General features: G+C 37.6%; 2 protein-coding genes and 1 pseudogene across 3 annotated transcripts; 2 read left to right on the top strand and 1 right to left on the bottom strand.

Moving 5' to 3' along the window:
- The first annotated feature begins 4,113 nt into the window (after positions 1 to 4,113).
- On the top strand, positions 4,114 to 18,425 carry LOC136826590 (glutathione peroxidase-like; annotated as a pseudogene).
- Positions 18,426 to 37,676: 19,251 nt separating this feature from the next.
- TTLL1B (Tubulin tyrosine ligase-like 1B) lies at positions 37,677 to 53,030 on the bottom strand. The gene is made up of 9 exons (XM_067084076.1): positions 52,918 to 53,030; positions 47,138 to 47,203; positions 44,225 to 44,349; positions 43,564 to 43,698; positions 40,333 to 40,486; positions 39,721 to 39,871; positions 39,232 to 39,462; positions 38,320 to 38,429; positions 37,677 to 37,961 (listed from the first exon to the last, which is right to left on the bottom strand). Exons 1-9 carry the CDS (start codon positions 53,028 to 53,030, stop codon positions 37,817 to 37,819), a joined length of 1,230 nt encoding a protein of 409 aa, XP_066940177.1. The 3' UTR covers positions 37,677 to 37,816.
- Positions 53,031 to 53,467: 437 nt separating this feature from the next.
- rempA (intraflagellar transport protein rempA) lies at positions 53,468 to 130,615 on the top strand. Of its 2 annotated transcripts, XM_067083813.1 has the most exons (26): positions 53,468 to 53,693; positions 57,296 to 57,449; positions 60,561 to 60,788; positions 65,793 to 65,935; positions 66,216 to 66,358; positions 66,582 to 66,757; positions 81,072 to 81,264; positions 82,542 to 82,687; positions 85,081 to 85,179; positions 93,992 to 94,181; positions 94,340 to 94,559; positions 95,277 to 95,561; positions 104,994 to 105,159; positions 106,550 to 106,699; positions 109,116 to 109,270; positions 109,936 to 110,113; positions 112,976 to 113,141; positions 113,313 to 113,433; positions 114,741 to 114,905; positions 117,161 to 117,288; positions 117,721 to 118,019; positions 118,236 to 118,421; positions 118,820 to 119,038; positions 124,827 to 124,984; positions 129,165 to 129,348; positions 129,462 to 130,615. In XM_067083813.1, exons 2-26 carry the CDS (start codon positions 57,303 to 57,305, stop codon positions 129,681 to 129,683), a joined length of 4,467 nt encoding a protein of 1,488 aa, XP_066939914.1. In that variant the 5' UTR covers positions 53,468 to 53,693; positions 57,296 to 57,302; the 3' UTR covers positions 129,684 to 130,615. The 2 variants fall into 2 exon arrangements, with proteins under 2 accessions (XP_066939914.1, XP_066939915.1); XM_067083814.1 differs by lacking the exons at positions 53,468 to 53,693; positions 57,296 to 57,449 and adding an exon at positions 65,398 to 65,491 and having other exon boundaries at positions 60,749 to 60,788.
- The last annotated feature ends 6,885 nt before the right edge of the window (positions 130,616 to 137,500 follow it).

The raw sequence follows: 137,500 nt of genomic DNA, 5'->3' as shown, positions 1-137,500 counted from the left end.
CCTTGAAGCCCAGATTCACTGGTTTACCATTATCGTACTTTAAACCTGCCAGGTTTTAGTTATGAAGTAAATTTAAACAATAGAAAATAACATCAATCATTGTCTAAGGAAATTATGAATACAAATAAATATTTTCAAATATTTGGGAAAGCACCCGCGGAGTACACCTCTCAAGGTCGCCAAATAAGCGACAGGAAATTCCTTCCAGTGTACTTTTCCTTTTTGTTTATTTTCTTCGTCACAGGTTCTCGCAAATCATCGCCCCCCTCCTTTCCACTGCCTTAATGGTCTTGAATAAAGCTTACTTTCACTTGTTTCTTCATTTTGAAAATTTGTTGAAAGGCGGAATATGTATTACAGTATTTTAAAACCTGTTTCGTTAGAACTTTCCAGCATTTCTGTGGTTGATTTTGCTTCCGTATTTTTTATGCTTGAGTGCTTTATGACCCTTAAAAAATAGAAAATGGTGTGTGTTATATGATTACTAATAATAATAATTAATTTTCATTGAAATGGAAATGTGCCATTATTCTTTTTTGTTATGTAGTAATGTCAAACAGTTCGCTGTTTGCAGGTAAGTAAACATATGTGTCAAGGTGTGTGCTTGGAGCTACTGGTGCATACATGCACACACACATTCTCACATAAATACATCCATTTAAATAATATATATATATATATATATATATATATATATATATATATATATATATATATATATATATATATATATATATATATATATAATATACATAATGGCTAATATTGTTTTCATAGCACCGGGTGTTCATCCACGATGCATCAGTTGATATATTAATGTGCAGTGACTGTTGTGTTTAGTTTCTGGAGCCATCCCTTGTTAAGGTACACGGTTTGATAGATATATATATATATATATATATATATATATATATATATACATATATATATATAGGCCTACTGTATATATATAACATTGTGTGTGAGATGATGTGTGGCGACGAAACTAAAACGGTATCAAGATATGCATGTCACTAATTTTATTTATTTGGAATGCAAATGGTAGGAAGTTTTGGTGCATAAATTGACCATAAATGTATAGCAGCTATGGTGAAAAGGCTGTAGGGATAGCAGCTTCATCCCAACACACAGGCTGAGAACTGGTAATTAAGTCTTACTGGCAAGAATAAGTTGTTCTTCAGAGAAGTAAATGCAAACAGACAGGTTAATGAAGAAATTAATCTTAAGGTGGAGTGTTGCTGTCTGAAGTGAACTCACTCTTGGATCGATGCAACAAATATTTGGATGATTTGTTTAATGTGGAAGATAGATGAGAGGCAGAGCTAAATCATGTAGCGGTGGAAGAGGTTTGTGTAAGTGTGAGAATTCTTGAGAAAGTGACTGAAGAAGATACAAGGAGGGCAATTATGTTCAAGTTTCCGTGCTGGAGGCGAAGCTTTTGATAGAGTATGTAAACAGGCAAGTGACTGGTTTGGTGTAAAAGTAAGTCTGAGACATGCGTGGATTATGCCTCTATGGCTGTTTAATATCTTAACTGATGGATTGATGCAAGAAGCTAAAAAAGGAAATGAGGTGTATGTGCTAGCTTTGGGATAACCAAATGGGTTGTGAAGGCAGCGTGGAATAATTGTTTGCAGATGACAGAGAGCCAATCAAGGACAGAGACGGCAAACATTAATGAAAGTGTTTGAAAGTACCAACTAGAGGAGACAGTTGAGAGTAAATGCCAGCAAAAGTGAGGTCAAGAGAGAAAAGAGAAACCAGGAAGATGGAGAATGAATATTAGTATGATTGGTGGAAGAACAGGAGTGATTCATACAGCAATTTGAGTAAATATATCAGATAATGACAAGGTAACTCACAGGAGTAAGTGAAGCAAGGAAGGTAGCAAGTTGTATTCAAAAGGTTGGGGAGAGTCTTGCCACTCAATGTGGGAATTAAGAAGGAACATTTGGACCAACTCCATTTAATTGAAGTGAAGGGTGGGTGTTAAATACAAATGAAAAGGTTGAAGCTGTTGAAGTAAAGGTGTAAGCAGGATTAAATGAATGAGAAATGTATAGTGCAGAAGTGATGAAAAGGTTAATATAGTTTAAAAGATGGAACTGCACTTTTGAGATGGAATGTCATATGGAGAGAATGGAAGAGGTTAAGTTGGCGAAAAGAGTGTACAGTTAAGTAGTGTTAGAAGGAGGAGAAGAGAGACCTAGGACCTGGTAGACAGAGTGTGTGAAAGAGGTATATATCTGAAAAAGGGCTTAACATCCGGGAATAGCGAGAGTTTGTTAATTTTCATATAGGGCCTTGACTGTAATATCTGTTGACTTTATTAGTCAACACCATCGTGATCGATAGCAAAAAATAACTTCTCGCTGATTATCAGGCCAGTGTTGGTAAATATTCCCTATCCTAAAGTCAACTTGCACTAGGAAGGGTGTAGTCAAGCTTGTATAAGAGGGTCCTGATATGGGTAGAGTAAAGGTCCATTGAGTTTACTCTATGGACGTCGGGTAGAGCCTTAGGGTAGAGTGAAAAATAAAGACGTGAAAGAATATTCGATAGTCGTTTATTGTTGTATGTGTATCAACCATTATTTTTTCTTTTGCATTTTCCTTTTGCGACCTTAGCAATACAACACTTGGTTGTCAGGTGCTTCAAAATGTGGCTCATGAAACTACAGAAATTTCTGAGATCCCTTTATCATTTCTTCGATTCAGGATACCAAGGACGTTATTTCAACTCCTCTCCCTCAGGTGAATAGAACTGTCTGAATTAGTCATGAGGCGTTTGTCATGAAGGCGGATTTTACTGGTTCCTTTGATAATGCAAAGCAGTAGAATTCCTTAGGAAGAAGGCACATTATGTTTCAGTCAATTATTATTATTATTATTATTATTATTATTATTATTATTATTATTATTATTATTATTATTATTATTATTATTATGATTTTGTGGTTGAGAACGTACCTTTTTTTTTTAATGGAAATGTGAAACTAACCTACTTTCGTTTTGGGTCACCAGAGGAATATTTGAATACCCTATAATCTATTGATATCATAGAAGTCATCGATAATTTGTTGCTATAGGACGCACAATGGAGGGGCTACGATAAAAATTCGGGGTTTTCCCACTCTTTCACCATAGGCATTTCCTGTTGGGGACCAGAGTTGCAGTTTACTACTATCATAAGAGGAAGCGTAAAAATGACTGTGGGGGACAGGTACACAAGAAGCCCAGAGGGTTTTGCTAGTGCCTTTTGATGCACTTTCAATAAGACCCAAGAAAACTTTCAGTAATGCTGAAAGCTTAGTTTAAAGTTCAAAATCATGCTTGCTTGTGATCCAAGACTTTTTTTTTTTTTTTTTTTTTTTTTAGCAAATCCGATGTAACCAGTATCCTTGCTCACGCAGCAATGATATATTATTGTAGGTTATTCCCACGTTATTGCTGCCATCAACCCTAATTTAACGCTTTTTGCTTGGTTTATGATATCCTGTGGACATGCAAAAAGTCATCCAGTATGTTGTGCACGTCATTTTTTTTCCAATATTTATATGGCGTGGCGAGCGCTGTTCGCTGAATAATGTCTAATGGCAACTATGCCGGATACCAGATGTATAATGATTGATATGAACGTTCGAAACAACGTAGTTCCTTATATGTAATCCCAAAACTGACTTGTAGTAAAATTTCATTTCACGTAAACGCAATTACTCTATTGCTTTACTCTGATACATGCTTTTTGGATTGTAACTTTTGATGATTGGAATGAAATATGGGTTTATCGACGTCAGGGATGTACAGTTTGAGAGAATTTTGTTTTAAATGTGTATCATTTAGATTCAGGTACCTCATAGCAATCCCTTGAGATATTTTTTAATCTACTAATGCGACATTAGCCATTAGCTAAACCCGTGAAAGGCACTGCATACACTGGTTCCACATCAAAACTGAGGCGGTTCGGTTTCATATATGCGTCTAATTTATTTATGTAGTATTGTAAGAGAACATCAAACAACCTTGTTTTAACGGTGAATTTGGTTGTAGATTGAAATAAAAGGTTTTGTTTTGCGAATTGCGTAATGCAGCTGAGGTGACAACAGAAAGAACGACAATAATCCCCCGAATGTGTACGATATTCGACTTTGCTTGCGCAACAGGCGGCCCTTCTAAAAGACAAGCCGCTCCACACCATAAACAGCATCCCGCATCAAGAGTCCTGTTCAGTGTACGTCTGACGTACGTAGTGTTTGGAGCGTTCTCGTACCCCAACAGGTAAGCTCTCTTGACTTTTGGCAGTTGTAAGATATTCCGTATTAAAGTATGGATGTTGTGTTACCTTTATGTAGAATGCCTAGTTATTCTGGATTTTTATGTTTGTAAATAGTTACCTGCTTTTGATGTTGTGATGGAGAAAAAGTCCATGCTACACCTAATGTATCTTTTCATACATTTATGTTCACGTGTTTTAAAATAAGATTGGCAGCCAGCTAAGCAAAATGGAAACAACAGTAAATAATAAGACTTATAAATTTTCAGAAAAGACTTATACACATGTAGACATACTTCCACTTAGTCGTATTTCAGTAATACAACTTCTATACATATAGACCCATAAAATAGATGACAATGTTATCTGAGCTTTCGAAAGAACAGTTTTCCTCCTATTTCAGACCAGTCAGGGTGTAAAAGAAAAAGCAAAGAAAATGTTTGCGTTCTCAATATCTATTTAATATACGGCAAATGTTTATGGTTATTATGTTACTACCCTGTGGTAATATAATAAGCCAGCTTCAGTGACTTGATTGCAATATACAACGATCTCTCTCTCTCTCTCTCTCTCTCTCTCTCTCTCTCTCTCTCTCTCTCTCTCTCTCACACACACACACACACACACACACACACACACACACACACACACACACACACACAGGAGAATGCGTCATGTGTTCCACGAATGGAAAAATTATTGAAAGAAAGAAAGGTTTTAATATACATTCTTGAGAAAGCCGTGCAGGGTGTAGAGTGAAATTTAACAATGAATTTTAGAGAATTATTATTTTTCCTGCGATTAGTTTTTTTAACTAAAATCTCTGTAACGGATAAACTCGTAAATATTCATCCAAAATCGGAGACTAAAAAGTAGCCATGACCCTGTCCTTAGATTAGTCCAATTATTCAAGCTTTACAACACATTTTACAGAATTTAAATTTCTCAAAGGTATTTAAACTAATCAACACATTAAATTGAGCCTCGAATAAATAACAATCAAGAGTGCTGCGTTTTTCTGCAAAACTTTGTGTAGCCTTCCAAATGTATTAGAATGTCTTTCATTACTTAGCCTCTGGGTAACAATTCACTTTCATGTTTCCTCAGTAGTTTAAGCATGCAGCTTCTTCAAGACAGACTTGGAATGGAAGTGCGCACTTTTCCTTTGATTTTTTTTTTTTTTTTTGCAGAGTAAGGTTCTTGCTCTTGTTCAATGAAGAAATGCACCCAAAACCCTCCGTAAATGTTTATGAATCAAAAAGATGCTATGAATGAAAAAGATGTATACAAGAGTTGCAAGAACTCCGTATAGTTTCTAATCAGAGTGGCTGTCACAACTCTTTCTTTTCTTTCACTCATAACTGTAAGTTCTGTCATACTTGATCAAGCCACGGTAAAACAGGTTTTCCGAGAACTAGTGGACCATGTTCATTTTTACGCGAGTGCAGGATTTTATAAGCACAAGACACCGAAATTTGATAGTGTCCAATTTTTTTTTTTTTTTGAATCAGATATCTTTCAGCGTGTTTTTCTTCCTCAAAAGCCAGATTTTTTAAAGCTTCGTCTATGTACGTTTACTCACATTCCTTTGTTTTCTCATTTTATTAGAAAAGTCCGATCTTTCTTAGATAATGACCCCAAGGGTTTTAACCCGTTATGTATCCACCTCTGCTGCGTGTTTAGTACAAGCCCGTTGGGGATTACCGTAAAAACATAAACAAAAGACTATAAATATCATAAAGACATTGACCCCCGAAAACCCTTCGGGGTCACTATCTAGGAAAGATCCGAAAGGTCTACTGTTTTTATAGATACTCGAAAGTTTTTTCCCATCATCTTCAGACCCTCGCGCTGTATAAGGGCAAAAGTTCCCGTCCTGTCGACCTTTGCCCAACGAAATATACCCTGTTCTTTGAGCAGCAACCTTTGTAACTTAAGGACAGATTAACAAAATTCATGCCGTACCACTGATGCACTAGCGGATACAGAAAAATTTAATGGGGGCCACCAGTTTTCATATTATACACACACACACACACACACACACACACACATATATATATATATATATATATATATATATATATATATATATATCCATAATAGATTTTTTATTTTTTCCCATTTTTATATTTCTCATTTATGTTATTATTATCTAAATCTTCAATATTATTTTGTCATTATTTTTCATGATGGGTGGGCCACGTTCCCAGGTGCCCCCCCAACCCTGGACCCGCTAGTGCACTGATGTATATAATAAAATATCGAACTCTTCTTTTCTGGCCTGGTCGCAGAACATGCACAGTATATGTTCACGCGAACTTTCATGTTTTAAAGTGTAGTTATACTCAGTCGCTTATAAAGCATGTATGACTGAACTGAGTTCCGTCATTGTAGATCATCGACACCGAGGATATGTTAAACGTAAATAAAAAAAAAAAATACATACTCCTAATGAATTTATCCATTTGAAGGATACAAAATCTGTAGAAGTCAAGGAAATCAAACCTCTTGAAATCTGAACTTATACTTCTAAAACTGAAAGTAGCAACGAAACACTTTGCAACGATCGCGTTCATTTTGAAGTGGCTGTTTCTGCCTCATCCTCTTCATTATATGTAGTTAAATGTATTTGTCCTCTTCATTATATGTAGTTAAATGTATTTGAGACTTTAGTACAGAAAGATAATGGCTGAATAGTATTTGAATTTAAGCGAGGTGTTAACGAAATTATAAAAGTAGAAACGTTAGCTTCGTCTATCGAACCATCTTCAAACAGGGAAGAAAGACACTTCCAAGCCCCGGAGGCAATGAGTCAAGAGGACCTTACAGTCGTCACAAGAGGACGGAGATTGGCTAGTTATAAATAACCCCTCATTGAACGAAGACATGTCTATATTTGCTTTGTGAGCTTACACAATATACGTGTTAGGGGTTTCAAATTGTTAAGAACTATGCTTGAAACGAGAGAGAGAGAGAGAGAGAGAGAGAGAGAGAGACAGAGAGAGAATGTAGGCCTATGGCTTGCACGTTTTATATGTTTGCAATATACGTAAATACTCAGGTACATGTGTATTTGTATGTGTTTACGCTCCATATAGATCACACACACACACACACACACACACACAGTGCAAAGGGAGGAGCGTCACATTCTACACTTTAAGGGTCATGACCTCAGAAAACAGGATTGTTACGTATGCGTCTGTAGCCCTAACCATAAAAAGAGGATCGTAGCTCTTGTAGAGGGAGGGTATGGATGCTTTCAACAAGCAAGGTGAAACAACAGAACAAAACTGTACTATTTTCCAAAAGGTCCACATCCTCTTGTTTGGCCTTGGGACCCCAAATAAGTTGTGAGATAGTTTCGTAACCCCCACGGGAAGAAAGAACGCCCGATGAGGTCATAACTAAATGTGTTGGCGTTGAATTGACTGTTAGTGCTCTTGTGTTTGGCTTCAGTTTTTACTTCTTTAGTAAACTAGGCTTGTCCTTGATTCACACACACACACATACATAAATATGTAGGCTATGTATGAAAACATTATCGCATTGTTCTGCCTACACTCGTACAATTTTGTGTTTACTATTGGTAATCTCTCTCTCTCTCTCGCTCTCTCTCTCTCTCTCTCTCTCTCTCTCTCTCTCTCTCTCTCTCTCTCTCTTAGTCAAAGCACATACACCCCTGCTTTGATGTGATATCTTCTGGGAAATTACACAACGCCACCCTAGAGCCTAGATACTGTATATGGAGTTATTACCTTCTGTAATTGTAAATCGAGTTGGACAATTTTCCCCAAAGTAATTTTGCTTTTAAGGAAGTGGCTGTGGTTGATTTATATTTTATTGACATAACGGTATGTTAGACGTCATAAGGAGTTTATTGAAGATGATTCATATAAGGAGGGCTTGGCGATATTTGTCACTATGCTATATGTGGTTAACCGGTTTATCTTGCAAAACCACCCAGCTGTCATAAAGCAGGTCTGATCAGGCCCTCTCCAGTAAAAAAAAATCGGTATTTTAACCTAATCAAGTTGTAGAGAACCTTTTGCCTTATAGGAGGTTTCGTGGCATAGTCGGCAAACTGTATGAATAAAATAAACCAATATGAATAAATGAACAAAAGTTTGCCCTCAGGTGAGTTAAAGCTTCAGCAGGTTGCCTGGGAAAAATGCTTTGCTTAGTTTTACTAGTTTCAGATTATCTGATTATTTATCTATCATTTTACTGGTATTACATGGAGAGAAAACTGAAAATTGTTTTTAGTTCAGAGTACATGCCTTGTTGTAAGCGGTAGGTCTATTAGGAAAATGTAAGGCATCACGCCACTCCTGCGTGCTGATTCCTTCTGTGTGTGTGTGTGTGTGTGTAATCCATATGGTAAAGCACTCTCTCTCTCTCTCTCTCTCTCTCTCTCTCTCTCTCTCTCTCTCTCTCTCTCTCCATATCAGTCTAGGTCAAGCCGTTCCTAGTACGTACCAATCTCTCTCTCTCTCTCTCTCTCTCTCTCTCTCTCTCTCTCTCTCTCTCTCTCGTCTTTATTTCTTGTATTAATTTTGTCGCTTCCCTTAGTCGTCATATCTTGTTAAACAAAAGCTGCAGGAGTGGATATTCTTATTCTTATAAATTGCCAAAACTGAAGTCATTCCTATGCATCCTTCCTTTCCAGGATGTTGTGGGCGGGGCTGGTATCGCTGGCGGCCATCGGCGTGGGCGTCGGTGCCCAGGACCGCGTCGCATCTCGGGCGTGCTTCCACCATCCCTCCAACGGAGGCACCATTTATGACTTCGAAGAGTCAGACCTTTTCGAAAGTCGCAACATTTCCCTCGCTGAATACAAGGGGAAGGTAAGTCGAATATCAGAAAGTGACCTCAAATCAACGTTATGATTATTAATTTTATATCTGTATTACCTGTATTTTGATGATTGCCTTTGTATTTCGTACAGATGTCTTTTGTCACAGTGATGATAATAATAATAATAATAATAATAATAATTATTATTATTATTATTATTATTATTATTATTATTATTATTATTATTATTATTATATGCAGAACTGGCGTGCGAAATACTGTCTAGGGCTCTAGGCAATGAATGTACTTCTTTTGTTCAATTGTATACTTCAGGTAAATTGCATTTTTGCGTGATCATATGAGGTAATTCATTTATGATCGTCTAAAAGCATATAAGCGTTTTATTAGAAACGAAAGAAGTACCTAGTAAAAATGAATAGACAATTTTCTTGAAAAAGATACCGGTAATTATTGTTTTAAAACTTTAATTTCACGCCATTTATCCTAATACTCAGAAAACTTCTCTGCCGTGTTTAAATCTTGTCACATGCTTGACCAGCAGCGAATTATGTTACTATGTTGTTAATATACGTCCAGAAACTAACTGTGGAACGGAGGAATTTCTTGAGATTACGCATCAAAAGGATTACAAAACTGTTGCAAAAACTTGCAGTCAAGGTTGTCACCGTTCAGTGTGTGTTCTAGTCTGTTGCCAGATCGGTATTTTAACCCGACAATCAACAAAATATTTTGCTCTTAATATTCTCCATTAGTTTAGGTTTTTCTTTTTCGTTTATTGATTATTTAACTTATTTGATTACCCTTTTCTCTTGATTATTTTGCAAATCCAGATTATCATAAATTAATTTAACGAAACTAATTGGTCACTTTGATAAACTCTCGGAAGTTTCTTCAGAACGAATTGGTCCTCAGTATGTAAAAGGTAAAGGTAAAGAAGTCGGACAGCCAAGTAGGAAAAGACCAAAGAGGTCGGATGAAAGTTGGCGGGAGAAAGCAGTGAAGTTGTTGCCAATGGGACGCTGCAAAAAACCCATACTGTAATACATTTACAGTCGGTGGTACCCCAGAAGGAGCGCCTTATTAGGAGACTGGCTATACGCTTCACCTGTGGTTACTAGCTTTGAATTTCACGCCCATTCCCTGTCTTTTGTCCGGTGGTCACAATGTAGCTGGAACAACAATAGCCTTGTCACACTGATTATGGATGAACGAATTTGCATTAATATAAATCTTGAGTAGTACCATACAACTCGGGAATGTGGTTTAAACAGCGTATGTAATTTGTCTATATAACGCCTGTCTTCTCTCTCTCTCTCTCTCTCTCTCTCTCTCTCTCTCTCTCTCTCTCTTACATGTCATAGGTGGGCGAAGGAGATAACCTTAGAAAGTTAAAAGCCTGGGGCTATGACAAAAAGTTGCGATAGACCGCTGGGAATCACAACGCAGCACTTTCACCAGTCTCTCTCTCTCTCTCTCTCTCTCTCTCTCTCTCTCTCTCTCTCTCTCTCTCTCTCTCTCGTATTCAAGAGCATAGATAATTAAGTAAATTTATTTATAAATGATTATTAACCAAAATGATAGTCTTTCATGTCTCGACCAACGGCCAACATACAATGATGAAGAATATAAAGATAAGTATAAGTTGGTTTATAAGCATTTAGTCAATTTTAAGTCCAATTTAAGGCATTAGCCGATGCATCGCGCCTTTTTCTTTTCCATTGTTCCTCTCATGCCTAAAATGTCGACGGTACCGAATTTACGCAGTTAAGTAACGATGGATACAATAATGAAACCCCACTGACATAAACCTCATTATTACGATGAAAAAAAATACTACGGTCAAAAGTGGTAGCAGTAGTAAAACTAGTAAAAAGTAACGATACCGCAAAAGAAATGGCGCATCAAGAAGTGCTTCAGGCGAGACGCAATAATGGCGTCTTCCATGACGCAAGAGAGCAACCGCTTCAAGAACGTGCGAAACGGAAACCAGAGACCTTGAGAAGCGGCTCTGCAGTATCTTTTGACTGTAAACATGATAGCAAAAACTCTGAAATAAGTGCTCGAATGCTTGGTAATTTATACTCTATTTAATTTATACTTGATTTTGTTCATTATCGTAAACTTTACTAGAATATTTTGGTTTTACTCCAAGTAGATTTTGGGATTTTGTTCTATGTGTATTTAGTTAGAAGTTATGTCCGGAAGTACGGGTGTTTTTTATCGTGAAGGGGAAGGGTTTGCGTCCGGTTTTAATTGGTTTTCTGAAAAGAAAACTATTGTGCCGGCTTTGTCTGTCCGTCTGCACTTTTTCTGTCCGCACCAAAGTGGTATGTTGAACACCCACCCTCCAATCGTTAAACATACCAAATTGCAGCCCTTAACCTCAGTAGTTTTGATTTTATTTAAGGTTAAAGTTAGCCATAATTGTGCGTCTGGCAACTATATAGGCCAGGCCACCACTGGGCCGTGGTCAAAGATTCATGGGCCACGGCTCATACAGCATTATACAGGGACATGTAGCCGGGGTTGTGCACATATGAACGTTACACTGCTATGAAAACCACTTTCCACGCAAAGTCGAGAGATTTGCCTGTACTGTACAACATACGAGAAAAAAAAATAGTTATATATACACTTGGTCTTGTGTGCCAAATAGTAACCGGTTATTTAGAAAGACAGGTCCTTTGCTTTACGGCATTAGAAACCTTGCTTTAAGGCGTCAGTGTTTCCATTCCAACTTCGAATAGGTAACATGACGTCAGAATTTACGTAAAAGGGTACCTGACGCGAGCGTGTGAGGAAGCTTGTAAGAACCAGAATGTAGCTGTGGATTAAGCCAGGCCCTTTTCCCGCTTTTGTGCCCTTGGCGAAATTCGTTGTATTCCTGGGAACGATGGCTAAAGGCCGCCTAGTTCAAGGGCGCCTACTGACGCGCAAGTCATTTGTATAGAAGGAATTTTACTTTTTTATCTGAGTGTAGTATGTTGAATGAGTTGTGGATTGGTGTGTAGTTATTAACTATTTTGGATTTTCATTGGAAAAGTATATGCTGTAGAAAATAAATCCCTCCTTCGTAGCTCTGAGAGAAACAGCGAATGTCCTTACTTACGCTACTAAAATGGATAACGCAAAAGACTCCTTCAACTCTGATTTCTCAGTGCGATCACCATTGTATGTGTATATTCTTAGTACGGTCTGCAGTAAATGAGTACAGTAGATTCTTAGCACGATCCTCTGTGAATTAGTAGATTTTTAATGCTCTCTTCAGTGAACGAGCAGATTCTTTATACGATCTTCAGTGATTGAGTAGATTATTAGTACGATCTTCAGTGAATGAATAGATTCTTAGTGCAATCTTCAGTGAACGAGTAGGTTCTTAGTTACATCTTCAGTTAATGAGTAAATTTTTGGTACGATCTTCAGCGAATGAGCAGATTCTTAGTACCATCTTCAGTGAATGAGCAGATCGTTAGTACAATCTTCAGTGGATGAATAGAACTGCATACTGAAATGTAATCAGAAATATAAAAAAAGTACAATAGAAATCTCCAAGCACTAGGAACAAACCCATTATTTACAACGAGAAACCTAACGATTGACTGTATAGAATCCCATCCCACTTAACAGCAAGACCAACCAGTCGCTCCTAGGATGCCTTCCCTACCCAATATGGAGAGCATTAAGTAGGGGCCAGGCAGCCATCTTTCTGTTTCAGTTCCTTCTTTCAGATAGTTTTCAACCTTTGCTCACTGTGCATATATATATATATATATATATATATATATATATATATATATATATATATATATATATATATATATATATATATATTATATATATGTATGTATATATATATACATATATATACACACATATACGTACGCTGTATAAAGTAGTGAGTTATTCCCAGAGTATTATGAATTCGATATTAAACAATTATTATAGCGTAGTATTTGTAAATATAAAAACGTCCTGCGTGTATGTGACAAACGCTCTCTCTCTCTCTCTTACACACACACACACACACACACACACACACACACACACACACACACACACACACACTTCCCAAAGATGTCAGAGATATAAAGACGAAACCAGTCAAGATTTATACGTAGCGTTTCATTTTTTCTGTAATACATCTACATGTATAACTGCGTGTCACTGTGGTTTTAAGAATACGAGGTGGAAATTTTTACTAGAGGGCATTGCAAGTATTCCTAGTTTTATGAAGGAAAATACTAATACGAAAAGAATTGAAAAAACTTATAAATACCACGCATCTTGTTTTTCATATAATGGTCAGATTAGGAATGGCCTTGTTGTGTTATTAAAATAATGAATAAATTCATACAAGATCATCTCTGACCAGCGAAGATTACAAAACACTCATTCTGTCAACTTAACAGGCCAAAATATAATTATTTGAGCATCTTACGTCTAGCCTTGAACATACCCAGTGTGATGCATGAATTAACTAGGTTAAATCAAGAATGATTGTGTGAGTGTGTGTGTGTGTGTGTGTGTGTGTGTGTGTGTGTGTGTGTGTGCACACAAACCCCAAAGTGGAGATATTAAAGGAGTTTATATCCTAGGAAGCAAAATAAATATGCTCAATAGGCATAAATGCTTTGACCGTTTCAGCTTCAAGCATCTTTGTAAAAAGTAACTAATCATCAGTCATAGGGCTTAAATACTTTCTTCGCATGATTTGGCCACCAACTGGAAGCGAAACTTTTCTTTAAGCCTTTGATCAGCCAGGACAGTGATTTTGTGACTGTATTTGTAAAATAAATAAATAAATAAATAAGTAAAGCTCAGTGTTTCCTATAATAACATAGTCAGTATCTGGATAATTTTACTGTTTTAATTGAAATTTTTTAAGTCAATCTTAAATTTCATCATCAAATTCTCTTTTATATTGTATAAGATTTTGTTTCTCTTGATATTTCATATTTTAATTATAATTTGTAAATCATCACTTAAATACCAGTATCTCTCTCTCTCTCATTGCATTGCTGTGGATACATGAAGGTCCCACAGCCCCGAGTAACTGTATCAAAAGGACGAGCAAAATATCAAACGACCACGGGATCTCTTCATTATGGGCAGGGCTAAACCAACCTCAGTCGACTTGATCCAAATTAATGCTAATTGAGCATCGTGCGTCTGGCCTTGAACATACCCAGTGTGATGTTATTATGATATCGTAGCTTTTAAAAACTGTTCTTAGTTTTTATATTATTTAATCTTACAAATATGTTGAGCTATGAATTTTGCTTTACCCCCCCCTTTTTTTTGTTTTCAGATTGAGCCGTTTGTTAAATATACTTATCGTGTAATCTGCGTGGTTGTAGGAAACATTTGTTTATGCAGTCTCATCGTACGCTATGCGAACTTCTTTGCCAGTTTGTTAACACGTTTTTTATAGTAATTTTAATTTTTTTCGCGTATTTTTTTGTTTTCTCTCTGTTTACCAAGGTGTTTTCGTACTGCATAATAAATACTAATAAAAAAAAACATCCGGTAGCGTTGCGTAACGGATACCAGTTTTCGATATGGATGGCGAAACTGACTAAGTGACAGGATATGAATGCCCAGAAAAGTCGGTGTTCGTACCCTGCGTATCTATTTATACGCAGAGTAAACATGCAGCAGCTAGGAATATAAAAGGTATCATTATGAAGAGAGTATTAACAAAAATACACAGTACAAGTACATAGTATTATTCATGTGTGTACATATAATGTATTGTACGTGTGTAATACACACCCACCCATATAATATAATGTGTGTTCGTGTGTAATATATATAATTATATACATATGTGTGAGTATATATATATATATATATATATATATATATATATATATATATATATATATATATATATATATATATATATACATACTGTATACTGTATATATATTATGTATTACATAATATACATGTATTACTAACTTAACTTCTAAATATGTTTTGTCTACATTCTGACAGGTTATCCTCATCGTGAATGTTGCAACCTACTGAGGTTACACTGCTCAGTACCTCGATATGAATGTGCTTCATGAGTCTTACGACAACTTCGAGGTGTTGGGCTTCCCTTGCAACCAGTTCGGCAAGGTGAGTGTTCACAGAGAATTTTGGGGCTAACGTACTTTTAGACCTTTTATTAAAACTGTCAGAGTTTTAGGAGACTATCGTATTTCATTTTTCTTATGCTAAATTGACTAATTGTTTGTTATTTTAGAGGATTTTGTTAATGATTATATACATACATACATACATACATACATACATACATACATACATACATACATACATACATACATACATACATACATACATATAAAATTGTGTGCATATATATATATGTACATACACATATATACATACATACAGTACATATATATATATATATGTAATTGTGTGTATGCATAGCTTTTTTTTATTGGATTTAAGTCGCAGATGACATCATTGGACGTAAATACTAAGAAAATCAATGCCTTTCTTTTTTTTTATGATTATTACCCAGTCTCTCTCTCTCTCTCTCTCTCTCTCTCTCTCTCTCTCTCTCTCTCTCTCTCTCTCTCTCTCTCTCTCATATATATATATATATATATATATATATATATATATATATATATATATATATATATATATATATATATATATAGTGTATATCAATATGGATACACTTACAATAAACAACATTGTTGACCTGTTATGTGGTTGTGAGAATCCACAAAGAAATCGCCGTACAATTGCTAATAGTTCTTTTGCCAAAAAACAATATTAGATAACTAATCTATGTACTATACATGACTGGAAATGCGATTGATACGTAGCTTCTTGTGACTAAGCTTTTTTCATAAATACTTTTCTTGACTTATTTGTGGCTTAATTTTGACTGTATTTCACGTATATACTTTTGCGTGGTTATGGTAGGATACGTTTATTTGAATCGGATGATAATTCAGTTAGATTTTTCGATACTATAATGGAGATGACGTCGAATATTGGTATCCCAAATCTTTGTAATTAATGCGCAGAAATGACTAGACAGTCGTCTCTGTCATAAGACCTTACAAATATCATTTGCGATAAAGATCTCGTGACTTTCATGTGGTTTCTCACTCTCATTTTTTTTTAAACTGATGCAAATGACGAAGATGTCGTGTTACAGTTTAATTATGGTTGGAGTTGCAGTTACTATGAGCGCTGTGTTTGAATGACGCAGACATCTCTGAGGGAGCCTGTGGTTAAGAGCGAGATTCCGAGAGTTACTGTTACCATGAGGTTGTTTCTAGTCTAGGAGGTCGTGTTTACAGAACGGCCTTTCAGGCGGTTATTTATAGCCAAGGGTTACAGGACTTGATACTAAGAACTCTTGCGTTGTGGCGCTGAGGTTGGTGTTGGGCTATACTCGTTGTTGTGGTTATGCGCGTCTCGAATGTCTCCTTACACTAAACAGAGACTGCTTTTGTTTTTCTTTCATAACAAAGCAGGCATTAAAAGAGACGCGTAAACGTTCCAATTTCATCATAAAGACATAAGCAATTCACGGCAATTACTATACTTGTCAGAAACAGAAGTAATAACGACCGACTGTTTAAGGTCATCTGAGCAACGCATTTGTTCTGTATATCCCACTAGGGCAACTGAAGTATGTTGTTCTTAAGTTCACAAACATTTTAGTAAACGACACAAGACACAAAGATAGACATCCTTTCGTGAAATATGTTGTCAGATTAGAAGCAGCCTGCGAAGTGGTTTGTTTTGCTTTATGCCACCCCTTTTCTGCGGTGTATCCTTATTTATTTTAACTCCCATCCATTTTCATTCCGATTTCTACACTTTCTCTCCTCTCATCTTGTGCCAGATTTTATACCCCAAGGTTAGATGGCCCCAGTTGACACAAGGCCGTTTAAATCTAACAGCAACAGCCTTCCAAGATATTTGAGTATTAATGAGTTGTTTACCCATGCAAATGATCTCTCGCGCTTTCCCTTAACAGCAAGAGCCAGCTGCAAATGCAACGGAATTGCAGAACGGGATCACGTACGTTCGCCCAGGGAATGGCTTCAAGCCCAACTTCACCCTTTTCAAGAAAGTAGAGGTTAATGGCGAGAAGGAACACCCTCTTTACACTTACTTGAAGGTAGGTTTATCACTATTGTTACCTGTTTCTTTATTAGCTCTCGGGGTTGATATTAAATGCTGACGGTCGCGTATTTCTGAAATTAATGGTACTGTATTAGTTTTCTACTGGTATGTGCACTAACTGGTTTTGATTAAAAGATGGGAAGAAGCTTATCGTGACTCTGTTATCATAATCTTTGTCGACTTTTTGTGTTCATAGTCTAATTCGTTGTGAAATTTTCAGAGGCAGTTTGATGTCTGTCATGTGTAGAGAGCAATTCTTTAAACACTAACAGTGCTTTGCTATTCTTTATTGAATATTTTTTATCACTTCAAAACTGCATGAATATTTCAAGACTATTAAGAGTTGTTATTACAAAAATAAATAAATAAATAAATAGATGATAAACTCTAAACAATAGACCTAGAATCTCAACCGTCTAATGACGAATTCTCTTCCGTTTTCCAAGGCCTACTGCCCCAGTACCCGCATAGCTTTTGCGGATCCAAACGCCCTCTACTACAAGCCCCTGAAGACCAACGACGTCCGTTGGAACTGGGAGAAATTCCTCATCTCAAAATCTGGAAAGCCCTTCATGCGATACGACCCCGGCACGAAGCCCGACGAGATCAGGAACGACATCATGTTCCTCCTGCAGCAAGATGCATAAGCCCGCAGAACTGCAACCCTCGGCGTCTTGTCGTACGACGTCCAAAACTTTCTCAATGAACATCTAAAGAAATTTAAATCTAAGAATAAATGTTTTGAGAAATTATGATGAATGATTGATGTTATACTCGATTTTACATCAACACAGCGGTAACATTTCCATAAACTTATCTCATTGCTACTCCAGATAGTTCTTGTAGAATTATTAGAACTCCGTTACACCATCCTCTAGTTAGAGTCTTTAACTTTAACATTCTGGAATATTTTTCCACTGTATTTCCAGTTTCCGTGGCAATATGAGGTCAGTCCAGTGCTCCAGCAGCATGGCGCATATGAAGATCTCGCTAGAAACCCCAAAGGTGGGCGAGGTTGGAAGAGGAAGTGGGGCTGTGACGGTCTTCTAAGCACATTCAGCCAGATCAGCTCCCTTCTGATGTCATGTGGGCGTTGTGCTGCACTGGCCACCTTGTTGTCATGGCAACTGGAAAACCACTTTACTCAATAAAACTTCCAAGTGAAACAGTTGTTTTGTATACCTTTCCAGAGCGGTCGATGTGTCGTAGGAAAACTGCTGCGTGTTTCTTTTAATCATCCTTCAAATGTATTTGTAAATGACTGCAGTTTTCTTCTGCTTGTAAAGAAAAATGTTTTATTTTTTTATAATCACACATCTAAAGCCGAAAATACTAAATTTAAGGAGGAACACATTTTTTATTGCATGCCTGTACTGCATTTGAAACATACATTTCTGTCATTGGATATCGTAGGTATAAACAAGAACCCGACTTCTCTATAAGAGCACAGTGGAAATAAGGTCAATTCTTTAAGAAACATTCATGATCGATGGTCACTTTCCCCTTCTTCTCAGAATAATCCCTAGTCGGGGTCGCTGTTTTTCAATGAGTCTTTTCCAGGTGATGCTAACACTCACTGAATTGTTTATTTCATAAGTTGTTTTGGCAGATGTTTTATGAACGGATGCCCTTCCTGACTCCAACCCTCTCTGTTTACCTTGGTTTCGGAAAGATAAAACATATAATCATTGCTAAGAATAGCAACGCCAAACTGTAAACAATAAACTAGAGAACGAGTCCATTCTCGAGGCAAATTTCTCCCCACACATTCGCCTTTTTATGTAAAATAATTCCGCGAGGTTTCATGGACAAAATGATTGAAAATCATCTGAGTTTTCCTCGCCCCAAATCCCCTTCATTACTTTTTTTTTTTTTTTTGTTTAGAAGTTAAATGAAAGGGATTCCTCAGTAGCCAGGGTTCTCGTCGGAAGCAAAATCGACTAAAACTCACTGAAATTATATCTGGCAAAACATTACCTACTGGATCCTGTCAGCTAGGAAGGGGTGGTTATTTTTGCTGCAATCACTGGGGTGTCGAGGCTGACAGACAATAGGGCAGCCCATAGAGTCCAAAATTAGGTTGGGTTAGAATGGAATAATTTCTGGGATATTTGTGTCAAAGAGACTGTGTTGATAACTTTGGCCCTCAGTTTTGGTTGCACGCGGTTGAAAAAGAATATCTGTCCTCCATGTATACAAGACTAAATGTTCTTGTAATTAAAAGCCAATTATAACTGGTGTACAGGCTGCATAAACGTCCAGTGTTGCAGCAAACATCATGAGAAATAAAAAAAGTAATTTATTCCAATTCATGGTCTTTACAGTTCCTGTAGCTGATCGTTATTTCACCTGGTGTTTCTTGTCTTCTTTTTGGTGAGATTACTGCCTTTACGATCAATCTAGTCATAATGATATTCCCAAGTGTTCTATTCTCCTCGAGTCTCCTCTTATTTTTTTTTCTCTTAATCACTTGCGTTTTTCTGTGGCCGTATCTTAAATTGCGTTTACAATAATTAATTTGTTACGTAACCTGGTGTGTTGATACCCCCAAAACGAGATGGGCGTCCTCCTGAAAATAATAAAAAATTATTAATGAAAACAAATATGAGATAACAAGATTTTTTTTTTTGGAACCAGTAATGTAAAATTTAAGCATAGAGCAAGTACTGAAGACGACTCTCCTCGTGGGTGATTCTTAGATTTTGCTCCATTAATTGATTTCCACAGAAGTTAGTGGGGTAAGAAAATGCTAAATAGTTTTAGTTTTCTGTAAAAAAAAACTGATGTGCCGGCTTTGTCTGTCCGTCTGCACTTTATTCTGTCCGCACTTTTTTTCTGTCCTCACTGTTTCTGTCCGCCCTCAGATCTTAAAAACTACAGAGGCTAGAGGGCTGCAAATTAGCATGTTGATCATCCACCCTCCAATCATCAAACATACCAAATTGCAGCCCTCTAGCTTCAGTAGTTGTTATTTTATTTAAGGTTAAAGTTAGCCATAATGGTGCTTCTGGCAACTACATAGGATAGGCCACCACTGGGTTGTGGTTAAAGTTTCATGGGCCGCGGCTCATGAAGCATTATACCGAGACCACCGAAGGATAGACCTATTTTCGGTGGCCTTGATTACACGTTGTAGCAGGTGTACAGAAAACTCGATTGCGCCGAAGAAACTTGGGCGCACTTTTTACTTGTTTAATCTTGTACTCTAACCAACCATAACCTAACTTATGCAAGGGGCTACCGGTAGTCCACAGTATCCTATAATCTTCCTTCTTTGAATGGGGACGATCCCCCACAGTACCAGAATCACTGAGTGTGTGTTTGAGTCTTGGAGTCTCTGCCATGGTGTTACATACTAATATCAAAGTCAATGTGGGCCATGCTCCATTGATTGATCCAGTATATTCTAGTTGTAAATCCCGGGAGCTTCGAGGCGTTGGGAGAGTCCTTTCTTTGGTGAGAATCCTGTAGTTTTAGGATAGTGATTAACAGAACGAAACCCTAATGTGCGTGATTCTAAGTTGGTAATAATAAATGTCTTCCTTGCAGGAGTGACATACTGTAGGCATACTCTAACAACATGCAGTCGTTTTTCATTTACAGCGATTTTTGTCATTCTCTGAATTTTTAGGACATTGTGGTAGCTAGATATCATTGTACAAAAACAAGGGATGATTAAGAAAATGTCTGAATTTTCAATTATTTTCGTCGTTACATCTATATAACTCGTTGTCAAGACGTTGGATATTTTATGTTTTTTTTTTTTAAAATCGTGCAAATGACGAGAGATCTTTATACATTTAGCTCAGTGTTATTTCCAGAAGAGCACTGAATTTTGGTAAGGAAAACGCTGCGATAGAAAGATATAATTAATTAGGATTAAAGATGTGTAATTTCCTCGACCAATTGTCAAATATTAAAGTAAAATTGAGAAAAAGATTAGATTAGAGTGTTGTAAATTTTTCAGACGCTTCTCTCTTTCAGTACATATGAATTAGCATGGAATCTTAAGCTATATCCAGTCATATTTGGCTTAGGAGGATGCAATTTAACAATGAATAAATCAACTGAAAGCTTTTGCAATAGGTTTATTTATTTTTTGTCTGTGAGCGCTGGCTTCAGTATCAATTCAGCGACATTGAAAGGTAAAGTCATTGGAAATAAAGATCGTGGAGTTCTCATTTATTGATCACGAAAACATGATCTTTTGTGGGTGACGCTGCTTGCCGCGAATTTTATTTTGATTTGAAAAACTCGGCAGTATGGTACCAGAAGAAGGGACTTATTTGTTAGAAGATTGATATAGCCTTGCTCCATTACGGGCCCTTGGCAGGATGGCTTATCTTTGAAAACTGTTGACATTATGCCTAAAAAATAATGATGAAAGGGTGGCGTTGTTGACATGTTAAGCATAATTTACTGGAATAGCACACCTTGTTAAGTGGCATTACGGGAGTTGATGATTACCGTAAGAGCCCACAAGTCTTCTTCCTCTTCTTCTTCTTCTTAGATTAATCCCTAGTCGGGGTCACCGCCTTTTATGAGTCTTTTTCAGATGTTTCTAACACTCATTGAGCGGTTCAGTTCATAATTTGTTTTGACAGATGCTTTACGAACGGATGCCCTTCCTGACTCACACCCTCTTTATTTGTCCGGATTTAAAAAGCATAATCACTACTAAGAATAACATTACGAAATTATAAATGAGAAACGTGGATAGCTTCCATTCTCCGAGGCAAATTTCTCCAGCTCACATTCGCATTTTTATACAAAATCTTCAAAATCATCTGGGTTTTCCTGGCCCCCAAATTCCTCTCCGTCATCTTTTATTGTATTTTATCTTTTTTAAGAAGCCAAGTCAAAGGAAATCCCGGATCCCTTCATATGTCATCCTTCGATTTTCTCTTGTTCCTTTTTCAATCTCTCACTTCTCCTTCCAACAGGTAATTTCAACAAATACGGGAAAATATTAAATCCACATTCATCTAAATTGCCATAAAAAAATACCTCAAGCACAAGTCACCTAATCTTACACTGGTCGGCCTGACAACCAAATACGTACTGTAATATCCGTTATTCAACTTTTAAAGTAAGGGCTTGAAGATAACTTGTATCCAGTTGAAAGCTTCGGCTGAAGGGCACACTGAGGTTAAATAGCACTGCAGCTGCCTCAAAGTCATTCTTGGTCTTGTGAAATCAGGAAGCATTCCTTTCTAGATTACTGCTACACTGTCTTGTGAGAGTGTTTAATATGCAGCTCCACTACCTTATAGGAGACTGCGTAATCAAGGGCCTGCCCTTAAAAATAAACAGTTGTGGAAGCGTAACACGGGCAGGAGAAGAATCGTAATCAGTCCCAGAGGAAGCTACCTTGACACCTCGCTTTAATTGGTCCTTACTTATCTTGCCACCGAAGGGGTCGGTGCACTCTCAAGTGGACAGGCAACTACCGGGTCTCAGTAAATCTGGTCCAGGCATGCGCTTCAAAGACCCCAAAGTAATGGCCGTCGACGTGGAAGAGAGACAAAACCAAGCATTCGATCATCCTCAGGTTACCATGTAGCATGAACACCATAAGCAGTTATGATCAATGGGGCAATTCATATATTGGTACAATACATCGCAGCTTCATCCAGGCATGAAATACGAGGCTAGCATAGTTCTGTACGAGATGTTTTTGTGAAGGAAGTCGCATCTCATCAATTCTGTGAAATGAAGGGCTAAATTTTGTAATGAGATCCCAGGTGTATTTACATTTTATGCAGGGATTCCTGCCGACAGTGCCTCGAGCTGCAGATCATAGGAATTCAAAGATTCTTTGTTGCTCGCTGCTGTCATCTCACCGTCCGTTCCACCCGATATCTTCCCTTAGTTTCCAGCCCACTGAACAACGCATAACTCGAGTCACCAGCAGGAGCCCGAATATTCTAATATAAGGGTTCCAGTTGATATCTTCCCTTAGTTCCCAGCCCACTGAACAACGCGTACCTCGAGTCACCAGCAGGAGCCCGAATATTCTAATATAAGAATGTATTTTTAAAAATGTACACTAAATATTAAGTGCGAAGATTTCAAAATTTTAGGTAAAGCCAGCAAACAGCAAGAACTTTTTTTTTTAATCTCTTAAAATTAAACAGCTGATTCTTTCCCTCACTGACAAACCACCTCTGTACCCTTATTTCTTTGTTTGACACCCCATCCCCTTTCTGGGTATCTCTGGGCATTTTCTTATTTTATTCCCAGTGTCGTTTTAAACTGTCCCCTACATGTTAGGGAGTTTTTACTTTTTAGTGTCTTTTGCTGGTTATAAGTGTTTTTAAGAGTTTACAAGTGTACTTTTTAACGCTGTGTGATTGTATGTAAGTGTGTTTAATGTTTCTTTTATTTTTGTAGGACTTTTTAACAACTTTTCAGCTTTCAATTCTATTGTAATAATACACACACACACACACACATATATACTAATATATATATATATATATATATATATATATATATATATATATATATATATATATATATATATATATATATATATATATATATATATATGTGTGTGTGTGTGTATATATATGTGTGTGCGTATAGATAGATAGATAGATAAATAGATAATAGATAGAGAGACAGATGGAAAGAGAATTCAAAGATCCTGAATCACCGAACGTTTAGAGAGAATTCATCAAAGATCCTGAATCATTCATGAATCAAGTTATGTTCCATAAGAATTCATCAAAATAGCAAAAATCCATTTTAGATTTTTTCGATGAATCGCACAGTAGATGCTGACATGAATTCTTTTGACATCTGTTCAGTAATTTGTATTTATGGCAAAGTCGTATTTAAACAAATGTGTTTTGATATGCATGCTAAAGAAATACGTATATACATCCAAGTAATGTGTTTCAAAACATAATTAAGTGGATTTTGCCATTCCACATGGAAAACCCACGTTGAGTGTCATTTACCATTTGTCAATAGTTTATTCTAACTTTATTAAAATATTTATGCTGCTGTCTATCAGCATAGAGCCAAACATGAAATCTCCAATGAAAAGAGTTTTTGGGTTCCTACACTTTATGTTGACAATACGAAAACCATAATTGTCTGGGCAATAATCTCCTAAATCAAAATTCTCTCTCTCTCTCTCTCTCTCTCTCTCTCTCTCTCTCTCTCTCTCTCAAGGAGGCAGGTATTCTCTTTCTAGAGATCGTGACACTGCGAATAAATTCTCTTTGTATGACAATCTGCAACGTCTGTACAACGAAGAAAGAATTCTTGGAAATGAATGAATTGTCGTCCTCCTGACCTTGGAGGCCACCAGTTGAAGATACAGAAGAGAAAATCTCTGACGTTCAGTTTTGACTCTTTTATTACAAAAGGTTCTCTCCCACAACGCTCAGGTACCTGCAGTTACGCCGACTGACCTTGGGTAAAGACGGAGCGAAAAATAAATGTTTCATATTTAAACTTTATGGCACGCGTCACGGGCTGTCGAGTTCGTGTGGTTTGATAACAAATGACTGCCTTTCACTCTGCGGCAAAAATGTTTTTTCCCAGGCGTGAAAAACACAAGGACAACGATTCAGTTTGCGGAAGGTAAATATATAATTCAGAGGCTTATTCGAATCCTCTACAGTTCTTCGGCAAATTAAGAATGACTCAACAGAAGGCAATCTTTTCGGATTTTTTTTTAATGACAAACTCTCCGAGGTGTGGAAATGTTTAACTATACACGTGGCCATTGCTTCTTACATATTTCAACCCGCCTTTCTCTTCGGCATTGCAGTTGCAGAAATGACGTAAACAAGAAATTCAGTGATGGTTGAAATCCAGCTGTCCATTGTTTTGAGGTTTCCTAAAAAAGTGCTGGACCCAGAAACCTCAGGTCTTTTGAGAAGACTCAACATTATCAGGACCGGGAACTCATGGAATTTGTTTATAGACATTGTGGCGTACGAATCAGTTTGTTGAGGCAAGCTTTAACGTACCTCATCAACAGTGAAGTTTAGGCATAATTATTTTTTCTGAAATTTTAAGTGCAAAATTGAATTAACAATTCGTCATGAATACTGCTATTACTCTTGTTCCTATAAGGACAGGGAGCTCGTGGAATTTGAATATAAACATTGCGTGTATGAATCAAGCTATTAAGGCAAGCTCTTACGCACATTATCACAAGGAAGTTTTAACAGAATTCCTTTTCTGAAATCTTACATGCAAAATCATAACAACAATCATTATAAAAATTGTTCCTTAAGCAGTCTTCAGAAATATATTCACACGTATTATTTTTGCTTTGACCATCATAAAGGGTAATAACTCAAGACAGGCCAGGATCAGTATGTCAGGTTTTTATAGGTCCCGCCGTAGGTATCCAGTTAACAAAGATCAGCTCAGCTCACGAAATGAACTTGGTTTGTTTCAAGATTACAAATTCGCTAAAGCCACCTCAAACAGTTTTTTTTTATCACCTTCATTAGGATAATGCTGAGATACAATCAACTTCTGGGTTGTTTTATTTGTATTAAAATCTATTTGTATATGCACCAGTTTTATGAAACAAAATGTTTCAGCTTCGGTGCATGACAGAGTCGCATTGAAAATAAATTAGCTTTTCACTTAAGGAAGTCACGCGTCGTATTTGCACCCTGCACTTTAGGTCGGAGGTCAAGAAATAATGAACGGTTTCCTGTATCTGAAAAAGGTACACCGTCAGCGTTGTATTTGTCTTGCCCATCCTCGTAGTTGTCAGGGAATGCGCAAAATTGTAAGAAATATTGTAGAAAAGACTGGGATTTGATAGTCTGGCTGGTGATTGGCACGCCTTCTTAAAATATTGTAATTGCGTATAACTCAACCATGTCCAGTTTGTAGGATTGTTAGTATTCATAGGCATGGTCAATGATTATTCTGTTCGCAAACAGAATAACTGGAGGAAGTCGTATAACAGAGGTTTTCGTCTGGATTGAAAAAGTCGAAAGTTTGAAAATAATTGCGCCTGGACTTTCAGTGCTTGTTTTGATATGTCCCGGGCAAAATTATTAACGTCTTATATAAAAATAGTAATTTTTATCACTCCATGTATAGTAATTTCAGTTTTTTATCTTCTTTAACCACATCTAAACGCATCACGTTAGTAACGTCCTTCGTCTAACCGCTTTGTACCGGTCTCAGTTTCGCTCTGCTCCTTTGGCTCGTATTAGACCAACGTTACTTCCTTACTGACAGGATACTAGGTTCCTTCTATGCACGCTGCAAATAACCAAAAAGGGGACTATTAATCCTGGAGGGTTTTTTCCCGTAAAAAGAGTAATGTTTGGTGTGAACCTCCAGATTACATTTTTAGCATCCCGTCCCCAAGCCGGATTTAAGAGTTAAAGTCATCCGGGAGAACTAGCAGCTAGCGAAGGTTTGATGGTTCCTGGTTCTTCTTTGCTCTTTCTCCACGAGAGTAGGTGCAAAGCGTTGCAATCTGCAGAAAGTTCTTCTTCATCAGTTACCCTCGACATGCACATAAATCTCCAATGCCTGTCTTATATATATTGTGTTATGTCTTTTGCTGTTTTTTCCATTAGCTCCAGCGGGTATGTTAATGATTTTTTTAACTCTAAGGATAAACAAATACTCTGTGGTGTCAACAAACTATCTACACGACTCACATGGCCTATCTTCATTTCTATTTCTGCAGTTTTTTTGTGGATGTTGAATCCTGTCTTCATAACAATGTGAGCTTTTGCTGTTTCCATGTACAACCATCAGCTTTGTCATTTCTGCTTTCTTTTATTGTTTTCATTTTTATTTCAATAATTTTTTCAAACTTCTGTCTCCTTCTAATGATTCCCTAATTCCTACCCCTTCTACTTTAATTTTATATCTTTTTTTATATTTCTTAAAGATTCTCTCCAACACTCCTCGTAGTTCCCTTATTTTGATTTTCCGCTCTCTCCAATTAATCTTTGATTATCTAACATTGCCATATCATAAAATTATCACTTTTTTATACAGTTATGTGATACTCCTTTGATCAGTTTCTAAAATGTCGTAGCAAAACATTCAAATATCCCTCTGATTATCCTGTGTATGCCTCCTAATTCTTTCATTTCTTTATGGTTAATTACCCTGAGCCTTAATGTTTAGAAATAATCTGAGTAATACTGCTGCGTCATAAGTTTGTAGTCATAACAGTAAAAGCCAAGTCTCCTTCTCGGAACCCGGTTCTAATTTGCTGCAACATATATGCCACTTTTATTTATTTATTTACTTTTTACTTATTGCTTATGCTTAATCTGTGGCCTCTTCCGGGTGCCCTTCCCTGAGTGCTTACGCTCCTTTTGGTGTCTCAATACTTCCATTCTTAACCATTCTGTAACATTCCTATTTTTTTTTTTTTTCTTGTTTCAAATGTTGTCGACATCTGTGAATTGGTGCCAAAAGTAACTGCTTTTTGATACTGTCAAACTATGATAACTGCTTTTAGCTGTCTCTGCTCTTTTTTTACTACTGGGGAACATTAGGCTATCCACATATATTAAGGCATTTATTCCAATATTCCCTGTCAATGTGCATGTTGTTCTGCTTATTGTATTTACTTTGTCGGTTACAATTCCGTATAACTTTGGTCCAGATATTTTACCCAACTTATATTGTAAGTATGATGCTTGAACTGCCGACAGATTGTAAGTGGAAATTCCCTTGGAGAAAATTTTGAAATTGAAGTAGAAGAGTTATCTCTGAGGACTTGGAGCCAACTACGCTAGAAAATACTGGCCCCTTTCGTTTGATAGGATTGCTATTTGTCATTCCCAGGATATTGGACTTAATATTCTGCATCCTGTCTATGTAAAAGATGAACCTTTTCCTGTAATTTTATATCGCAAAGGCTCTTTGTCGCTGTATTTTACCAGTAACGCTTCAACAGGGAATAAGTGTCACTGGCCTTGAGTGCCATGTTGCCATGCGGTACGTTGAGGTCGTTTTCATATAGCCACAGCTTGTGCGATGCAACTTTTTTATTTTTTTTTTTCCAGGAATTGAGTTACGCGATGACTGAAAAATTAAGAGTTTTTATGTGAATGCATATCCTTGGAGTTTGCTTATATTTTAGGAGCATGGCCTTCTATACATTAATTTCAAGATTAAAATTATCAATAATTATCTCAACAGGACTGCAGTCTAGGGAATTAGGCTATGAATTTTGCCTGCGCAAAGAAATTCACCAGGGGATGCATTTACTGGGGTAGTATGAACTTTGACGAAGTCTCATACTGCGTCTCGTACTTTCCAATAACAGCTGTAGATATCTAGCTTCATTGCACTTTGTAAACTCGCTGATCAGCTTCATTTTGCTCGTTGTTCTTGATGCTGAAGTGATCTGCAGCTGCTCATAAAGAGACTTGAATCGCATTGACTTGTATTTTGTGAATTTAGGACTCGGCATTCTTCGCGCCTCATATTTCAAGATCAACTTAAACGAGTGTCAAGTTGTTTGTTCTGGTTCTTTTAACGGACAAATAGGTCACATAGCTGAAAGGTGACGTTTCTCGTAGGGCGGCCATTATATTATGTGACTTTTCAATACTTTGCCATTACATTTTAAGGGCCTATGCAGGGGTGTCATTTCAGATTTTTGATTGGGGGCGGGGGTGGCAAAGGCGGTTTGGCGAGCGAAGTGAGCCTAATCACCTGTTTTTTTTTGAGCTATTTTATTTGCTTTTTGAAGCACATAAAATATATAGATAGATAGAAAGATATAACTTAATGTGATGACACATTTGAATTTCGGTAGGAATAATGGAAAACCAGCTGCTGTTACTTCTTGGGGCTTGGTGGGGTGAGGGGGGGCATCTTGAGTCTTGGGGGGGCCAGTTGGCCCCCACTCTCCCCTGAATGACGCCCCTGGGCCTATGGAGTCTCTTCATTCTTTTAACATGATTAGCAGGTCTCATTTCACTAAGCTCTACGTTAAATACAATAACACTTCGACCAGACCTTGGTACTGTGAACTTTTGGTTACCAAACACATACATACAAATATTACTTTTAGCTACGGAATGCGTTTGTAGCCCTACATCTTTCACCCCTGTGAGATCTAATCACAATCACCCTTTTTCCTCTTATTTCTCCACAACCTGCTCTTTCATATTTGTCTTGCTGGTTGCCTTAATATCCAGCTCTGTCTCCTAAAACAAATGAACCATAGTTAATTTCTTCTCTTCTGCACCACAACCGTTTTTGATTTTTCGATAAAGCACAGGGTATTGGGCCGCCCAGCCTCTTGTTGATTTTGCTCACTACAGAGAGGTGAGATTGATATCATTTTCATTTCACAAAATCTCACAGAAGTGAAGGTGTGATTGCCAAAGACCTCAGGATACGAGGCTCATTTGGCATTTGGGGGCATATCATCCCACACCATGGGCTCCACGACCCTTCACTAAGTGTTCCTCTTTATTAGAAACCTAATATTTGTATCCCAGGCAGCTGACATTTACTAGAAAAAATATACATAAACATACATATACATAAATATACATATAATATGTGTACATATATACAGAAAAAAATATATATATAAACATACATATACATAAACATATATATATATATATATATATATATATATATATATATATATATATATATATGTGTGTGTATGTGTATGTGTATATATATATATATATATATATATATATATATATATATATATATATATATATATATATATATATATACATATATATATATATATGTATCTATTTAATTATGTACCTACTATGAAATTACACGATAGTTAGTTGGTATTCAACTAGCTATCGTGTAATTTCATATTATTATCATCAAGCAATATATACAGTATATATATATATATATATATATATATATATATATATATATATATATATACTGTATATATTGCTTGATGATGAATAATATGAAATTACACGATAGCTAGTTGAATACCAACTAGCTATCGTGTAATTTCATAGTAGGTACACAATTGGGTCGTTAAATATTTTACTTTGTGATTGGTAGTTTGTTTACATTTCACCTTATTTTTATATTTTTATGTTTGTGTTCGTTTTTACTTTTTCGTTTTTTTTGCATCTCACCCTTTTAGTTTGTAATTATTGTTCGTTTTATATATTTGTTTAGTATTTTTGCTGAAGATTTATTATGACAATTCATTTTATTGTAATTTCATTGATTCTCATCCATGTCGGTTTTTCAGCCTGATGATGAGGTTTTATACCTCGAAAGCTTGTGTAATAAAGAATGTTCTTCCTGGTCTTGGCAATATTATTCATCATCAAGTTAAGATTTCCAAGTAGCCGCCCAATTACCGAGACTATATATATATATATATATATATATATATATATATATATATATATATATATATATATATATATATATATATATATATATATATATATATATATATATATATATGTTGTGTGTGTATGCCCTTTGTTTAATTGGATACGAGGCTCTCGGCTTCATACATTAAAAGTCTTGAAGAACGCCTCGACTTGAGTAATATGCAAATGTATGCAAGGGGGTTAGATTGCATTGCAGTATGTTTTCAAGGTCATTCTCAAGGATGCTAGGAAGATAACAGCGTAGTTATCGTTCACAAACAATGGGGCTGTTGGGAAGGTAACGCGTAGTTAAGATCACGGTCTAGACCGTGATTAGGACAGGGTTTGCGTGAGTGGCTTCCCGTTGAGGAAAACAATGAGGGGCGAGGACGGTGAAGGCGGGGGGAATCCCAGGTCATTATAAGGCTTTAGGAAAAATAGGAGTTCCGGGGCTGAGCGTACTCCGTGATTTATCTGTATAAGGATCTCAGCCCTTGTTGTTTTTTTCAGCTATCTTACGATCTCCACCTACAGTATGTCATCTCCAGTTCTATTGTGAAATATATGAATCCGGAGAAAATCTTAATCTGCGATTCACCTGCATAAATTCTTTTATTTTTTGTATCTTTTTTTCGGATTTTCACTGCGATTATCATCAATGACATCACTCGTTTCGTGAGGTTTATCATTATATTTTTTCCTCTATCCGCGAAAAGACCTTTGTTGTTGTCTTCTGTGGAGGGTGTTTTTTGATAGTTTTTTTTTTTACTTTTATTTCTATTACTGTTAATTTCAAATAAATACTTATAACGCTGACTGCACTCTTGCAACACTTCTGCGCTTGTATTTATAAAACACCATTAACAAATAATTGTTTGTTTACCATTAAGCAGAAGAATTTTAAAAATCAATATGACGTTAACTAATACACAAAGGGGAAATAAATAATAAAAACTGGCTGAAATATTTATTACTGCAATAAAAAATCTCCGTTCATCTATAAAGCAAATCAGGGTTTTAATAAGTTCGTTGTTATAATGTATATATTGTTAGATACTACACGGCATTTAATTAAAGCGACACATCATATCTTGGTACTTATCTTTTCACGAAACCAAAATAATTTGATCGATTCTCAAGACTTTCGGTAGTGATCGCACTTGGGTTTACCATTACTATATTCCTGTAGTGAAAAATGGTTCTTACCCATTCACTTTGTTGCAACTTGACAGAAAGCGAGTAAATACCGACCATTTCAAAATATTTCGAAGACGCATCCTTCACAGACCTTTGCCCAGAATTAACCATAATATTTCTCTTTAACTATCTTTGATACTCATTCTAAATTACCAGTTATGTCTGTTAAGAAATCTGCAAAGCAAACTGACTATAATTATAGTGTAACTAATCTGACCCCGCACTATAAGCCAGAGATAACTACAGTGAGTGGTTGCGGAACTCGAACGTTGCGGAACTCAAGCGTATCTAAAAGAGAAGGGTTAAGCTGGAGGGTAATACCCGTACCTCCTTGAAAATCAGGCATGCTGAAGCTGACAATAAGCTTCAGGGAATATGCACAAGCTGAAATGTATCACAGAGTGATAACAGTTGTTTAGATAGCTGTAACTTGCACAGGTAAACCTGACGCATGTAATAACCCTTTTACAGTCATGGAAAGTTTTTTCTGTGCTACTCTGGCTTGTCATCTACGCGTCACCTACTCCGAGGTGCTAGAACTAAACACCGTATGGTAAATGTAAAGTAGACGGTCACACGAAGATATCGTTTATTAATGTAATTTGTCGACCACACAATATAGAAAGGGGTGTATATAATACTTTGATCCCCGGGAGGCTAGTACTAAACACGGCGTCCCAAAGACCTTCCGCCATGTTTAGTACTAGCACCACTATTTCTTTATATAAATGGCAGCTACGTAAACAGTCACGGAATAAGAAATAATCTGTAACTGATAAACACACATGATACAAATTAAAAGCAATGGGTGACTACGAAATAGTTAAATAAACAGGAGGCAGTTTACGAAACTTGCGGTTGATCCATTAGCCTAACAAACGATTGGTTGGTTTTTATGACTAAAGGTAGGTTTGAACGATTGACGGACATACCGTCAATCGTTCAAAACAAAACGCCGTCAGTTGTTCAAAGCAAAACAGCAAAAAAAAAAAAAAAAAGAGAGAGAGAGAAAAAAAAAACAGGCAAATTAGTGTTTTGCGATAATCGCACCGAGAAAAGCCTTTATCGTAAGGGAATTTCCCCTAAAATAATGGACGTATCGTTACTTTAACATTACAGCCTTTATGAATTACTTTGGATAAACTCATCCAATTTATATTTGCATGGTGACATGAATGTAACACTGTGTGGAAGAATACAGCGTCATTGTCAGTCAATATATGCCTCATCATCGTATGAAACTCTAGCTCATAAATAAAGATCACAAGTGAAAGGCAAATGGCTTACATTAATGCAGTACAAACTGGTCTTTTATCAGTAGGAAACCCAAGACAATCAAAGCTTTTTTTTCTCTATTTTGATCAGGTTCGTGGATAGACTGAAAAACAGTGATCTGATTGAGAGAAGAATGTTTTTAAAATAATCGAGGAACCAGTTTGTAAGAGGAATTAAAGGCTCAGCAAGTATGGAAGACAGAAAAAGTGACATTCATAAACTCAATTTTTTAGCTGATAGATCGAACTAGTAAAATAGTTTTTGGAAGGTGTGAGCGTCAGACATGTGCATAAAACATTAGAATTAATTGGTACCGATAAGAATGAAGCTCATGTTTAATAAAACCCAATAAAATTACTGTACAAATTTGTGTCACTATTAACACATTAGTACATTAGCTGTATAATGATTTTCTGTCTGTATGAAGAAATCAAATGAAAATTTTTAGAAATCATCATATGACAGGAATGAACTTTATCCATCTCTTATTCTTGGCTCCGTTGATCTAGAGCCTATCTGTCCATGATTTTCCTGTTGGTGATTTATTTCTGTACTGTTTAAATAAGATTTTTTTTCATGTATTATGAATGTATTGTCCTCTCACTGTGAAGATGCGTTAAGGTGCTCTCAGGTGGATACCCTTTTTGGCTCCTTTCAGCAATTAGCACCAGGTAGCCAAAATGATTTTTTTTTTATACCGGTACAAATGGATGTTCGTGAGTTGCAATCCTAGATGAGCAAACAATTTTTTTTACTCACAAAATAATTTTTGTAAGTAAAAGTATGAGTTAACTGTTTGCTCTGTATATCATTTATTGCCTTACCATTTCAGTCATTGCAAACCCTAGAAAAAATAGTGGTTCAGTATTAACCCCTTGGTACAGTCTGGCGACATGATTTAAACAAGTCAAAAATGCGCCGAGGTTTCTTCGGCGCAATCGAGTTTTCTGTACATCATATAATCAAGACTACCGAAAATAGTCTATCTTTCGGTAGTCTCGGTAAAATGCCGTATGAGCCGCGGCCTATGAAACTTTAACCACGACTCGGTGGTGGCATATCCTATATCGTTGCCAGAAGCACGTTTATGGCTAACTTTAACCTTAAATGAATTAAAAACTACTGAGGCTAGAGGGCTGCAATTTGCTATGTTTGATAATTGGAGGGTGGATGATCAACATACTAATTTGCAGCCCTCTAGCCTTAATGGTTTTTAAGATCTGCGGGCGGACAGAAAAACTGAGGAAGGATAGACAAAGCCGGCACAATAGTTTTCTTTTCAGAAGACTAAAAGTAGCCAGAAATTATCCTAGTGTGATTCCCCTCGAAGCAGTTTAGAGAATTTTAGCGCCCTGTTATCGTACACATTGTTTTGATACGCACAACATTGTTTCCTTGTTTCCATGTTATCCACGTGAGCGAGGACACGGAACCACAGCAAAATGAAGTAGTTTTAAGCGAGGTCTACTTGGTTTTAAGCTTGTGAAAACACCATAACCGGGTGTCGATGAGAAACTCCCCACGGATACAAATATTGTGCTACCATGAAGAAGAAAGTAATATAGAAGCTTATTTTTTATTTACTGTAGTCTTTTTTTTTATAGTGAGCTCGACCTTGAGAGATGTCAAATCATAATTCCTTCAGGGTTATATATCATAAACGCATGTTCAAGTCAATGAGGAATACTGAGTTTCGTGGACAGAATCTTAATTGGGTTTAATCCAGTAGCACCGTCTCTATTGCTTTACTGTATCTGTCGCTTGGACGTAGGAAGACTTGTTTGTTATGAGCACTTATATATTTCCTTTCAAATACTAACCTGCCGTAACCGTGAAGAAATGTTAAGTTCTATTTCGAGGAAATATATGAGTTCAGCAACAAAAGCATTTTCAGGGGCTACAGGATCTCTCTCTCTCTCTCTCTCTCTCTCTCTCTCTCTCTCTCTCTCTCTCTCTCTCTCTCTCTCTGTCTCGTGTATACTATTTTTGCCTAAGTATGTTTCTCGAAAATATTTATATTTTACGTAAAATTATGCGTCTTTCGTATGCTGATTAGCCTTCAACTCGGCACTACTAGAGGTAAATTTCATATGAAAAACTGACTGGGAACTGAAATTTATATTCGCTATTCATACTAACGCTTGAGGATCGATCAAATTTACTAAGGTTTCGAGCAACGTGACTATTTTAACAGAATATAAACTTGTGATCTGAGAAGAAAATGCAGGTTGCTCATCTGGAGTAAAACTGCAGCAAAATAAAGCACCTTAGAGAAAGACGATGATTATCCTTTGGGAAGATATTTTGGTTAGCAACGCCAAGTGTAACAAAGACCGGCAATTTACTGAGATCCTGTAATTGTACACTTTGTTTTACTAGTTTTGGTATACATGGAACGTTGGTTTGTCTCAACACAGCGAATAAATTCTAAGCTAAGCTTCGTTGCTATTTCCTCTCTTGTGTTGATGGCACACTCGAGTACTGAGGTTTAGATTCGATATTGATATTAAAGCAGTATCACTGGAGTGCCTGTCAGATTTGGTGAACCTCCGAGTATTGCAAGTATCGTAACGTAATAAAAGAAAGAAATATTATATATACTGTATATATATGTGTGTGTGTTGTATATATATATATATATATATATATATATATATATATATATATATATATATATATATATATATATATATATATATATATATATATATATATATATCAAACACCACAGGAAGAATGAAACACTGTTGTAGAATATATATGATATATATATATGTAAATAAACAAGTGTCGGAATGAAACACTTCTAGCTAACAAAGCCATCTTCAGAGGACTGATGCAAACTGATACAAAGTGGTAGAAATTCTTAATGTTTATGGTACATACGAACATACCATCGGTTGGAAAACAAGCATTAGCACCTGACAGGTGTTTATGGGCTGGGTACTACCCTCATTAGTGAAAGGTTGAATTACAAAAATCAGCTGGGGACCCCTATTCCCCTTTTCCACGTCTTTCAAGTACCTTCCTTAAAACTAAACTCCTTGCATATTTCTTTTGAGATTAATGGCGTATATAAACATTATCCAATAATCTCAAAAGAATTATGCGCGGAGTTTAATTTTAAGGAAGGTGCTTGAAAGACGGGGAAAAGGGAAATAAGGGTCCAAGCAAATTTGTGGAATTTTACCTGTCACTAATGAGGGTAGAACCCCGCCTAAAAACACCTGTCAGGTGCTAATGTTTGTTTTCCAACCGCTGGTACGTTCGCATGTACTGTCCCGCTTCCATATATATTATGAAATTCTACCACTCTACATCAGTCCCCTGGAGATGGCTTAATTAGCAATAAAGCCGACACCGGTCAGGATCTACAACTTTTTCAGCTCTTCACTGTGGTGTTTGATAAATAAAATCATGTTAAGAGTGATTATAAGCACACACACATATACATGTGTGTGTGTTTGTTTGTGTCTGTGTATGCACACACACACACACACACACACACACACACACACCCTATATATATATATATATATATATATATATATATATATATATATATATATATATATATATATATATATATATATATATTTATATATATGAGTAAAATGCAAGGTATTTCGGAGGAAGACTATACATCCACTGGGACTAGATATATTTTGACCTACGAGTTAAATTTATGACCAGCTTGATACTTCTCGACGAACTTTCGAGAAAGACTAGTTTTTATGAGACTTGCAGAAATGGAAGCAAATTAGATGAATTGGTAATATTTTTATTATTTATCTAGCTTATGATGAAAACTTGAATCGGAATTTCAGTGTAACTAGTTACTTATCTATACATTGAAGCCGCAGGAACAAAACTACGCATGATAGCAATCAGTATTCTATTTCTATACGTCTATATTGGGGATTGTATCTGGAAGCTGTAAGTAAAATCGAAGCTATTTATCTGACTATTTTTGTGAAAAATAAATGAGCTAACTTGTTTGTTAATGATTGACTATTGTTAGTAGAAACTATTTCTGTCACTAATTAACTTTTTTGCCAATGCGTTACTATTTTTTATCTCTGGTACCAAATGGGGAAATGCCGTTGGTTAAAAAGTATGAAATCTGCATTTCATTTGGATTAGCCTTTTTCTCTGCTTGAATTTATCTACAAATCCTAAAAGTTCCTTGTGATATCTGTCTCTTACGGTCATGATGTCTACATGTTCAAATTTCTTATGACATGTTGCGGAAAATCTTTATGAACTTCGTACACTGTGTTCTTATTGAAACTTTACTTGACACGTCGCCGTCCTTTATTTATTTATACTTCTGTCTTTCTTTAATTACGTAATAACTTTCCCTGTTTTTTGCTTTGTGGAGATTTTCCCTTCCTCTGCTACTGGTACTGAAACCATTACTGAAACTTCTGGCGGGCCCTAAGAGTCTGATTGGAGCAGCAATGGGCCACAATGAGGCCAGAGACGCCAAGAGAGTAAGTGAGTGAGTGAGTCTCTTGGGAACAAAAATTTCACTTTCTGTACCTATCGTTATACCCGGATGCCCCCGGAGAGTTCTGGTTTGGCTCCTCCCCGAACTCTAGCTCCATCTGCGACCTGGGAACCTGTCGGGGTGACTTGGGATCTTTTTTCGACGAACTGGATGACTGCGGGTTCTCTGGTGCCTTCAGAAGTGTGGACGCGGGGCGTGCACACTTCTTGGCCCCCTGCTATTTCCATCGGGGCGCCGAATGCCTGTCGGAGTGACGACCCTTCTGGGAGGACGAGTGGTCGCTGTTCTGGTACAGTTCTTCGTCGATCAGTAGTTCGAAGTCGCCGTGTTTTTCGGGGCTTGGTATCTTGTTCCAGTGCACGCTGGGGAGTCAAAAAAAAAATCCAAAAGTTATTTGGGAAAGGTACTTAACGTGCTAAGCGATATGACAACTCATAGATAGACTAAACTGATATTACAGTTTCATCTTGTGCTTGGTACACTATGACTAATTATGCTTCTAGACGCATGTATGGTGCTATGACAGCTATGATTACTACTACTAATGCTCGCATTATCATCATCATCATCATATATATAGTCATGATTGATGATCAAATTAGTAAATCAAGAGGCTAAACTTGGCCATCAGCAATTTAACTATAAGTTTGATAGTCTTAAAAACAGATTTTGAAATATTGCAAAGCAACTGTAAACAACGAGAGTTCTCTGAAACCTTACTTAGGTACGCCATCTGGAGGTAGAACTATATTGATGATGTCGTCCACTAATTTATATTTCAGAATCCTGTCATTGGCAGTCGTTGATGTCAAAGATGGTGAGGCATTGACCTGTTGGGAAAAAATAAGGAAGACTGATATGAAAATAAAGCGGTTTATGCAGCACTTAAAACCCAGATGATTGTCTAAGAGATCTGAGGTGAAGAACAAAATCGTCATTTGCTGACGATTCCCTTGGCTTTAGTAGAAATAATTTTTCCGTTTATTCTTTTAATTAAAGTACATATCGATTTGGTTGGAAACCATTGGCGGGAAGAAGTGGTGACTTTATAAAAAAACCATAGTCTTAATAACGCCAGCTGGAGAGAGAGAGAGAGAGAGAGAGAGAGAGAGAGAGAGAGAGAGAGAGAGAGAGAGAGAGAGAGAGATCGGATTATGTGAGCTTAGGCTGTCAAGGCAAGCACAGGGGCACTTTCGGCCATTGTGCTTCAGGCGGTGAAAAGGAGTTGGAGTGGTTAGACAGCCAAGATACGAAGATCCCGAAAACAAAGGAGATAAGTACGACGGTCTAAAGGTGGAACTGGGAGAAAATCCCACGGTTGCACTAAGTAGTATTTAGAGAGGATGGACAGCGAGATTGAAGAAAGGAAGCGGGAGCGGAGGTAGAGTAAAAGGCTAAAAAGTGAAAGCAGCTAGGAGCCAAAGCGATGCTGCATGCACCCTTTAGTAATACCTACAGTGCACCACGTGAGCTGCACTGACGGTACAACCCTACGGTGCTGGAAGGAGAGAGAGAGAGAGAGAGAGAGAGAGAGGTTCCTAAACCGCTGCATTTCTGTCAGATATCTGTGCCCTCCTCCCTGACACATACAGAGCCATTAAGTCCTTTATCGATCACTCCCCATTTGATTACCTCGATCATCCAGGGCTTGAGCTGGTCGTCAATGATGATATCATATCCGTAGCACTCGAAGCAATGTCTGTCGGAGGCCATGATGGGGGCAACGGCCCTTAGGGAATGAACCACCAGCCAGGTCACATCTGAGAAGAGTTTGTCCGTCCTAGCTTTTCCTCTTGTGCTCTCGAGGTACAGGCGAAGTGTTCTTACCGGCCATTTTCCTCCGTGCACGCTGTTGTATTCCTCCTGTACGGTACAGGGGAAGCAACAATGGGAAAATATTGTTCGTTGTTATGCTTAGTACGAAGAGAAAGGTTACTATAATTACTTCAAGCAACTTAATACTGTATAAGATGCCTTGAGGTCCTATACTCTGGCGAAAATATATACAAATCGGTAAACTGAATATAGCAGTTATACTAGACGTAAAAATATGAGTGAAGACTTTCGTCATGCAATAAAAGTGGAAGTCTTATTAAAAACATAGTTTAAAGAGATACAAACGCCGTGTTTCTGAATGGAGACGTTGGTAAGATGGACAAACATGTTGTCGAGCTCTTGTCCTGAAGTGTCGTAACGAACAGTGCAGAATCGGCAGAAACCCAGCTTGAACATGTATGCTTTTAAAGGTCTGTAAGACGTTACTAACACATACCTACGGATGCAACGCATTAAATTCTGTCAGTTTATTTACATAATTCCTGAAACTGAAGAAACCTTTCAAGGGTATCTCATCCTTAATATCATATTGGAAACGAAGCTGTTTACTAGTCGTGGTATTTTTACTGCTGTAAAATTTATATAACTCTTGGTTATAGTAATGAAGAACAGTCCATAATTTAAACAGAGAAAACCAGACCACGAATTTTTGGAGGACCCAGAAATGAATATGTCAACAATGCATCAACTGGCAAGCTATCTGACGTGGTAGTCTCCTTATGTAAATATAATTTTTCAATTACTACGAATCATGAACCACAGAAATTCATTTATGAACGTTAGAAATCCATTCAGTGGTTACCAGCAGTTCTCTTATATTTGTTAGCCTATCACTATGAAAAGTGTGCTACTCATACGAATATCAAGAGTGAACTGACACATCCTAACCCAACTCACATTCTTAGGTCGAACTTCTTCCCTCCAATGAGCAGAGGATTTTCAATATAACGAGAGATGACGTAGGTGTCCTTGACCAACGCTGGGTTGAAGGAGCTTTTTGTGTCACGTGACCACTTCTTGATTTGGGCCAGTTTGTTTACCAAGAAGATCCCTGAAAATGTAACGAAAATGTGAGGTCGTTATGTTCATCAACATGAGTATTAACATATGCTTTGGCTAGATTTCAAGCATTCGTCCTTCATAAAAACTGCTTTGTTATTATTATCATCCAAAATGAGCAAACAAGTAGGCCTAAGAGCCTATTGTGTTGCAAAGCTATTTTCTAAAGAAAAGGCCTATTAGTGAAAATAATAGAAAATATTTATTAAAAATTCATAGAAACCACACGAACTCCTAAACTGATCATTCTTTTGTGAGTATACGTGTCACACCGTATTGCCAATGACTTTGTTAAAAAAAAAAAAAAAGATTAGTATGTATCTTCCGTGTGTGGTAGTTCCCCAGTCTGTTTTTCCTGTTCTTGTGCTTGTTACTGTCAGGTACGAACGAGGTTAGCATATTGAGATGATTAAAGAAGGGAAGTTACATAAGCCAGAAAATATAATCAGATGAAAGTCTTGTATTAGAGATATGAGGCTGCTAGCACCCAACGTCAGCCGCGTGTTTTTTCTATAAGTTTATTATTATTATTATTATTATTATTATTATTATTATTATTATTATTATTATTATTATTCACCTTGTGATTTCATACTTTCTCTCATTAGATGACCACCTGGGCGTGCTTCGAGGCGTGAGAGTAAATAAACAACGAAAGCAGAATATGTTTCCATGTCTTTTGGGTATTTATTATACCACCTTCCTGCAGACGAGAAGAATATAAGAAGAGTAGAGGAGACTCTCCACTAGCTTAATGCCGTCGAAACAACGGTTGTTTTTAATAACACTGCCCTAAAAGATGGACTCCTTCCACATTATTATTATTATTATTATTATTATTATTATTATTATTATTATTATTATTATTATTACAGGAATGATCCATAAGAAGTATGAGCATCAATAAGAGATGAATGCTCCCACACACACACACACACACACATACATATATAGATACATACGTGTATATATATATATATATATATATATATATATATATATATATATATATATATATATATATATACAATTATGAAACTACAAACGTCGCTTAATAACAAATTCACGCTACCTCGGGAATATCCCCGATGGGAATTATCACATAAATTCCCCTTCGGTGATAATTCCCCATCGGGGATATTCCCGAGGTATCGTGAATACTTGATAATAAGCGACATTTGTAGCTTCATGATTGTATATAAATCACGGTGTGATAAAAAATTTCATATATATATATGTGTGTGTGTGTGTGTAAGTACATGTGCATGTGTATTTGTGTATCAGTGGGTGAAAGCGTTATTTGTATACAGATATGAGTATTTTGTATAAATAAATAATAAACTGAATAGCTGTAATAAATGGATAAATATAAAAAATGTGAGACATATATAAATAAACAATTAGAGTGTGTTTTACACTCTGAAGCAAGTGGACTCAAACTCAGGACTTTAGAATAAAGGTCATAGCCCCGAGGCTACGACCTAGGCCAGGGTTTGAGAACATTGCCTATAAAGTTGCCACACTTTGTAATGTGCCTGGCATAACCCGACAACCACTAATATAACAACATAATATGTAGTATTGGATGTAGAGCATCAGAACTGGGAATTTCGCCATTTCATAATTTGTAAAATTTTCAGTATTTCTAGTAACACTTCAGAGAAAAGCCACGTGGCAAAAACCATTTTTTTCCAAAGGTGAAAGTTGATTCTCAAGTCACGTATAACCCTTCCAGATATATTCGTACGTTAATTAGCGAGGAATCACTGGGGGAAAGACTTCCCTCCTCCCCCTTAGCGTTATCATGAGCTATCCAACTTTTTCTATCACAAATTTGGTCGTGTTACTTGACCACATTCGATTTTCAATTACAAGACCGACAGAGATGTCAAGTTTTTGAAATATCATGTTACGATTATAACTAGTTCTTTTTTTTTTTTTTACTTAACACACACACACACACACACACACTCTCTCTCTCTCTCTCTCTCTCTCTCTCTCTCTCTCTCTCTCTGTCGTGAGCAACCAGAGCAGTTTTACCAGTGTGAGAAAGAAAGTTACTTTTTGTTAACGGAGAGGCATAGGGATAGTCCTTTATCCCTTTGGTGACATCACTTGAAGAGAAAGTGTGACAGCAGTGAGCGCTGGTGCAGTCGTAGATATTCCAGGAAGGAAGAGGAGGGCTTGAGTGATAGAGAAAGTATATGCTTGAATTAACATATTCCTTGAGGCTGAACGTGTAGCTTAAACCGAAGGTTGGGTGAAAAAGACGTGGTTGTGGTCCCTGATGTAGGAAGCAGTAGGGAAAGGAGCCCCCCCCCCTCCTTTTTTTAGCTCTAAGTGACCTCCATTGCCCGAAAAATCTTTCTTTTCCAAGGTCGGCATCGAAGGTGGGATGGAGGGGGAGAAGATGTTGGCGATCGTGTCTGTGTTTGCAAAGATGTGTAACTGGTTTTGCTAGAGTGAGATATAGGTCAGCGTATATCTCTGCCTTAGAGAGCAAGAGAGAGTTTGCGGACGGCTTAGCCAGTGGGTACTGGACTAAGGAGTTGTCTGCTAAACGCTCACATTGTTGACAAACTGAGGGTTATTCCTATCATCTCCTCGGTGCAGAGGCACCTAAATTTCAACCTGTGGACTTTGGCTCTTAATTTCCTGAAAGTTTCTTTGGAGTGTGGCTCGAGGTTTACTTGCTTTCAAATTTCACTTGGTATGCAATTTCGGGGAATTTTTCTTCCTCAGCTTTGGTAAGCAGTGACTAGATATCGAATAAATATAATAAGATTTACGCTGGTAGTTTTGAAGACTGAAATTGCACCTTTGGAGTCAGTTTGTATGGTGGTGTATCGGTTAGTCAGTTGACTGTAGTTAGCAGCAGCCAGGATAGGAGAGAGGGAGAGAAGAGAGGGGAAAAAATATAACAGAAATGAGCAGCCATTTGTGCTTAAAACTGTTTAAAACTGTAATAAGTTTATCATTACCCACCGGTTCACTAGGTATTGTCAGGCACAAGACCTACAGAAGAGTTTCTTCATGGCTTGGTCAGGTAAGTCCTAAACAATTACTCACCTACTCCTTGAGACCGACTAGCAGGTTTTAAGATCCACGTGGTGTTTGGGTTCCTGCGAAATTCCTCGACGAAAAGATTGTAATCTGCTGGCAGCATGAAAGTCGTTGGGAGAAAGTCCAAGTGAATATATCGACCTAGAAAAAAAACGTGGATACAGTTAGAAATCAAGTTGGTTGCTGATGAGTGGGTTTATGCGAAAAGATATTAGACGACTTCAGGAGCATGGAAACAGTCAGCTGTTAGGCTGCGTCCACACTACAGTAAAACATGTCATCAGTACACGTCGTAATTTATCACATCACAGACAGGCTGAATACTGAATACAAGTCAACGGCTTATTCGTAGTCCTAACCAGTGCTCAAACGATTATCCAGTATTTGCCAAGGGTGCATTCTCCCCTTACGGTCGGTGACTTTTATTCAGCCTGTTTGTGATATGTGTGTGATAAGTTGCCGTCGTGTATTTATGATATGTTTACTGTAGTGTGGACGCACCCTGAGGCAGCTGATGTTCAAGACTATCGAGAAATGAATTGCTCCTATTTAGATAATACGAATTTAACCAGGCACTATTTTGGCTCTTTCTCTTTAATGGGATGAAGGGACCTTTGAGAATTTATAAAAATGGTTAACGATCTCAAAACAACGTAAGCAAACTCACCTGTCTGATCTCTGGCAGCTAATGGCGAACCTTCTCTCTCAAGCTCCCTCCGGTATCTTTTGACATTCTTCACCATCAGATCCTTACGAGTCAGTTCGTAGTGCGTGGGGAAATGGTTAATCATCCTTATGGAGAAAAAAATACACGGATAAATGCTGGTGTAGACAGTTTTATTAGGGGAACGTCAACTCAGTTCATTCATATGTAAATGTGTATCATATGTAAATGTGTATGATAATTACAACATTTCAGATACTATTGCGGGTGTTTGGCTCTTCTTTACTACATAGAAAGAACTGTGAGAGTTTCCGCACTTAATCTGTGATGTTTCGTGATGTGGATCTTTCATTAACCGACCAGAACAAAGTGTTGCATGTGTTGCCTCTCGTGTGAGGGCGTCTAAATCAGTTTTCTACCTGTTTAATATTACTTGTTCCTTTCTTTGAGTCGATCCTCGTTTCCAGTTTCATGTAAGAGGTTATCATTTTATTTATATCCAAACACCGCCCCCCCTCCCACACACACACACACACACACACACACACACACACACACACACACACACACACACATATATATATATATATATATATATATATATATATATTATAATTTATATTAATCGCATGCGCTCCCATAAGTATATATGGATAAGCTCGTAATATGATCATTAAGCGTTACTTACAAACATACAGACCCACAAAGTAACAGAAAAATGCACTCTACTTAAGAGAGAAAATTGGTTGTGATTGCTTATTAAATGTCATCCATTACCTTGTGGGTCTTCGTATGCTCTACTAACATACAAGGAAATTTTATGAATAGATTCTTAGTGGTGTATGTATGGGATTATTAAATATCCTTCGCCAGAACAAAATCTCTGTTTGCTGAGAGTTGTATAATAAACAGTAAAAGCAAGGTGCCATTTTCAAGCATTTAATTCTGTACCAAGGGAGTGTGAACCGTTAGACGGAACGATTAACTTCAATCTGTGGGTTCACACGTGCGATGGGGCGTTGTCTGGTCCCCCAGTTAAGTCACTACATCCAGGGCTACTTGTCCTCCATGAGGGCGAAGGCCATAAGGGATAATGGTTGCTGAATCACCGAAGCTGAGTTGCTTAGTTATTGTTTATTTGAATGTTCAGTTCCCTACTGACTAGAATGGCGCCGTACTTGTAGTGATGATAATGAATTAAGCGCATTATCACGACTTCCAGAAGTGTTTGCCCTTAGACTGATTATCAGATTTTAATACTTAATAGCCATATCCTTCTTTGTAACCTTATTTTAGATAAATGTGATAAAAACAATTATTCCTGGCCTTACTTTCATTTATGGTAACACTGCTAATGATATTGATTTCAGGGAATAGATGAATTGTAAATCTTACTTTTTAAAACAGCCTACATTAGAAGACCTACATACAAAAGTTTATAAGGGACAAGAATGATTATGCATAAGTTACAGATAACTTCAAGAAATTTAAAGGTGTATGAATATTAACATAAAATATTAAATATACATATAATAAACAGGCATAAATATGTACGTAAATATAAAGGCATTACTTATACACATGTATATATATATATATATATATATATATATATATATATATATATATATATATAATTTATGTATACAGTCAGTTTGAGAACATGTGAAAGTGACTGTTCAAGAGACGAGGAAAGCAATTAAACGAAAATAAAAACTGATGGAAGCCCCAAGTGAGTACAAGTGAAATAATGCGCTACCGTGGTGAGAGCATGACTTAAGCGGTAGTCCAGGTAAGGTATGTAAGGTATGTCTTAATGAGGGAAAGGTTCCACAGGAGAGGTTGAGTGGAATGATTGTTCCTTTGTTGAAGGGTAAGGCTGGCAGAGAAGTTTGTAAGAATTGCAGGAGCATAATTTTAACCAGTAAGCTAGAGTAGTTGTATAATGAAAAACAACACATTCAAAGTCTTCACGAAAAAGTATAGTTATCTCTCGTACGTACACACAGACACACATTATTATACACATTATACACACACACACACACATATATATATATATATATATATATATATATATATATATATATATATATATATATATGTGTGTGTGTGTGTGTGTGTTTATGAGGGATGGCTATGCTTTTTCCTAAAGGTTATGACATGAATTACTAAAAATGTTCATTTTTTTATGCTTCTCTTTTGTGTTAATGTAGTTATGGAGATTAATTGAAATCTTTCGGTATGCTTATGAAAGCTATTGAGTTTCTTACAGGAGCATCATCAAATCTTCTAGATATTATGCCCTCTAGGTAAATGTGCATTATGTAGTGTATTGGATTGTATTGTAAGACCTAGCAGCGTTGACTTTCCCACTAGGCTTATAATGAGAACTGTGAATCATTCCATGACTATACACTGAGAAAGAAGACCGGAAGTCATTTAATTCGCCTCTACAGTCAAGCTGAATCGTTGAATAATCCTGCAGCAGTGCGTACAAGTCAACCCACTCTCATAACATGGTAGGCTATAGTAGGAAGCGTAGCCATAGCAAGTACAGACGAGACTGGCATTATTCTGCAATACTTTTTGTTGTTACAAATGTCCATCTATGAAATCTGTGTTTAATTCATGTTCAGTAGACGTTTTAAGCTGAAAAAGAGTCTCATGAAGGTGCTTTTTGTGTTTTACTAAGGTATAGAACCGTGAGTTGACCAATTGTGTATTGTGCATAATATGCAGGTATGTTCATAAATTATATATATATATATATATATATATATATATATATATATATATATATATATATAGAGAGAGAGAGAGAGAGAGAGAGAGAGAGAGAGAGAGAGAGAGAGAGAGAGAGAGAGAGAGAGAGAGAGAGAGAGAGAGAGAGAATATGGTTCCATCTTTACTTACTGATTGTCATTCATACGATAACCGCTGTCCACACTGAAAAGAGATCGACATGTTTGTGCTCCAGCCCTGAAAAGATAAAATTATTCTTTTAATAATTTTAGGCCGTTTTAAGCTTCAGTTAGTAGTCTAATAATTAGTAATTATTTAGCAAAAAAACTTCATACGTAAGCATAGGTCACTGGCACCTTGAAGTAGCCGTCTTTACACTGAAGTAAATAACGAATGAAATGAAGAAAGATGATGGAATAAACTGACGGAAAAATGGCTGTATTATACCTACACAAGCGAGAGGAAATTGGTAATTTGGCTGAATTGTCAGGGGTCAGCTCCGAGTAACCTACATCTGCGTGCGTGAGCTCTGTGAACTAGACATCTGTACATTACCGGCAATTCCCTACCCTTTTTTTTTCTTTCTTATTTCCTACCTCTTTTCATTCTCTTAAAAAACGCGAAGTCACTGTGACTCCTCATTTTGTATCCTCTCTTGCTCGAGCGGTTCCTTCTTATTATTTGGGCGACTTTCATGTCCGGAAATGAGTCACAGTAACTGGAAGAATTTTTTTCAAGGTAAACCACATTTCTGATCAAATTCGCTCTTTGTTTGTCCTTGGAATTAGTTTTTCTCTATAGCAACATGACCTCGCGTGCGGAAATGTTGATGAGCTGATTTAAGGAGGCAGGAATACATCTGGCCGCTGAGTAATAGGCTAATGTTTCTTATGCAAGTCAACTTGAGCTTTTGTGTCTGGCGTAAAACCCGTTTCAGAGGCATGCTAACAACAAAGGGCCGGCTTTCTCAGTTCCATAAAATTTTAATAGAATGCTTGATATAGTTGTGTAAATCCTGAGTTATTTGTCTTCCCTGACAGCCTACACGGTGCAGTTCTTTCTGGTTGTTTGTATCTGTTTTGTGATGGTTCGAAGGGTAAGGCCTAACAATCCGTGTGAGGGTGTTTGTTTACCGTTCGTACTTAAGAGCAACACTTTATATATATATATATATATATATATATATATATATATATATATATATATATATATATATATATATATATATATATATATATATATATATATATATATATATATACATACTGTAGTAGAATTACTAAAAGACCTCATTCAAACTGGATGGTATCTAATGGAGTATTTATTCATCCAGTTTGAATGAGGTGCTTTTAGTAATTCTACTATTGCACAGAACAATTGTGTATGTGATAAAGTTAATATATATATATATATATATATATATATATATATATATATATATATATGTGTGTGTGTGTGTGTGTGTGTGTGTGTGTGTGTGTGTGTGTGCATGTATTGTGACTACATGTGTAGCGTATCACCTTTCATACGTAACTATGCAAGTGTATTTTAACTACAATGATCCCAGTTACCTTTTCGGTAATTCTGAAACTGGTTTCAACTAGTACTTTGTATATCACTGCAAACTGCACTAGAAACCATCACAGCTGCTCTGACGAGATGCTTGAACGCTTTTGCAAAAACTAACTCTATTCACGTTGTGGCTTTACTCCTAGTATTTTAAGCATTTATCGATGAGTTGTGATCCCTAATGGAAGTCGTGGAAAATTATCTCTCACTGGCTCCCATTCCCAGATAATTTATGCTCGCCCATTAATATTCTCGCGGTTTTGTCCTTGTGCGTACTGATATTGCTTTTATAATTCATTCTTTTTTCAGTATCAAATCGCTTCTTTAACAGGGGATGGCCCCCGAGCAAAGACAAGCCAAGCAACACTGTTTATACTTCCATTATGACATCGTGGATGAGCCTTATATGCAGAAATCTTCCACAATACTACTCACTTCGTACACACTACACCATTCTTGGTTATTGAGGTCCTTCCATTTCGGTACATTTTTCATTCCAACTACCCAGTACTTTCTATGTACTTTTATCTTCCTCCTTTCACCTCAGGATTTTACACTTTTTGTGCGCCTATCAATCTCCATTCTCTCCTCATGAGCAAGTCATCTCCAAACACTGAACCATCTTTTCTCCTACGCTACCTTCTTACTACTGCTGTGCGTCTTCATTTGCTTGCGAGTATACTTTATATTAATGATATCTGTGATCTTGTATATCTGTAGTGCTGTTCAAGAAAATGTCGGTCGTTGATAACTTCCATCGTTGCCTGTTGTTATGAAGTTGTATTGTTGCTCAAATATTCTTATTAGTTTGCGTCTCGTCCAAATTTTGACCTTGCATAACTTCTGCAGTTTCGAAGAACGTACTGAAAAAACCGCTAACGGGAATATTTGTAATTAGAGTTATTAATGTAATTTGGTTTTAGTTTTAGCCCAAACAGGTCAAGATATCTTTACCCATTCAAGAGTTGTGTTATTATTATTATTATTATTATTATTATTATTATTATTATTATTATTATTATTATTATTATTATTATTATTATTATTATTATTATTATTATTACGGTTCCACAGTGTGGAATTTTTGCTCCCATGATCCGTATGTTTCGTGTTATTGAGCAGCAGCTGGAAGAGTTGACTTGGGCCTCGTATAAATGAAAGTTCATGTATGTCTATTAAATAGTCTTCCAGACACTCATGTTCGATTCATCGTAGCGATGCGATCGGATTGGGAGGAGTTAATCATATTTGAGTGTGAGTGGTGTGTTTAAAGTCGGATCTCATTTGACCAAAGCCAGGTGTCAGCGGGATCGATGGAATTAGCCGATGAGGTCTGGGTGAAAAATTAACGCTCCAACAAGGCCATCAAGCAGATTTGTCTCTGTCTGAACTGATAGTTTGTGCCTGACTGGTGTCTTAGACGAAGCCTGAAGGACTAAAAATTTCATTTACCAAGAGAGCTTACTTAAGTCCAGTTTGAAATGTCAGCTTAGAGCGTGGACAAAGAATTCAGGACAGAGTTCTGTTGAGATATGTAAATCACAACCATATCTGTGGAATGTCAAAAGAAATGAATATTCAGACAGGCACCGTGGCAATGCTGCTTTTCAGTCACTAATTTAGAAGCTTAAAGATGCTACAAGAGAGATGGCTGCAGGGAAAATTAACAACAAACAAAACTTAATTTCAAAGAACAAATTAAGAGATGCTGATTCATCGAAAAAATCAGGCAGTGGAACAGAGGACGTAACCTTCCATTTGTGGTATAGGACCTTTTGTCACTCCTTCATGACCAATATCCAATATCACCAAGTAAATGAAACTATAAATTCGTTTTATTATTAATGTCTATACAGCAAGTAGCAGTTATATATTGTGGCAGACAGGTAAATTTTACATTGATAAAAGCAGCAAATTGTATATCTTACAGGTACAATAATTATAAATGTATATAGGCTTAATAATTATTGTTTAATTCTTCTTGAAACAGGGACAATCGCCATTCCTCCCCTCTCCCCCCCAATAGAAAATTGATTACCTTTTCCATATGGTTCTATAAATTTCATTCGTTTTTTGTGCTGCAAAAACATATGGATATAAAAAAACTGACCATAAATGATTAAATTGGAAATTAAATTTGTGGTGCATCTTTAAAAACAAGTTTGACCAAACATCCCTATTTTCTAGGTCTTTTACGATACACATTTTTAAAAGTTCTTGTAACCTTGTTTATCCTCAGTGATAAAGCTTACATAGTTACCCTGGATTTCCCGTAAAAAATTATGCAAAACACAGTAGCCTATACCATTACTATGTTATCTTGTCTGTCTAATTTCATTTTTAAAGGGCTTCTAAATATTCTGAATTTTGCCAAAAGTATTCAAAGACTGCCTCAGCCATGGACTAACAGTTCAGTTCCGCTGCTAACTTAAAACTGATTAGTTTGTTCAGGTCGGACACCCGTGCGAATTAGTAGTTAATCTTTTTGGAGGCTCCTCCCACTCCGGCCTTATTAAGACACGATTGGAAACTTATTCAGCAGTTCCTTGTGGTTATCTCTCAATATTGGTTTCATTTTTCAAAGTTTCTTGTAGTTATCTCTCGACACTGGTTTCATTTGTCAAAGTTCCTTGTTGTTATCTCTCGATATTGGTGTCATTTTCAACAGTTCTTTGAGGCTATCTCTCAATATTGATTGCACATTTCTCAACGGTTCCTTGTGGTTACCTCTCATCGTTGGTGGTTTCATTAGTGTGTGCTTGTAGGAAACTTCCTGGTCGTCAGGTATGTGACCACTTTCTTTTGGTTCTGGCGGTGTTTCATTGACATGACTTGATTAGCGCTTGTCATTCCAATTTTTTACCATTTTATATTAGCATTTCAAGTGAAAAATTCGATTAAGCTTTAAATTCGAGTAGTCACTGTCTGTGTTACTTCACAATACTGTAAAAGAAACAGAAGTACGAAATGCCATTTCGAAATGAAAAGTACATCTGCGTGTAAAATAATGTTATCCCGCTTTTCGAGGATCTTTAGTATACTTTTTTTTTTAATCGTAGTTTTGTTTTTTTATAATTCCAGTCTTTCGGTTATGTTGGTACCTGTCATTGTGCACATGTCCAGATCACTCCAAGTGTAACATTTAGAAGTAATGAGGAATGCATATTAATGGAGGAAAGATGCAACACAGATGTTGTGAAATTGATTTCTGAGCTCAGACACAATGGCTGTTCAATAAGTCGCCCATAGGAACAAAGATGCAAAAACTTGTTGATATTTGAGGAAAAACTAGGAAATTTATTCAACAATTGGTCTGACTGAGAAGAGTAAGGTGTTCAAGAACATTCTAACAAATAATTAACAAATGAAAACAACGCACTCATCTGACAGACCGAATGAGAGCCGATAGAAGGGCCTTCAAAAAATAAACACGGATAATGATGACAGCGATAATGTACAAGAGTATACTACTGAGGTATCTGAAATCTGAATAACATAGTGGGGCACAAACTGACCTGTTAATGTAACCGAACGGGAATTTGTTCATTCTGTTACCTATGGTCAGCATGCCAGTACCTGTCACCAATTCACAACAATACTTAGCATACAAAATAGATGAAAGTCAAAATACTTAAAATAGTTACAAGGATGGTTAATACCTGAAACTTACTTTATAGTTATTGTTGTTGTCTTTATAAAATATCAGAATTTAAAACCATAATCCCTTCATGTCTTAATTTACGTCGATGCTGAATATTAATGTTTATGATGGAGAAATATTATTTTGGACCCCTGTATTCTGAAGTAGTGCTGCAGCCCATTAATAATTTGTTTCTCAATCTTGATGTTTGCTGTTCTCAATCTCTCTCTCACACATACTCACATTATGTGTAAATATATATATATATATATATATATATATATATATATATATATATATATATATATATATATATATATATATATATATATATATATATATATATATATGTGTGTGTATATATATATATATATGCAGGTATATATATATATATATATATATATATATATATATATATATATATATATATATATATATATATATATATATATATATATATATATATATATATATATATATATATATATATATATATATATATATATATAGATAGATAGATATTATATATATATAGATATATATATATATATATATATATATATATATATATATATATATATATATATATATATATATATATGTATGTATGTATGTGTGTGTATGTATGTATGTGTGTGTCTGTGGATATGAACACCAGTAATTAAATAAATATATGCAAATATTTTTACAGTTTAACGAATCAAATCATGAACAAAATTTTGCGTTCCTGGTGCTCTCTTACCAGTAAAAGTTCCATTCATCGTCGGGATTTACTTGTATCCAGCCTCGTTTTTCGAAATTGTTCGCTAAAACGGATTTTTCCATATCCGTGCAGTAGGCTATTCTCGCTGTCATGGTTGGTGCCTTTGATAATTTTGTAATTAATAAAAAGTCTGAGGGTGTGAATATCCATTCCCAAAACTAGCGTGGGATTGTTTACTTCGTTTCCATGGCAACGATTGGTAGACGCATCTGATAGATATTAAATACCAAAGTTAGAAGACTTTCATGTTTTTTCCAAACTAATGAAATTTTTTTCAAATATACTGTTTGATTTAAGTTAATTTAATTATTTAAAATATTTTTATATCGAATAATCCACGAAATATGATGTTTTAAGAATTGACTGAATAGTCCTCTTATAAATATTTTTGTCAGAAAGGGGATTTTCCTTCAATTTTGCACTTAATGAAGCGGATAAAAATTATGAGGTCAGAAATTCAAGGCGATTTATTAGAAGGACACTAGAAAATTAAAAAAGTAAATGTATTCATTTTGGCAAACATTCCTATGAATCAAAACAAAACTTTGAAGTGACAGCTGTGCCTGCTTCGCGGAATCGTAGTAGTTAAATTAAGACAGTTTTTATAGCAAGTTATCTTTGTCGTTTATTCAGGAGGAGAGATGGCCAATAATATATTATTATTTTAATGGGGATGTGAAGGCGCCATATCTAAAATGAAATATTGTGCAAAAAGGACGTTTTAAGCTACGGGCAGCCTAGCGGCTTTGACAGAAGTAAGTTTTGTTCGGTAGTTTATATAGTAATCTAGGTTATTTTTATTCCCGTATCCGGAGTCACCAGAGTTTTAACAGTAACGCAGACGTAGTTTTAGTGTTACTGAAATAGTTCAAGTTCAAACTTAATTGATGAACAGAGCATTTCCGGATTGGTTATCGTGGAACCTCTAAAGTTCAAGCTAGCCTAAGATGTAATGCATTACTCTTCCAAAACAATTCTCTTTTTAGTATTTCAGTTATTTACATACATTTTTATCCATTTATTTGTTAATTTGTTAATTTGTTTTATTTTTTTAATAACCGGTCACTTCTTTCTGTAGGCCTATTTCCTGTTACCTTCTGTTAATTCTTTCAAATGATGAACAACATATTCTTTGGAAGCTTGAATTTCAAGTCAGTGGCTCCTGTGGGCTTGTTCCATGTGAATAGGGTTCATCTTCTGAATAATAATAATAATAATAATAATAATAATAATAATAATAATAATAATAATAATAATAATAATAATAATAATATTGTTTTTCATGCATTTCACCCATAATCACTATTGTAGGCACACTGGTCTGTTGGTTACCATCCCCATATAGAATTTCCAGCAGTTATAACCTATGGGCCCCCACTGTTGTAAAAGGTAGGAAATGCAAAAATCCCATAAAGCATAATTTGTCAACAAAATAAATGCCATGCAGCAGTTCGTACATAACAGCAATGACAATATTAAAAGGTTTAGCCCCAAGGTAAAACTGATGACTACTACAGTGGCCTGGGTCCAGCCAGTTGCCGACTGGAATGTATCTGTTTATGTTTTTATTTATCTTTTTTGTTTATGTTGATGATATTTACCATCTTTTGTTTATGTTTTGCATTCTTCCTCAAGGGGATGGTGCTAAACACTATTCCCATTTTCACAATAAACTCATAATTACCAAGCTAGGGGGACAGGTTAGCAGTCTTAGTTTTACCAATTTATAAAGCATGAAATGTAGTAAGGATGAGGACAGGTATGCATCCTAACCTCAGCCTACCAACCTAATACCTGTATAGGATTTGGGGCCTTAACCTGATTTAAGCTTCTTCAAGTCATACTCAGTGTTAGTTGAAGGCTCTTTGTAGGCCCACAAACTCACTGAACATCAGCATGTACCTGTAATGACATTTGAAGAATCATACCCTAGGCCTAAATTTCATATCACATGTAAAGTCCTTATGATATTAACACTTCTCAAACAAGAAATTTTGTTATCTGCTCTCTTTAAAAATTTTCATATTGTCCACTAGTGGACACGTTAACATATCAGCTTTCACTTATCCAATTATAAACCTCCAAAAGATGGAGAACACTTTCAGTGTTTCATGCTAAGTTACCCTGACTACAAGGATACAAATATCAAAAGGCTTTTCATAAATCAGTTCTCTAATTTACATTTTGTATTTGCTTCCAACTTACTCCATTCAAGACACAAAAATTAGTACTTTCAGCTACTGCCATTTATTTCCACATCAGAAGCATAGAAACTTCTTAATTCATGTGGGGTTCATTATCTTACCTTCTCTTATGCAGTTGATATACTACTTGATGTATTTTGAAAATTTTTTTCATTTTTGATATGTCAATACATTTACCACAGACAGTATCCTAATATTATGTTTGCATTCTTTCTAAAGATGACCATATCTCGGTCAGTAATAGCAGGTCAGACTGTGATCTATCATGGATGTCTTATGTACCTAGTCTTAATATAACTTTGTCACCATTGTCATGAGTAGTCTTTCAGATTTGAGGATCACATTTTAGGATGAGGTGGAGTGTCCCACCTGCAGTGGGTTTCTAGAATAATCAGCTTATTTTCTCTTGTACATCAGGGATAGAATGCTTGTCAAACAATATAGGAATCATATAATCTTTCTCTATATAATATAGGTTATTAATTTTGGTTGCCCGATCTTTTTGCTTGTGGAAACCACACTGTCTTGTGATATCTTTACAACTAAGGTTGCTCAGTGGAAAATTTATGTTTTTGGGTTGGGGCTTGGGAAAGAGACATTGAACTAAACATACAGAAATGATAAAATGTAATAAAAAAGCAAGTAGAAATATATATGGCTCATGAGTATATGTTGTTAATCAGTAAAATAGATATGCACAAAAAACCATGAAAATGTGATGAGAGGAAGTGCAGTGATGCACGGTAACCTAATTTAATATAGGATGCAGTGTGTGTGTGTATCCTCATGGAACACCCCCAACTGCCATATCAAAATCGGTCACATACCATGATAGTTTTGGGGATATGTCTTGTAAGGAGACATGCATACTGGCCTATGGGATTATAAGGCACAGTGACTGACTACCTCCCCCCCCCCCCTTCCTGACTCTCAGCTGAGAGCTGTTACCCATTTACAGCTGGGTTGATTAATTGAAAGGCAAGTGGAAATTGAATCATAGACCTTACAAATGGCAGCTCCACTGTAAATTAGACAGTGTATTATACAATTTAATCCAGAGTAAATAAAGAACCGTCATCATCCCTCTGCTATGTATAGTTAGGCTACTGTACCAATAATTCCTTTACAAAAGCTACATACTCCTAAAACTAAAGCATCATCTATTCATTAACCAGTTTGCTAGTTCATGCAGCACCCCAGGCCACTATGGGCCATATCTGGAAGTATATATATGAAGTTTCTTATGCATAAAAAAATGATGCAAGAAGCATAGCTGCCACTTGGAATGAACCCCTTTTCATGCCCTGGAGAGCCAAAGCAATACCTCATATTCTCTACCTTCAGCTCCTGTAACCCACCCCAAGAGCTCAGGGATGACTTCATACAAGGTTACAGAGAGCTCACAGAGTTGTTAAGAAGTTAAAATGTGGATGTATAAAATTAGCAGAGCTGCCCATACATAAGAGGGTAAATTCTTGTGAGTAACTTGCCACTGATTAAAATGTGGATGTATAAAATTAGCAGAGCTGCCCTTACATAAGAGGGTAAATTCTCGTGAGTAACTTGCCACTGAGCTGTAATAAGGAAAAAAGTACCAAAATCACTGTCAATTAACAATATTTAAATCAGTGTTGGTAAACAATATTTAAGTCATTGTTGGCAAAAAGTTAAATTTCATTTTTTAAATTATTACCAGATTGTGTGAGGTAGCCTAATTCTAGTCTGTCATGCATAAACTACCAATAGTTTAGGATTCTTATTTACCTCTATTGATAAACTGTATAGTACTTTAAACTAGGCCTGTTGACTTAACTACATGACAGCCTCTGCCCGAGCTAGTACTGCACATTTAATTTGCTAGATCACTCGCTGTGAATACTGTGGTTGTTATCTGTCTTGGGCTCCTTTTCAATTCAAATGAAACTTTTCTACAGTATTGCTATTTGTGTGCATTAAATTTTTTGTGAGGATGTTAATGTTTGTTTGCTCTGGAAAAGCCTAATGTAATCTTCCTAATGCACTCCAGCAGTTTAATCACTAAAAGTAACCTCATTGTTTGTGCTCAATATTGTCAACATCATTGTTTGTGCTCAATATTGTCATTGCCTGCTTTTCTTGTGAAGAATCCTAAAGTAATGTTTTCTTTGTTTCAGGAAAAAGATGTCGTTATATTTTGACTGTATTGTTGAAAGCCCCCACACCAATGCCATCAACACACAGATTGCCTGGCATGCCCAAGCGGCGTGCTTGGCTGTTGCATCATACAGTGAGGACAAGGGAGGAGCTGTTAATGTGTATACAGGAGAGGTAAGATTCGGTCTTGAATTTCAAGCATATTTTATTACTGTTAATTCTCCATTTGATAACACTGTAACAAGCCACATTATTTCACATGAACTTCAAAGTGTATGGTCATATCTGCTGTTATTCATAAGGGAGTCATTACATCTGGCAGACTTTCCAACTATGCGTCAATTTTTACAGCAGAGCTGACAGCCATTGAGAAAGCTCTAGAGACAGCCATTGAGAAAGCTCTAGAGGGAGAATATCTTTTGAGGGATCATAATTTTACAATCTATTCTGACTCTTATTAGTCTGTCAGCTATAAAAGTTTTACATTCTTCAAATTTCGGTCTTATTTTAGAAGAAAATGGCAAGATGGAGCCTACAAAATTCCAAAGACAAAAAACACAGAAATAAATGCCCATCTGTAGAATTTTGACCTTCAGTTTATCAGTTGTATAGATGTTATGAAACAAGACTTTCCCGACTCAGAATTGGTCATTCCTTTTTAATTTGTATTTTTATCTTATCAAGAGACAATCCTCCAGTGTGCGCTCACTGCCGGGCCAACCTGACTGTGGAACATTTACTGGTAGATTGTCAGTTTTATTGTTGCATGCATTGCATATGTCATTTGAACAGCAAAGATATAACTGAAGTTTTAGGTGATAACTATGATGTATTAATCTTAATGACATATTTAATGGATATAAATCTCTATAATGAGATATAAATTTTACTCATGTGGCTATTGAGATTTTATTTTTATATTTATGTATTAGCTTTGATTTTAGCTGTGCATATGTATGATTGTTATCACATTTGTGAAAATGTATTTGTTGGAGTGTATTAATCTGCATAAATGTATTTACTGGAATATAATAATCTGGGTTGTATATATGTGTCATTGCATAATTATTTTTAAGTGTAAATTTCTTCCTTAATATTATTTCTAGTGTTGAATGACCCCAAAGGTCCCAGTGTTTGGCCTTTGGCCTAAATTCTATATTCCAATCCAATTCAGTCCGTATCTGTAAGTAGACTATAAGACTGAAGTAATTACTAGTTGGCACTTACCGTGGTTATTGATTATAACATGGACATGTGGCCTCATTGTAAAAAGCTGTTCTACTTGCATACTTGTTCAAATAATTTTATAACATGCCCATTAACAGTGAAGCTAGGACTTGAAATTCATTTTATTTTCATGATTGGAAAACATTTAGTGTAATAATTGAAATTATATTGATCTTGAATGGCTAATTATCATACGATAATTATTATTATTTGCTTTGTGAGTACTAGTTCTTGTGTATCATGTTTTATCAGGTTGTTACTCTATGCTCTAATAATTTTTCCAGCCAGATTCTTTAGTTGATGATTGAAAAGGAAGATGTACAGTATTGGTGTTTAAAAGTCTGGGTGAGTTTGTTTTTGTACAGTATAGTACGGAATTCCTGTTTCTGTAGACAATTTGATTGTGTGGGTGTCAAAGACATTTCTTATATCACTGGGAAGCCGTGGCAGTTGATTAAACAGAAGCACAGCATCATTCTTATCAGACTTTGAAATCGTGGCATCGTCTACCAGTTTCTTATTTTTTCTTGCCCGTGCTTAGAGACTCATTGTTGGATGTAAATTTTGATCTTACATCCTTTTTTATTTATTGTTAGGGATGAACTTTAATGGTTTTCAGCAGGGGATGAGAGGAATTTGTGGCATAACATGTCTTGAGAGTTTCAAGGGTTTGTGATGGCTGCCGTTTCCTAATGCTATGTTAATGTTGGTATTTGTACTGATGGTGGGATTGCTGCCTTGGTACTGTACTTTTGTCACTACCAGTGTTCGTACTGATCAAGGTGCTGGTGAGGGTGATAAAAAAAAAAAAAGCTGGATGATACTCCCCCATGTGAGGTTTTGGTAGTTGTAAGTACTTGATGAACCTACAGTATCTGAAGATGCATAATGCATACTGTACTGCAGGGTGGTTTTGGATAAAAAGATGAAGTACAACTGCTAAAATGACTGATTTTTTCTCGGTTTGGGTGATTTCATTTTCAGTTCATCATGCCTGTTTCTGCTTTTTCTTCTTTAAGAGAAAAGTTGATCCGAAGACAAGACTGTACAGATACATATTAGATTTACTGAGAAGGAGGTACTATAAATGTTATCCAATTAATTAGATCTAAAAGTATGGTAACACTCACTTAACATCAGAACGGTAGCAATATTAATAGACAGTAGTATCTTGTGCATAGTAAGGAAGGATGTATGGTCAGATGCCTCTTGTGAGGAATAATAGTCTGTGGTTTTTTTATGTCACTTTTAAAAGGGAGATTTGTAATGACTACAGTGGGTATCAAATTACTGTCACTGTACTTTATTTTGATTAGGATCAAATGATTTTGGCAGTTTTAACACTTGTAGAAATTGAAAGTTCAATTGTTAAGGAACATTTTAATTATTCTCAAGTTCATCAAGAGTTTGTAGGTGGAAAACATCTGTGGTTAAAATTTTAACTCGGTTTTTCAATCTACAGATATAAATTTGTTATTCCTTTACAGATGACTTTAGAACAAACAGTCCTTCAGTATTCTCAGTGAAATTTTGGAGCAAGCAGTAGTACAAAATGCTCAGAGAGTTTGTTGTCATGTATAAAATTATTAGTTTTACATTTTCTTCAATTATAATCCTGTAATTATACTTTGTAGCTTCACTGTGTAGAGTCCAAGGTGCTTTTAGATTAATTTATTGTATGGTACATTAGCTATAATTTGGGTTCATGGTCTAAAAAACTGGAGTAAAAACATTTTGTAGCTGATGTATTTACTTTAATAGATCTGCTTCCATGGTTAGAGTATGTGTTTATTATGGATAGTATACTCATATTTGTTAGCTAGCAAACTGTTGTGTTATCAGAGGTAACGTTTACATTTATCAAGACTTGTATCCATATTTTTACTATGATGATTAGTATTAGAGGTATTATTATGTAGCTTAACCAAGATGTATTTCTGATGTGAGAATACTAATTTAATACATTGTTTGATTTTCATCATATATTTTGTAAAATTAAAAGGTATTTTTGAGGAAGTTTACCATTAGTAACACCTCATGGTTCCTTTTTTGCTACAGGGGAAGCTTTGTGATGAAGTTGATATTCCTCCACATCCAACTGCTCAGGTAACATCAATTGTCTGGCACCCAAACAAACGAATCATGGCAGTGGGATGGGAGTCTGGAGAGCTGTTTATCTGGAATGACCATGATAAGGAGTTGCATGAGATCCAGAGTCTGCACCGAGCGCCAATTTCTGTTCTTTCATTCAGTTCTGGAGGAACAAGATTGGTTTCAGGAGATGCTGTAAGTAAAATGCTATTCAGTACATTAGAGAAAGGTTCATGAGAAAACTGATGAAATTAGTCTAATCAGGTTGTGATTGGTTTAATTTTTTTTATTAAAGGTTCTATTTTATGCTGATTATATCAGGAGATCAAAGAATTTAAAGTTTTACCCATGATTTCCTTTCCGTTGTGGTTTTATTAATTATGTACATTGATTTTGAATATAATAAGCTAGCAGTAGTGCCTTAACTTCATAATGTTTATTTCTTAACACACCCATTATATATACTGTACCTACATTTATGGTCAGTGAATGTCCCTGGACCTTGAAGAAAATCAGCAATAGCATAGCACGTGTGCCAAAATGTGCCTTACGTATTTATTAGTTACCTGCTTTTATTTTTGTGTTTTGGACACAAAGGCATTAGGAAGAGGACAACTGATTATCAACAACGATATGCTGAATGAGAAATTGCCTCTTTGGCTCATAGATCCATCAGAGGGGTCTTTCTGGCATCCTTGGTCCTCCAGGACATGTGCTTCCACATTCCAGTGTTCTCAGCTGTGAGGAAATTTCTTTGCTTCATTTGTGTTAATTAGGTACTTCAGTTCAGAATTTTGGATTTCAGACTGGCAACCAATCTGTAAGACTTCATCTGGATCATGGCATGGGATGTGCTGTAGGCATTTCTAAAGGGTGTTTGCATTGTCTTTTGATACCTGGCTGCATCCACTTTGTAGCCTTTGCCTTACCTCCAATCCTACTTCCTATCTTCATTCTTGCTGTCCGGCCCCTCCCATCTCCCTCTTTTCACTGTCTTTAGCACTGAATGGCTGAAGGTGACCTCAGTGCTTGGCTTGACAGCCTAAATTTCATAAATCAGGAATGTTTGGCTTTGGAGATAACCAGACAGTTGGTTAGTATTAGCATCAGCAGAACACCTAAAACAACATCTGGACCTTTTAAGTTCCTGTTGCTTAGTACAGGGAGTCCCCGGTTTACGACGGTTCCGGCTTACGACGTTCCGAGGTTACGACGCTTTTCAAATATATTCATCAGAAATTATTTCCCGCTTACGACGCATGTTCGGGGTTACGACGCGCGTCGTCGCCGATCCGACGGAAGAAATTTGGCCCCAAAACGGCAGAATAATCACAATTTGAAGGTTTTTTTGATGTAAAACTCAATAATAATGCAGTTTACGTCATTTTCAATGCACCCAGAGCATTAAAAGTAAGGTTTTCTTATGATTTTTGACGATTTTCGACGATTTTCCGGTTTATGACGATTTTCGGGTTACGACGCGGCGCAAGAACGGAACCCCCGTCATAAACCGGGGACCGCCTGTACTTCACTTAAACTAGAAGTCATACTTGGTACCATCAATGAGAAGTGTGCATTGGTCATTGACCTAGAAGTAACATCAGTTCCTCAGACCGGATCAGGAAAGTGACATCCTTGACCCAGAATTTCTGGTTCAACCCAGATCCACTGGCTAAAGTGCTGCTAATGAGGTCATGGTTGACATAATGTCTTCCAGACAGTTAACCAGTCATAGCCTTTAACCAGTCATAGCCTTTGATGATGTCTTGGAGGATCTTCAGTGGTGGTAGGATCATAGTCATCAAGTAGGAATTTGATATTCACAGAAACATTGAATCAGGATTGGGGAGGACACTTCCTGCACCACTGAGCAATAAAAAATTTTTACTGTACATGGTTAAACTTTGAACTAAAGATTAGGCCTCCTAGTATTCCCTTACCTCTTAACAGGAAACGTCATAGGTGTGGTAACCACGAAATCAATGATGTTGGCTTATTTGCAAAATCAGGGCTTTACAGGCAGTCCGCGCTTGCCGGCGGCATTGGTTAACGTGGTTTCAGTGTTACAGTGCTTGGTTAGTGGTGTCATTTACCAGATTTTCGTCGCCAATCTCCGGTTAACGGCCCCGTTAAATGGGGATTTCAGTGCTGATCTCCAGTAAACAGCGCCGTTAAGTGGGGATTTCATTGCCATCTCCGGTTAACGGCACTGATATCCGGTTAATGGCACCGTTAAGCGGGGTTTTCGGTGTTATTATTGTCGATTTTCAGTTGGCAACGCTCGACCAGGTACGGAACCCCCGACTACCCACAAAATCTGAGATGTTATGTTGAGATAGTGCCAAGGTTGGTTCCAGAAAGGCACAATGTGGTAGCAGACACTCTGGGCTGAGGGTAAGCAGATCTGCTGTTAGGATGGTTGTTGCATCTGGAAATCTGCAAGGCTTTTAGGCATCACTGGATATGCCATTGGTGGATCTGTTTGCAAAAGTGTCAGTTGCATGATGCTAGTATATTGCCCAGCACAGTTGGAGTGAGTGCTGATACAGCAGTCATGGGTTGTTTGTGAAATTTCAAGAGGAGAAATAGTGTACGCAGTATGGTGAGGCATGGAAAAGTTGCCTGTTCTGACAAGATTCTGCTGAGAAATATGTTGAAGTGTAAGGACTATGTAAAGACTGAGGGTTTTGTATCCCAACAAGTGTTCCGTTTTGATGAGGCGGGATTGTTCTTGAACAGAATGCCAAATAGGACCTACTGTATATCATTTAAGAGGAGAAGTCACTGCCAATTCAGGCCAGCGAAGGATAGACTCTCTCTCTTTTTTTCTGTGGGAAATGCAAGTAGGGATTTAAAATGGATACCTATCTTGTCAACTGCTCAAAGGACTCGTGTGTTTTTACGAAAACTAATATTATGAATATTAAATAAAAGGTGATGTGGACGGACAATAGTGAAGTTTGGGTAAACAGGCATTTTTTTTTTATTGAGTTAATGGATGAAGTGGTTGGTCTTACTGTTAAGAAATATTTTGAGGAAAAACAGGTGCTACTGAAGGCCCTTTTTGTGCCGGATAGTGTTCCTGCTCATTTTCCAGGCTTGGTGGCTGAGTTGCTGGAATGGTTTAACTTCTTAACAGCACAGTTCATGCCCTAAAACATCAAGCTCATGGACCAGCAGGTCGTCTCTAATATCTAGAAACCCTACACCAAAGCACTATTCTAGAGGTGTTCTAGTTACCCAAGAAAATTTGGAAGACCCACATCAACATCCTCATTGCACATAGAAACAAAGCTTGGGTGATATCTCATACAGGGAAATTGTAGCAAGATGCTGTATCGGAAAGTGACTTTGAGGGTTTTGAGGCTGAGCCCATTGTGGAGGATATTTTGTGTATGGTTAAGTCCATGGGCTTGGAAGTCTATAATGATGTGAGGAGCACAAAGCAGAGCTTACCACAGAAGAACTGCAGTACCTTGAGATTGGGCAGCTATGGACAGCTATTAAGGATGAGGAGGGAAAGGAGGTTGTTCTTAGTTCCCTTATAAGAGAAATGTATGGATAAAGTTTGGGGGGGGAAGGAATTGCAAAGTTTTTTAGAAGAATATCACTCTGGTAAAGCTTTAGCAGTTATAAACCTGCTGAATGACTGCTGTGTCTCACTTTAGGTATATTTTAAAATGCAGAAATAAACAAAACATCATTGGATAGGTTTTCATTAAGACAGAAACCACTGAATATCTGGAAGAAGGTATTAGGAAGTGACAGAAAAGGGAAACCCAGAAGCACAGTTACCTACTATTTTTTAACTCTCCTCAAAACTAATAACATCTCTTCTCCTCTTCACTTTCCTCACCACCTTCCAAATATGCCATTAATTTTCCTGACATAAATTTTCCTAGGTACAGGTAAAGTGAGAATAAATGTTTATTTAATTTTTTTATCTAAGTTTTTTGTATGATTTTTACATGTTAGTCTTGTTAGATTTGAGTTAAAATGCTTTTATCTTTGTATTTTATGGGTCTAGTACAGGTTATTCAAATAGGAAAATTTGTTAGTACTCGAGAAACTCGGCACTTGGGCAACCTTTTAGAGCAACTTGAGTTGTGAGTACAGTGGTAATATACTGTACAAGCACCTAGCTTTACACTAAAGTGTTTGCCCTGTAAATACAGGGATGCTCTTGAGTTACCAAAGCCTTAATCCTTAATCTGTACCTATCTGGAAGTGCTATTCTGGATCTGTAGGTCTCAGTCATCACTCAGGGATATTTTGCAGCTTGTTCTCCCAGCTAAATTATGATTCAAGCTTACAGTGATGGTGTAAAGAAATAAAATTAGTTCTTTATGAAACAGTAATAGTTTTTTCATCTAAGAACAGTCACTCATAATAAGTTTTATCCCCCTAGCCATGCTGAACTTGCAGCCTCACTTCCAGACTACTCATGAAGTTAAGGAGGTAGTTGAATAGTACCTGAGGCTCTAGGTGGGACTCCCTGTAGGGGGTTAGTGCCATCAGTGCAGCTGATACAGTGCACTGTAGACATTGCTTAAGGTTCTTTGCAGCATCCCTTGAGCCCCTAGCTGCAACCCTTTTCATTCCTTTTACTGTACCTCCGGTCATATTATCTTTCTTCCATTTTAATTTCCACCCTCAACTAATAATTGACTAAGTGCAACTGTGAGGTTTTCCTCCTGTTACACCTTTCAAACCTTTTTTACTGTCAATTTCTGTTTCAGCGCTGAATGACCTCATAGGTCCCAGCGCCTGGCCTTTGACCTAAATTCTGTATTTTGTTCTGTAGGTGGTACTTGTGCTGTGCTGCTATTACTACTACTGTCTGTCAGACAAAAGACAGTAGTGTTAGGAGGAGGGTGGGACATTTGAAGACCTGAAATGTAGGTATATACATGAGGTTATAAGGAAAAATTAGTTTTGTTTCATGAAAAAATGGTATTAGTTCTAATTATTTCTATTATATTCACATTATTTTGATTTAATTGCCTTTAATTAATTTTTTGGTTGTTGAATGAAAATTACTGGATTATGGTTCCGTATGTTTTATTAATGCTTCATTACTTATTATATGAGTTGTCTTTAATTCTTATTTTACAGTAAATTTTAAAGGAAAGTTTCAATTTGGGTAGATAAAATATCAAATTTGAGTCAGTCTTAGTCACACCTTGTTATCTTTCCCAGTCAGGTTCGATGGTTGGCTGGCGAGTGGATAATGCAGGTCATCTTCAGACTGTATTCACACATGAGCTTAAAGATCCGCTTTCGCAAATCGTCTTCAGAGTTAACCCTAATAATGATAAAAACCAACCCACTTTAGATATCAGGTAAGGATCATTCATCTCAAACATTTCTTGAAGAGTTTTTGCATTATTTCTCTTGTTTTTTAATACAATGTTTCTGTCTTTTAATGTTAACTGATGTAAAGTTGAAAATCATAGAAATTATGGACACTGCACTCTTAGGTGGTATACTTGATATCAGAAATATTTTTCAGTCAGTTGTTGATTTGTTCATCTAATCTAAATACAGGCAGTATTGCTTATTGCAACTTTTATTGTAAAATTGAATGAGATGAGTTTTAATTGCTTCTCCTGGATATTTCAGTGGTCTTGCTCGTGCTGCTGTTAGTGGGGATGAAAGAGCTTTAGATATATTTAGTTCATGGAGGCCAAGGACAGGGCACAGACGTCTTGGAGAAGCTTCCAGTGGTTCTGACACTTTAACATTTTTTCTTGGTTCATCATCTGGTAAGTATAAGAAAGTAAGAATGAATTCTTCAGAATTTTTCATTCATTAGGTAAATACCCATTGTCAATAATATTTGGTGCCTTTCAGCCTGTTGCTAAGTTGAATACAGCACAGTACAGTAGCAAGAAATAGCTATGGGTACTTGTAGGCTTTTATTGTTTATCACTACCCAACACAGTAGTGTATCTTTCAAAAATTATCCTGTATATTTAATTTTTACAGGTATCCTTTATCATGTAAGTGACTCAGGAAACTGTGTTGAGGTGCTTCAAGCGGATGGAGGCATTAAAAAATTGTTGCATCATGATGCTAGAAATTTATTAGTAGTCATAACAGAGGGGATGGTTTTGGGACAGTTCTCTGTGGCTCCAGATGGAGCTGTCACAGAAATCAACAAGGTAAATATGCTTTCAGGTTTTATTTTCCCCAAAATTAGTTATTTGTAAGATTACTGTATAGTATTGTGATTCCTGTTAAGTGTGAAAATCAGATTTTTAAGAAATAAACAAATACACATATTACCCACTTAAATACAAGGGAAAGTAAATCATCTTTGTTTCAAAGCTTGTGTTGTTTTGTGTCATTAGAGATTTGGTCTTATTATAGTTTGAAGCTAAGCAACCTTTCCCTTGCCCACAAACTGCTAATTTTTAGATTTTTTGCTAATGACGTAGTTCATCATGAAGTACCATTCTCTCTCTCTCTCTCTCTCTCTCTCTCTCTCTCTCTCTCTCTCTCTCTCTCTCTCTCTCTCTCTCTCTCTCTCTCTCTCTCTCTCTCTCTCTCTCTCTCTCTCTCTCTCTCCTCAGTGGTGAATACTGTAGGGGTCTGACTTGCTGTATTTCTTGCACAGCTCATATAAAACATATTAAAAGTCCATAGCAACTTCCCATTGGCTTTAGCTACATTTTTAAATATCTAACTTCCCTGGTAGTTACATATATATAGCTTTATCCCGCCGATTCGTCACGCGCACGGCAGAAATTCAAAATTCGCGGCAATCGCCGATAGATGGTCAGGTTGCCATACCTGTGCGCCCTCTACCAGGTACCTGGAATCATTCCCAATTGTCCTCAGAAATTCCCTGCCGTCGTTCTAGCAACATGTTGGAAATTCGCTCTACTATTGGTTTGCTTTGTCTACAATTGGTGAAGTACCCATTACTTGGTTTCGTTTTCGTTGATGGCTTTCGCTGATGTTGGATTTTCCTGGATTTCTTTTTCACACTGATAAACTAAATTTTGTCGGTTTCCGACTTGGACAGTTTTATTTGAACTTGCTTTTTGGATTCTCAAGATGGCTGACTCTGTTGTCAGAATGTGTGTGAGGGGATGCAAGACCCGGCTTCCAAAGGCTGCTCTTGATCCCCACACAGTATGTAAGAAATGCAGAGGTCATGTGTGTGCATTTGATGATAGATGTAAGGAGTGTGAAAGTTTGTCTGAGAGAGAGTGGAGAGAGTATGATCGCTATGTGAGGCGATTGGAAAAGGACAGAATTAGGAGAGCTAGATCTTCTAGTGTTCTGTCAGCTAGGTCTTCTGATAGTCAAGTCCTTTCTAACTTGTCTGATACTAATATTCCTGATCCTAGCCCTAAGGTAGTAGTACCCGATCCTCCTGCGGAGTCGGAGGTAAGTAAGCCGTCTTTGAAGGATATTATGGCTGCTGTTTCTGCCTTAGGAGTTTCAGTGCAATCCCTTACTTCGGATAGGGAAGTGATGTGGGGGGCAGTGCATAGTTTGCAACAGAAGCTCGGTGACAGTGTTAGTGCAGTGGAGGGTGCGTCCGTTCGTGTCTGTCACGCTCCTAGCCTTAGACCTCTTCCATGCTCCCCAACCCCTGGGAGAAGGAACGCCGACAGTCTAAGGGAGGTGAGAGACGTTGAACAACGAGCGGACGTCCCCTCGAGCGATCCTGTTGACGCATCCCAGGATGCTCCCCCTCGCCGCAGGAAAGGCGAGATGAGGACATGTTCGTCATCCTCGGATGACGCAAGACCCAGACGTGGTTGGCGTCAATCTCAAGAATCAAGACCTATCAAGAGACGCAGGTCCCCCTTCCTGCTCCAACAACCCTCTTGCAGCAAATGGAGCTCTCCGGAGAGATTCCTGTCGGAAGAAGATGGCGTGTCCGCGCCTAAACAGAGGCGTAAGACGCATAACTCGTCGGAGGAAGAAGACGTGTACATTACGTCAGTTCACGCTTCTCCCCCGCCCCCAGAATGGGACGTGTCGCAAGCGGTGTCACCACCTCATCATCAGAAGATCCCAGCAAGAGTCTCCCAAATTGTAGAAGTTCGTGCAGTGCCATCTCCAGTTGTTTCCCAGCAGCAAGTGGCACCATAAGTAAAGTTCTTGTCAGAAGTTCAGCAGTCCCTTGCGTCTCTTTTTAACGCTTACAAGTCGCAAGGGCTAAGAGAAGAACCACACAGGAAGGAACCTAAGGACGTCAACAGACCCAAGAAGAGGATAAGGCAGGAGTTAGGACAGCAAGACGCTAACAGCCAGCAAGACGCGGACTCGCTGCAAGTTGCAGCGCTCATAGATGCTTCCTCACAACAAGCCGCACGCTGCGTGGGGGAGGTGACAAGGATCGTGACGCTCCCTCGCAGCAAGTTGAACGCATGCGTGACGCACGCAAGCAGGACGATACACACGATTCCCCCACTCGTTCGACATCGGAAATAGCGAATCCTTTGGAAGAGATCTCGGAGGAGGAGACGCAAGAAACTCTTCATGCTGCAGATCTGAAAAGACTTCTTACGCTATTGGCGGACTTATTTCCCAACGATTTCCAACAGGCCGTACCTCGGAGTCTGCCCTCGCAATTTATGATGGGTAGACCCCAGAAGTCTTCTTCCTTCAAGAAGACAGTGTTAGCCAGATCAGTGAAGAGAGCTTTTTCGACACTGAATGATTGGATTTTAAAGAAGAAAGAACAGGGAAGGACAACCTTTTCCTTTCCCCCGACGAGATTGGCTTCTAGATCCAGCGTGTGGTACGAGACTGAGGAGGCTCTCGGCTTGGGAGTTCCTGCCTCCTCCCAAGGGGACTTCTCCAGACTTGTAGACTCTTCGCGTAGAACAGCCATGACAAAGGCCAAGGTTCTGTGGTCCACTTCGGAATTGGACCACTTGCTGAAAGGCGTCTTCAGGACTATTGAAGTCTTCAGCTTGATGGACCTGACTCTCGCAGCTCTCGTAGATGTTACAGATGAGAAGAACGACACGCAAATGCACCTTATTGCCTGTCTCGATAAAGCTGTGAGGGACGGGACGGTCGAACTCTCTGCCCTTTTCACAGCAGGTGTTATTAAGAAAAGAGCTATGCTGTGTTTGTTCCTGACGTCAGGAGTGACTCTCGCTCAGAGATCAGAGCTCTTGTATGCTCCCTTAACCAAACAGCTCTTCCCTTCAGAGCTGGTTAAGGACTTATCAGCAGCCCTTGCGCAACAATCAACGCAAGATCTGATCACAAGGACTGCTAGGAAAGTTCTTCCGGCAAACTTTTTAGCCAGGAAGGAGAAGGAAGCGCCTCCTACGCGTCAGCCCTTTCGTAGGAGAGCCCTTTCGAGAGGAAGTCAGAGAATGACTGCTGGAGGACAACCTCATAAGAAACCCAAGCAGCAACCGAAACCCAAGAAGTGAACACAACAACCTCCAGACACAAGTGGGAGCCAGGTTATCCCACTTCTGGCAAGAGTGGAGCCAAAGGGGAGCGGACGACTGGACAGTCAAAGTACTGAAGGAAGGATACAAGATCCCCTTCCTAAGGAAGCCTCCTCTTTCACCAGAACCGTTAGAGTTGACAGCTACATACTCGGGGAGCAAAGCAGCAGCTCTTCAAGAACAGGTAACCCAGATGCTATCAAAAGCAGCAATAGAAGAGGTAAAGGACCTCTCATCAGAGGGATTTTACAACAGACTTTTTCTGGTACCCAAAAACTCGGGGGGTTGGAGACCAGTTCTGGACGTAAGTCCACTGAACAAGTATGTAAGCAAAGTCAAGTTTGCTATGGAGACATCTGCGTCAGTCCTAGCAGGCACCAGACAAGAAGACTGGATGGTATCGATAGACCTGCAGGACGCGTATTTTCACGTACCAATTCACCCGAACTACAGAAAATATCTGAGGTTTGTGCATCTCGGGACAACTTATCAGTTCAGAGCACTTTGTTTTGGACTAAGCTCGGCTCCTTATGTTTTCACACGAGTGGCATCGAATGTAGCTCGCTGGTTACATCTAAAAGGGATACGAATATCGATGTACCTGGACGATGGGCTAATCAGAGCCAGATTGCAAGCAAAGTGTCTGGAGGATCTACAAGTGACAATGAATATGATGCAACAGCTAGGACTGGTAGTAAATCTAGCCAAATCGCAGCTGACGCCTTCACAAGACATCATCTACCTGGGGATGAGGATTCAGTCAGTGGTTTTTCGGGCTTTTCCAGCCCTGAAACGCATTCTGGATTGCTTAGGAAAGGTGAAGCTCTTTCTAGGGAGATGGACCTGCTCGGCGAGGGAGTGGATGAGTCTGCTGGGTACCCTCTCCTCGATCGAACAATTCGTCTCTCTGGGAAGACTACATCTACGTCCACTTCAGTTCCATCTGTCAAGTTATTGGAAAAGAGGCCAAGACCTAGAGATGTGGATTCCGATCCCTCTGGGAATCAGAAATCAATTGAGTTGGTGGGACAACCCCAACAAACTACAAGAAGGCCTCGAACTTCAACAGAAGAACCCCGACCTAGTGTTGTATTCAGACGCATCGGACGTGGGATGGGGTGCAACGCTGGGGATGGGCGAGATCTCGGGTCTATGGGAAAACCATCAGAAGAAATGGCATATAAATGTCAAGGAACTGGTGGCCATTCATCTAGCGCTAGTGCACTTCCAGGAGAAGGTCCAGAACAAGATAGTACAGGTCAACGCAGACAACACCACAGCGTTGGCCTACATCAGGAAACAGGGTGGCACTCGTTCGGATTCCCTTTACGAGGCAGCAAAAGATCTTCTGCTGTGGGCAGAAGCGAACAACATAACTCTGATAACCCGCTTCGTAGAGGGAGAGAAGAACGTCAGAGCGGATCTTCTCAGCAGAGGAAGACAGGTTCTCACGACAGAATGGACCCTACATCGCGGGGTGTGCAACAGGCTTTGGAATCTGTGGGGAGAACCGTCAGTAGACCTCTTTGCGACACAGAGAACAAAGAGGTTACCAGTCTACTGCTCTCCAGTCCCAGACCAGGAAGCAGTGGCAGTGGACGCCTTCCTTATGGATTGGGAAGGACTAGACACGTGCGCTTTTCCCCATTCAGGATCCTAGACAGAGTCATGAAGAAGTTCAGGAGTCGAACGACGCCGCATGACCCTGATAGCTCCATTTTGGCCCATGAGACCTTGGATCACAGAAGTGATGGAGTGGCTAGTAGACACCCCAGATCGTTACCTTGTCGGAACGATCTACTCAGACAGCCACATATAGAGAGATACCATCAAAATCTCCTCGCTCTCAACCTAACTGCCTTTCGACTATCGAAAAACTGGCAAGAGCGAAGGGCTTTTCAAGGGAAGCTGCAAGAGCCATCGCGAGAGCGAGGAGGACGTCCACACTCAAGGTGTACCAGTCAAAGTGGGACGTATTCAGGGAATGGTGCAGAATTAATAACATTTCCTCTTCCAGTACCTCTCTAACTCAACTGGCAGATTTTCTGTTGCATTTAAAAACCCAAGAAAAACTAGCAGCATCAACCATCAAGGGATACCGCAGCATGCTAGCTTCCGTCTTCCATCACAGAAATATTGATGTGTCAGGAGACAAGGACCTCACGGATCTCATAAGGTCTTTTGAGACAGTTAAGAGGAAGGACAACCTGACCCCCTCTTGGAATTTGGACGTAGTCCTGAAGTTTTTAACCTCGAGCAGGTTTGAACCTCTCGACAAGGCTTCATGGAAGGATCTCACTAAGAAGACCCTATTCCTGGTTGCGTTGGCTACAGCCAGGAGGGTAGGAGAATTACAAGCCTTTAGCAAGAAGGTAGGCTTCAATGGGGAGAATGCAGTCTGCTCGCTACAACTTGGTTTTCTCGCTAAAAACGAGAACCCTTCTCAACCATGGCCCAGATCCTTTACCATACCAGGGCTGTCGCATTTAGTAGGACAGGAAAAAGAGAGAGGCCTTTGTCCAGTTAGCATCCTAAAATTTTATCTACAGAGGACCAGAAACATGAGAGGTCAGACAGACAACCTCTGGTGCTCGGTGAAGAAACCTTCGTTGCCCTTATCAAAGAATGCACTGGCATTCTTTATCAAGGATTTAATAAGGGAAGCTCACCAAGACTGTGACGAGAAAAGCTTCCCAATCCTCAAAGTCAAAGCGCACGAAGTAAGAGCTGTGGCGACTTCGATGGCTTATAGACACAACAAGTCTATGAAATCAATTTTGGAAGCGACATTCTGGCGAAGCAAGTCTATCTTCGCAGATTGTTACCTAAAAGAAGTACAGACCCAATATGAGGATTGCTGTTCCCTGGGTCTGTACGTTGCCTCCGGCGCCGTAGTTGGAGAAGGTACTACTGCCTCTAACCTATAACCTTATTTTTATTATACCCTTGCTTTTTCTTGATTTGAACTCAGGTTGTCTGTGAAGGTTGTTGCAACCTTCCACAGTCTGGGGTTGCAAGTCTAAGTTAGGTTTTATGGAGTGTGTTTTTAGTGGTGTTAGTGGGTCAGGTGGTCAGCTCTTTGTCCATGGCTATGCCAGGATAGCAAGGGTGGTGGTCTAGTCATATTAAGGTCGAGGACCGTGTGACAGCCCCATAGAGACTTTCTACAGCCCCCTGGGTGGATCGCTGGGTCTCTCAAGGAATGCAGGCGAATGAGGCAGGATAACTATGAAGCCAGCTTCCTTATCAGGTAGGAACCAGAGTATGGTTACAGCTAATATATAGTGTTTAGTAATTATATGAATTCCCAACGGTGTTGCGGTTCTCTAACCCACCACCAGTGGTGTCAATCAGCTATATATATGTAACTACCAGGGAAGTTAGATATTTAAAAATGGTATTTTTCATTATAAACCTGTAAGTTTTTGTAATCTTACCTTAGTTACATATTTAAAACTTCCCTCCCTCCTCCCCTCTGAGAACAGGGCATGGAATTTCTGAGGACAATTGGGGATGGTTCCAGGTACCTGGTAGAGGGGCATCAGGTATGGCCACCTGACCATTTTCTATTCAGATTTTCTCTATCGAACTTTCAACACTTGTTTCAGTACCTCCGTCTTCGGATTTCGGATAAAACTATATATATGTAACTACCAGGTAAGTATTTTAAAACTTATTTTATAATGAAAATACCATTTTATTCTGCTGTGGCATTGTTTTGGTTTTCTTTGGTTTTTCTCACATAAGCTGTCTTAATCTAGTTCTTCTGTTTCATTTTGCAGCTCTCAGACTGTAAAGTTAGGCCATGTGACTCAGTGTTACACTGAAACTGCAAAATGACATTATTAATCATGTTTGTTTGTTGAATGACCGATGCAAGGAGTGTAGAATCTTTTGTTGATTGTTTGGAAATTGGACTAAACATAATGTATTGTTTGTCATTTAGGCGAAATAGGAGTTAAAAGTGGTTTTACTCCTCCAAATTCAGTCAGGGTGTGTAATCACCTTACCACTAATAGTGGTATCCAAAGTTCTTTACCTTGCATGGTCTGTTGCCCCTAATCCTGGGGTTGAATTTAGAAAAGATGACAAGCTGTATAACTGGAACATCCAAATGTAAATTTAATTTCTCATAGTTCTTCAAAGTGCTTGAACATCAGTGATAGTGTTTCGTAATCTTGGTTTGGAGATATTACAGTAATGTCCATTAACGCCTCTAGTCCTTTCTCACTATCTGTTGGATAATTTTACTCAGAAGTAATTATTTTCTGTCTTTCCCTTTACTTAGGTGAAACTTAGTGGCCGATCTACAAATGACATTCAGATGTCCTGGGCTGGATCAGGCTGCTTGCAGTATCCACTGGAGATAACTCTGTGATTGCTTCTCTTCCCCGATTTGGATTCGGAATGGAAATTATGTTATATCCCCTTTGGAGAAGTTATCGATCAGGAATACATCATGTGCCCTTATTCGGAAAATAAAAGTAAGTCAGAGATGGGAGATGATAAACAAAAGTTGAGCAGTTAAGAAATGAAAGATGACAAAAAATTATGTAACTTTTGCTCTTAAAAAAGGTGTTGCTGATCTACTTGTAAAAAGTCAAGGACACAATTCCATCTTCTTCTTTTAGATTCTATTGATTTTTTGTAGATAGGGCAATATCTTCTCTGATATTTTGAATTTTATGTTTTAAGTTTAGCTAATTATGAGAGATTTATAAAATTTTAGTCAAGTATAGGATGTTTTACCTGCTTTAAAAGAATTTACAATGAAAAGCCGCAATGAAAAGTCATGTTTGATTATTTATGTCCAAATGTAAACATAAAGTAGCGCTATCTAGTACAGTACCCATATTGAAGTCCTGTTGCCATCAAACTTGTTTATATTTTGTGATGTAGGGTTTCTGAGATTTTAGTAAATGGAGCTGGACAGTTGTACATGCTTGTATAGTTTATATTTCAATCTTAAACCCTCTTGTTTTTATGTAAATTCTCATTATTGTACAATGTCCATGCTGCAAATGGCGCTACCAATAATAATAATTGTTATTAACAAACTCTTGCTTGGTGGTGGTTTAGGACATTACCCTTGATTGGTTTTTAAGATTGTTTGAGCATTCGTCATGATATTACCACACTGTATGACAAACGCCCTATTTCTTTAATAAGCTTCATTACAAAACTGCAACCACACTATTTCTTGCAAATGTTTTGTATGGCATGACTGCTCCCTCGCTTTATTTAAATACCAGGACTTACAACTATTGAGTTGTAAAAAGCTACCAAAATCAGTATCATAACATGGGGAACTCCCGCTTTACAGTACAGACTGACATTTTGATTCTTCAAAGCACAGATGACTTTTTGACTCCTCTCCAGTGGTGTTACATCAAGACAACTAATCCCTTACATTTTGGTGATGCAAGGACCCGTCCTTCATTTGAATTTTCTCAGCCCCTTTTGTACTGTATATTAAGAAGATAAACTTGTTTACGTTTATTAACTTTTCAGCTACCTGCAGTTTAGGATCAGACAATCTTCTGCTGTTCAGTTATGCAGACTACTGTCTTAATGGCTGCTGAAAGACTTGTTTGGGGACAAGATTCAACCCTCTTACTGGTTCCCCTCGCAAATGCTTTCCTTATTCAAAACACAAAAGTCTTCTGGTTTTGTGAAGATGGCTCAGATTTAGTCTTGCAGTGGGCCTTTTTCTAATTGGTTCAAGAGTGGATGGACTCCAGGAAGGCTAAGTTAAGACTAACTTCTTCTATACTCTACCTCCATCAAGATTGAGTGGAAAAGCATAGCTATTTGGTATGAGACAGGAGAAGAGGTTGGTTGAATAGTTCCTTCCTCTTCCCAAGGGGGACTTTGCCAGCCTTGTGGACGCTCCAGAGGTGCTGTTTCTTCAGCTAAGGTGTCCTGGTCTTTATCTGAGATTGATCACCATCTGAAAGGCCTTTTCAGGTCCTGCTAAAAGTTTTAACTTTTTGACTGGTGCCTGGGAGTCTTGGATTTGCAGGCTATAGCTTTGACTCCATTAGCCTGGGGAAGACTTGTTTAGTGTTTATCCTGTATGGACAATAAACAAATGGCTCGAAGAACTGGCTGCCCATTTCTTACTTTAGGGCTTTAAACAATAAAGCCAATTAACAACTCACTATATGTAATTTTTCCTACTCAAAGGCAGATTTTGTTGCTGATTTTGCCATCTTTGTCCCTAACCCTTGTAGTCATTTAATTTTTATAGCCTCCACATTTTAATTTTGAGAAGGCAACTCAGGACCTCCTGGCCCAGTCTATATACTTCCTGCAGTCTCTTCGACTTCTTCCCTTGGACAGAAATTCCAAGATTCAGAAGCCCTTTTGACAGGTGGAAGATCTTCCTCTAGATCGTCCTTTCGAGGCAGAGGTCCCTCAAGAGGTTTTCATTCAAGATTTTCTCAGGGGTTCAAGAAATGACTCTGTTGTTCAGACACCTTCTGGCTCCTTTCATTTTTCAAAAGCCTGAGAGAGAGGGGACTGACAGCTGGTCCCTCAAGTCATTGGGATACAAGATCCCATTCCTCAGTGGACTGTTTTTGATTTTGGCTTTGGTTTTTCTTAATCCTATCATCAGGAGAAACAACACCTTCTTTCAACCTGTGTTAGGTCAAATGCTCGTAAGAAGAGAGCTGTGGATCAAGTCTCTGTTTACAATCCCGGGGGACAACAGGCTGTTTCTGGTTCCGAAGCAGTCAGGGGAATGGAGACCAGTTCTGGACGTGAACTGGAATTGAACCATTTCGTTTATGAAGGAAAAGTTGGAATGGACAGACGTCCCAGTTGGTCATGGGAGCCTTAAGACCAGGCGACTGGATGGTTTCTCTCTCCAGGACGCCTAGATTTTCACGTCCCTATACATCCTCTATATCAGGAAATACCTGAGTTTGTCCTGCGGGACAGGTATTCACAGTTCAGGGCCCTTTGCCTGTGGCTCAGCACAGCTCCTATGGTTTTCACGATCTTGATGAGGAATGTTGCAAGATGGCTTCATCTTGGAGGAATAAGAATCTCCCTTTATTTGGACGATTGGCTCATTGTCCCCAGCCTGTCAATGACAAGGTGTCTGGAGGATCTTCACATCGACTTTGACCTCTTCCAAACTCCCTGACTTGGAGGAGAATTCGAAAAGTCCCATCTGACCCGACTCAGTCCATCGGTTATCTGGGGATTCAGATGGATTCAGTGGCTTTTCGAGCATTTCCCAGGCTCAAGAAAGACAACTTCAGTGATTTAAAAAGTGTTTCTCATCTTCTTCCTGAGGAAAGAAACATGCTCGTGAGGGAATGGATGAGTCTGCTGGGGACCATTTCATCACTGGAGGACTTGTTTCCTGGGGAGACTGCACCTCAGACCGACTTCAATTCCCTTGCAGAGAACTGGCACGACAAGGAGAATCTGTTTCTCTGAGTATCTCGCCAAAGGTAAAGAATCACCTTCCTCCTGGTGGCTCAGATCCTTCAAGTTGATCCTGGTAGAAGGCCTTTCTCTTCAACTTCAGAACCCTTGACTGGTGTTGTTTATCAAAGAGCTCCATTTCGGGTGGGGAGCAACACTGGGGATCAAGTCCTCAAGGGCACCTGGAGAGGGGAACAGGTGTCCTGGCACATAAACCCAAAGAATTGGGGGCGATTCTCCTTGGCCCTTCTTTTCTCTTCGGGAGCGCTCTCGAACCGCAGTTGTCCAGATCAACTCGGACAACACCACGGCCCTTTCATACCTCAAGAAACAGGGGGAACTCACTCCTTGTAGTCCCTGTTCTCCTTAGCAAAGGACATTCTTCTTCTGTGGGCACAGGCTCCTCTCCTGAAATATTACGATCTCTCACGAGGTTTGTTGCAGGCGAGAGAGAACGTCCGTCGGATCTTCTCCTGTTGGCAGCGACAACTGCTCCACGACAATGGATCCTACACCAAGAGGTGTGTCAAGGACTCGTGGAAGCTTCTGGGGACGTCCCTTTAGATCTGTTAGGCAACCTCCAAGACAAGAGACTTCCTCTTTACTGCTCCCCTGTTCTTCGACCCAGGAGCTCTCAGTGGAATCTTCTTTGGGATTGGTCGGGATGGACGTGTACAAAGGCTTTCCTCCGCCAAAATCATCGGAGAAGTCATCAGAAAGTTTGCTTCTACTTCGGAAGGGACGAGGATGACTCCTCCTCCATTTTGGCCTTCGAGGAATGGTCGGAGAGGTCATGTCCTTCCTAGTAGACTTTCCATTTCCGATTCTGCCCATGAGGTTGACAGATCTACTCAGACAACCCCACTTGAGAGGTACCACAAAACCTCCCGCTCTGTGTCTGACTGCATTCAGACTGCTCGAGAAGCTGGCCAGAGCGAGAGGTTTTTTTAGACCAGTGGCGAAAGCTATTGCCAGGGCGAGAAGACTCTCTTCCAGCAATTTGTACCAATCAAGTGGACTCTTTAGGAGATGGTGTAGAAAGAAGGGCATTTCTTCCACCTTGACCTCTCTGAGCTTTCAGATAGCAGACTTCCTCTTATTTCTGAGGAGTGATGTGAAACTTGCAGTCTCGACTCTTCTGGGGCTCAGAAGCATGCTTTCATCTGTTTTTAGGCATAGAGACTTGGATCTGTCTAACAACAGAGACCTTCACGGCTCTCTTCAGATCTTTTGAAACCTGGACCATTTCCTCAAGGGACTCCTTCTTGGAATTTGGATGTTTTCAACTTCCTGGACTGTCCAGTCTCGTTTGAGCCTCTTAGCCTGAGTCATTGAGGAACATTACTAGGAAGACTATTTTTGTAACTTGCGCTCTACAACGGCAAAGAGGGTTAGTGAACTGCAAGCCTTTAGTAGGCATATAGGCTTTAAAGAAGGGCATAACAGCGTTTGTTCCTTAAGCCCTTCCTTTTAGCCAAAAATGAAAGCCCGTCTAACCCTTGGCCCAAGAGTTTTCCCATCAAGGGTATGGCTGAAATCCTTATTCAAGAGCCAGAGAGAGTGCTTTTGCCCTGTTAGGGATGAGACTCTGCTGCTCTACTTAGACAAGACGAAGGAAAGTTTCGAGGTCCCTCAGATAGTTTATGGTGTTCCGTAAAGAGACCGACTTACCTATGTCAAAGAATGCTCTGGCTTTCTTTCAGAGAGATAAGTGAAAATTAAAGCCCATTCATCCTGTCAAGACTCTGATTTGAAACTTCTGAAAGTCAATGCTCACGAGGTGAGAAGCGGTTGCGACTTCAGTGGTCCCTTTTTTTGAGAAAAACCTATGTCACTTTCAGCAACATTCTTGACAACAACTCCGACATTTTCGGCGAATAGGATCTCTGTGTTAAGAGGCACACTACCTGAGAGATGTGAAGACAAATGAGAACTGCTGCCATAGGACCATACGTTTCCGCAGATCTTTCCTGGGGGCAGGGGATGACACTCATCCTTCCTATAGAAAATGGTTGGATAGTGTTTTTATGGTTGTTGCTCCTGACTGCCTGTTTGTTGGCGAAGACTTCCCTATGGAGAGTTAGCTTTAGTTCTGTCGTTATCCTAACTTAGATTGGATGGTTCCCTGGGTCAGGTGGTTGGTTTTTGTTCCCATGCCCCTCATTGTAGGGTCAATATGGTCTTGTCAGACTGTGGTCAGAACCCCAGTTGACAGATCATCTAGAACTCACCAGCTCCCAGGTCACACCCTTGCTGGAGACTCTGGTTAACTTGGAGAAGAGGACTTGGGTGACAGTAATCACGAAGTCAGCTATGCTAACAGGTAAGAACCAAAATATCTTTCACCTACTTGTAGTGTGTTTTTTTAAATCCTATTCTGTCTGTACCCACTCCAATGGTGGTATTCAGCTATATATATATCTGACAGGTAAGTTTCATGAACAAAATGATATTTTAATGATAAAATAAAGTTTGTTCATACTTTTTTCTGGCAGATATATATATTCATAGTGCCCGCCCACCCCCCTCAGACAGACAGTGGCACTAGAAAATCTGAATAGAAAATGGAATGGTTCTGCTGATACCCATTTCCCAGCGGCTGGAATGGGTTCGTTTCTAACTACCTGATCTCCACCTCAGTGTCTAAGTTTTGAAATTCTGTCGGACTAACAGAGAATACAGCTATATATATATCTCATTTAAGTAAAGGAACAAACTTTATTTTATCATTAAAATATCATTTTTCATTATAAAGTAAGTTTTTTAATATACTTACCTGGTAGTTACATATATAAAAGGTCCTCCTCCTCCCCTGAGAACAGGGGCATGGAATTTCTGAGGACAATTGGGGATGGTTTCAGGTACCTGGGAGAGGGCGGATCAGGGTATGGCCACCTGACCATCTAAGAACTGGTTGCCATTCATTTTGAATTTCTGCCAGATTCGAACTTCTGGTCAAGGGATAAAGCTATATATATGTAACTACCAGGTAAGTATATTTAAAAACTTATTTTATAATGAAAATACCATTTTATTCTGCTTGGCACATTACATCAGTTTTCTTTGGTTTCTTCTCACATGGCTGTCTTAACCTATTTACTTCTGTTTCATTTTCAGCTCTCAGTTCTGTGCAAGTTAGGCCATGTGACTCAGTGTTACATTGAAACTGCAAAATGACATTATTAATCTCAGTAGTAAGGCTTTAGAATTCATAGGTAGAATCTTTTGTTATTGTTTGGAAATTGGATAAACATAATGTATTGTTTGTCATTTAGGGCAAATTGTGAGTTAAAAGTGGTTTTACTGTGAAATTCAGCAATTGATAATCATTACCACTAATAGTGGTATCCAAAGTTCTTTACCTTGCATGTGTCTTAGTGTGTTTATAATCTGTTTTGAATTTAGAAAAGTGACAAGCTGTATAACTGGAACATCCAAATGTAAATTTAATTTCTCATAGTTCTCATAAGGGTTTGAACATCAGTGTAGTGCTTTCAGTAATCTTGGTTTAAGATATTACAGTAATGTCCATTAGGAGTCCTTTCTCACTATCTGTTGGATAATTTTATGAAGTAATTATTTTCTGTCTTTCCCTTTACTTAAGGTGAAACTTAGTGGCCGTACAAATGACATTCAGATGTCCTGGGCTGGATCTGGGTTACTTGCAGTATCCACTGGAGATAACTCTGTACGCTTGTGGAATTTGGATTCGGGTGACAATTATGTTATATCCTTACATGGAGCAAGTTATCGTGATCAGGAATACATCATGTGCTTGACTTATTCGGAAAATAAAAGTAAGTCAGAGATGGGAGATGATAAACAAAAGTTGAGCGTTAAGAAATGAAAGATGACAAAAATTATGTAACTTTTGCTCTTAAAAATTGTGTGTGATCTACTTGTAAAAACAAGAACACAATTCCATCTCCAGCTTTTAGATTCTATTGATTTTTTGTAGATAGGGCAATATATGATATTTTGAATTTTTATGTTTTAAGTTTAGCTAATTATGAGAGATTTATAAAATTTTAGTCAAGTATAGGATGTTTTACCTGCTTTAAAAGAATTTACAATGAAAAGAAGCAATGAAAAGTCATGTTTGATTATTTATGTCCAAATGTAAGCTTATAAAGTAGCGCTATCTAGTACAGTACCCATATTGGAGTTACTGTTCCATACAAACTTGTCCTATATTTTGTGATGTAAGGTTTCTGAGATTTTAGTAAATGGAGTGGACAGTTGTACATGTAGTATAGTTTTATATTTCAATCTTAAACCCTAGTTTTTATGTAAATTCTCATTATTGTACAATGTCCTCTGCACATACCAATAATAATAATTGTTATTAACAAACTCTTGGTTGGTGGTGGTTTACCACATTACATCTGATTGGTTTTAAGATTGTTTGAGCATTCGCAGGATATTACCACACTGTATGACCAATATTTCTTTAATAAGCTTCATTACAAAACTGCAACCACACTATTTTAGACAAATGTTTTGTATGGTAATGACTGAAAAATTTATTTAAATACTGCATTAAGTTACAACTATTGAGTTGTAAAATAGTACCAAAATCAGTATCATAACATGAAAAGTAGCTTTACAGTACAGACTGACTAAAGAGAAATACCTCAAAGCACAGATGTGTCCATGACTGATAGGTCCAGTGGTGTTACATCAAGACAACTAATGTATAACATTTTCTATGATAGAAGTTATGTTAATCATTTGAATTTTACAGAATTTTTTGTACTGTATATTAACAAGATAAACTTGTTTACGTTTATTAACTTTTCAGCTACCAGTATTTTATTCAAGTACAATAATTGCTGTATACAGTTATGTAGTTACTGCTGTGATGTGTACGGCAGTTATTCTGATTCGGATGATCTCATCTTACTGGTTAAGTAAAAATGTGTTTCCTTATTCAAAAACTTTCAATTAGTAGTACAAAATTTTTGTGTTTAATTTCAGATTTAGTCTTGCAGTGAGTATTTTTTCTAATTGTGTTGACGCTGGTGCAAGTAGCACACCAAAATAAATTATCACTAACTTCTTCTATACTCAACAGGAATTCTTTGTGCTGGTACGACTCTTGGTAGCATAGCTATGTGGAAGTATGAAGAGCATAAGTTGGGTGAAGATGAATATACAAAAGATCCTGAGAAGGACTGGGTACTGCAAAATCCTGCTGTTATTTCAGGTGCTGTTAAACAGGTATGTATGATATTGCTGCCTTTTTCTATTAGGTCTCAATTACATTACATTTCTCATTTTGCTAAATATAATTGTTTGACCCTTGGTGGGAAAGAATTTTGTGTTGTGTTATAGCTTTAGACAGCAAGCTGAGGGAATGGTGAATGTGGTTTTTACTCATAGCTTTAGACAATAAACAAATGGAACACTATATGTAATTTTTACTTTAGCTTTAGACAATAAACAAATGGAACACTATATGTAATTTTTACTCAAAGTTTTATTTTCAGTTGCTGATTTTGAAGATTTTTGTAGCAAACTAATTTTTGTAGGACATTTAATTTTTTATAGTACCGTATTTTAATTTTTTGTATGAAATTTGATTTTCACAAAGGATCTGTAGGAAGTTAAAGATATTTGAAGGGTATTAACACTACAGAAGTAAATTAAACTTAATGATCATTAACATTAGCAACCTTAGGTTTCATGCATTTCTGAAAAAAGAGTTTTTTGATCTTTAATTTCAGTATGTTATTACAGTATTATTCTTATAAGTTAGGCAGCAGCCCTACTTTGAAAAGTAAAATTCTACAAAGCCAAGGGCCCCAGGAAGGAAAAGTAAACCAGTACAGAAAAAGGAATTGAGATGTCAAGAGTAAACTATAAAAGAAAAAGATCAAAGGTAAAAGAGTAAAATAAATAACAAAGAACAAATGAGATAATTAAGAAATAAATTATGAAGTGAGACTTGACACAAATTATGAAGTGAGACTCTTCAAAAACTGTTCAAAAACTCATTTGCACCAAGTTTGAGTTTCTGGAGTTGCAGTGATTCAGCATAAAATAGGGGAGTTATTCTACAATTTTGTCACAGCTGTACTAAAACTTTTAGAAAACTTTATGGTACTGAGCCTTACATAAGAAAAGGCAAGACTGATAGAATTAAATAAATACAGTACTTAGTACTATGTTGTGGGTGGTATAGTCTGAGATGTGAATGCAAATGTTGATCAGAGTTAAGAAAAGTTTTGTATAGCATGGACCAATTGAACAATAATGCTAGGGGTAATTACTTTACCAGGATGATGGATAAGAAACATAATGAAGCTCCAAGTATTTTTGTAACAAAGATTCAAGTGAGTTAGAGACCAATGGGAACAGTATTCAAGATGGGCCAAAGTAAAAGAATATTTTCATAGGGTATGCTGGCCTCCCAAAATCTTAAAAGAGTCAGCATTTTAATTTTTTGCATTTGACAGAGGATAGAATAGTAGTTTCTTAAAAGTTAATACATGTATGTGATCAGAATGTAAATATCTGGTGAAGGGGAGAGGGTTATCCAGTGTTGTAGATGTAGTAAGTCATATTTTGAAGTTTTGTAATGGTTTTAACTCCATCCCCTATAAATTGCCCAAAGCCTTAATTTCAGTTATATCTCTGATGAAAGATTCAGTAACCACAGGTATGTATTCAGGAGATGGAAATGAAGCACATAAATATTGTGCCCTGAAGGACACCGGAGACTGTATTCATATAGTCGCTATATGCCATCAACAGGTACTTTTTGCAGTCTGTGAGTTAAAAAAAATCCACTAAATCCAGTATGTCCAGGCTCTTTAGAAATTACACTGCAAAGTCAGGAACAGATGATACTTCCAGCATAAGCATTGAAACAAATAATGAGAGCAATAGAAACATGTAATTACAGTTCTACCACTACATAATGGAGTAAACGTTAACAATTCTCCAATAAGAGCAAAAGGAACCTCTTCTAGTACTAGATATTTATTATTTAGAACATATTTACATTTTTTGCATAATTAACTTATATTTAGAATGGATGAAATATAAGGTTGCAGTCATGGAATGAAAGTAGTTTTTTTTTTTCTCCAACCAAGTTTTTTTTAAGGGGAAATAAAGTTCTGTAGTGGGTTTTAAGCTATTTTGTGACAAGCTTAACCTTTGATAATTCAGATATAAACATGAAAATTAATAATAGTCCCTTTGTATCATATGCAATACTGAGGAAGCACAAAGTAGTAACCAAATGGTTTTTGCATATTTCTAATGTAATACTGAATGCACTGTACAAACTCGAAGCAGTTGTCACACCTTAGACACTGATGTATTAAAACATGTAAAAATGTAAATGAACTTCAAGAATCTGGCTTTTTTTTCTCTCTGAGGTAACTTTATTGCTATACTCAGATGTGTTGCCAGGTATTTCTGCAAACAGAAATGTCTGTGCTTGTTCAGTTAGTTTTGGGACTGCCAAAGTGATGGGTCGCTAAAATCTTACATTTAATCTAAAGAAGTAAATTTTCATCTGCTAATTGGTGAGATGAATACACAGTTTGTGTTGGTTTTGATAATCCAAGTACTATACCGTACAATAATTTTCCTTTTTCTCACAGGTTGCATGGGGTTCAGCACAAAACCTGCTGGGTGTCAATACAGTTCGGGATGTGTACATATTAAATGAGCAACATATGGTTGCAAGTTATAGAGATCAGGTTAGTTATGTTATAGTGTCTTACTCTATTACAGTTGCATGCAAGAGAAATATCTAATGTACAAAGGGTTACATTTATTTTTATCTAATAACTTTTTCTTAATTGTTTTTGAATGAAAGTAGATTCTGCAGCTGGCTGTTTTATGTTAAGATTCTTATTTGATAAATATTTTAAATATTAAGTTAACAGTGAACTTTTTCTCCATGAAATGGTATGTAGCTATTGCCTAACTTTGACTCATTATGAAATATGTAGTTCTGTAAAGTTACCAGTAATGAATAAAGTGTCCTGTGTAATGTGTTACTATGTTTTTCAAAATGTAGATGCATTAGCTTCTTTGTATTCACAAAAAATTATGAGTAAAAGTGTCTTAGATGAAAATTTTAGGGATTTAAACAGTATTTCATTACTTACCTAGCATTACCTTTAGTATAATCAATTATCTGCTGTTGAATATAATTAAATGTTAGTTAGCTAGTAAGATTATCATTTGCACAAGTTTTACTATTAATTTTTGCGTGAGAATTGATTCACTGAAAAGATTAGTCACAGCTTTGTGTAAAAATAATGGTAGATATTTATCAGATATTCTAAAGTTCTTCATCTTATTCTTATGGTAAAAAAAACACTGTTATATTGTTTGTTCGTATGCAGAACAAACCTGCGGTCTTAACTTATAGATAATTCTTCTAGTGCCAGCTGGAAAACCAGTAAAAAGAAAATAAACAAGGAATTGATGGCAGCGAGGTAGTCTGATAGGCCTAGGTAGCAACTGTCAACATCCTTCGCAGATGAGTCGAAGAGATGACACTTCGGTTTCTTCTTTACTGCCCTCATAGGAAGATGTGCTACGCATGTCTCTCCAAAGCCAGTGTTTTTCTTCTTTGCCTGTGTTTTGTGTTTGCTTGTGCTTTTGGGTGATTCTTGTGTGCTTTGTGCTTCTGTGTTTGATCATGGAACCCCAAGAATCATCTCAGCTTCCAGTTTTAGCCAGTCCTTCCAAGCATCAGAGGAAGTGCCCTGGCACTGATGGTTATCCTTGCTCCTGTTTTTTGGCATTGGTTGAGACTGATCTCCATACTACGTGTAGCTGATGTAGAGCTAATGATTGTATTTTCACTAATCCATGCCCTGAATGTTGCTCTTGGCCTCCTGAGCAGTGGAGGGCCTTTGCCAAGAGGAGGCAGCATAAGAGGAAGTCAGAGGCTCCATCTTGGAGGGGGTTCCCTCCTTCGATGGCTGTGTCACATACTGCTTCTTGTTCTGCCTCCTCCTTGCCAAGTTTTCCAGTTGCTTCGTCTTCTCTAGAAGATTTTACCCTTTCCCACTCTATAGAGGGATGAGTAAATTTGTTGTATTTAGCATTTCCCAACGTTTTGTGTGAGAGAGAGAGAGAGAGAGCGAGTGTAATTGTTGTTGTGAGTGGTTCGGTTTTTGGAGTTTGTTTACGGCGCTGTCTGTCTGTCTGGAATATGTGAAGGATTTTTCGGTTTTGGAGGGAGTCTTTAGTCAGAGCTAGTGCCGGTCAGTGGTTCTTGTGTGGGACAGTTTTGTCGTATGCTTTTCCGGGAGTTGTTGGTTTTCTTGTTGGTGTGCTGTTTATTTGTGTGTGTGTTCTGTTTCTTTTTTTTTGTATTTCCTTGTTGTGTTTGTGGTTGTTTGTGGTTGTGGTTGTTACATCGACCTTTATCGATCTCCAGCAACCAAGATCAGGTGAGTGTTGTTGGTTGTTTTGTTTGTGGGTTTGAATTCATGCCACATTAATTTGGCGCCCAACGTCGCGCCACTGACCTAATGTGGATTAAACTCATTCAAACAGAAGTGGTTGTTATTTATCCATCTCCAGCAACCGAAGATCAGGGTGAGTGTTGTTTGTTGTTTTGTTTGTGGGTTTGAATTCCCCGCAACTCTTCTATAACTTTGCCTATGGAAGTTTTTGGAGAGGGGTCAGGAGACTTCTTTACTATGCTGCCCCGCTATTTTGTGGGGGTTGCTTCTTCCCCCTTACAAGTGGATGCTCCACCATCTTGTTCTACCCTAGCAGAATCCAGTATGCAATAGATGGCTAGTATCTTGGCTTCTCTAGGCCTATCAGGGTTACTAACCTTGGATGGTCTGTTTTCCCACATCTTGACTTCATGTGAGCCTGGGTCAGCTGCCATGACAGTTCCCGTTCCTGCGGCTCTTCCCCCTCCCCTGCCTAGTACATCAGTTGTGATATCTCCTCAGCTGACTGCCATTGATGCCACATCAGCCTTTGGTGTACCCTGACCAGTGTTTTGAGTCAGAGGCTGCAGTGGCTAACCTGTTAACCTCTTCGTAGACCTACGATTCCGGATCTGTCAGCAGTGTATCACTCTCAGAGCTTTGGAACCCCTTCTGTGGTGGTGGTAGTTCTCCCACTCAGTCGGCAGCATATCCATTGCAAAGCTTTGGACCCCTATTGCAGTGGTGACTTTTATTTATGATCCGTCTTCTGATGGTCTCATGAAAGCAGCGGTTGACAGAGTCAACATATTATTTTTCAAGAGAAGTTCACCCTTGTTATGAAGAAGTGTCACAAGTCTCCATCTACGTCTTCTCCTCCACCGTCTTCCCTCTCTTCTTCTCTGTCTTCGCCTGACCATGGCCGTGGTTTTCCCGCTCCAGCTTGCAGCTGTCTCACTGATGAGGAGGTGTCATGTCCAGCCGCTTCTCGTCCATCAGTATTTCATTCCAAGCAGAGATCAGCGATTGGGAAATCTACAGCAGTGTCGTCGTCTTCCAATCCCCCTGTTCATGTTCATAGAAAGGATGACAAGGCTCCTGATAAGAAATACCGTGTAGCGAAGGCTTTGGAAGTTCTGCCATTTCCTTCTGGGTCCCACACAGCCATGGACGTGTTTCCAGCCTTGGCCGTTGTTGCCTCACCTTTCGCACATCCTTGACATTAGCCTCGTTCATTCCAGAACTCCCTGGTCACGCTCTCCTGGGAGTTCCTCTGATTGTCGTTACAGCTCATACGAACATGTTCCATTGCACATCCCCGTTCTTGAAGATATGCACATACGTGCTGTTAGTTCAGTCCTGTCGGCCATTCAGCCTCGCTCCTCAGTGCCTCGTCATCTCTCATGTTCTCACTCTCCTAGGAGAAATCGAGTTCACATGGCTGCGGACGTAACAGCACAAATTTGCGGCTGTATATCGACACGTCCGTCTCTCGGGGAGGTGTGGAAGTTGTCTTAGGATGGTGTGTCAGGAATAGACCATTGACCTGTGAAAGTTTGAGAAGAGAATGGGATGGCCTATTGCCATGCCACGTTGAAGCACCAATTCCCTTCTGATCTCTGTCTCGTTTAATTCTGTCAAGCGAACACCTTTGATAGAACTACTGTGGACTTCTAGAAAGGTGACAACCCACGTGCAAGTGCATCAACAGTGCTTCTGTGCAATGCCTTTTGACCATGTACATGTTTTAGCTTGATCATCTGGTAACGGCCAACAGATGGTATCATACCATCTACTTGCAAGCGAATGGGATTGTTCTGCCAACTTATTTGTCCTCCAGAAACTTCTACATTTTTCAGGTAGGAAGAAATCTCTGTTTCATCATTCACATTCGAACATTGACTCTTGATTGTTCCTACACTAATATTAACCTTAGACTCCTTGAGCCAAGGTAGTTACAGTTCGTCAGCATGTATTTCCTCGGATTCCTGTTCGTTTTCTACTGCAGGTTGGTTTTGTTTAAAGTGAAGATCTGTAAAACCATACTGACCTACACTTCCAGAACAAGATTCAATCAATTCTGATCGTGCAAGGTTTTTCCCTTGTGTGATCGGAATTATTTTCTAGCTACGTAGATCTATGGATCAGGCCTGCTCCTTGTTACAACAGCCTCAGTGTTTTCTTCTGCAATACTCTTTTTAGCACAAGGATGAAGACTAATTCTTGAAGATGAAGAGGGGGGTCATGGTCTTCGACAAGGTCTCCCCCATTCCTTCCCATCTTCTCTCAGAGGTGAAAAAACCTAGCCTAATGGTGAGGCGGCAACTACAAGCAGTCCCTGGATAATGGCGGGCTTGGTTAACAGTGATCTGGTTTTATGGCACTTGTCTAGCAATGAAAATTGGCAATTTTTGGTGCCAAAAATCGCCGATTTCCGCTCATTGGTGCCGATAATTGGGTATTGGCACCGATACATACCTAACAGAGGTGCCAATAACCGATTTCAGCGCTGATAAGCCCTGAAAATAGCTGATTTTTGGTTAGCAGCGATTTTTTAGGTTATCATCACACCCTCAGAATGGAACCCCTCCAATAACCGGGGACCGCCTGTATCCCCTTGGCATGTTGTACACATTTCCCGCCAGAAATACTCCGTGCCTCAAAGCATCAACTGAAGGGCATTCACCTATGCTTCAAGAGGTTAGGTTGGGTTTGGATTAAGTTGGGTACTTAACCTAACTTAGCCTAGCCTAACTAGTTCTAGTCTAACCTTACCAGACCTGCATTTCAGTATCCTAGAGCTACTTGTCTACTGGCATCAACCAGGGGGTAGTCTCTTGCTCCGCAAGGGACTAGGTTGGGTTAGGTTTGGTTGGGTACTTAGCCTTGCCTAACTAGTTCTAGCCTAACCTTACCAATCCTGCACCTCAGTATCCTGGGACTTCTTGTTTCATGGCATCAACCAGAAGGTAGTTGCCCGTTCTTCAACGGTCTAAGTTGGGTTAGGTTAGGTTGGGTACTAACCCAACCTAGCCTAGCCTAAACTAAACCTAGCCTAGCCTGACCTAATCTGCACCTCCATAACCTGGATCGTCTTAGATCTCCAAGCCTCATGACTTGAGGATAGGCGTTCCGTAGTGTTGTTAAGGAATAGCACTATGGTAGTTCCTTAGTCAAAAAGTTGGGAGAGTGCTAGTGCCCAGTCATCTCCTTAATTGACGGTGTGGGTGCACGGGTTTGCAGTAGCCACTACGCGTAGCAGCACACTCAGCACAGTGGTCAACCAGACACATTCCATTGATGGTGCAGGTGCACGGGTTTGCAGTAGCACACTCAGCACAGCGGCACACTCAGCACAGCGGTCAACCAGACACATTCCATTGACGGTGCGAGTGCACAGGTTTGCAGTAGCACACTCAGCAGCAGTCAACCAGATACATTCCAGGATGATGGTTGTATGATAGACAAGTTCACTAGAGTCAGTGTTAGCGACAATTGGTCTTGACACCTCAATGTTTTGAAGAATTGCTCGATCTAGGAAGGCGGTTAATTTGTAAGGTGTCAAAGAAACGAGCAGGTAAAAGTTACTGCTACTTTATTACAGATCCAGGCAGTTTATATAGCGGCCAGTCCCACGAGAGACAATGGAATTGACTGTGACCTGAGGAAACAATAAACAATAATATGCAGTGAACGAGTATGAATTACAATACAAAAACATACAGAACTACAATATGGATACAGTCTTGATGCCTGTGAATGAAGAAACATGTGATACACAATGTGTGACATTTGTATAAATTGGTAAAAATGGTTAAAAATGCGTGACCTGGCACGTTTTAGGCGTGACTAATTGAGTTTGAAGAAAATTCACCAAAGAAAACATGCTCAGCGGAGACTCTAATTAATGGCGCCGCCGAAACACTACGGCGCGCGATGTGGTGACTTTACAAATTAATCCTTCAATCTCGATGCTCCAAAAGATGTTACCACCATATTTGGCTCTAACTCTACGGACCATGGGTATAATAGCCTTTGACCAAACCACAATGAAAGTATCGCTTTTCGTCCGATCAGCGAAGTTAGCAATGATTGGGTTAGGTCAGTACTTGGATAGGTGACCTCTTGGAGCACCGGATTCTGTTGACGCCTAGGAGACATCTCCATGGTTAGAAACATTGGGACTAGTCAGTACTTGGATAAGTGATATCCTAGGAACGTCAGATGCTGTTGGCGCCTAGATGACATCTTTCGCATCTGTGATTCAAGTCTTGGGCTTACAACTTCCTGTCGTTTTGCCTGATTTGTCGGGAGATCAGCAATACCTCTAAACTAAGCTCCAACACTTGTTTTTGGTTCCTATTCAGTCAAGAAGTGGTGTCTAGGAGCTCCATTTCTTTTGACTTGATTTAGTTACACTCCTCCTGTGAGGAGTGAAAGATGTAAGCAGTAGCTGCTGCTTCTGCAGTTACCAGTTGATCCACAGTCTGAGGAGAGAACATTATATGGATCTTAAGACAGTTTCAGAAGTCCTTCATCAGTGGGCAATAGATCATTCATTGGACCTCTGCCAGGTATATCCCAGGTAGGAGGAATGTAGTGGCTGACAATTTGAGTCAGTGAAGTCAGGTCATAGGGACAAAGTAGTCTCTGCACCAAGACATAGCAAAGAAGCTCTTTCAGTTGTGGGGAGGGCCCCCAATAGACCTGTTTACAACAAAATTCAACAAGAAACTAGAGGTCTTCTGTTCTGTGGTTCCAGATCTCTTTGCAGTGGCAGAGGACACCCTGCAACACCCCTGGGGCAATTTGGGGCTGTATGCCTTCCCTCCATTTTGCCAAATCTGTCAGGTCTGAACAGGGTAATGGCCTCTCAGAATCTCAGAATGACCCTGGTTGCTCCCATGTGGCCTCACGCAGAATTGTTCCCTGATCTTCTAACCCTACTGTCAGAAGCTCCAAGAGAGATTCCTCTGTGCACAACCTTCTGTGTCAACCCCACTTCCAGAGACACCACTTCTCGGTAGGGTCCCTGTCTCTTCACAGTTGGAGACTATCCAGTGTCTCCTACAAGTGAGAGGCTTTTCTCGCAGAGCAGCATTGGAGATGTCTGGCTAGCTCAGATCTTCCTCAGTTGTGTACCAGGGTAAGTGAGCCATTTACTGTGGTTGGTGTTGTCAATGGGGTTTTTCTCCAGTTGGAACTTCTGTTCAGCAAGTAACAGACTTCCTTGTTTTTCTCTGCAGAGAGAAATGACTTTCCATGTCTTTCATCAAGGGCTACAGAGCTGCCTTGAGTGCAGTTCTACATATGAGGAATGTTGATCTTTCCTCCTCATAGGAAATCTCGATGCTTCTCAAGAGTTTTGAGCAGTCTAGTCCTCCAAAAGAACTTAGACCACCCAGTTGGGACCTGACTCTGGTACTGGGCATCCTCACCCGTGCTCAGTTTGAGCCTTTAGGTTGTGCGTCAGACAGGAACCTGACTCTCAGGACAGTTTTCCTGTTGGCCCTGGCCTATTTGAAATGAGTTGGTGAACTCCATGGCCTATCCTTTGATGTCAAACATACGAGGGGTTGGACGTATGTAGCCTTCGAATTTGTCCCGGAATTTGTGGCTAAGACTCAAAACCCCTATTCTCATGATGACAGATTTGAATCCTTTTCTCTTCAGTCCCTTAATGACTTTCTTGACAATGATCCAGATGAATTGCTCCTTTGCCCTGTCAGAGCACTACACTGCTATCTGAAAAGGACTCACCGTTCTCAGACCAGGTTGCCGAAGACTTTCCTTAGCACTGGCTGGAACAAGAAAGAAGTGTCCAAGAATACGATCTTCTTTTGGCTCCTTGAAACTATCAGACAAGCGTATGGTTCGACTTCATGCCCCAGTCCTAACACAGTGCATGCAAGAGCACATGATGTTAGAGGTCTAGGCCTTTCTTTGGCATTCAAAAGAACTTGTCTGTTCTAAGGATTTTGAAGGCTGGCACTTGGCTTCGTCAGACCACCTCCATTTCCTTCTATCTGTGGGATGCTGCTCACAGATCCTTGGATACATTGCTGGATTGGGTTTGATACAGGTGAGACTGCGGCCTTTTTGTGTGAGTTTTACTTATTCCTACATGAATATTAAAACTTTTGCAAAAGCAAGTCCTCCACTCTCTAGCAAGGGGAGAGAGGATTGATAGCAAACTATTGGTGGCTATGAAGGTTTGTTACCTACAGATATAATTCTTTAACTTCCTTCTACATTGTTGCATCACATTGTATGAAGGCCCAGAAGTTTGGTTGTTAAATAATCACTTATTTATCATGTCAGAGGCTTTAGTTCCCTCCCATAGGCTTCTATAAGCCAGGAAAAGAGTTACCAGGTGTGCTGAGCCTCCAGTTGGTTCCAGACTTTCTTTACTCCTTCCAAAAGTGAGTCTATCCATAAGTTAAAACCCAGGTGTGTGCCACATATGAACAAACAGCAAATTTTTCATTTGTATTTTTCATAGCTAACAAACATGCGGTCTTAACTTATAGGGCCCACCTGTAGCCAATCAAGTTACCTGGGCTGGAAGAAACTGAAGTGTCATCTCTTCGACTTGTATGCAAAGGAGGTTGACAGGTGCCACCTAGGCCTATCAGCCTACCTTGTTGCCACCAATTCTTTGTGTGTTTTCTTTTACTGGTTTTCCAGCTGGCGCTAGAAGAATTATCCATAAGTTAGGACTGCATGTTTGTTAGCTATGAAAAATTTGTCATTTTGTTATTTTAAAACTGTCAAAAATGTTAAGAACAGTTTTCAAAAATACCTGAATAATTTAGAAAAATAAAAGGATTAAACTATATAATTAAAAAACAAATATAGACTATTTTGCACATAAAGAAATATAGAAAATAAAAAAATTTGTGCCTTCAAAATTTGTGCATACCACTGTACCAGTAAAATAGAGAAGTTGAAAAGAAAACTTGAAAATGCGTATGTACTTTTCTAATAGTATTTGGGCATTTTGATGGCTAGTAACTGATAAATAAGTACCTTTATTATGTGTGACAATTAGGAATTCTTTGTTTTAGATTTCTTAACTAATGAATTTCTGTTCCCCTCTTTTCAGGTGTCTGTTGTGCAAGTATCCCCAACACAGCTGTCAGTGGATGTGTTTTCAGGAGGTAGTCATTTAGAATTACGCTCTGAAATCCAGGTGCGGGGCGTTAATAACACTGTTGATCATCTGCTTATATGGAACTTAAAAAAGATGGTTATATATGAAATTACATCTGATGCTACACACTTGAGAGTCATTGGTAAGTGTATTCTTTTAATTTTTGGAAATACAAGAGCAGTAAAATATTTGTAAGAGAGAGAAATTGCTTCACAATTTAATTTCAGTTGATTGTTGTGTGAAATATTTTTGTTTCTACACTGGAATCCAGTAAAATTAAAACACCTGCATTTTTTGCAGGGTCCTTTGCATGTGAATCTGAGAGCGCAGTTCTACATGAAGGCAGTGTTTTTGCTATTGAAGGTAATAATATCCAGGTTCGATCTTTGCAAGGAACTGTGAAACAAACCTTGAGTTTTTCAGAAGGTGATGGTCAACCAATTGGGTTAGATGTGTGTGGTAACTTTCTTGTTACTGCAACTATAACAGGAATGATAAGACTCTGGGATTTGTCAAGGAGGTAAGAATTTTGATTAGATAACTTAAAGCATTATATATGGTTGCATGATGGAAAAAGAATTCTAATATTGTAAGTTTGTTTATTGTTTGGGAAAGTAGATTTGAACTCTTGAAATACCCTCTTGCTTTTGGCATGTAGGGAGAATCCTTCTATGAAACAGAGAAAATGGGCTTATATATTTGTACAGGATAGAGCTCAGTTTTGGTTTAAGTCTGGGTGGTGGATGCAAGTGCAGAATAAGATGCTGGTAATTAGATCACATCTAGATATTCTAATAGGCTTTAATAGGTTGGAATCTAATTATAGTAAGAAGTACAGTTGTTACATTGTTTTAGAAGGTACCCTATTCTTTTGATGAAATTTACAATTAAAATTTAAAGTACAAGGTTTCTCAGTATGCAGAAGGCTCATGAAGCTTGATTATCAGTAAATATTTGAGTTAACATATATGTACAAATCTAATTGTGGATTTTCGAATGCTAGCAAATTCACCCTGTAAGATAATGAACTCAAAATGACATAAACATTTCACCTGTGACTTTCATGGGTAATTCAGTTTTGTAAGATTTAATAACTAAATTAAATGCAACAATGAAGCAATCACAATACCATTTTGTAAAGCACACTTTATTGACAATCACTGGAGATGTTTATAATACAGGTACGGACAATGATCATCAAATAGAAAACTATTAAGGTTACTATTTCTTCTCACAGGGAAGCGAAACCACACACTCAAGGTAAAAAAATGAGTGACGCCATCAAAGACTTTGGCGAGATCATTTCTGCCCGCTGTAACTGTAGTGGCACGAGGGTTTCTGTAGCTGTTGCTCAGACTTCCCTGCTTCCTGACCCAAAGCTGTATATTTGGGATGTAGAACATGACAATATAACTTACTTCAATTTTGCATCTGGTCATGCAGAGGATGATGATGTTGACACATCAGCCCCTCCTAATTCTGCTGAAAGTGCAAGTTCCAAAGATATAGGACTTCAAGACAGGTAATTTGATTAAGATGAAAAAATTTTTATAAGGATGTATTATGGTAATGTGCTGTTACATCTATAATCTTACAATAATGTTAACTTCACTTGCATGTGGAATCTCCAGAGCAATTGCTTTAAAGATCTGGTCCAAATTTTTTCTTAAGTCAGACTTCAAATACTGTACTTTATAGTGCCCTTATGAGAGTTGAGTAGTATAATTTAGTGGTCTGGTTAAACTTTTTATATAGTTAGCCATGTAAGTTTGATAAAGTTCTACCCAAGTAAAGTGAAGTACTCACATTATTGTGGGAATGTTAACAATTACAAAATGCATGCATATCCACAATACAGAAGTAAAGATTAATTTTCATTGGTTTCTTCATCAAGTGTTGGCCTTTTCAGGCATAAGAAGTAGGCATGGGAAGTAAGCATAAACAGTAAGCTTAATAAAAATATTATTAGAATATTACATTACAAAGAACAGTGGTTGTGAACTTGAAAAGGGATATCTTATAATGGTGATTTTAAAATAGCAGTCCCTAAGATTAAGGTCACTTGAATAGTCAATAAATAGATTCAACTATATGTGTAATCCTAAAGTCAGAACAGAGTATTCTTTCTTCCTAGTGTATTACATGTGTTGTGTTAGATGATTAAGAATTAATTTCTTATATCACACAACTTTGCACCATATCAGTTTTACCATAATTTTTTATAAATATCTGTACTAGATATCTTATTAAAGGTATGCAGTTATTTACCAGAGCTTGGGTGCATTGCATTAGTATAAGACTGGCAGTACAGTATCTTTATTAGCCAGTGAAGGTGATGACAGTAGCAGAACTGAAGAAATCCCCAAGGGGTTAGAGCTGTCAGTGCACCTCACTTGCACAGTGGAGTGCCTTCTGTCTGTCATATAAAAAGAATGGTGAATCTGTGATATTTAGGACATAGATGTTAGACATATCGATGATTAATGGATTTATATATAGAAAAACTGTGTAAAAGCTTAGCATTAGATCTATAAACTATATTTGCAAACTTTTTTACATTAACTAGTGTGCAACTATAACACGTTTTCCTCTGTACTTCATTAACACTTGCTGGTACTTAAAAGTGAATACTTTATTTATACAAGAGTTGTTTTGTTATACTGTACACAGTAAATAAATCAATCTAGCAATTTCCCTAATACCCAAAGTGTTTGAAAAAAATAATCTAATTTTCTTTCCAGCTTTAAACTTTATGGAAGGTACAGTATTATTCAAAGGCTGATAAGTTTCTTGGTGTTCATGCATTAAATCAACTGGTCATAAATAAACAGAATGTCATCAACATTTCTAAGGCAGACTAGGTCTTGTGGACATACCCTTGGAAGCAATTCACTTCCAAAATATTCCATGTTCAATTACTTAAAATGGAAGATAATGAGGAACCCATTCCTATTCCAATTTATGATTAAAATCTGATTTTCAAAAGAAAATTCATTACCACTTACACACATGCACAGGTTCTGCAAATTGATTGACTTTCACATCTGTGTGTTATAATCATGAATTTGTTGTTTAAAAGTAGAAGTTTTGAATTGGGAATGGGCTCTCCATTATCTTCAGTGCTGAATGACTTTCATTATTGTTTGAGAGTAAATTACTCAATTTGTATGTGAACATGACTTAGTTGGGAGTAGATATGCTGATGACAATTTGTATAGTATGGCCAGTTAACTTTCTGCTTGAATTTAACAAATTCCTTTATCAGTATTTGAATAATATTGTACTTTAAAGTTTATAGCCGAGTGGGAAGAAATTGACAGGATAGCTTTTTTATATGTTTAGATTTTTAGAAATCATAAGAATTAGGTTAGTTTTACTGTGTATAAGAAGTTCACTCAAGTTAACTTGTACTGTATGATTGTAATATCTTAAAGAATCTTCTGTTCTTGTTTATTATAGGAAGAGATGTGTTAAATCACAGTAATGTCCTGACTGGTTTATTACCATACCAAAGTTTTGTACTTGAAAGGGTTTTTAATGTTGTTACCAATGTTAAGGAAGAAAGAGGGGAAAAATTGAGTTGTTCCCATACAAATACAAACCTTCGGCCTTTACATTGGGAAAGTTCTCTGCGCAGCTGGAATACCAGTTTTGAAAAAATTCGTTGCAATAAGATCAAGGAATGGTGGAGTAATACATAGTGTTACCCAATGGGACCAGTAAGTGGGAGTCTCCTCTTGCTTGTCCCCAAAGAATCTCGGGACATACCAGAATTCTCATAACCGCCTTCTCGAGCGGATGCTCTCTGCTCATCTTATCAGAGCCAGTTTTTTCTCTTCCTGCCATTTCATTTGCAATTGGTTCTATGTTCTGTGTTTTGTGTGGTGTATATTGTGTCTTTTTGTGTATATGTTTGCTTCATCATCATACAAAACCATGATTTACCAAAGCCTTGTGCTAAGAAGCAAAGGAAGTGTCCTGGTATTGACAACAACCCTTGCTTCTGCTACCTAGCTTCTGTTGAAAATGATCCTCATGTAACTTGTAGCAGGTGTAGACTTCACATTTGCAATGTCAGTAGCCCCTGTCCTGAATGTTGTGATTGGTCTCCTGAGCAATGAAGATGTTTTGAGTCAAAGAAGAAGTACAAGAGGAAGGGCACTGCTCAGCCATGGGAGGGTTTCGACTCTGCAGTGGCAGCTGACAACACCATTCGTTCTTGTTCCTTTCTCTTTCCCTGAATTGTCTTCTTGCTGCTTCTTCCTTGGAAGATTTTACCCCTTCATGTTCGTCTGTTGTTTACTCAATAGATGTTTCAGAAGAGGGTTTGGGAGATCATGTTGATCCTCTTCCTGCTCCTGGGGTTGCTAAGGACACTCTTTCCCCTTGGATGAGGTACAAGATTCAGTGTGTGATTTAATTCCAGATTCAGATATAGATGGCTCTACTTTCCATGAGTATTGGTTGACCTTAGGCCTCCCCGGAAAACCACAGTTGGGGGGACTACTTGCTCGTCTGATGGTATCCCATCTCGCCTCTTTGGCTACTGGGAACGTTTTGTCTGCTGTGTCAGTGATGTCTACACGTATGACTTCTGCGGCTATTTCCAACGACTGGTCCTTTGTTGTCTACTACTGCTACTCTTCAGGCTTTACTATAGAGGGTTGCAGTCCTGGAAGAGATTGACCGCTCTGTTTCTAGAAGACCTAGAAGGAAACACTTTAGATCTCCGTCTTCAGATTCTCAAAAGTTGTTGTCTTCCTTGATTTGTGCAGTTCCAAGAAGATGTTGGAAGAAGAGGGACTTAACGCTTTCTCCTCATAAGAAGATTTGCAGTCTACATTTGGATTCCTGCTCTCCTTCTCCTGTTTCGTTAGGGAGACCTCTCGACTGCTCAGTCACGGCTGTATCTTCTCGTGATCGCTGCGAAGTAATGGATTTTTGGAGAACAACAGTTCAGGCCTTGCCTGAAGTGATTGTTATTCCTTCTTCTCCCAGCCATACAGAAGGGACTGCTAGGTTGCTGACCGTACGAAGGAAAGACAACAAGGCTCCCGTCAAGAAATCAAGCCTTGTAAAGCTGCATCTTCCTTCTCAACCTTGTTTTCTCGACCATAACATTCCTGCACCTACTCCCGTTCATTCAAGTCGTTTTTCACCTGCAACAGTCAACTCACCACAATGGCCTCAAGGGCATGATTCCTCTCCTTGGAATTCATCTCATTTATGGCTGCGACAATGGTCTCAACAAATCCCTGTGTTACAGAAGCCCTGCTCGACTGCGACATCAGCCTCGGCAGCGCTCATACAGTAGAGGCCATTCTCCTCGTCACTCTTTTAGTAGAGGACATTCTCCTCCACTCTCACTCCTGCTCATCCACGCAAGATTCATCGACCTGCTTCTACATCTAGGCCTCCATCTCCAATTCCCTCTACTTCATGGGGATTTAGAGGATGTAAAGAAAGCTCCTCTTTTCAACCTAAGAGTGAGTTTGATATTTCAGATTCTAATCTTTATGCACCAACCTAGAAGGTTTTAGGTCCTGAACGTGCATATGCTCCAGTTGTTTATCGAGATGAAGTAGAAGTTGGAGATTCCCGGGTTAGAGCTGCTGGGAGCTCTTGAGGTTTAGAATTGGAGGATCCTCTACCTGTTGCTCTTGATACTAATGAACTGGCCAAGACATACAGTAAAGTTGTTGAAACGATTAGAAAGTATGACTTAGAAGAAACTGCGACCGCTTCTTCAGACCGATCTTCAGGCCTTGAGAAGTTCCTAGGGCCCAAGAAAGACTTAGAAGAAACTGCGACCGCTTCTTCAGACCGATCTTCAGGCCTTGAGAAGTTCCTATGCCCCAAGAAAGAAGCAAGGACATTGGTAGGATTACCCTTTGCCAATCTCGCTAATTTTGCCTTGGAACAAGTAGATGCTCTTATCTGTGGAAAGGACAATTCACCACATTGTGGGCGATCCTTCAAGTTGCTTCCACTTCCTCTTCATAGGCACAGGCATTTTTATGCCTCCAGAAGAATCACCCTGCAACCAAGACAATTGGATTAGGACTTTGTTAGGTTGGGACCAAGTCCTTCCTTAGATCAGTTCAAGGGGGACAACTCTTCTTTTACCTTCCAAGAAGCACCGTCTGTGGAGGCTTCAGCTTTCTTAGCCTTACAAGCATTGTCTTGGCTAGACCTGTGGTCTACGGCAGTGGGCAAGATTTCTGCGACGGCCTTCTCAAAGACTCTAAGGAGTGTTCATCCTTCTTCCGTCTCCTACAGTCTGGGGGCTAAACCATTTTTTTTCTGACCCACTTGACTGCAAATATGTGGGCCATCTGGTTGCTGAAGAGGAGGGATCCACCCTTTCTAGGGTGTCTAGGTACATCAGCTTGAGTCCATGTTAGCATTAAGGAAAGGAATGTTATTGGAATAGTCTTCTCTTTTTCTGAAAGACCAGGTTCAGACTGCAATTGATCGGAGGAGAGCTGACACCAACAACTGTCTGGTTCAGCAAGCAGTTTCTAAATCATCAGGGTCTACTCCTCCCAATGTAGCTAGAGCAAGATAGCAAGTTTTGCAGAGAAAGTCATAGCCTCAGATGTGTCCTCGTAGGGAATGACAATCATCTCCTAAAACTAGGAGACCACCTGTCAGCAATGCCCCTTTCAGCCATGCCCCTTTCAGCCGTGGCCTCCTAGAGGCGGAAGGGGAAGCAGAGGCAGAGCTAGAGGTGGGAAACACTAGAGAGGGTGCCTCTCCCCATCCGCTGCCTTTGGTGGTGGGGTGCCTGGCGAGCTGTTGGATGACTTGGCAACAGATAGGAGCAGAAGATTGGGTAGTAGATGTTCTTTGGGTGGGAAATCTACTCCCTTTCAAGTTCTGTCCTCCTCTCACAGATCATTGTCTCCATCAGAGGACATACCTTCCAGACTCTCCAAAGGATCTGGCTCTCCAGAATGAGGTGAGGGAGATGATGGGGAAGGGAGCTGTGGAATTAGTGAAGGATCCTTCCATGGGTTTCTACAGTCGAGTTTTCCTGGTAGAGAAGGCATTGGGCACCTGGAGACCTGTTATAGATCTATCGACTCGAATTATTTCACCAGGAAGACTTGTTTCAGGGTGGAAACTCCCTGTATGGTTCTAGCTGCCATCAGACAGAACGACTTTATGTTGACAATAGACCTGAGGGATGCCTACTTCCAGATTCCAGTTTACCAGTCATCACGCAAGTTCGTTTGTTTTGTTCTGGAAGATACAGTTTATCAGTTCAAGGCTCTATGCTTTGGCCTCTCGACCGCCCCTAAAGTGTTCAAAGGGTGCTCACTCTGGTTTCGACTTGGGCTCATTCTCAAGAGGTTCGCATTGTCAGATATCTTGATGACTGGCTGGTCCAGCAAGTTCTTGAGTGAAACTGATCCAAGACAGGGACTGTCTTCTTCAGTTTTGTCTCAGCCTGGGGTTTTGATAAATTTGGAGAAGTCAAATCTCGTCCCCAGCCAAAGGATTCTTTACCTGGGTACGTATGTTAATACACACAGTCTTGCCGAGTCTTTCCTTCAGATCAGAGAATAGAAAAGTTCAAGACGGTTGTGAGGTCATTCTTATTGAAACAGAAACAACCTACATGTCAGTGGCAAGTTGTTCTAGGTCACCTGTCATCTTGAGATAAGCTTGTCCCTCACAGCTGACTTCACCTCTGCTTTTTACAGTGGAGGTTGAAAGATTTTTGGTCCCCAGTGAGGGATTCTCCATTCTTCTGTGTCCCCCTATCGAAGGAAGTCAGACAGGACTTGACATGGTGGCTGGACGACGGGAACCTGACGTTAGGGATGTCCCTTCGAACTCCTCTTCCAGAGATCCTTCTTTTCTTGGAAGCCTCAACTGAAGGGTTGTTGCCTCATATGGAAGAGCTTTTGACTTCAGGATTTTGGAGCCCAGAGGAAAAACATCACATCAATGTCCTGAAACTAAAAGCTCTTTAGGAATTCAAGATCAGGTAGCAGGTCATTCCATTGTGGTGATGTCCGACAACACCACTGTGGTGGTTTAAATAAACAATTTGATAGTCCAGTTACATCAGTGAGCAATAAATCACTTGGTGGTTCTGTCAGCTAGGTACATTCCAGGCAAAAGAAACATAGCAGCAGACAAGTTGAGTTGTCAAAGTCAAGTCTTGGGAACAGAGTGGTCATTGCACCAAGAAGTGTTGGAAAGGCTGTTTCTCCCTTGGGGAACGCCGATGGTGTATCTGTTCACCACCCATTTCAACAGGAAACTAGAAGTATTCTTCTCAGTAGCTTTGGACCCTTGGGCAGCATTGGAAGATGCCCTTCAACATTTGTGGTACAACCTGGACGTTTATGCCTTTCCACCCTTTTGCCTGATTCATCAGGTGATCAACAGGGTAATGACCTCACAGAACCTCAGGATGACTTTGGTAGCTGAGTAGTACCCTACCTTCTAGCTCTAAAGATATCATCAGTTAATGAAGTCCCTGTCTCTTGACTGTTGGAGACTATCCAGTATCTCCTGCGAGCGAGAGGCTTTTCTTGCAGGGCAGGGTCAGAGATGTCTGGATATCTCAGGAAATCGCCAACAGCCGTGTACCAGGGGAAGTGGGCAGTCTGCTGTGATTGGTGTCGTCAATGGGGTATCTCTTTGGTTGGAACTTCTATTCAGCAAGTAGCTGACTTCCTCAATTTCCTACGTAGGGAAAAGCTCCTTTCTGTGTCAGCCGTTAAGGGTTACATGACTGCTTTAGGACTCGTTCTTTGTCTGAAAGGATGGGATCTTTCTTCCTCATGGGAGATCTCTATGCTTTTACAAAGTTTTGAGCAATCCTGTCCACCTAAGGAACTCAAGTGTCCTAACTGGGATTTGACCGTGGTTCTTGGCAGCATTACTCATGCCCCATATGAGCCTTTACGGGGTTTTTCGGATAGGGCTTCAACCCTCAAGACAGTGATTTTGCTTGCCTTAGCATCAGCCAAAAGAGTTGGGGAACTTCATGGCCTCTTTTTTGAGGTGAAACACTCTAGGGGCTGGAATCTAGTGTCTTTTGAATTTGTCCTGGAATTTGTGGCTAAGACTCTGAATTCATTGGTTCCCAATGACAGATTTAAGACCTTTTTAATTCTGTCTCTTGCAGACGTTGTTGGTGATGATCCTAGTGAAATGCTCTTATGTCCAGTTCAAGCACTATGCTACTATCTTAAAAGAAGTCGATACCTCAGACCTGGGTGTCGAAGGATTTTTGTTAGTACTGGCCAGAACAAGAAAGAAGTTTCCAAGAATACTATCTCCTTCTGGATTTGGGAGGTTATTAAAAGTGCATATACAGTACTGTACTTCTTCTCTAATGTAGATGACAGCTCAGTATGACCTAAAGCTCATGATTTTAGGGGTGTCGGCCTATCCATCGCTTTTAGAAAGAATCTATCAGTTCAAAGAGTTTTGAGGGTTGGTACATGGAATTGTCAGACCACCTTCACCTTTTTCTACCTGAAAGACATCACTCATAGGTCCTTGGACACCTTTTCCTTGGGCCTGGTGGTGGCTGCCCAACAAGTTGTCTAACGCAGCAGTGCTCCTTGTGGACAAATTGTATTTAGTCTAGATGTTGGTGTGAAAGAAGTTGTGATTGCAGTGAGTGGTATTATTCCTTTCTCCTTTGTCTTCTCTTCTTCATTCCCAGTGAGCAATGAAGAGAGCAATCTTCAGTATGGATCTGTCTAGATACAAGCTGAGGAGGGAATCTACCCTTTTCTTTATTTTTCATACAATAAATAAATCTCAGGACTAGAAATGACACCTTCCTTCTCTCTATAAACAGTATTTTCTTCATAGGTCAAGGAAGTTAACCAGTTGTTTGTTTACAAAACAAATACAAATCCTCCCTTTCTTCTTGGCATGTTGTGGAATCTTATTCTCATTGTGGCAAAAGCCTGGATGTCTGGCTACTAGGAAAACATTTTCTCCTTTTAGTCAGAGGCTTTCAACTCCTTCCTATACAGTACTCCAACAATGGTCAGGAAGTGATCCCAGGTGGGCCGGACCTGCAGTCGGTCAGTGCTTACTTTTCCTCCCAAAAGTAAGTAAGTCTCCCAATGTAAAGGCCGAAGGTTTGTATTTTTATGGGAACAAATCCCAAATTTTTAATCAATTTGTATTTTTCCTAACATACAAACCTGAGGCCTTTAACATTAATGGCCCACCTCAGCCACCCCGCATTCAGTTTTCATGGGCTGGAAGATCACTGGTACTTCATGAGATCCTTTTGGGGGAAATGAGAGGAGACTCTTCTCACTTGCTGGTCCCATTGGGTGATGCTATGTATTACTCTGCCATTCCTTGATCGTATTGCGTCAAATTTTTTCATAATCGGTATTCCAGCTGTGCAGGAGAACTTTCCCAGTGTAAAGACTTCAGGTTTGAATGTTAGGAAAAATAAAATTGATTAAAAAATTGTGATGTTTCTTTTAGTTATGATTGGACTATATTAGGACAAGTTCTTTAAAGATACAGTAATTAGAGGCCTTAGTAGATGAAAAATATATGTAGGAGAGACTGGGATGGGTATGTTGACAGTTTTAATCTTTGTGGTGGGTGTATTAAACTTTGCCTGGTATGAGATACCTGCTGTCGAAATCATTGCATAATGTTGATAAGCAAATGATTGTAACAGATAATTAGTCTATTTTCTTCATGTTTTTGTATTCTTAATTCTGTAATTTATGACAACTGTTCTTTTCAATGTAATAATCTTATCTTTTGTTTACATGCTTATTTATCATATGATCTTTATGTAGGATTATTTCACCAACCCAAGTGTTGTACTGCCTGAAATTCAGTACATTACTAAAATTTTTGTGTACAGTAGATTTGATATAAAAATTTTAACGTAGAGTAAAGGTTTCATTGTAAATTGTCTCTATTTTACACTTTTGAATTTCAGAGCCAAAAAAGAAATGGCCAGGGAAATCAGTGGAAGATTTGTCATGTCACACATGTGGGACCTTGAGGACCCCCGTCTGTTGGTCTGTGAGGCCAAAGCAATACAGAGTAAGAAAAAGAAAAATGATCATTATCTGGCATCCAATAATAATAAGGAAGAGGAGAGGGTTAGTACAATGTGATTAGTTTTGTCATATTATCTTGTAAAGCAATAAATAATAATAATTGACATAAATTTTTTTTTTATTTTTGGTTGCATTGTTTCAGCTTAAAATATTATATGACATTTTCATTGGTTTTTAAGTCAGATTTCCTCCTATGGGGTTTGATGTGAAATGAGTTATCTCCACTTTTTTCTATCTTATGCTCTTTTTGCCTGCAGCCGCTTTGCTCCTTTTCCTTGATTTTCTGAGTCACCTTAGTGGGCTTTGTCCTGCGATTTCCATATCTGCTACTTTTTGACAAACTGTTTCTCATCTCTTCTCATAACATTTCCAAATAATCTGTATTTTTCAGCTGCTGAGTATTTTACATCTCTCCATATCTCCCTCGTCTGTAATATGATCATCCCACCACACCCCAATAGATAATATTAGCATTTTGTAATCATACAGCTCAGAAATCCTTTCCTTTTTCTCTGTAAGTGCCCACATGTCTGGTGTATAGAGCAGTTTGGGTCTCAAATATCTTTCATAAATTTTCAGTCTGTCTGCTAACTGGATTCTTGACTATAGTTTTTCCTTTGTTTTTTTCATAACACCACATGCTTTTATTTTGCTTACATTGTTTTAACTCATTTCTCCATTCCATTATTCCATCTTTCAAACATCTTTACAACCTCTTTCTCTGATTCTACAGTAAAACCAGATCACATGCAAATATCGGCTCCCAGTGGCCTACCTTTCTGTACTCTTTTGTAACTACCTGTATTGATATGATGATATACAGACACCACCCTACTTAAAACTTTCAACTTACAAACATTCAGAGGTACAAACAAACGGGATTGCAAATTAAAATTCTGGTCAGAGCTCTCCCTTTTGCCACCCATAAGTTCAAATTTTGTTCTGTACACCTATTCTACAGTATAAAGTACAGTACTGTATGTACAGTGAGTTGTGTTTTAGGATGAAAAAACATACAGTACTGTATTGCCTTTATATCATACTGTACTTATGTAGGCGTGAAGAGTATAGTACTGTAACCAACTTCCAAACAGTTCAGCTTATGAACGGCTTTTCGGAACATAACTTGTTCGTAAGTAGGGTGGTGTCTGTGTTACATATTGAAATATGGAGATGCTTTAGATGTAATTTTTCAGCCATAGTTAAATCTACATAGTAAAGAGTGTTATGTTATTTCAGTGCTGTTAGAAAATGTCACAAACATATATTCTGTAGTCAGTCAAACAATAAGCTGTGTTAATGCAGGATTAGAAATATTTAAATAGTGCACTGTATCACAGTTACTTGAATGTGGGTTGTCTTTAGAATGATACTCATATGGTTTAATTGATATATTATGATTAATGGTTGTGCTTCTGTGTATTTTTTTCAGCCTGCTGTTATGTTAGTGTCTTTGTTTGTAAGTGCTGATCATGGAACAATCGTTCAAGATGTTTTTCCACTTACTCCTACCTACTCGCGCCTCCTTGGGGTACAAGTTCCTTTCTTTTATCTGCTTAATGCTCACGATGCTGAGTCAAAGGTTAGTTTTTGTTATGTGTGTGTATCTGTATACACAAGGCCATTTGTTTTTTGAATAGTCTTTTATCTACTTGTACTGGTTTTTGTTAGACCATTAACACTCAAGTATTAATACTGTACCTGTACTATTAGCCAAAGTTACAGCAGTGTTGGTGAGTGACCCCTCTCTCACCTATTCATTCTTGACTGTTGCCAGCTTGGGGTGGTCAGTTCTATGCTAGGTCATTGGTCCTTGAACTCCTAACATCTTGCCAATGGTTAGGGCTTCAGAGAACAACTACCTACAGCTGGCTAGTAACTTGACCCTAAGTACTTTTTCTAAAGTAAATATCTAGGATTTCTTACAATTTATTCAGTTTTTTTCACTTCCTTACATCATCATGATTAATCTTAAGATGATAATCCATGGACAGCTTTGAATATGATTCTGATCACTCAGCACAAGAAGGAAGGTAGTGTTGGATAGCATGATGTATCATTTGTTGAGTATGAGTAGCTGGTGTAGTCAGGTTAGATGAAAGTCATGTCACACTTTGCTTCTAGTGGTGGGGTCAATTTTGGGGAGGATTTATGTCCATTGTCATCAAAACCCTCATGCGAAATCAATTATGCTTACATTACGAGTGTAATACATAATGAAAAATACTTTAAGAGGGCATGAATGAATTCAGAGAAACTAAACTAGAGGTGAAAGCAAATTGCTTTAGTGATCCATCTTAGAAACAAACATGTGAACAAAAAAAAAGACCAGAACCAGAGCAAATGACAAAGTAATGACAAATTTAACGAGTAACTAATGCACTCGAGATGTTAAATTAATAATGCAAGAGTAAAAAGGAGAAGTCCTCTTTATGATTCTTAATACCTTTGAAGCATCAAGAACATATCATGCCTAAAAATATTTAAGAAATGAACATGAATGAAAGTAGTAAAATATTCAAATAAAGACCATCAGATAGTACCTCACCAGAAGAAAAAGAAAAATAACATAGAGGGTATAATGAAATCTAGTACACTACCAAAAACTCAACCTATCTGTGAAACTTAAAGTTCATAAAAAATGATAAGATTACACAATCTCCAGTTAGGAAAAAAATTGTAAGATTCATGTATAAGGAGAAAAAAAAAACATAGTACAGATAATGAAGTAATTCTGTCTCAAAGCTGAAGAGCAAACTCTTCCCACCTCGATCACAGGCGGAAGTATTAGGATGGAAATAAGTCCAAATACTAATCAGATAGATCCCACAGTTCTTCAGTCTGTTGAAGAAAGTGATTATTTGGCATCTGGTAGAAATTAAACCTATGGAATTGACCATGCCCTTGAATTCGGGTGTCACTAGTGCTTCAATATTAAAGTTTGGTGAACCACCTATTGTAGACCAACAGTCTACATATAATGCAGTTACCAGCTTCATTAACACAGAATGTCTCACATAAAGGATAACCCAGACTGACAAATCAGGTTGATTACATTGCATTAAAACAGTAATTAGGAAGAATTTCAAATGAAAGTAACAAAGATTTGTAGTATAACCTACACTTGAATATTTAAGACATCCCACAGCTGGGAGTAGTTATATATGGTTCCTAGCATAAGCTAAACTAATTTAGACCTCATCCATTTACAAGATTTGCAAAATGCATCACACTTCTGAGAAGATGGCTTAGCAAAATGTCCTCAAAATAATATAGCTGATATGTAAGAAAGTCTTATAACTTGAAGGGTTACTAGGTACAGTATGTGCCAGTTTAACTTTTTTTTTTACATTGCTAGGCAAAGGCAAACTGAAATTACCATTTAGAATGTCTATCCAAGTTAAGGTAGAGGTATTACTGTAACTGTTTGGCATTCTAGCTATCAATCATCAGTTGTGTATGAAGTGATTTGTGCTATTGACATTCCGCTATTTTGTGTAAGTAGTTTTGTATGCGTTGTGAAGGTAAATGACTTATCATAAATATTATATAATTCAGTCATGATAAAGTTTTGGTAATATTTAAAAACTAGTATGTGATACTCTTTGCAGTAACCCTTTGATCTTATTGTTTGTTTTGTGCTTTTTAGTTTCAGTCTGTTGTTTTTATTGTCCCACTTGGTTGCCCAATGTCAGATTTTTTTTTTTTTTTCATATGATTTGAGAACAGGCAACATTATGACTCTAGAAACAAGCCTCTTATCTTCTGTACATGAGTGATTTTGATTGACAAATTTTGATTTTGTAAATGACAGAGGGGTTAACTATTTTATCACAGTAGTTGAAAATCACTTGGAGGAATACATCTTGAAAGTTATATTGGTGGGACGGCTATTCTAATGATTAATGAATGAATACTGCAGATTTTAATATTAATGATGTATGAAGTTCTGTGTTTATGTTAAGCTTTAATGAAATTTTATTTTATATTTTGTTTAGAATGAGAAGAGTGCTGTCACTCAAAAAGTCATGAGAGATTTTGTTGGCCTGGAAAACTGTGATAAAGCAACGAAGGATGCAATGTTGAATTTTTCATTTTACTTGTCAATTGGAAATATGGATGATGCATTCAAAGCAATTAAAGCCATCAAGAGGTAAGTGTTTACATATTTTTGATATGTACCTTTTTTACAGTTTTGTTAACATTCCAGTAAAGATATTGCATGTAGATAAGGCTGATGATTTAGTATAAGGTAATGTGCATATCTGGAGAATAATTTAAGTTTGGTCTACAATTTGCTGAATAAATTCCATTTTAGTGTATGTGGGTTTAGCTGTTACATAATTACTTTTCAAAGTAGACTATCTTGTAATTAACGTTTGAATTCCCAGATAAACCTAGATGTAACTCTCTCTCTCTCTCTCATAAACCTTCATAAGGATCACAGAATTTTTCATGGTGTGTTGTATTAAAATGTTTTACCCTGAGGCTATTGTGCTTCACTATTTTTACTCCACAAATTAACGTCTTGTTATTTGTACTTTTCTTTTGGTATACAGTACTAATGTTCTCAGTGCATGCTATGTAACCTCAGTTTTGCATTGGTTTTGGGCTATTTGATATGAAAATTAACTAGGTGTTTTGGCAGCTTTTTGGTTGCTATATGGGAGGGAGATTTGACTAGTATTCCTCTGTTTTTGGTATTTCTGCATCCTTACTGTACTGGTTTCTTTAATAAAGTTAACTGTACTTATGTTTCCTAAATTAAGTTCACTTCTAAATGATAGAATACTAACACCATCTTCGATTATTCATCAGTGAGACTGTTTGGGAAAACATGGCCAAGATGTGCGTCAAAACAAAACGATTAGATGTAGCCGCCCTTTGCCTTGGTAACATGAGTCATGCAAGAGGTGCTAGAGCACTTCGTCATGCAATGAAGGAGCCGCAGTTAGATGCTAGAGTAGCTATGCTTGCTCTTCAGCTTGGGATGCATGTAAGTTCAGATGCTGAATGGCTTGTTAAATTTTTCATGCAAAATAAAATTGTTCGTATTTTATGAGTAGTTTAATTTTTTACTTGTTTATTTTTCTAGTTTTATTTGGCCTGTGAATGGAAGAAATTGAAGTTAGAACTGTATTTCATATTTTAAGCGTGTATTATATATTTGCTTTTTGAGAAGTGTCTTGTATCGTATTCCTTTTATTCATATAATGTAGATGCCATTTTGACAATGCTTGTGTAAGTGTGTTTTGATTTGGTGTGTATTACTCTTGTCATTTAATTTATGCTCATTTATAATTAATTATCTCAGATGATTAAGAGTAGTTGATGTTAGTGAAAATTCAGGAAGTGATTGGTACAAGATAAGTTTGATATTAATTCTTTATCATATAACTTAAGGCCTAGTGAAGACCAGCATTCTCTCAGCTTCTCCGCATCCATCCATTGCAATCGTTTGATCTGCATCTGCTACAAGTCGAATGAGGATCAGCATCGAGAAGTTATAGATAACAAAAGCATGGGTTGTTACCTACCGCAGGACATTTCCTCTGTGGCAAAGCCTTTTTAGATGACTCTTTGGTTTGCATCTCGAATGCAAATACGCACTGATAATCACATTACAGTGAACCCCCGCCTATTCGCAGTTCCAGATTCGCAGCATCACCTATTTGTGGTTCTGGATTCGCAGCTTCACCTATACGCAGATTTCTCTGTAGAACATATATACTGTACACATTATTCGCGGAAAATTTGCATATTTGCGGTATTTTTCATAGAGAAATATTCACAAATTACTGTATTTTCATATTTTCGTGACTAGTTTTTGTGATAAAACTATTAAAATATTCAGGTACATATAAACATTTTTAGAGGCTTTTTTGGTGTTTTGAACTGTCAAAATAGGCAGTTATAAGTGTTTTTAGAGGGGTGTCAAGTATTCGCAGATTTTAGCTGTTTGCAGGGGTTAGTGGTACGCATCCCCATGAATACCAGGGGTCGACTATGTATCACAGAAACACACAAACAAAACAGAATGAAAAATCAGAACGCCAAGGTGAAGAAACAACAGGAAGTGCTTAAAAAACTGGCTTCTATGCTAGAAGGGGCAGCACACTTCTTACTCGAAGAGGGTTTGAGAGATAGTTGGCGATTCACGACGTTTATGAAGGGGGAAAAAAGGTCAGGCTCTGCCTGTTCTCTCTCTCCCATTAGCTGATACACTCATGCCACCAAACCTTGTTCTATTTTTAAACGGATCCAGCTGTGCTCTGAGAGTTTTTCCCATATGTAAAGACCTCAGGTTTGTTAGTTATGAAAAATACAGATTGATAACAAATTGTCATTTTTTGTAATAACCTCAATACCATCATTCTGTGGGGTGATATGCAAATCTTTCTGCTATTCTTGTTGTAAGGGATAACTCACTCTCTCTCTCTCTCTCTCTCTCTCTCTCTCTCTCTCTCTCTCTCTCTCTCTCTCTCTCTCTCACACACACACACACACACACACACACACACACACACACACACACACACACACACACACACACACACACACACACACACACACACACACACCCCTCTCCCTATTGTTAAGCTCTAACTTTTCTGGTAGAGTAGATATTTTCATGTCAACTAAGTCCACATGTGCCTCAATTTCCTAATCAACTCAACTCTGAAAATCTTGAACTCTTTTAATTGTCCCTTGAAAATACTGAAGCACTGCTCCAAAACAGTTGCAAGCATCCCTTTGGGGCTCTTGTATTCCCATCCTTATTTCTCAAAGACCTAATAAGAGACATGAGGCTTTGCCTTTTGGGTGACTGGCCATTGCCATGTTGAGATGGAAATCTGATGTCTTTTGATGCATATCACTTGGAACTGTCATTATATTATGTGAAGTTGTGGGAAGCAGTGTGGACCATCTTTTTCCTAAAGCCCCAGAGGACTCAGAAGTGTTGTATCCTTATTGACAAAGGAATCAGTGTATAGGGAATACAGGTATTTGAGTGTTTTGGAGTTTCTCCAGGGTTCACCAGTCTCATCTTCATGATCATATAATCAAGGAGGTAGAGGCCAATCATTGACGTAAGTCTCTTCAAATTTTTAATCCTTCAAGACTCCCCTTCAGGATGGTGAAAGTGCCATCATTTCCCTTGTAAGAGAGGCATTATCATTTTTTCAATTTGTCACAAAGGGTGAGATTATGGCATCCAGCAAATTGAACCTTCTGTTAGAATATGGTGTTCTTAACAAAAAAGAGCACTTTACGTCAGCAAAGACTATTTCATTGATGAAAGGGCAAATGGACTAAGCCTTGTTTTATTTCTGGGTTTGTCAGAACTTCACTGGAAATACACTATTGTTTTTGTAATCCGTTTTAAATACAGAAAAATTCTTGTAGGTGATATCTGTCGTTTTATTGAATGAGTGTATACCTCAGTTTTGGATGAGTGATTTGCCCTTAACACTTGTTACAAGAAGTATTGTTTACAGGTTCCTTGAGACCTCAAGGATGAGGCCTTTGTTAGCAATGACAGTACTAGTTTCTGAGCTATGCAGATTATGGGTCATTCATATGTTTCTTCATTGGGCTAAAAGTATTTGAGCATGCAGAAGTTTGGGGGGGTTTCTCGATATGGGTAGTCTTGCCTATCAGGTCCACTGTAGGGTAATAAGGTAGTTTAAATTACTAATAGTCTTTTGACCAGAGTTGAGGGAAGGAATTCCTATTATGAAACCGTAGCTTATATTTATGAAAATATTTTTTAAAGTTTGCATGTTATAGCCTTTGTATGCTGTAGTTATCAGTGTTGCATTGAGCCAACAGACTAAAGTTAACTAATCAAACACAGGAAGAAGCTGAACGGTTGTATCGATCCTGTGGAAGATATGATCTTGTGAATCGTATGCATCAGGATGGAGGATCTTGGTCTAAAGCTCTTGAAAATGCTGAGAATCATGACAGAATTCACCTACGATCTACTCATTATAATTATGCAAAACACTTGGAGAGTAAAGGCAAGAATGGAAACCTGTTATTTCTTATAATAAACAATAAACAATAAGGAAGAAAAAAAAAGGTCTAGCAATAATGTTATTTCTTGTAACAGCATTGAGTTGTGAGTGAAATATTGCTTTTGCATCAAGATACAGATCTTTTGTTAATGTGTTTTTGTTTTACTCATACAGGAGATTTCAGTGGAGCTATCAGTCACTATGAAAAGTCAGACACCCACAGATTTGAAGTTCCTAGAATGCTTTTTGATGAACTACCAACCCTGGAAGATTATATCATGCATACAAAAGACAGGTAAATAGTTTGTGATGTATATTATTATAAAAGTAAAGGAGCATTCCTTTGTTGTAAGTATCAGCTGAAGTATCTTTCTAGTTTGGTGTAATAATGTAGAATAAAGAAGAATATAGTAGGCAAGTGAATTGTCTGATTTTCCTTTTGGATGGCTGTATTTCATGGAAACAGTGAGTTTATCAGTGTATAAAATATTCCAAAAAGATTGATTTAAAATGAAAAATGATGTACAGTATTATCAGTGTGCTTATGATTTAAAATGAAAAGTGATGTACAGTATTATCATTGTCCTTATCCTATGTGAGCCTTATGGAGCTGATCATGCCTTTGCATTGGCGCTAAAAGAAGCACCTTATTTCTAATGGGTTTTGAAATAAGTTTCTGCCTTTTCTCACATTCAGCAATATATTCAGTAACCCAGAAATCTTTATAAGCATTATAGGGGTTTGATTTCGAGTGTCTGTCTATTTTGTTGACGTTCTTAGATATTATGAGTGGGCAAAGCTGGTGTGAAGTAAAATCAGCATAGGCCTATGAACAAGAATGCATACCCCTTTCTTAGTTACTAAATACCACCAAAGCTGAACACCATTTAACAGTATTTGTTAATCCAAATAAGTGAAATTGAAAAATTTCATTGGAGGCATATATAGAGATGCATTTTTCTATGGTGTGGCAATTTTACCTCGAACTAGGTAACAATAGTAAGGATAGATAATAAGTGATAAGGAAAAGCCCAATCTCTGAAAATATTACACACTTGTCAGTGAACATTAACTTAAGAAAGGGTAGGGTATGTATATTATTTAATGTTAAGTTTTTTATATTAAAAGCAGTGACTTTCACCAGTAATCAACAGTTTGAAAAAAGTTTGGGCCTAGTCCTATAACACAGTGCTTTAAGATAATGGGATTACTGTTATCTCTCTCTCTCTCTCTCTCTCTCTCAGCATTTGTTTGTTTCTCTCTCCTTTCTCTCTCTCATAAGCATGCATTTGTTATTCTTTCTTGTGTCCTTCCTCTACCATTTTTCTCTGATCCTCTGTTGCAAGCAGTACATCCAACAGTGTTGCTATGACCAGAAGTCATTGAGTCGAAAGAGTACAGTATACTATACTGTAGTAACCTACAAAAAATTTTTTATAGAAAAGTTAAGAAATCAGTTCTATACATATGTTTTGTTGGCTATGTATGCTGTCTTATATGTTGTAATTCAATGCAGTGAAAGGGAATGTGTCAGGTTCACGTAACTGTCATAGTTTTCATACCTGTTACTTAATATTAATTTTTTTCATTTTATCAAAACAGGGCTCTGAGGCGATGGTGGGCACAATATCTAGAATCCACTGGAGAAATGGAAACAGCATTGCAATTTTATGAAGCAGCACATGATCACTTGTCTCTTGTGCGTGTTTACTGTTACTGCAATAATCTTCAAAAAGCTGCAGACATTGCAAATGATACTCAAGACAGGTATGTTCTCATAACTAGAAAATTTTTTGAAAGTAATTGGAAAAAAGTAATGTAATATGCTAGAGCTCCCATTTTTGTGTAGTGTGACTTGTCTCTTGGAAGCAATTTTCTTTTGTAAGACTATAGAGTACTCTATGCTCTTGTCATGTCAGTTTAGAAGCTGAGAGGGAATACTAACATCTAGAAATTTTTTTAACAATACACAAAATAAGCTTACCAAATAGCAAAATGAAAAATTGTGTGTAATATCTTTCTTTAGTAGTCAGTCACAAGCAATCATATGTGCAAAGTGTAAGATTTATAACATATGACTTGTTTTCTATCCTAGAAGAAAGTACAGTAAGATTAATAATACATAACAAATGTTTCTTATAAAGTGAAGGCCACATAAGATTTATAAAGTCAGTTGATCTTTGAATTTATCATGCATGTATTGTCTGTGGTAATGCAAAGCCCAATGGACATGCAGATGTATAATTTGTTGTGTGGCAGTATGGCATACAGCTTATTACTGCAAATGTCCTGAAATACATTAATTTTTTTGCAATTTCATTTGTACCTATAAGTGAAATACATTAAATATATTACACTCAAAAGTTCAGTGTTTCCTGAGTGGTAATGAATATACCGGTAGGTAGAAAGTTAGGAAAAAGTAAAATTGATCCTATACAGTATTATAGCATCAGGCTATAAATTAAAACAATTACTGTTAAATTTAGTTAATTTTAAGTACAGCGTGTGCATACCATAAAATTGTGATACAGGCAGTCCCTGCTTATAGGCAGCATCAGTTAATGGCGTTAGTTTTATGATGCTTCTCTAACGTCATTGTTAACCAGATTTTCGGCGGCGGTAAGTGATTTTCGGTGCCGGTAAGCGGGTTATTGGCATTGATAGGTGGTTTATCAGCGTTGATAGGCAGTTTATTGGCATTGGTAGGCAGTTTATTGGTGTTGGTAGGCGGTTTATCGGTGTCTGTAGGCAGTTTATTGGCGTCTGTAGGCAGTTTATCAGCGTCTGTAGGCTGTATATCGGTGTTGGTAAGCTATTTTCCGCACTGGTGAGCAGTTTATTGGTGTCGGTAAATGGTTTATTGGGGCTGATCGGTGCTTACGGTGTCATAGACGCCATTTATTACCATAATTACTGTGATGTTCCAGTTGTCAACGATTTTCGGTTATTGGCTGTCAGCCGGGAATGGAACCCCGCCATTAACGGGGACTGCCTGTAATGTGTTTTGCTATGCTATGGCTGACTTGAAAGCTGTGGAAAGCAGTTTGTTTTATTTTTGCATTGTGCAGAGAAAATGTTATATCTGTATTCCTTTATTGTCTGTTAGGTATTTTTGGATGGAAAGGTATAAAATTTTTGTTTTTCCCTAATTTCAACCTCAGTGATTAAACAAATACTGTATATCAGTAAGGAAGTTTTCCATAGAGAAGCATGATTCTTTCATGTTTTTCATTACATTTTAATGTGCAGTAGCTAGGATAGACAGCATTAAACTACATATCAGTTAAAACAGTTTTTATACTACACTCACATATTTTATTTTTAGCAAATATTTTTTACAGCAAAGTATAAAATTTGTTGTGGGTATTTAATGTCCACTCAAAATTTTTATCTTTTACTTTTATTATTTTGGCTTTTTAACATACTGACTTTTTAACATAAATTATAACTGTTCATAACTTCATCCTTTAATGTGCATTCTAACATGAAAACTAACTTAACACTGATCATGCAAAGAGAAATATTGCTAAACACAAATGCAGTCAGTGAGAGATTGTAGCGCTGTGATTACACATAAAAAATAAATGTATGGGTACTCGTAGTGTTTTATTTAGTCATTTATGATCACAGTGAAAGGATGATTCTGTCAGTGACATATTCCTTGGTTCTGCTTGGAGTCTTGCCTTATTAGGGAAAGATTATTGGTGAAAAATATATGCAATATGTATACATTATATACAATATGTATGCTTAATTCCACCACCCTTTCTGAGTGCTTTCAGGTAGTTATATTCTCTAAACATGTTTGGTCCTTAATTTTTTCGCTTAACATTTGGGAGATAAAGTATGCATTATATATTTAGTTGTTACCAGTCTTCTACTGTGTTCTTTGCACAATGCTTAATTATTATTTTTATTTTGGGCTATTAATAGCAAGTACTGGCAGTGTGTCTAGAGCATTAACAACCCACACAATATGGACTGCAGTTTGCTTATTAAAAATGTATATCTCTGTTTTACAGGGCTGCTTGCTATCACTTAGCCCGTCAGTATGAGAATGTTGCTCAAGTGAAAGAAGCTATTCATTACTTCACAAGAGCACATGCATATGGCAATGCCATTAGAATATGCAAAGAAAATCATTACGAAGGTATTGTAATCTACTCTTTCAGAAATTTAATTCATATTTTTTACTTGCATAATGAATAAACATACTGATTTTATTGGCAGTTGGTACAGGCAGTCCCTGGTTTTCGGTGGGCTCGGTTATCAGCAATCTGGTTTTATGGCACTTGTCTAGCAATGAAAATTGGCAATTTTTGGCACTGAAAATCGCCGATTTCTGCTTATCGATGCCAATAATTGGGTATTTGCATGGTACATACCTAACAAAGGCGCCGATATTTGGTTGTCGGTGCCAATAAGTACTGAAAATCGCCGAATTTCGCTTATCGTCACGCTGCTGGAACGGAACCCCCACCAATAACCAGAGACTGCCTGTATATATTGTATTAAGATTAGTAAGCTGTATCAGCATTTAATAAATGTGAACATAAATTTATTATTTTTTTAATATCTACAGATCAGCTAATGAATTTAGCTTTAGTAGCTGGGCCTCAAGAACAGATTGATGCTGCTCGGTACTTTGCATCTGCTGATCGTCCTCAACTTGCCAAAGCTGTTATGTTGTACCACAAAGCTGGTCTTTTGTCGAAAGCTGTTGATTTAGCCTTTAAATCAGGACAAGTTAGTGCAGTAGGGCAAATTGCAGCAGAATTGGATGAGTCGGCAGATCCAGCACTCATCCAGCGTTGTGCTCAGTATTTCATATCAAATGGACAGTTTGACAGAGCAGTCTCGTTGCTGATCACAGGAAAGCAGGTAAGAGATTTCTTTGCATGTTTGGAGGATAGCTATGCACAGTAGTTATCTGTGGTTTCAAGAAATATGTAAACTGTTAGAAAAAAAAAATTAGGAAATCTGTTTTTTATATATGTATATTTAAAGCATAGTTGTATGTTACTTTGTGTATTTACTGTACTGTAGTAATTTTTAACACTACAGTAAAAAGATAATAAATTACTATGTTTTTTGTAGTATTCAGAGGCTTTGGACTTGTGTGTAGAGCACAATGTATGGGTGACAGAGGAGTTGGCAGAAAGGTTCACTCTACCCAAGGATGAAGATGCTAGGAACCAGATTCTTGAAAAAGTTGCAGAATGTGCTTATGCCCAAGAAAATTATAAACTTGCTACCAAGAAATTCACACAAGCGGGTAATAAGGTTAGTAAATTTCCAGCCTCCAAATTAGTTTGTTTAACTTTCATTATGGGTGCATATTGTTATCAACTAAAGTACAGGAAATATATTTGGGATGTAAATAATTTTTAGATTAAACTTGTAAAGGGAAAACTGAGCTCCATTGTTTTATCTCTTAATTTGAATATAATTCTTTTGCTTTATGATTACAGTACTTGTCTTCCTTTTTCAGTTTGCCCATCTGAAAAGACAGCCCATTCAGGCTAGCTCTGAGCTCAGAAATTGTACATGGTGGAGTTTCATTTCATCAGTATTATTCATAGGAGCAGTATAATAAAATTTAAAATTCCTGAAGTGCTTTTAAAGAATGTCTTAGGGAAAATTAATTTTTTACTTTATATTCATTTTATCTTATTCCTTAGGTGAAAGCAATGAAATGCCTGCTGAAGTCTGGTGACACAGAGCGCATTGTGTACTTTGCAAATGTGTGTCGCCAAAGGGAGATTTATATCATGGCTGCCAATTATCTACAAAGTCTTGACTGGCGCAAAGAGGGTGATATTATGAGAAATATAATTCAGTTTTACTCTAGAGCTAAAGCAACATCTCTTCTGGCAGGATTTTATGATTCCTGTGCTCAGGTGAGTTTGAAATTATTTGTTTTATAGAGAAGTAAATATAGGTTAATGTTATTTCATAGACTGTACAGATACACTATCCAATATGTACACTAAATTAAAGAGTTCTGTATTACAGATTTTGCCATACCATCATGGGCTTCATGTAATACTCTTAGTAGTTCAACAGTATTTTCGACTCATAAAACACTAAGACTCATTCATTTTCAATGAGCAATCCTTTTTAACATTACAGTAAAGCCCTCTTATCTTGTAATTGGAAACTTAAAATTTCTGATAAATTAGAAGAAAAATTAAGGTTAGAAAAACATATAATTCAGAACTTTCATGCAACTGGTGCATAAATTTTCTAATGGTTGGATTTTCAGGGTTCATACTTTGTAGCTTGGCTTTTGTCACAGTTACTAGGTAAGGCATCAGCAACTCTCTATACTTCAAACATACTGTTTTGTATAATGTTTCAGTGTAATTTGTAAAATATTGTATTATGTAAAAAGTTTTAAAAAATACTAAGAGAATGTTTGCAGTGGTAAGATGAGAGTAATTTTACAGGTTACGTATGAAATACTTTGTTAGATTAACAAGAGGGAAATCCCCACATTCTAAATCAGAATCACCATTGTTGGAAAAATGAAAGCCTGGACATGTGATTGAATATACTTGTACATACATTCCTGGGGAAAGGAAGAAATTTTTGAAGATTTTCCATTGTCAGGTCATGCTAGTTCTCCAGATTACCCATCAGGCATAGAGGTTCACAGCTCTGGATGCTGGTATTACTGTTGTGTAGACCAAGGAATAATTCAAGAGGTGGATGCCATTTTATCCCCTAAGTTTGTTTTCCTATCATAAGAATGTATCTAGGACCCAATGACTTGCTTGTTCTAGGCTATTAGACTCTTAGATGTTCCTCTCAAGAGGTTTATTTATATCACCGTTTCATTGTACTTACAGGAAGTGCTTTAAGGTTTGAAAACCAATCTCTAAACTAGATTAAGCTCTCTCACAAAGGTCATTGTAATTAGTTTGAAGCTAAAATCATTTAAATATGACAAATTTAAATGAATTTATATTTATCATAGCTAACAAATCTGCAGTCTTAACAGTAGGATAAATCTTTTGGTGCCAGCTGGAAACCGTTAAAAATAAAAAGAATTGTTTTTGCAAGGAATTGGTTGCATCTGGTATCCGTCACGGAGGCGAGATGGGAAGCGGCTACCAAACGTATCTCAACCCCGTGACACCTCAGTTTTCTTCCACCCCATTGTTAACTGAAAAAGAGGTGGCTAGAGGTGGGCGGTAAATGTTAAGACTGCAGTTTTGTTAGCTATAAAATACAAAATTAATTAAATTTGTCACTCGTTCACGGATGCCAGATGCCACCAATTCCTTGCATAAACAATTCTTGTTTTTATTTTTACCAGTTTCCAGCTGGCACCAGAAGATTTATCCTAATGTTAAGACCCAGGTTTGTTCCGTGTATGAACAAGTTATTTTTTCATATTAGGTTGTTGGAGGTACTCGTTACATGTACAGTACTGCATTTTCCCTCTCTTCATATGTGTGTGTGTGTGTGTGTGTGTGTGTGTTCAGAAAATGTGCAATAGTTTGGCCTGGCGGTCTTCTGCTAGTTTCTATCATTTTCACCTTATTCGTAAACTTCAAATGCAGTTGTTCTGACTTGGCCCATCTGCAACAGGTCTTTCTGTCATGCATTCATATTGGCCAGAAGTTTGTAGCAGTATGGTCAGCTTCTTGATGTTTTTATATATTTACAAAGACAGGAAATTGGAATTTCCCATTTATTGATCAATTTCCTGAAAAGTTTTTGCCTCTTGAGTAGCTACTTTAATTTTATAAATTGTTTCCTAGGTATAAACTGTGTTTTCCTCACTTCCCCTCTTAACTGGTAATTTTAGCAGATGTGCCAGGGATCCCCTACCTAGAAGTCACATAGATAATGTTATTACTGTTGAAAGTAGGATGTTTGTATATACATAACAGTAGTTTTATTCTGCATGAAATTTTAGATCACAGAATTTTTTGTCATAAATCACTTTGTGTGATTAATGGCACTTAATCAACCATTTCAATAAAAAATGTTTTTAGCAGGATAATGTTTATTTATTGCAGGCTAGGGTCCTAGAGTATTGGCTTATGGCAGGTTTCCCTGGGAATTTAGAATAGTGGAATTTAAAGTATTGGTATACATTTAGGCAAACATTCAGTGTGTTAAGTATGTTCACTAAATGGTATAGTATACTAAATCAGGTAAATTTTTTTCTCTCTGTCTGTCTGTTTTATGTTAAAAATGTTGAAATACTAAAGCTGTAGCATATGACTTATGAGGCTGTCTGCGAAAGTAGTAAAAGACCTGGTTTTTCAGTGCTATGCTCCTTTTGTTGTTATCACAGAAGGTTTTTGAGGTCTTTCTTTCCCTAAAGGAGGTTTTTTGATTCATTTTTGCAGAGAAATGGTCTGCCTTGTCTGTAGCTAGCAATTTTGCCAGGAGTTATGACTGTATTGCAAAGAATAATGTATAGGATATAACATATATTAACCCTTAAACGCCGAACCTCTATTTACAAAAACGTCTCCCGTATGCCGGCGGCGTTCGGGAGTTAGCGCCGAAGCGGAAAAAAGGTTTTTTTCAAAAAATCACAGCACGCTTAGTTTTTAAGATTAAGAGTTCATTTTTGGCTCCTTTTTTTGTCATTGCCTGAAGTTTAGTATGCAACCATCAGAAATGAAAAAGAATATCATTATCATATATAAATATTGAAATATATGACAGCGCAAAAAAAATTCATATATAATTTTATACAAATCTCGCTGTGAGCAAAACGGTTAAAGCTAACAGATTATTTTTTTTCTTTGTATTGTACACTAAATTGCGATGATTTTGGTATATAACAAATTGTAAAACGATTAAAGCAACACAGAGAAAATATTATCACAATATGATGCATGAATCCGTGCAACGCGGACGTAAAAAATGTTTTTTCAAAAATTCACCATAAATCGAAATATTGTGCTAGAGACTTCCCGTCTGTTGAAAAATGAAGCTAATTGATTGAATATTACTAGACTGTAAGTGTTTTAGCTTACAATTGAAGTTTTCGACCATTTCGGTCGAGTTAAAGTTGACCGAAGGTCGAATTTTTTCTATTTATCGTAATTTATATGAAAATATTTCAAAACTGATAAAAGCTACAACCATGAGTTATTTTCTGTTGTATTCTACATGAAATTGCGCACCTTTTCATATATAAAAGTTTATGTAACGACTAATATAAAACGGTGCAAACATTACGACAACGTGACAAAAGAATTTCTGAGATGTTCGGCCGAGTTACCGCGCGGACGTAAGGAAAATGTTTTTTTAAAAAATTCACCATAAATCGAAATATTGTGCTAGAGACTTCCAATTTATTGCAAAATAAAGGTAAATGATTGAATATTACTAGAATGTAAGAGTTTTAGCTTACAATTGCGTTTTTCGACCATTTCGGTGAGTTAAAGTTGACCGAAGGTTGAAATTGTGGCAGTTATCGTGATTTATGTGAAAATATTTCAAAAGTGATAAAAGCTACAACCATGAATTATTTTCTGTTGTATTCTACATGAAATTGCGCACATTTTCATATATAAAAGTTTATGTAACGACTAATGTAAAACGATGCAAACATTACGACAACGTGTGAAAAGAATTTCTGAGATATTCGGCGAGTTACGCAGCACAGACTTAAGGAAAAAGTTTTTTTTTTTCAGAAATTCACCATAAATCGAAATATTGTGCTAGAGACTTCCAGTTTGTTGCAAAATGAAGGTACATGATTGAATATTACTAGAATGTAAGAGTTTTAGCTTATAATTGCGTTTTTTTACCATTTTGGTCGAGTTAAAGTTGACCGAAGGTTGAAATTTTGGTAGTTATCATGATTTATATGAAATATTTCAAAACTGATAAAAGCTACAACCATGAATTATTTTATGTTGTATTCTACATGAAATTGCGCACATTTCCATATATAAAACTTTATGTAACGACCAATATAAAATGGTGCAAACATTACGACAACGTGACGAAAGAATTTCTGGCGCGGACGTAAGGAAAAAGTTTTTTTAAAAAATTCATCATAAATCGAAATATTGTGCTAGCGACTTCCAATTTGTTGCAAAATAAAGGTAAATGATGGAATATTACTAGAATGTAAGAGTTTTAGCTTACAATTGCGTTTTTTGACCATTTCGGTCGAGTCAAAGTTGACCGAAGGTTGAAATTTTGGCAGTTATCGAGATTTATATGAAAATATTTCCAAACTGATAAAAGCTACAACAACCATGGGTTGTATTTTGTTGTATTTTACATGAAATTGCGCACATTTTCATATATAAAACTTTACGTAACGGCTAATATAAAACAGTGCAAAAATTACGACAAAATGACAAAAGAATTTCTGAAATTTTCGGCCGAGTTACCGCGCGGAATAAGGAAAAAGTTTTTTTCAAAAATTCATCATAAATCGAAATATTGTGCTAGAGACTTCCAATTTGTTGCAAAATGAAGGTAAGTGATTGAATATTACTAGAATGTAAGAGTTTTAGCTTAAAATTGCGTTTTTCGACCATTTCGGTCGAGTCAAAGTTGACCGAAGGTTGAAATTTTTTGTAGTCGACGTACGGTACATCCACTTGGCACCCAACAGACAATTTTATTCGATGTATGATACGTCCAGTAGGCGTTTAAGGGTTAAGAAGCTTCAAGCTGTATTTTAAGAAGCTTCATGCAACTTTAAATTGTTTAATTTTTGTGTAATTGCTTTATTTTCCTTGCATTTTGTTTTATTGTTTTGAATGACATTTTATGTATGCAGTACTGTATACCAAAAGCATCTCCTCCCTCCCATAAGGGGTTAGTGCTGTCAGTGCCTCTCTCCCTTGGTGACTCTTTGGCCCCTAGCTACATCCACTTGTTAAGCTTTTACTGTACCTCTATTCCAGCTTCTTTTCTTCGGTCTCTTGCTGTTACCAATTTGTGCAACTGTGGGGTTTTTCCTGTTGCCACATTTATATTTTTGTACTTAATTTCCTCTATTTTCTGAATCTCTTAGTTTCCTCTATTTTCTGAATCTCTGTCTTGTTGTCCAACCACTTGAACACCCTCTTTTCATTTGTCGTAAGCACTGAATGGCTGAAAGTGCCTCAGTGCTTGGCATGACAACCTAAATGTCTTAAATCTAAGATTTAAGCTGTTAATTAATAAAGGCATATGCTTTGAAGACTACATAAGATGGTGATTTGTAGCTATCCATACAGATACTCTTTCATTGTATATATCAAGAACAAGGATTTTCAAGCACTGCACTTTGTGCTCCTTAATTCTGTTTCTCTTAGGGGGTTAGTGCCATCAGTGCACCTCATGTGGTGCACTGTAGGCATTGCTAAAGGGTATTTGCAGCGTCCCTATGGCCCCTAGCTGCAACCTCTACATTTCTTTTACTGTACCTCTATTCATATTCTCTTCCATCTGATTTTCCACCCTTTCTAAAAATTGTTTCTTAGTGCAACTGCAAGGTTTTCCTCATGTTTACACCTTTAAAACCTTCTTACTTTCAATGGCTTTTGGCCTAAATTCTATATTATATTCTCTATTCTTAAATTCTATTACCCAGTCTACCTTTTGGTTATACATAAATGAATCTACAAGTAATGCTGTAAAATAATATATTTCAGGTTGAAATTGATGAGTACCAAAATTATGAAAAATTAAATCCTCTCTATATTTCAGGTTGAAATTGACGAGTACCAAAATTATGAAAAAGCAGCAGGAGCTCTCAATGAAGCATATAAATGCTTACAAGGTACAAATGACAATGATTCAGCAAAGAAGTTGTCATCTATCCAATACAAACTTGACAAAGTCAAACAGTTTCTGGATATTAAAAGGTAATTTTCTTAAAACAATTTTTGGATATTGTTAAAAGGTAATTTTAATTATCTTTACAGAGAGAGGTGTAGAGCATGGATAAAGATATTATATATATTAACTTTTTTGGTTAAGAAATTTCTCTTATAGTTTCTGTTTCTAATTTTCTTTAAACAATTTTTGGATATTGTTAAAAGGTAATTTTAGTTATCTTTACAGAGAGAGGTGTAGAACATGGATAAAGAGTAATATATTATATACATTAACTTTTTTGGTTAAGAAATTTCTCTTATAGTTTCTGTTTCAATTTTGGTAAATAATAATAGAAAATGAAGTGAACATTGTTTTGCACGTTACAAATTTATTAGAGATGCTTAAATTTTTTTAACCGACAGTATAATGTGATTTTAAGATAACTAACCCAATCCACATCAGCTAAACATCATCAGTATATTATAATACACTAACAATTTTTACCATTAATATTATGACAGTCGAGGCGGTTTTTATCTTTTTTACCCTCCAGGAATTCATGTGCATCTTTACACCTATGTTTCTAAGTTTCAGTGTGTTACACAATCACTTTGTAGATTGGAAATGTAGAGGAACATAGTACTTGAAACTCCTGGATTAGAGGTTAAAAGTTGATGCTCCCTAGGTAAAAAAAAACTAAGTTGTTTTAGTATCTCTATTAAGAGAGAATATTTAATTACAGGCAGTCCCCAGTTAATGGGGATCCGGTTTTACTGCGCTTGTCTAGCGACGAAAATCGGCAGTTTTCGGTGCCGAAAATAGCCGATTTCCACTTATCAGCGCCGATGATTGGGTATTGGCACCGATACATACCTAACAGAGGCGCCGATAACCGAAAATCGGTGCTTTTCGTCACCGATAAGCCCCGAAAATCGCCGAAAAAGCGCCGGAAATACCGATTTTTGGTTAGTTGTGATTTTCGGTTATCATCACACCCCCAGAACGGAACCCCCACTGATAACCGAGGACTGCCTGTACTGTTGTTCAAGTAATGTGGATTACTAAAAGGAAGAATTTATGTCAGTAGTTTTTTCCACAGGCAGTAAATTTAAATTGCATTTGGTATAAGGAAGTTAATGATCTCCCCTTTCCCAGGAAAAAAGTGTGCCTGCCAAAATTTGCATCCACTGCAAATTTATATATACAGTATATTGAATAAGCAGTCGTATGCTCTAACGTTACTGCTGCAGTTGCTTAGCAGAGATAGAAAGTCGGAATTAACAGCATAAAAATTGGCCACTTTGCAGTAGCAACTTTAAAGAATTTCCACTTCCACCATGTGTGCCCATTTGCACCCACAAAACACCAGCGTGTGTATTGCACGCTCCTGGCTTGTACAACACATTAAGTTCTGTGGCTACTTGTTGAATAGAGGTTCCAACAGGAGAGAAACCCCATTGATGACACCAATCTCAGTAGACTGCTTGTTTTTCCTTGATACAAGGCTGCAGATGATCATCTGAGGTTGCCTGATAGCCATCTCCGTTGCTGCTTTGTGAGAAAATCCTTTTGCTCGCAAGAGATACTTGATAGTCTCCAGCTGCGAAGAGACAGGGACCCTACTGATCAGTGGAACCTCTCTATATGCGGTTTTCAAAGGTGTTGTGCCATGGAGGAATCTCTTTTGGAGCTTCAGTCAACAAGGTTAGAAGATTGTGAGAATGGTTACGGCTGAGAGATCGAGAGCATAGATGATCACGGTCGCACATTGGGCTGCTGTGACGTGAAGGATGGCCACAGCCCTGTGACCTAGAGCACCACTTGCCCTCAGAACATGAACTTGAGAGGAAGGAGGTTGCTTCACAGTCAACTTCTTAACTGGAGCATTGAGATCCTCCGTATGGACTTGTTGGACAATTGATTTTTGTTCTGTGACAAGAAAGCCATGGATCTGGTTCTAAAGTAGGAGAGACACAGATGTGCACTACACTGACGGTACAGCTATGTGAAGATGAAGGAACTGGAGCAACACGAAACTTCTTCATAGGAAAGACTTTGAAATTCTTCTTCCTCCTATGTCTGACAGGGATGGGTGAAACGGAAGACAAAGAAGAGGAAGAAGACGAGGAAGGCGAACTGCGACAGCTGTACTTCTTGAGAAACACACCTTTATCTCTGTCAAGGAGAGCCTGGACAAGAGAGTCGGAGGGAGCAGATGTAGGAGACTTAAGGGAGGATCTTGGCGGACCCTGCCTGGAAGAAGACAGCATGGAGGTGTTGGGAGAGCTGTTGTAAGTCGAGATGAAGTCACCAAAACAGAAGATCTGGAAACTGTCATGGGGGAAGTTGTTGTGGTATGAGACAACATGCAGTGAGACAAAAGGCCAGAAAGGGTTGATACCCCTGATATGCCTAGCCATGCCCAACACTCAGACATCTTCTGCGCATCTCCCCCTGAAAAAACTGTACTAGAGGGAGCTGCCTCCTCCCTCACGGGGGGAAGCGTCCCTCCCGAAAGAACAGGGGCAGCAACATTACAAATATGACCTTCTGAACAACCCCCCCTCCAATCTTTTAAGGATGAAGCCAAAGAAGAATGAGAGGGAGAATAAAACCTTCATGAGAAGAGGGAGCAGCGAGAGGAGACTGGTAAGTAAGAGACTGAACAAGAAGGAATAGGAATGCCAGCCATTACAGGAGATGAGAAGCCTTCCCAAGATGGCGCCGTTGATTTCCTCTTATACTGCCTCTTAATAGCAAATCTCTTCTATTGCTCAGGAGACCAAAGACAACACACAGAGCAAGGGTTACATAAGTTGCAAATGTTCGATCTGCACCTACTACAAGTGGGGTGAGGGTCAGTAAACAAAGACAAGTAGCAGGAACAAGAATTGCTACCATCTCCCGACATCTCTGTCGCCTGAGAGGCTTACCTGAAACATAGGGTTCCATTTGGGAAATGCAAGTAAAACACAGATCAAGAGCACACAAAATAATACACAACAAAAAATAAGAAAAAACCAGAACGCCGTAGCATTTGCGGGCAGGAAGTGCGAAATAGCCGGTTTCTTGCGAAAGATGGGCACCAAACCGTCTTGCTACGAAGACAGTTATAGAGAAACTGAATTGATGATGTGTAGCTGGGGTAAAGCAGGATGTGTAGCTTCCTCCTTATCTTTTGGGCTGATGCCTGTTGCCAACAATTCCTTGTGTTTTTAACCAGGTTAGACTCCAGCTAGCGCCAGAGAATTTATCCTTACATTAAGACTGAAGGTTTGTTAGTTATGAAAAATACAAATTGTTAGAATTTGTCATTTTTGGTAGCTTCTGAGGTTTGATTATAACTGCTTTCATTGCTCTAGGTGACTTATGCCCTCAGAATCAAATTATTCTTTGCTGTTCTTGGTCAACACATGTGACTGGCTGATCAGCTTTGCTGTTCTTATCTTTGGTTTCCTTAATCTTAAACTGCTGGAGAGGGCTAACTTGCATCCCCAGCCAGAGTGCATCCCTAACTGGCAGGTTCATATATATACTAATAATTACCTGCAAGATATTTGTGGTTAGTTCATTTCCAGTACTTCCCTGTAAGTATAATATAATTTGACTCTGGTGAGGTAGCCTTGGTTGGGTGGTTTCCAGTGCTGTCATGCAGGTGTGGCTTTTGGCTCAGCTGTCTTATTTGCTGGCAACCTGCAAGGCATTCTTCTAGTGAATGAAGTGTTTGAGGGGGCTAATTTAAGTCCCAAGCCTGTGTATTCTTCATAGGCTTGTTTGTTGCTAATGATTACTTCCTGGTGGTGGTTTCAGTTTTGTTGCTGTGAAACTGTTGGCTGATAGGTTGGTAATGCTTGCTTGCTATTATGGTTCTTAGCTTTCCTTATGATAGCCATAGCGGTTCATTACTTGTGCATGGTTGCTGGTACAAGCAGTCTTGAATGGTTTATTGAAGTTTTTGGCTCTCTGGTGTGGGTAGCCTTGGATGGTTGGTTGTCATTGCTGTATATAGTAATCGGGTATCCATGTCTAGGGTGGGGCTTACAGACCACAGGTGTGTGCACACATCTATTTGGGAATGCAAATTTCTTTGGAGTCTTGCCTGATATAGCCACCCTGAAAAAAGAAAATTTACAAAAAAAAGGAGATACTTTAATAATTTATAAACTGCTAAATATTAAATACAGATTCTTCATACAAAAAGCATCCTATGATATTGCAATATTTCAGGATGTTTGCCACTGATGGAGAAGGTGCACTTCATGAACTCCAGAATATCTTGGCTGATCCAAGCATAGAAAGTGCTGTGCGACAAGGGGACATATATGCTGTGATTGTGGAGTACTATGCAGCCAACAACAACTTTAAATCTGCAATTAGTGCTCTGCAAGAAATGAAGAGCAGGTTACCTAAGGTATGTATACTAAAAATAAAAAATGATACATCCTTCACATTAATTAATTGAAATTAATCATTTAACAGTAATTAATAATAAGTACCAAGTCAGTAAGTTCATTCACTTTTCAGATTAATCCAAGCTATTACGTGGACCCCCAAACACTACAAAATATTGCCAGGAATACAGGAATGGACTTCACTTCCGGTGAAAATGGTGAGGTTGATGATGGGGGCAGTGAGGATGAAGGCAATGCAAGTGAAGACGAAGTTGTTGAGGAGGATGATGATGATGATGATGACAGGCCACAGAGGAATCAGTTTGTCCTTAATGGTTCAGCAAAATTTTTCTAAAATCAGTTTACGTATATAGTTTACCACAGCACATCTCTGATTAGGCTTGTTTTTTTGTAAATATTTTTTTCATGAACTAACCTTCAAAGGTATTGCAGTTGCAACAGAACATGCAACAAACATATCCAGCAATTTGAAGAGGCAATATTGTCTGTTAATTTACATAGATGTACTGTATATTATACAGTACGACAGTGTACAATATATTATACATGATGTAAATATTTGGGTTGTATATTATACAACCCATATATGTACATCATGTTTATCATCCAATGCATTTACTCTTCATTTATTATTTTTCATTTAATATAAACTGCTTTGGTTGTGAGAAATATAAAAGTAAATTTGGTTCTCAATTAATAATGCCATACAATTCTCTTTACAAGTGAGTTATGTTGTGATTCTTCACATATGTAAACATTTCATGATTTTCATCACATATGTAAATTTTATGATTTATATACACCTTTTATAAGCAAGTTATCCTGATAATTAAGGCAGTTTACAATTTTGAGCAATATATGTGTAAAACAATATACCCCATACTTTTCAAATTCTTGACTTTCACAAATTAGTTTTTAAAAATGATTCATATAGGGTGAAATTCAAAACCATTATATAGGGTGAAATTCAAAACCATTAATGGATCATCTTCATAAACAGCCAGTACCTTTATTACTATGAGGTAATTTTTATACATTTAAATACTTGTATTGGGAAGAATTTTTAAAGAGTTAGAGCATGCTATAATATAAGTAAGAAAAAATACCCACCTGATTCCAGCCAGCCTAAGATGATTAAGTTTACTTCATGATAATACCCAAATGTCTTAGCACGTCTTTCAGAACATGAATGCTTTAGTAAGATAACCCTGGGAAGCAACATCACTAATTCACTAACAAAGACAATGAATGACAAAAGTACACCAAGAGGAGAAAAACATCAAACTCGTTTTTACCAGAAATAAACCAAACAACTGGAGAATCAGGTGGTTGAAGATCCATATAAATCTGAGGGCAAAAGTCAAAGAAAAGAGAACATGATATATCAAACATTTTCCTAGTATATATACAGGGAGAAGCTTTTGGACTACAAAAACAATGTTACTCTTATCATCAGGAAATACTGGATTAACGTAGTGGTCACTCTCCTCAAACTTCACGCTACTTTAAGCAAATATGAAGCAGAAAACTGCCTTGCCATGCATGCCTGGACTTTTTTAATATTTAGAAAATTCATAATATTTTAAACATTTTGAGTCTAGCTATGATAATGATGAGTTGAGAGGACCAAGATGGGTAACCTTAACTTGACAAAATGAGTCTTGATCTTTATAGAGATCCATGATCATGCCTGTCTTGTTATACTGTTTTAGAAACACAAGACAAACTATTCTTGGATTACTTTCATCATTTGGAGTGAAAAGAATGGAAGCGAAAGCCTTTATGTTGGATAAACCCTAGGCAAGATACCTGATACCCTTGATTAGGCATTTAAGTAGGAGGCTACAATTTTGCCATCTACCATCATGCAAAGATAGCCTCCTTATGGATCTTGATATTTTTAAAGTTCATTGTATGAAATGATACATGGAACACTGTGCATTCAGCAGAACATTTGTCATTCATGGTCACTTTTTGTGTGAAATCTTAACTCCCCAACAAAACAATGCTTACCTAACCTGAATGTATGTGTGATCCATCCATACACCACTGTGAACAATGTGCTAGGCACCATCTTTAAGCAATGTGCCTATTTCATGCTTTTCCTAAATTAAAGTTGTATGACAATCTCAATCCACTTTTAGAGCACCATGAATTTCACCCGTTCAAGGAAAATACACTTCCCTATGGTACTGGCTGCAGATCTTACTGTAGCTGAAACACAAGTGATTCTTAAGGAGATGGTTTTACCTTTGCTATTGGTCAACAGGTACTGTGACTCCTGATGTGTCAGGTAATCCAACTGGCTAGGTCCAAGGCAGAAGTCAACCCCAGATCTTGTATTTTTCATATTTTTCTCAACAATGAATTGTTAAACAACTAAATATTTATGCAATATGATTCACAATGTTTCCGTTGCTATTTTATTCTATATGAAATAACTAACAGTATCATATATTGCCAAGGAGTAATTGCAGATTTAGACTACACCATGCTAAAAATCGTGCAGCAGACAACATTATCACAGGGACAATGTCCCTCTTCATCAGCTAATCATCGTCTAGTTGCTTTGACTGCATCTTTTATGTTTACAAATGCATTCACCTTTACAAGAGGCCAAAGCAGGAATTCATCAGCTTGTCACTCAACATAAAACATTTAAAAAATACCCAACTGTTATTTGAACTGTTACACACACACACACTTAAAGAGCCAGATAAAGGATGGTATCCTGATTAATGGATATTTTTTAAAGATAAACTGGATCTTCCATATATTTGATTGTTTTGCATAACTGTACCTATTCCATATAGTTTATTAAGGATATCCAAAACTTAAATTTGAGATTTTGGGAGCAGTTATTTCCCAATAACCAAAGAATTTTTCAGTTCATGTTTCCAAAGTATTCTGTCTAGTCATTGTAATCAAAGCATACACAAAACTAACATTAGTTACCAGAAGGGTAAGAACTGTAACATGAGAATTTTTGTAACTTACCTTCCATAGCATGCTGTCTCTCTCAGCTAAGAAATACACAGTTTGGCTGTCGTAAAGTTAGGCTTGCCATGCATGAATTTAGTACCACTTTGCCTTGGGTGTTCTGAAAATTAAAATCAATATGCACCATAAGGTATGTATTGTACAAAATTCATCGGGTAAAAAGTAAATTTGTATTAAAATTGTATAATGTAATTTTCTCAAAATTTTTGTAATAAAGTAATTTTCCAAGGGCTAACTTTTTAAGGTAAAAATTACACTAGTACTTTGTAAAAGGTACAATCAAAGACCTCAGGGTAATTGATGAATTATTAACAGGTCTTAGTTATAAAGCCCTTTATCTTTGTTGTACATTTATAAAGGTATTGACATAAGTATTGTACTCGTGTGGTATTTACTCAGCAGAAGATGAGATGTTGTCAGTGATTAATAAGATACTATAACAGATTAGCTGTTAACATTAAAAAATACTGAAGGCCAAATTTGACAATGATGCAGCAAAAATACTATTAAATGGTGTGTATCAAAGTTTTTCCCTAAGCTAGTCTCCCAGCAGTTAGTTCAGGTTGCTGAAAGAAAACTCTCCGTTCTCTATAGGTCATTCTAAATGTTATTTTGATGAGTTTTATGGTTAGCAATCAAGTAAACTATGTTCATGTAACTGAGTAAATAAATTACTGTATCTACATTTTCCACAAATTACTGTAAAATTTTAAACACTTTAGCTTTCAATGTAAAATTATTTAATGCACAAAAACTTTGGCATTAATTCTTAATTTTGGCCAACAAATAATGCATGCATACGAGGGAAAATTTTCAGCATCACGGGGATACTCTGTGTGGAGCTTGTGGTGACAGTGTATTTATTCTGAACTAGTACAGTAAAGTGCAAAATAGGGAGTAAATTGTATGGGATAAGAGGCCCCCCAATTAAAGAGTACAGTACTGTACTTTCTCAGTTTTAAACAGTGAATAACTATACCAAAGACAAGTTACTGCTTTAGCACTGCACACCTCTTGAAATGTTGACCAAGATCACTTTACCAAAGCTTTTCTTTCTCCCTGCGACTTATCTGTTGAAAAGATTCATGGTGATACCAGAGCATCTTTTGTATGCTCAAGCATTATTTAACCAAGTAAACAACATGAACACCTTGTTGAAAATTTCTCTAATGGCAGTTGTTGGGGTAGCAGATTTTCACATGCCCCCAAGTTAGGAATTATGAAATATTAATTGATCTGTTGATAAGTCCTAAACTTCTTCCCTTGCAGCAAAATTCTTCAAATTTATGTACTGTATTACAGGACTATTTTGCAAAATCAAATTCTGCAAGAGGAGGGTGTGCTCAATTGAATTTTATTTATTCTCACTGCATTCATCAAATATTTGTCTAAGTAGAATGCAGGTAAATTTATTTGGCACAGAATTTTTTTGGCCTTTTTTATGGCCAAGGAAAGTTGGCAAGCATGAGGTCACTTAGTAAATATACTAAACTATAGCTTCTTATGATAGGCATACTGTTCATGAAGAGTTTTCTATTGTATGATACTGTTTTGCTTTTAATAATGGTACAGTGAAAGCATTAGTTATGTAAAATTTTAAAGAAATATATGAATTTTATGGATTTCTGTTTTGACATATGTAAAAATGAATCAATTATTAAAGTACAGTACTTAAAATCAATCCTCAAATCATATTTGATATTTGGAGATTTTGCAAATGGATATTATTTTAATATATATACCAATAGCAACTTTTTTCTAGGATCCTTACAAAAAAGCAAGGGTCAACTATAAGAGTTTGTAACATGCAACTTTCCAGTTCTGAGAAAATTTTTCTTTTTTGATTAGTTCTACCATATTACTAAGCTTCCAATTAATGACTCAGCAAGCTTATAAAGCATTAATTTTTTTACTCCCAAGATGTGATCGTGATCGTTGAAAACTATTCTGGCAGCTGTGCAAGTATTTTTTTTTAGTCATGTAAAAATAGATGCATATAATTTAGATCCAAGATTCTACGTGCTGCTGCCTTTATTAGAGTTACCCTGAGATTGGAAAGATACACTGCATAGTGTAATGTTAGTAATTGTTAAGGCTTCTAGAAGCTTTGGAAACACATAATAATGTTCAACAACTCAAGTTAATGATGACCGAACGCCATTAGAACTACTTACAGTAATAAGCTTCAAAATATATTCTATTTTCTAGTCAAAATATATGAAACTTATGGAATGCTTAAAATTTTAAACATGTAGTGCTTCATCCTTACAAAATAATGCCATAACCCTTTCTATATATCTAGTCATATAGATATATATACATAAAATATATATATATATTTGCTAATACTGAAAGTTATATAGTTTATAAATATTAATCTTGACAAGTACAGGAAACACAGGAATAATGGTATGCTTAATGGAAGCATATTGTATCATAGTAACTAAATGTTATTATATACATAATGCTTGTAAAAGTACAATTATATTTTTACTATACAATGTACTTTACATACAGTATACTTATATCCCAACTGTGCTAAGGTATGAAGTAAGTGAAGTGCAATTATGCTAGAAGTTATACATTTTATGAAAGAAATATAATTAAATCTGAGTTTACTTTAGCTGCATATTTTTTACTTTTACTCTACAGTAGTTAAATCTGTTCCAATTTCCATAGAAAATGTTTTTGCTGTAGATCAATCTGGTTCTTAATTTAATTTAAGGAATTTTATGTTTGTGTCATTGTTTCTAGAGTGCTTTATCCGTCCAGGTAAAATTTGTAACAGGTATTTAATAAATATTTTTCAAAACTTAAATTTTTTACTACTACCAGCCATTTGATAAGGTCCAAAATATTGAATTCAGTCTAAAAGAGGGAGAAATATACATACTGTATTTAGCAATTAAGCAAAATTCACAGATTCAACATTAAATTTTTTAAATGCTGAAAAACGGAAGATAACATGGCTTTTTTTTTTTTATTCCAGCATACAGTCAGGAACTGTTGTGGTGAAGGAAATACAATCCTAAACTTGTTCTCTTTAAAATGTAGGGTATCTCCAGGGTAAATAAGACACATGAGTTACGTTCTGAAATGCATTCTAATGTGTTGAAAAATTTAAGCCAAAGTAATACTCACAGAAAGACTATACAAGCCTGCTTTATGGTGAATATATTGTGCTGAAATAATAACACATTTTATTACCATATTTCACACACGCTCTTAAACATTCAACTACAGAGGAAACTACAGAAGATGAATGGAAATAAACAAGGGTATCAGCAAGAATATAAGACATTTTCTCAGGCCAGTATATGCTATACAAAAAATGTCAAGTAGGTATGTTAATATACCCATTATTAATTACCAATGGGTAAGCTTTGTAAAATTTGTGAAAACAGATTGATCAAAGAGATGGATATTACTAGTGTAAAATGAATAATGCTTATGCTTCGAGATTTACCCTGATTATACAATAAATCTTGTGCAGGAAAACAAAACTAGTAGTTAGTAAGTGATGAGAAAACACAAGGGAATATGCATTTGACAAACGTTAGCAGGAACTGCCTATCTTGTCAAAGTGCTAATGTTACAATGCCTGGAAACCCCATAAAAGCAACAAGTCACTATAGCAACTTGTAAGCAAGGATTTACATTCATAATTCATAGCCAATGTTTATGTGGTTTAAGCTTCATGCATATGTACTTGGTGGTTCAATGTCTGTGCATTCTTTATACCAGGTACATTTGTTTTTGCTTCCATATTGTGTATGAATAATGGAAACAAATTTCTAGACAAAATGTCACATCACAAGTAGGGAAGTTATTAAAATTGATTTCTTGACTTCTCTAACAAAGTTTGAAACAAAAGTCACCTTTTAAGTGGTTTCATACTTCATGATATTTCAAGGTATGTAAAATGTTTAACAAGAGGCCTACAGTCTGAAGATTTTAGTACTTGAGTACCCTTAGGATCCTTTGAAACTAGGATGGTGAACACCTTGCGGTGCTGTCACTACAGTACTCTTGCATTCAGTTGTCTTAGTATTCATTTACTAATGTGTTCACATTTTAAAACTTGACCCTTACCATCCATCCCTTCGCTGTATATCGCACAAATGAAGTACCTACAAAAGATCAGGTTAAAAGGGCCCCTGGAAGATGCTGTACAAAGATGCCTTAGCATCAACAGTGGAACTTGGAGTAGTGGTTAAGATGCTGAAAGACAGAAGAAATTACTTGTGGATTTGAGAAGACTGAAATAAACTTAAGCAAAACAAGGTTTGGTGTGACCACAGATAAAGCAAAGAAAAAGAGGGGAAGATGGTGGGGTGAACTCTGTACTGTATACAGAATGAACTGATGGTCATGGAAGATTTTGTTGATAGCTAAATGTACATGAACTAAAGATTTTTTATGCAAAAAATGTATCAGAAGAGCAAATGGGTAAGAGGAAGTGGAGAACCATGTTTTGGTAGGTGGGCATGCCTTATAAAAGGCTAAACATCTTGAACTAAAGATTTTTTATGCAAAAAATGTATCAGAAGAGCAAATGGGTAAGAGGAAGTGGAGAACCATGTTTTGGTAGGTGGGCATGCCTTATAAAAGGCTAAACATCTTATCTTAGGGGCACACTGGACTGTGAAGCAAGGATTGAAAGGGTATCAAGAAAAATATTTACAGACTAGATGAAATGGAAATATAGGTAGACTACTGGTAAATAAAAATATCCAATTAGCAGAGACAACAAAGATGCATGATTGTTACACAAGGCCTATCCACATGATGCAGTAGAAACATGGATCCTGACAGAAAAAGAGAGATTCTGAAAGAAGTGACTACAGAATATTAAGATTCATGGCCATGGTAACGTGGGGAAATTCTACTATGAAGTGATAGAAAAATTTGTAAGGTATTCCACAACTGCAAAGTAAGACTCAGACCCCAAAGTTTAAGTGTTGGAGAGGTGCTGTTTTTCTGGCTCGAAGTTAAGACAGAGATCCCAGAGATTGAGATGGTTGGAAATACGCAAGAGCTAGAAGTTATGGGGCAAAGACTAGGCGAGGCATAAAAAGTCATGGAAAATGGGAAAAGAGGAAAACTGAGACCTGATTGGAGTTCAGAATGAAAGTGCTGAAAACAGGCTGA

The sequence above is a fragment of the Macrobrachium rosenbergii genome, chromosome 41 (genome assembly GCF_040412425.1).
Source record: "Macrobrachium rosenbergii isolate ZJJX-2024 chromosome 41, ASM4041242v1, whole genome shotgun sequence".
NCBI lineage: Eukaryota > Metazoa > Arthropoda > Malacostraca > Decapoda > Palaemonidae > Macrobrachium > Macrobrachium rosenbergii.
The sequence above is the reverse complement of the archived record's forward strand: the minus strand, read 5'-3'. Positions and strand labels throughout refer to the sequence as shown.

Coding starts and splice junctions, on each gene's coding strand:
- TTLL1B (XM_067084076.1), bottom strand. CDS start 53,030: ATGACAGCGAGAATAGCCTACTGCACGGATATGGAAAAATCCGTTTTA. Junction 47,204..52,917: donor GATGAATGGAACTTTTACTG/GTAAGAGAGCAC, acceptor TTATCTTTTCAG/GGCTGGAGCACAAACATGTC. Junction 39,872..40,332: donor AAGAAGTTCGACCTAAGAAT/GTGAGTTGGGTT, acceptor TTGCATCCGTAG/GTATGTGTTAGTAACGTCTT.
- rempA (XM_067083813.1), top strand. CDS start 57,303: ATGTCGTTATATTTTGACTGTATTGTTGAAAGCCCCCACACCAATGCC. Junction 105,160..106,549: donor ATAATAAGGAAGAGGAGAGG/GTTAGTACAATG, acceptor TATTTTTTTCAG/CCTGCTGTTATGTTAGTGTC. Junction 106,700..109,115: donor CTCACGATGCTGAGTCAAAG/GTTAGTTTTTGT, acceptor TATTTTGTTTAG/AATGAGAAGAGTGCTGTCAC.